We start from the raw sequence: 144,179 nt of genomic DNA, 5'->3' as shown, positions 1-144,179 counted from the left end.
GCAGATCTGGAATACATGCAGAGATTTTTGGATCCTTATTCCAATACTTCATTTCAGTCAGAGACTAAAAATAATTGTATTTACTAGGTTATACATTGTTAATTCAGATATCCATTAACCTGTGGATGATCAGGGAAAAAGTCAGAGCTGAAATCCGTCAGTGCCTCATGTTTTACATCTTTTTGTTTAATAGTGAAGCAGGATATTTCCCTGACTACTTCATGGACTCGTGACAAGGATGCCTTGTTTACTCAGCCTGCTGCTCTCAACTCCACATAGAAGAGAGAGCGCAAGTGAATGAGGCGGGAAGTGGAGTGCATGAGGGCTTGAACCAGCCAGCCATTTTGGTGCTGGCAGGATCAAACCCCACTCATTTGGACCAGCTTCATTCCACCACTCCAGAGAGGGAGTGGGCATGGGAGCAGGTGCAGGAGCTGCAGCAAGTGCTTCTGGGCATAGGCAGGAGTGAACTCCATGCGGTCCCTGTGGCAGTGTCAAGGTGGGGTGCCGGTAACTTCTGAAGCCCCAAAGGGCGTGTTACAGTGTTGTTTTAGCTCTGCCTTCTACAGAAGGCTTAAGTGTTAATAGCTTAGTGGGTCCGTGGCTGCCATCTGCCAGTGAGGGCAAAGGGCCAGTGTGACAGCCTTTTTTTTTTTTTTTTGAGATGGAGTATTGCTCTGTCTCCCAGACTGGAGTGCAATGGCATGATCTCGGTTCACTGCAACCTCTGTCACCTGGGTTCAAGTGATTCTCTTACCTCAGCCTCCTGAGTAGCTAGGATCACAGTCATGTGCCACCACGTCCAGCTAATTGTTTTGTATTGTTAGTAGAGACGGTTTCACCATGTTGGCCAGGCCAGTCTTGAACTCCTGACCTCAGGTGATCTGCCCGCCTTGGCCTCCCAAAATGCTGGGATTACAGGTGTGAACCACTGCACCCAGCTGTGACAGCGTTTTGTATCCTCACTCGTGGCTCCTGATCTCCTGTCCAACGTCCAGGAAAAATGAATTTGCATGAACAAATTGAAGGATGGTAAGTGTGAGGGATTTTATTGCTGATTAAAGTGGCTCTCAGAGGGAAAGAGAGCTGAAAAGGGGATATGGGGGTAGATAATCTTCCCCTGAAGTTTGGCTGTTTCTGGCTGGATTCTTCTCTGAAGTTATGCCATTAAACTGTCCCTCTGAAGTCAAGCTGCTTCTCTCCATCGTCCAGCTGTAGTCATCCTGTTGTCCAGCTGCTTCTTCTCTCTGCTGGCTGAGTCTGGGGTCTTTATAGGCACAGGATGGGTGGAGTGGGCATAGGTGGTTTAGAAAAAGGCAACATTCAAGCAGGAAAACTGGAATAGAAGTTCTCACTTTGGGCCACGGTTTCAGGCTTTTAGGTTTGGGGGTGGGGTTTCACTGGGGATCTACCCTTTTCTGCCTAGAATTTCTCAGCCTCATGCCTCTATCATTGTGTCAATAGCATCTACCAATTATAATGGTGAAACAATGATAGTCATTTGCCTTTCTCAGTTGTCCTAATTCAAAATGACATACAGCTGTGCTCCAATTCATTCTTGTGTAGCTACTCAAGTGAACGCTAAGCTTGGGGCAAATTTCTCCTGGCTTCACCATTTTGAGTAGCTGTTGAGCTCTGATAAGATTCTTAAATATCATATTGAAATACATGTATGTTCTAAAACCACTTTATGACCTGCTTAATTGGACTTCTCAAGAGGGATATAGATCTTAACATTTTAGACTTTTGTTTCAAACACAGGTTTTTGCATGGAGCTTACAATGTGATTTTTTTTTAATCATAAACATCTCAAAGTTTGTGGCATGTAGTTTCCTAGCATTTTCTAGCTAGTATGGTAATTTTTCTTGTTTGTTTTTTAAGCTCTAATCATAATTACAATAGACATCCTGTAACTGCATGTGCTCATGTCAGAGGTAATGAGAAGCAAATGGGAATTTCATGTTATCAAGAACATAAGTTTATGAAATTGTCTAGTTCAGCTTAAGTGCTCTAAAGACACAATCCCAGTCTGGAAAATTACGTCAAACCTTGTCTACATAGGATGGCACCCAGGTTTTATGAAATCAATTCTGTAACAGATCTTCAAAATTGTTTTCAATTGACTTTCCAAAACATGTTATTTTTCTTCTTTTTCCAATCTGGTAACACCCAACCACATCCTCCATTTTATAAAATACTTTTAGCCTTCTATGACAACCTGGTGGTAAAACATACTTGCTTTTATCTTATTTGCAGACAAGCAATCTTTCTATTTATATATGTTTTCTTAAGTTTGTAAAATATGATTTTCTAAATTCTGACTATCTCTAATATTTCCTTCTAAGCCTGATAGAGATACAAACATAACATTGTTTTGGTCAGAAATAACATTAACTGTTGAATCAAAATAGCTGAGCATAAAAATCCACAGGCTACCTATGTGATTTTATGCCAGGCACTTAACCTCTCTAAACTTTTGTCTTCTTATGTGTAAAATCTGCAGATTCAACTAATATCAAAGTTTCATTCAAACACTAACAAATCTTATAGCTTCCCTGTTGCTCATCAATTATTTTTGTATTGGATGGAATTAAGCTAAAAGTGAAAATTTTTTTTCTATGACTAAAGGAGTATGAAAGATTTTTTAAAAAAAAATAATCTTGACAACACAGGCAGATGAGAAACAAAAGAAAGAGGGATTTTTAGATGAGCACGGATTTTTAAAAGAGACTTACAAAAGAAAATATTCATAAACATGGACAAATGAAAAGACATAGAGATATTTACACGAACTTCAAAGAATAATAAGAAGGACAAAGCAAAGAATGAATTGGAATTTGCAAAAAATACTAACAAAAATAGCTATGTATGTGTTAAGAAGTTGGTGTTCCTAGATTTTGTTTTGCTAACAGATGACTGAGAAAGTAGACCTAGGAAAAATAATCTTCAAGCTTCAGGTTTAAATCTTAATAACAAAACATAAAGGACCTTAAGGCCGGGCGCAGTGGCTCCCACCTATAATCCCAGCACTTTGGGAGGCCGAGGTGGGTGGATTACCTGAGGTCAGGAGTTTGAGACCAGCCTGGCCAAACCACATCTCTAATAAAAATACAAAAATTAGCTGGTCTTGGTGGTGGGCACCTGTAATCTCAGCTACTTGAAGGGGTGAGCAGGAGAATTGTTTGAACTCAGGTGGTGGCAGTTGCAGTGAGCCGAGATCGCACCATTGCACTCCAGCCTAGGAGACAGAGCGAGGTTATGCCTCAAATTAAAAAAAAAAAAAAAAAGAAAACCTTAAATAACACAACTACATACATGCACACATGTGTGTGTGCATGTGTACATGCATGGAAATCCAATGATAAAACAGTTGTAAAAACAAATGGGTAACAAAATAACCTGGCTGGCTCCATACCCCAACAAACTTTCAATCTTGAAGCTGAGATAAAAACAAAACAAAACACAATGAAACAAAAACTCCCACTTGCTAACTTGATGTCTGGGCTAGGCCCTGTAACCAAACCATTTTCCAGGATTTCATTTGCCCTAGGACATCATTTTGGTGGCTCAATAGAAAGGCATCCTTGTGATTAATTCCATTCTCATCTTTAATCCTTATTCATAAAATCATGTGTTGTGAATACACTGCTGTTATAATTATCTGTCAAGTCAGAAAGCACCTATTTGATGTGAATAAAAGCCATAAAACTAAAAACTATATATACTTGCCTTAAGAGAAAAATTTAATTATATTATTTCTAGAAACTTCTGCTCTTTCCTCACTTTGAATTTATATGAAATGAGGAAATAAAGAAGAACATCACAATATTTAGGGTTCCATAAGTTTCATTCTTGAAGTATCTTTTCTGAGTGAGGAATTATTGTTGTATAGTGACACTGCAACTTTAAACATTGCCCAGGTTAAAATCTGAATTCACAGTAATAGTCACATGTTCTGTCTTTAACGCTTATTTATTATATTATGTCTTTTGTGACATATTTAAATGAACATTGGAATTTCCCAGTTAGATTTGTATTTCATTCACACAAAATATTCTAAATCATTAATAGTAAAGTAGAAACTCATGTCTTTTCCATCATACTTAGTTAATATTATTGGTACCCATACACCTGTGGAGACTTAGAAAAAATACAGGTTTTTCTCTGATTTTTTGGATGATGCAGAGGAAATTTGTCACTCCAATTAGTGGCATTTATTGGGTGAAGCCTAGGGTAGCTAAACATTTTATGAAATGTGCAGAAAGTCATTCATTAAAGAACTGTTTCCCCAATTTCTTTAAAAGTTTTGAAATTTTGAAATTTAATGAATAGGTAAGGGAACATAGAACATAGGCATGACTCGTATTTTGAAATAGAAATCGTGAAGAGCAACCATGTTCTTTTAAACCCACCTGTTCAGAGATCTAATACTGTGTTACATAGCTCTTGAATCTGACTGGGTTGGGCAAATCTTTTGTTCTTAAGCACTTATTCTTTAATGAGCTTACAAGCAGGAAAAAGGTTCAGTTATGCCTTATAAATTGAGGAGGATGGACCTGCAAGATCTAATATCTCTGTCAATTCTGTGATCCTATGGTGTTAATTTTACATAGCAGTGGTCAGGAGTGAAATTTTATTTTTAATGGAAGCAAGGATAATATTAATAAATGCCTCCTAAAGAGGAAAAGGAAGGACTAGAGAAATTTAAAGGTCATAAAGTAAATATTTAATCTTCTTTTTGCTATGAAGTCACTAATGGGTTTGTTTGTCTTCCTCCATAACCACTATATTATAATTAAATTGTAAGTTCGTTGAGAGTAATGTCTATAAATGTTGATTTTTCTCTTCTTCACTACAATCGGTTAGGGTGTTTAGTAAATGTTTGTTAAAATAACTGAACTCTAATTATAAAATAGTTAATTCAGTATGTTTTTACTTTGAGAGAAAGATCTTTCAAAATATTTCATACAACACCCTTAACAACTTGGAATTACTCCTTCACAAAGAGTATTTTAATAACCTTAGCAAGTTTTGTTTTTTTAGTTGGAATGGTATAGCTTTTTCAGAAATAACTTTTTAAAAGCTGAAGCCATAGCAGAGACATTACGTGTATTCCTTGCCAATAGTTACTTTTACTCTCACGTACTCTGTAGTATTATAGTTGTTTTGGACATAAACTCCAATGCGCATTCAAAAAAAAAATTATATTAGCAATGTATGAGTTAAAGAAAAAAAAACCGATTACCTGGTGCAGTAGGCAGAATGGTCTCTCAAAAATGCCCATGCTTTAATCCGCGAATTAAAACTATGAATATATTACATTACATGGCAAAAGGGACTTTGCAGAGGTAATTTTGGTTATACACCTTAAAATAGGGAGATTTTCCTGAATTACCTTGGTGGCTCCAATCTAATTATGTAAGCCTTTAAAATTAGAGCACTTTTTTTGACAGGAGACAGAAGAGATGGAGCAGAGAAAGTACAGATTCTAAGAATGAAAACAATTTAATCTTCCATTATTGGCTCTCAGATGTGGGGTCCTATTTTCAAGGATGAGAGACAAGCCTGTAGGGGTTAAGGGTGGTTCCAAACGACAGCCAGCAAGAAGATGGTGACCCCTAGATCTCTATCCTACATACACTAGATTCGACCAACAACTTGAGTTAGCTGGTAAAGCCATTCATCCCCATACCTCCAGAAAGGAACAGGCCAGCTGACACCTTGAGTTTTGCCTTGTGAGACTCTAAGCATGGGACTCAGCTGAGGCACACTGTACCTGGACATCTGACCTAAATAAATTATAAGATAATGCATTCATATTGTTTTTAAGCTGTTTAATTTATGATAGTTTGTTATAACAGAACAGGAAACAGATATTCTTGGTGAAGCAATCCCAGACACTTTTTTCTTTTTCCTGGATCAAGGTATAATCTATTGAAAATGTAGTTTAATATCACTTATATGTCCAATATTGTGTTACTTTGAAATTAAAAGAAAAGCAATAATTTACCTACATTTTTCATTAGGAGCTCACTGTGTGACTACAGAATATAACTACTACACTTTAGTAGGCTTTTTTCCTTAAGTATTAAATATTGTGGTGTGGATTATAAAGTTTTTTTTTTCCTTTTAAGACAGTTGTAAATTTTAAATGAGTTAAGAAATGTAAAATACTTAGTACAATATCTGATCCATGATAAGTACTTTGGAAGTTTTAGTTATTGTAATTATGAAGCAAATATTTGATGATAAAATAATTATCATTGTAAACTTTATTATTTGTGATAAAGTCTAGCTTAACTCAAGTAGGACTTGAAATGAACACTTAGAAAAATACTTAGAGTTCTGCTAAGCAAGTGGGAAGAAAAAAGGGTGCTACGGGTTTTAAAAATGCATGTGATAATGTGTGGAGAAATAAGTACCACCATGATGAGTAATCGAAAGCATGCCCAACTGAATAAGGTGACTCCTATGGAACTGGAAATTGACAGTCTCTTACATGGTGGAAACATGATGGCTTTCACTTCGGTACACCTACTGTGCAAATCTCAACAGAGGAAAAGTGTGTATTCACTGTTCTTATCCTACGTCTTATGAGGTTTAACATTTAGCTGCTCTGAGATCTAGTATGTAGTAGCTCAGACAAGCTGCAGATCTTCGTTGCCTTTGTCTTCTTTGTATTAATCACAAGCAGTATTATTGTCAGCTAGGTCTAGATCATTCTGTGGGTCACAAATGACCTAACTTTCTGTACCTGTCCCACTTCCATTCAACTTTTTGCCAAGATATCTTCTTTTGCAAAGGACAGAAATCCAATTAAATATAACTAACATAACATCAATTACAAAGTTATTGGCTTTTCTTAATTAAAAAGTTCAGGGATTCAGGCACAGGTACATCTAGGTTTTGAAACAATGAACTGATCAATTTGTCTTTCCTCCTTGTTCATCAGTTCTGCTGTCCTCTACATTGGAACACTTCTGTGCGATTTTTATATTAAGGTTGGAAAGATAGCCTCTAGCATCAGAAATTTTATATAATGTTCAAGCTTATAATCTCAGAAAGGAAGATAATTTTGATTCATTCCATATTAATCCATGTAAAAAGATTTTGATTGGTTTTCCTAGGGTCACGTGTCTGACATGTGGTCCCACTTTTTGCTCCCTTCCTCACCATTAGCCCATTATGTCTCATGCTTGGGTCAGTCTAAGTTGTTTATTGAACAAAAATTTGGATTTATTTTCCTTGAAATTATTTTCTCTTCCTCCTCTATTATTGTAATACTATTGTATGATTCTCATAATTAGAAGTTTTTAAAAGGGCGCTTCTATTAAGAAGGCAGAATTTTAGAAAGATGTGTATGATACAGTTTAGGAGGTAATGATCAGTTTGGAATGTGAATCATAATGCAAGTGAAGAGGAAATATAAAAGAGCAAAATATTGCAAGAAAATATACAATGGGAATTAACAAATGGATTCAATGCTTTCTCTGTGTTCTTGGTGCAAAATTTATAATAATGAATGCCTCTGCCTTCAAATTCTGTAGGAAGATAAAATCATTGTGCAAGTAAGCCAGTCCGTATATAAAAAAGATATATAAAGCCAGAAGGGTGGGGTAGTAAGTGTCCTCAGTTACAAATGTATATTTGCATCAAATTTTTCTTAATCATAAAGGCAAATAATTGGAATTATGTTTTATACATTTATTTACCTAGGCTGAAATTATGATTGCAAAAATTCAGTTACCTTAACCTGTAATAATTCTTATTCTCAATTATTTGCCTTTTTTTGTTCTTTTAATTTTAAAGTGAAAAGGTGAATATTGAAAGAGAAAACTTTCTCTCGCCATAATAAAAGGAGTAGGAGGGGCTACATTCAGACCATACTCATTTCCATTTTCTTCAGTTACACTCATAGGTATTTTACTGATTTCCTCCAAAATGCCTGTATATAGTGGGTGTTGAACTACATTTGCAGAATAGAACCAAATGATTATATCTTCCATTGGTCTAATTTTAATAATAATTTCTGGCATTTGATATATCCCAAAAATGTTATATTTGCATCCTGCTTCCATGTAAATATCCCAATTGCAATTAATGCCACTTATTGGCATACTGCTGCTGTATTGTGTGAATGTAGTTCCAGAAACTCATTGCTTAGTTTGCCCTTTAATGTCAGGTAAATCACAGTATAACAGAGAAAATAGCTTAGATCAAAGAAATCCAAAACATTCAAGTCAATTAATTCATGAACTTCAATAGCCAGTGGATGGCGAGTGTCTTAATTATTTTAAAATGTGACTGTTGAAGCAAAGGAAGCTAGTTTGGAAAGTAGTACGTGTGAAGCATTAGCTGAAAGAAGCACAGGTTTTGATTGAAGCACCAATTTTGGAATACTTTTTAAAACTCCATTCAGCAGTATTAGAAAGATAAATGAACAAAGAAATATAAATGAAGGGGAAGTATAAATTAAGAAAAAATTTGATAAAATAGCAGAATTAAACTTCACTGTTGTGATATTTTTAGATTCTGTTTTATGTGTATTAGAGTAGACAAGAAGTTGTATTAATCATCAAAAAGTGAAAGGGACTGAATTAAAATTAATAAGCTATAATGTTTCTTATTGGGTTCATGCTTTAGAAGTTTAATGCAATAGCAATTGAATGAACACATTCTATAAATAAAGGAAAAGAGTTATTATTGAAACCCAATATGTTAAGTGCTATTTCAATGCTATAAATTCTCTACTCTGTATTATATAAGGACTTTTAAGACAAAGCTCACATTGCCTTACTGATTCCTCGTGTAATCTTAAGTGTCTACTCTCACATGAGATAAAATTGCAATTATTGCATGGTTACATTTAGAAGTTGCATCTTTAAAATAAAGATAAATATTATCATTTGATTGTTTTCAAATGATTACTAATTGTATGTAATATCAAAATACCTTCAGTATTTATACTGATAGATATCCTTTGTGTTACATTGTAGGTAAATTTTCAAAACTAGAAACATTGAATCCACAGGGTGAGATGGGAGAAGAAAAGGGTTGATGTGACTTAGGATACTGACCCATGTTAGTGGAACTGGAGACTTTCAGGACATGATGTTTGTATGTGACTGATAATGAGAGAAAGGGAAGCCAGGTAACATGGTCAAACATTACCATCGGGCCAGTATAAAGTGATCTCGGTGATGTTCCAGATTGAGAATATTGTGATCAAACAATGGTCAAACTTGCTACATAAAAGTGTTAAAACTGGTTAACATAGATAGGCAGAAGAACATAATTGTTAGGCTCATGGGCTCTTGAACAAGACTACATAATTTCATATTCTATTATTAAGTTCACAACTTACTAGCATAGTGACTATAAGCAAAATAATCAACTCCCTTGATTCTTAGTTTCCTTTTCTACAATGATAATGACAGCATTATCTTCCACGAAGCTTCTGAAAAGATCTAGTGACATAATATACATAAAGTCCTGGCTCATATTAAGCACTCAAAAAACATTGGCTTTATTCTTGCTATTATCATTATTGTCACTATTATCATCCTCAAAGTTTCTTGCCAAGAAATTTGGATTTGACAAGATTTTTCTCCAGAATAAAAAAGTTTATTCTGGTATCATCTCAAATATGGTAGAAATCTGCAACATAAAAGCACATCACCACATCAACATTTAACATAACAAACAGGATGCAGAGTTTCATACTCAACCTAACTATTCACATTTTCCATCCTTCTCCCCCTTTTCTATAAATTTTTGCAAAGATATTTTGGCCATGAGTGCCTACACATCGGAAGAAAGAAAAAAATAACATGAGGATATTTAACAGGATATTTATGAAGATGATACACGTTGGCATTAGTTTTATTTTTCCTTTTCTCTATCCAATCATGCCTCCATATTTCCTCAAAGGTAGAATAGAATGCTTTTCATGTCATTACAGTTTATGGCTGAATCGAGTTGAATATCTGCTGCTAGAGAAAACAAAGCCATCTGACTAGTTAATAATCTAAATCTGGTATTCTTTCAGGTTCAAGTGTTAAAATTAAAAATTTCCAATGTTTTTGTCTCTTTGGTTTCAAAAACCTGACAGGTACCCACAATGGGTCCTGACTAAAGGCCATGGTGGTATTTCAGGAAAGCTTAACATTTCACATGCTTTTTAAATTTTTGAGAGCTTGTAAAAAATTGTTTAAACAGTCTGCATACAATTTACTGAGACAGGCATTAAGTTGCAGTTTGAACATCCTTAATTTAAAACTTGAATACCAACACCTAGTTCCATATTCTTTTAATTTTGCTTAAAAAAAAAACTGACTGTAAGAACAAACTGAAACAGAGATTAATCCCACATGTGTTTATGTTTTACGAGTAAATCTCCTCTTTGATGGACCTTTTAATAGGAAAAACTCCTTTATAAACCTAATTATTTGAACACAAAATGTAAGATCATTTACCTCTTTTCAGGTAGTTTATATTAATATAACTTAGAGTTATTTAATAATAGCCTCAAGGTTCTTAGCATTTTCTTTCTTCTATTTTTATTGGCAATGTCAATGTAGTGACTTTTAAAAAAACATTATTTACTTTTTTTTTCTGCCACACAAAGAAGTTTTAAATTAACTATACCAGGGATTCTTCACTTTTTAAGAAATTTCTTCATTAAGGTTATTTTAGTGCTCCCCCCACTGGTTTTGTCTAACTTTTGTCTTCTTTGTAATTTCAATACCTGTGAAGATATTGGAATGGATCTTTCTTCCTGAAAAATGTAATAAAATGGACCACACTAACACATAATTTTTTAAAAAAATAGTAAATGTCAAAATCAAAATAAAATTAAGAATTACTCTGAAGTCTATAGTTACAAAAAACAAAGAAGCCCAACTTTATATTATAAATGGAAGAGTTTAAATCTTTAATCCATTTTAAGTTAATTGTTGTATATGGTGAAAGGTAGGCGTTCACCTTCAATGTTCTGCGTAAGAGTAGCCAGTTATCTCAGCATCATTTATTAAATATGGAGTCCTTTCCCAATTGCTTGTTTTTGTCAGCCTTCAGGAAGATCTGGTGGTTGTAGGTGTGCAGCTTTGTTTCTGAGTTTTCTATGCTATTCCATTGGTCTATGTGGCTGTTTTTGTACCAACACCAAGTTGTTTTGGTTACTGTGACTTTATAGTATAGTTTGAAGTCAGGTAGTGTGATGCCTCAGGCTTTGTTCTTTTTGCTTAGGATCATTTTGGCTATTCGGGCTCATTTTTGGTGCCATATAAATTTTAGAAAAGTTCTTTTTTTTTTCTAATTCTGTGAAGAATGATGTTGGGAGTTTGATAGAAATATCTTTGAATCTGTAAATTGCTTTGGGCAGTATGGCCATTTTAATGATATTGATTCTTTCAATCCATGAGCATGGAATATTTTTCTATTAATTTGTGTCATCTCTGAGTTCCTTCAGCAGTGTTTTGTAATTCTCCTTACAGAGATCTTTCACCTCCTTGGTTAGCTGTATTCCTAGGTATATCATTTTCTTTGTGGCTACTGTAAGTGGAATTGTGTTCTTGATTTCACTCCCAGACTGGATGTTGTTGGTGTATAGAAATGCTACTAATTTTTGTACATTGATTTGGTATCCTGAAACTTTACTAAAGTTGTTTATCAATTCTAGGAGCATTTTGGCAGAGCCTTTGGTATAGAATTAAGTTATCAGTGAAGAGAGATAGTTTGACTTATTTTCCTACTCAGATGCCTTTTATTTATTTATCTTGCCTGATTGCTTTGGCCAGGACTTCCAGTACTATGTTCAACAGGAATCGTGAGAGTGAGCATCCTTGTCTTGTTCCTTTTCTCAAGGAGAATGGTTCAAACTTTTGCCCATACAGTATGATATTGGCTGTCAGTTTGTCATAGATGGCTTATTGTTTTGAAGTGTGTTCCTTCAATGCTTAGTCTGTTGAGGGTTTTATCATGAAGGGATGTTGAATTTTATTGAAAACTGTCTCTACATTTATTGAGATGGTCATATAGTTTTTGCTTTTGATTTTGTTTATGTGGTATATCACATCTATTGATTTCCATATGTTGAACCCACCTTGCCTCCCAGGACTAAAGTCTACTCGATGAAGCTCTATTAACTTTTTAATGTGCTGCTGGGCTGTATTTGCTAGTATTTTGTCTTGACATCAACCTTGACAAAGAATTTTTGACTAAGTCCCCAAAAGCAATTGCAACACAAACAAAAATAAACAAATGAGATGTGATTATACTAAAGTTCTTTTACAAAACAAAACAAACTATCAACAGACCAAATAGAAAACCTATAGAATGAGAGAAGATGATTGTAAATTATGCATCCAACAATGGTCTAATATCCAGAATACATACGGAACTTAAATCAACAAGCAAAAGCAGACAAGCCCATTAAAAATAAGCAAAGAATATGAACAGATACTTCTCAAAAACAGACATACAAGCAGCCAACAAATACATGAAAAAATGCTCAGCATCACTAATCATCAGAGCAATGCAAATTAAAAGTACAATGAGGTATCATCCCATACTAGTCAGAATGGCTACTATTAAGATGTCAAAAAACAGATTTTGGTCAGGCTGTGGAGAAAAGGGAATGCTTTGGTGGGAATGTAGATTAATCCAACTGTTGTTGAAAGCAGTCTGGAGATTTCTCAAAGAACTTAAAACAGAGCTCCCATTGGACCCAGCAGTCCCTATACTGGGTATATAGCCAAAAGAAAATAAAGTTTTCTATTAAAAAGATACATGCATTCTTATATTTATCACAACACTATTCACAATAGCAAAGACATGGAATCAACCCAGGTGCCCATCAACAGTGGATTGGATGAAAAAGTGTGGAACATATAAACTATGAGATACTACACAGCAATAAAAAACAAAGGAATCATATCCTCTGCAGAAACATGCATGGAGCTGGAGGTCATAATCCTAAGCAAATTAACAGAGAAACAGAAAATCAAATTCTGCCTGTTCTCACTTATAAGTGGGAGCTAAACATTGGGCAAATATGAGCATAAGTGTAGGAACAATAGACACTGTGGACTACTAAAGGGTAGAGCAAGGGGTTGCATTAAAAAACTACCTACTGGGGCCGGGCACAGTGGCTTACGCCGGTAATCCCAGCACTTTGGGAGGCCGAGGAGGGTGGATCACGAAGTCAGGAGATCGAGACCATCCTGGCTAACACGGTGAAACCCCGTCTCTACTAAAAATATAAAAAATTAGCCGGGTGTGGTGGCGGGTGCCTGTAGTCCCAGCTACTTGGGAGCTGAGACAGAAGAATGGCATGAGTCCAAGAGGCAGAGTTTTCAGTGAGCCGAGATCATGCCACTGCACTCCAGCCTGGGAGACAGAGTGAGACTCTGTCTCAAAGAAAAAAATAAATAAATAAATAACAACAACAACAACAAAAACTACCTACTGGGTGCTACGCTCACTACCAGGATGATGGGATCTATACTCCAAACCCCAGTATCATGCAATGTTCTCATGTTGCAAATTTGCACATGTACCCCCTGTATCTAAAATTTAAAATTAAAAATAAATTAACAAATAAACTGAAAGGTTATAACAATGAAGGACACAGGGATACCTCCTACACATGCATATGCTCACACATCTATAGGCTTGCATGACACAGATGAATACCACAAATCTTGAGTGTCTTTCTACGTAATAGCAAGACAAATGTTGGTAACTGCAGCATGCATCTGCATAATTCCCATTTCATAAGGAAGACAGAACTTTCTTCCCTATCACTCCTGGTGAGTTCTAAGGATAGTTTAATTATATTGATTTGTTTCACTTACAGCCCCAACCTAGTCTTAAGATCACTCTTGCATTCAAGTGATAAAGAAATTCCACTCATATTACATGGACCAGAAGTGTACATTGAGAGGTTTTCAGGGACACTTCATATATTACAGAACTTTGTGACCTGAACACCCAGAGGACTTCCTATTCACCTTAACTCAGATGTGTATGACACACCCTAAAATTGAGCAGTGCTCTAGCTTTTGTGATTTCCCAAGAGCGCTCTGTTCAGAACAAAAATTCTTGTCCAGTCATGGACTTTTCACCACAGTGTCTCATAATAACAATATTAGTGATTTTATTTAGCAACATCTGATGGCATTGACAATTTCTTTATCATGAAAAGGAGATAGAAAAAAATTGTGTGTAATTAAACACAACATAATGGTGAGAAACATTTCTTGGAACATTTCACCATCAGCTTAGCTGCTGAAGAATACTTCATAGAAGGGAGTAGTGACTGATATCTCAGAGCTCATCTGTTACATCTTCCACAATTTTTAGATGGAGAAACAGAATCCTGAAAGGATAAATCTGGGCTGAACTTCCAGTTAATTTGATTTACATTACAAATATTGGTTAAAAGAGAAGAATAGGGAAGAAGAAGGATATTAAGGGTTCACATCTTGGGGAAAGGGAAAGATCTTAGGCAAACAACTTCCTCAAGTATATTAATAATGTTATAATATGCATAGGTAAAATGGGTGTTGTACTAATTACTTCTGTTCTTAAATTGTTAGAATCAGACACAGAGAACCAATAGCAGTATCTCCACTAGCTACTAAAGCTCCACAAAATGGCAGTTCTTTTATGCAGATATTAAATAGAAAATTGAGCTAACAATAATTGTTTTGCACTGTGTTTAGGGAAAATAATTTAACAAATGAAAAGTGTCCATCAGAATATATAATACAGTGTGATACTTGGTAATTGTTAATTCTGTTCTGTGGTAGAGGATATTTGTTTTTTATCTCATTTTGATGTGATATCCTAGAGATAGAAAAGCTATATGAATTCCATATTTCAGAAAAGAAATATGTATTTATTATACCCAATTTAATACCCAATAAAATATTTAGTTAAAATAATTTCCTTTGCTATGTCCTTTCAGTGAAGGCTTTTTTGCATGGTACATTAAATAGATTTTTTATATTTATTATTCAAACATACCTATATGATTGTGTGTGGTTTACAAATTGAGCAGTTCTAGTGTGGTAGGTAATTGCAGTGGAGTAAAACTAAGATTCAGATATGTCTAGTTTGTTTGGTGAGTTATTCCAACTAGCAGCCCTAGATATCTATTCACATCTAGTGCTTCAAAACAAGTGGTCACTCAGAGGATGGTATATTCTGGCACCAGAGAAAATTCAGGAAACTAGAGTGACATTGTGATATTTCTTCCCAAATCATATTATTACCTAACTGTGTCCCTTTACATAGTCTTCAGACTGAAGCTGAAGGTCCTAGTTCCACTGTTTTCCCATGGAGGGGACAGAAATCTGTAGCTATCTAGAGGCCCTGCTTTCAGATGATTTCACGGATAACAGACAGCAGTAAGGTGGACAGAAGTGAAAGAACGTATAGGGACTGTTTATGCATAGTAGCAGCTTGAGACCCTCAGAAATGAAAAAACTTAAGAGAAAAAAATCCAAAATATTTTTCATGTAGGTGTGCACAAAGTTCTAGGGATATTTGGGTTATTTCTTTCTAATGTGATTTTATTTTTACGCAGAGGTTGGTGAGACTTGGAAATTGTAAAATTATGCACCCTTTAAAACAACAATTAATATATGCTAATGACTCTTTAGACATTTATTTGGAGAAGTTTAACAATACTTTGTACTAAAAAAATCTCCACATTGTTCTATGATGTTGCTTTAATATGAGTTCACTGGGTGACTCCTGATTACTGAGTCTCTGATACCTGTGTTTTGTTTTGTTTTGTTTCTGTCTCAGTTTGCACTGTTTGTGATCTTTGATAGCCCAAGGTAAATAGTACTGTTCAATTACCCACAGTTAATGAATTTGTAAAATAGGAAATTGGTGAAACACTTATTATTTACCAGACACTATGCTAGAAAGTGGGAATTTAATAATAAGGAAGGGATGACATTTTTCCTCTCCTTTACAGTTTGGCTGGGAAGAAAAACACTGAAGTAGTAACTTCAAATATGATGAATTTGACAAAAAGGATGTACTTGATGCTATAGAGGAACATAAAAGTGGGAGGTAATCTAGATTAGAGTTTCGAAAAAGTAATTTCTCTCTAAGTGAAAACAAAGAAGACCTGTAAATTGGAAGAGTGAGCTGGATTAAAAGTGGTATTTCAGGCATAGGGAACAGCATATGTCAGGACCTGATGCAAGAACAAGGCATATTATTCAAGATGGAGTTAGAAATCAGTATAATTAGACCACACAATGCAAATGGAAGATATAGGAAAATGAAGCTTATGAAAAAAGGCATAGAATAAATTATGGACTGTCTACAACAAAAAAAAATTGCTTAGATTCTATTATAACCTTAATAGAAGCAATGTAAGTAAAAGAATTAATTTATAGATTTTCTTTTACAATGATTTAACAGATGCAAATTAAACAATCTTCATTTAGTGATTTAATATTGTTTAAAAATTGCCACAATGTTTAAACCAGATTAACTAATATTAACTTTAACATTTGAAACCTTATTGATTGTGTAGCTGGTAAAAGGGAACATAAACGGGCCAAATAATGGGACCTTAGTATTTGCAAAAAAAAATTATATATGTATGTGTATACATATATACATACATACACACATATACATGCATATACATATATACACACATTACATACACTTATTCACATATTTTCATATTTTAAGATACTAATTTTGGCAGATATTTGGTAAATTTTAATTATTTTAAATATTTAAATATTATCTCTTCCCTCTGTCGTGGTAAGCACTCCAAGAGCCAGGTTCTTACTAGCTTTGGTAAGTCACCAGCAGGGCAGAAGTGGGAGCTTGGTGACCCAGTTACTTTCTTGCTTCTCATTCCCATTTGTTCTTTGTATGGATGTCCTGTCTGCTGCAGAAACAGGGAACAGGAGAGGAACAAGAGAAAAATGTCAAAGATAGATAAGAAAAACATATTGGTTGCAAGTTTTCAGATCTCTCCTTTGTTGATTTGTTTCATCTACCTCTGCCTTGCCATTGGCTTTCAGAGTGCTGTTGGCATCCAAAATGCTGTCTTTCTTTCTGGATATGTTTGATGGTTTTCAGGCTGTCCCACAACACTGCTCCCTGTACTGTTCCCTGATTTGAGTGAGCTTAGCAAAGTGAAATGCTCTTTGTACCACATTTTTACAACTTTTCTTCTATCCCATACCCTCTTGTTGCAGATACTTTGTGCAAGCTCACCTCTTCTGCTCCTCTGAGAAACACATCCACCCTTGCTACACCACGAGGTGGAAATCACAATTGCTGCACACTCGGTGTCACGGTCTCTTCTTTATTTTACATGCCCATATTGCAACATCCATCAGTGGTATGAAGACTTATGAGAATTCAACGGGGCTTTCTGAGTTTAGGAGTAAAGTGGCGAGGAAGTGGGAACACTTGACTTCACCTACCCACTACTGAAAGGGAGGAGGAAAAGTATTCATGCTGCATAAAATGCTCTTTTCAATGTAACAGTTCTTGCTATTTTGTCATCCTGCTCTCTCTTACTGAAAAGGCCAATGAACTAATACATTTTAGTAGGAAAGTTGATATGGAACATCTGGCTCTAACACCAGCAATAAGACCATATGAAGCATGGTGTTTTACTTTGAAATGTTGAATTATTTTCACAATATAGCTACACATTCTAGATGTTCTTCTGATAGGAATAGGAGAAAGGGTGTCTTAGTCACATTCTAGCACATATTCCTCTAATTACAGTGAGAAGGTGGAAATAGAAAATGCAGTGAGACCTGTAGGGAGGCTATGGAAATAATTCAGGGGGAAAAAGGTAGCTTCAAATAGAATCATAGCATTAAAAACAGAAAGAAGTGGATATATTCAGTAAAAGAGAGAAAATTAACAGTGCTGGTGATTTATTTGATGTAAAGAGTGAGAGAGAGGAAGAATTAAACTCTCAGATGTTATTTGATAAACAAGGTGAGTGAATGAGTAGATGCTGATATGATCGCAAAATATTTAAAAATGTGAAGTCATCAGGACTCGGAGTCTGATTATAAACGGAAATTAAGGGAAAGAAATAGGCAAGTGGTGATTATGAACTACCCTTTAATAAACGTACATGAGGAAGGAATATGAAAATGAGTTGAAAGTTTATGGTGAATAAAGGCTTGTTTTAGGTTTGGAGAGAACTGAGAGGAGAGTGGAGCCAGTAGCAAGGAACTAGTCGATGGTACAAAAGAGCTAGACAGTAATGGATGGGCAAAGATCAGTTCATGGTGATAGGTGATGCGATTGTCCTTGAACAGGTTTTGGTCTTAGAAAAACAGTTGACGATTAGGTATGTTTTCAGATAAATCAGTGGACATGGAAATAGGAAAGAGGAAAGCAAGAATATGAAAGGCACTAACCTTGACTTCATTGTCTCCATGCAATAGGAAACAAGATCTGACTGAGCAGCAGTTAGTTACTTGTCTCTTAGTCCAGTAGTGAACACATATTTGTTCAATTATTCACTAATTTATTGGGCAGTATCTATGGCAATACAGTAGGTTAGGAACTATTTTAGGAAGAATGGATAAAATTTTCAACAGGATACAACAGACCTCTGATCTCAAGCAATCAACTTTTTTTTTTTTTTTTGCAGTATTTGCAAAGTCATGCTCCATAAGCAGATACAGTCTAGTGTTCAGGAACACAGGATTTGGAATGGAATATCTGGTTGTATTAGGCCGTTTTCACGTGGCTGACAAAGACCTACCCAAGACTGGGCAATTTACAAAGAAGGAGGTTTAATTGGACTTACAGTTCCAAGGGGCTGGGAAAGCCTCACAATCGTGGCAGAAGGCAATGAGGAACAAGTCCCGTCTTACATGCATGGCAGCAGGCAAAGAGAAAATGAAGAAGGCGCAAAAGTGGAAACCCCTGATAAAAACCATCAGATATTGTGAGACTTATTCACTACCACCAGAACAGTATGGGGGAAACTGCCCCGGTGATTCAATCATTTCCCACTGGGTCTCTCCCATGACACTCAGGAATTATGAGAGTACAGTTCAAGATGAGATTTGGTTGGGGACACAGAGTCAAACCATATCACTGGTTTTGAACTTTAGCTCTAGTGCTTATGAAATGTGTGACCTTGGGAATTTACAAACTTTCTCTGTTTCAGAGTGTTTTTTTAAATCTAAGAAATGGTGTCTTTTTAAACGTATAAAACTGAGTTTTGGTAACTGAGATTACTTATATTAAGAGCCCTCTTTATTATTAATTATTACTATTATAGCATAAACTTCATGAGGACAGGATGCATATTTCTTAAAGATCTCTCTGTTTCTTCTCCCTGGAATATAGTTTGACACACAGTAATTGTTAAAAATATTTGTTAAATAAATATTAACAATAAATTAACAAAGCAATTTATCTTTCGATAAGGTTATACACCTTGAACTAAACAAGATTGGTGTCATGCCTACCACACTTCACAGAGTATCTAAAATCCCTATGTATATTACGCAACCTGTGTCATATAATGTAGCTCTTGACACTAATGTTCTGATAAGGGATAACTTTAGAAATCACTGGTAAAGTGTGTGATAAATAGCATGTTTACTGATAAAATAGTTACCATTTATTTTGTCTGGGACTATACAAGAAATCTAAAAAGAAAACATTCAAAAATATTTAAAATAATTATACTTAAAATCTATGTAAGTACTTATGGAAGCTTTCCTTATACAATTTAGTGAAGAATATGTTTGCTATTAAGTATATATAATAGTTAACTATAGGGGTATACTTTTATCAAAGACAACCTATTTAATAAAGTAAAATTAGAGATATTTGTCAAAAACAGCAGAGTAGAGGTTGATATGGTTTGGGTCTGTGTCCCTGCCCAAATCTCATGTTGAATTGTAATTCCCAGTGTTGGAGGAGGGGCCTAGTGGGAGGTGACTGGATCATGGAGGTGGACTTACTCCTTGCTGTTCTCTTGCCCCTTGCTGTTCCCTTGTGACAGTGAGTGAGTTCTTATGAAATCTGGTTGTTTAAAAGTTTACTCTCCATTCTCTCTCTCTTCCTCCTGCTCCAGCCATGTCGGACATGCTGGGTTCCCCTTTGCATTCTTCCATGATTGTAAGTTTGCTGAGGTCTCCTCAGCCATGCTTCCTGTACAGCCTGTGGAACTGTGAGCCAATTAAACCTCTTTTCTTTACAAATTGCTCAGTTTCAGGTAGTTCTTTATAGCAATGTGAGAATAAACTAATACAGAAGTCAAGATAGAAGTCAAAATGCTGTAAAACATATATGTTAATATAATGAAAAGCAGCAATTTTAATATTCTACTTTAATCAAAGAATCTAAGTAAGTTATTCAGTGATTTATTTTAAAATGCAAAGCAAATGTGAGTTTAATGAGTTTAATACTTTGAAGAGCTAAATTCTTGAGCTCTAGGATACTGAAAAGAATAAAAGTCTGAGAAATGTCCTAAGAGCTAAATACATTTTAAACTAAGAATGGAGAAGAAGGTTAGGTTAGGGTAAGAGACAGACAGAGAAAGAAAGAGATGATTTTAATGTTGACAGGCTTTATATACCCTAAGTATAGAAACTATATTAGGTTTTCAGAGCTATTAGAAAAATTGGACGGGGCACAGGCTTTGGAAAATTATATCTTAGCATGTGTAAGTGCAGCAGTTTTTTCCTTATAATTCTAAAAGAAGAAAAATAGTTGGGAGGTAGCAGGGATTACAGTTTAATTTAGAAAGCATTTGTGGGAGGAACTTTTGGGAGACTTAAAACAGTTATCTTATTTTCTGAGACAGAAACTCAAATATTAGACATTAAGTATTCTGGATTGGTGAGGAAAGCTTTAGAGGTTCAGCAATTAGCTTTCTATTCTGAAACAGTATTGTATTCGTTAACTTGGTAATTTTCTTAATAATGAATGACTACTAAAGGTTGTCAGACTCATTCTTTTGGGATGACACAAAAATATTTTCCTATGTACAAATAAATAAGTTTCTGAGTGTGAAACATTTCATGCATCACTGAATGGCATTTTATCATCCATCCAATTAGTACATTGAATGGAGAACAAACTCATTTAAACCACATACTTATTAAATATCCAGTAAAGGACCAAAACAAGGACGTTCTCATTCTTCTGTTTTCCCTACAAGCACTGGTACCATCTGGACAGGTTTATTGCAGGAGCCATAGTATCTTTCCTCTTCCCATCAATTTTCTCTCTTCTGTTGAAGGAAGAAGATTCCACAAAAGAAACAAAGGAAATATCTTTTCCTTTCATCTATTTAAAAGAGATGGGAAATAACATATCATAGGAGAATCGGAAATGGTTGGATTTGCACAATTTTTGCCAATTGAAACAAATTAACTGAGTGTAGCTAGAAATCATATGTTAACCTGTTTCGATTAATAAATTGATAAACCCCATAACTGCGTAGATAAAATAACTGCTACTACTAATAATAGTAGTAATAAAGCAATAGCTAAGAATTTCCTAGGCACTAACCGGATTATTTGCTTCCCTTAAATTACTTCATTTAATTCTCACAATAATCATGAAAGGGATGTTTTATTAGTGTTCACTGGACAAATGAGAAAACTGAGATGCAGAAAGGTGAAATAATATATTAAAAGTCATACATGTGGTAAGAGGCACACCTGAGGAGAAATCAGACTAATCCTGAAGTTTGTGTTCTTAAACTTTGTACTGTAAAAAGCATTCTAATTCCACTTTTGTAAACAAAAAAAAAATGCAGTACAGCTCATATATTTAAGAAGTTGTTTGATTTTTTTGTTGTTTTATTATTTGATCCTGAGAAATCAAAACTATTATCTAGCTATATAGATAGCTAGGAATGTATATATACATTTCTAAATAGAACTGATGTTTTAACTCTAAGGCTGTTTGCTTGCTCAAGATCTAGCATTTACTTGTTAGTTTTAAATCCTGAGGTCTGTCCTTTAGCATTTTCAGCGTTTTTCCCGCTGAGATGTTTCCTACACTGTATTAGCTCAAGTGTCTGTAATATCTCTGAGAAGTTTTGTGTATAGTGACCAGCTGTCTTCTGTCCTCTAAAATGCCCCCCACCAATTCAGCCAAGAGAAGGTGAGTTCATACAGTCGAAGTATAAAAGTTAAGGGGAAAAGGCCCTCTTAAATATACATGTCCTCTTTTCCTCAGTCTTTGAACAAGCTCTCCTTTCCCAAATCCTACCCATGTTTCACAGAATAGAGGAAATTTCAATTCGCTTAGTTTTAAAAAATGTACAGACAGTTCCTGACTTACAAGGCTTCAACTTATAATTTTGCAATTTTACAATGGTGTGAAAGCTATAGGCACCAATAAAGCCGTGCTTTGTTCTGTTTTTCACTTTCAGTACAGTATTCAATAAATTACATGAGATACTCAACATTTTATTATAAGATAGGCTCTGTGTTAGATGATTTTGCCCAATTGTAGGGTAATGCAAGTGTTTTTGGGCACATTTAAGGTAGGCTAGGCTAAGCTATGATGTTCTGTAGGTATATTAAGTACATTTTCGACTTTGTATATATATATTTATTATTATTATTATTTTATTTATTTTTTTTTGGAGACAGAGTCTCGCTCTGTCGCCCAGGCTGGAGTGCCCTGGCACGATCTCAGCTCACTGCAAGCTCTGCCTCCCTGGTTCACGCCATTCTCCTGCCTCAGGTTCCCGAGTAGCTGGGACTACAGGCGCCCGCCACCACACCTGGCTAATTTTTTTGTATTTTTAGTAGAGACGGGGTTTCACCATGTTAGCCAGGATGGTCTGGATCTCCTGATCTTGTGATCTGCCCACCTCAGCCTCCCAAAGTGCTGAGATTACAGGCATGAGCCACTGCGCCCGGCTGCTGTTTTCAACTCATGAAGAATTTGTCGAAGGTAACCCCACCATAAGTCAAGTTGCATCATACTTTCATAAAGATAGACTTTTCACTTGAACACCCACCCCACTTCTCCACAGGAAAATCACACTTTCTATAATTGTTTTATTATTGTTTTGTTACATATGATTGAAAATGTCTCCAAAATAATCTTTCTTAAATAAAAGTATACACATTTCTTCTTCAAATTTAGTCCAGCTGGAATATATATTTTTCAGTTTTAGAATAATGGTTTTGTCCCTGCTTTATCTGTATACAGGTTTTACAAATTCAGAATTATTTTGCTCTACTAAAACATCAACACTTTTTAATGATTAGAAATGTATACATCTCATTAGATTTGTTCTAAAATGTTTAATTTTTATTAGGTTGAAATGTAAAGCAAATACCAAGTTCAACATTAGAATCTTGGCAACCCTAAACAAATACAGTTCCAAAGCAAAATCTCTACATATTCCTACCAAAAAGCAAGGAAAAAACAAACAAAACCAAACCTGCATGTCTGCACATGGAGGAGAGTTTTTCTGTTTCTCTGATCTTCATCATGAAATGTCTCACCCTCTGTCCCATAAGAACAATGTCAGCACAAGATGCCAGTTACCTTCTTACACTGAAGACAGCACACTATTTTTCTTTCCAGTCTACTCATTTCTGTGATAGAAATGCTGTTAACATTTTAAACCTTTGATATTTTTCACACATGAAGAGTCTGTGACCAGGCAGGTTGAAGACACTATCTTATATGAAATTAATAATATGGAAGACAACTGAGAAAACTGTGGCATAGTTTAGTTTAGTAAAATAATCTATGCCATGATAAACAATGTTTCCTTTCATTTCTCAATAAATAATATTATGATGCCTATTCTGAGCTATAAATTGATTGGGGCAGAAAGTCAAAAATATATCCTTTTATTCAGAAATATCTGTGTTAAACCAACATTTGTTATTCCATATCCATGATCTATATTTACTTAACATTGTGTATCTCTCAAATTCAATGCTCAGAGAGCTTAGGTAAATTTCTCACTTAACCAAAAAAAAAAAAAAAAAACAAAAACAAAAAACAGTAGAGTAAAAGCTATAGTCAAGACAGGGTTAAACTACTCCAACATCCACATTTGTACCATCCCCTCAGCTACCTTGATAATAGGCATTGCTTTTTGATTACTTAATATCAACTAGGAAGAGAGTCTGAGTACTTTACACACACCTCTTTATATTAATGATGCAAAGCCAGTATTATTTTTTATTAATGAGGAGATTAAGGCACAACATGCTTATTTTTTTATTTTTCAGTAGTATATCATATTCTATTCTTTTTTTTCTAATTTCTATTTTTATTTTAGGTTCATGGTTGCGTGTTTGTTAACTGGGTATATTGTGGGATGCTGAGATTTGGGATACAGTTGATCCTGTTACCCAGGTAGTGAGCATAGTCCCCAACAGTTGGTTTCTCAATCCTTCCCCTTTCTTTCTCCATCCTCTAGTATTTCCCATCTTTATGTCCATGTGTTCCCAATGTTTAGCTCCCACATATAAGTGAGAACATGCAGTATGGTGTTCAGTTCCTGTGTTAATTCACTTAGGATAATGGCTTCTAGCTGCATCCATGTTGCTGCAAAGGACAGGATTTTATTGTTTATTATGGCTGCATAGTATTCCATAACATATATATACCACATTTTCTTTATCCAGTGAACAACTGATGACCACATAGGTTGATTACACGTCTTTGCTATTGTGAATAGCACCGTGATGAACATACGAGTGCATTTGTCTTTTTAGTAGAACACTTTATTTTCTTTCTGATATATATCCAGTAATGGGATTGCTGGGTTGAATTGTAGCTCTGTTTTAAGTACAGTGAGAAATCTCCAAACTGCTTTCCACAGGGTCTGAACTAATTTCCATTCCCACCAATAGTGTGTAAGTGTTCCGCTTTCTCCACAGCCTTGCCAGCATCTGTTGTTTTTTGACTTTTTAATAATAGTATTGTAATTGGTGTGAGATGGCATCTTATTGTGGTTTTGCTTTGCATTTCTCTGATGATGACTGACATGGAGGATTTTTTTGTTTCTTAGACACTTGTATATCTTCTTTTGAGAAGTGTCTGTTCATGTATTTTTTCCACTTCTTAATGAGGTTATTTGTGTTTTTCTTGTTCAGTTTTTGAAGTTCCTTATAGATTCTGGATATTTGAGCTTTGTTGTATGCACAGCTTGTGAATCTCTTCTCCCGTTCTGTAGGTTGTCTGTTTACTATGTTGATAGTTTCCTTTGCTGTGCAGAAGCTCCTTTATTAGGTATTACTTGTCAGTTTTTGTTTTGGTTGCAATTGCTTTTGAGAACTTAGTCATACCTTCCCAAGATTGATGTCCAGAAGAGTGTTTCCTAGATTTTTTTCTAGTATTCTTAGAGAGTGAGGTCTTACATTAATCCATCTTCAGTTAATGCTTGTATATGGTGAAAATTAAGCGTCTAGTTTTATCTTCTGCATATGGCTAGCCAGCTATCCCTGCACCATTTATTGAATAGACAGTCCTTTCCCCATTGCTTATTTTTCTCAATTTTATGGAAGATTAAATGGATATGTATGCAGCTTTATTTCTGTTTCCTATTATTTTCCATTGATCTATCAACTTACTTAAATAATATATACCCCAATCTATCAACTCATTTAAATAATATATAACCTAGTAGAAAGTAAGCCCCACAAAGAGTTTGTCTGTATACTTGTTCTGTCAATGTGGTATCCCCAGAGTCTAGAACCATGTATGGCACATGAAAGATATTCAGTAAATAATTGTTGAATGAATGAAGAAATAAACTTGTCTATCCATTTGAAAATTTATCTTTGAATCTAAATGTTTTGTTTTTTATCATTTACCATAAAAATAGTTTCTTTCTTTTGCTATGTGTATATTTTAAATTATTTTTATTTATATGAGATTGCTGAGTGTCTTGGAGAAAAGCGTGAGTAGGTCTGAAAGCTTCAGAAGCCACTGTCCCCACTAAAGGGAAATACCAATAGACAGTTCTTTATGTCTGGGTCCTCAGGTTATGTAGCCTATGGCCTCATTTTCCTGGCCAAATCAGAAGACTTCTGAAACAAAGGTAACAATTTATAGGTTGGCCCCAGGTTTGATCTGAGATTCTTGGTCAGTACAATTCTGTCAATCAGAGCACATTTTCATGGTTGCTAGTCATGAGGCAGGAACAATGGAGAAGGACAGAAATCCCCGCTTTGGGAATTGCTCTCAGCATTAGATGTTTTACCTTAAGTCATGCCCCTTCCTGGGATAGCCAGCATCACTAGTCATTGTGAGCCTACAAAGGCCAGCATCTTACCTCAGTTTGGGGTAGTTCTGAAAGGACATACTAGCTACAGAACATTCTATTAGCATCTCCCTTTGCTCATCATGCTTCCCTCCCTCCTTTATAGCTCTTGTTCCCAAGAGCATTCCCACATTTCCTTGTTGCATATAAGCTCCCTCACAATGTCTGTTTTCAATAGAATCCAACCTGCTAAATAATAATATTTTGAGACAGGGACCTGACAATATTTTTTTAAATAAATTTCCAATAGAGATTATAATGTAACTGATTGGAAGTAGCCATTTCTCTAAGCAATCTTACATTTGATATGAAGATTACAAGATAGAATAGAATAGATATGAAGATTACAAGCAACCATGAAAATGTGCTCTGATGGACAGAATTGTAATGACCAAGAATCTCAGATCAAACCTGGGGCCAACCTATAAATTGTTACCTTTGTTTCAGAAGTCTTCTGATTTGGCCAGGAAAATGAGGCCATAGGCTACATACCCTGAGGACCCAGGCATAAGGAACTAACTGTCTGTAGATATTTCCCTTTACTGGAGACAGTGGCTTCTGAAGCTTTCAGACCTACTTACATATTAATCTTACATTTGATATGAAGATTACAAGATAGAATAGAGGGATATATGGAAAGGAACATGGATGAAATTTTAAGATGAACATGCTAAAAATAAAACTGTGCTACAAGGTATAGAAGAAAATCAGAAATTGTCATAAACTTTATTTTCCAATCTTACATGAAGCCAGCTTTAAACAAGAAGCTATATTTGTAAGTGATGACTGCCATCAGGTAGAAAAAGATCGAAGACAGATTTTAAATCATGTCCCAATTTTGATCAGTTGGTAGAAGTCAGGTGAAAAACGATTATGGGGATAATTCTGCAGGTATTGAGAAAATGTCCATCGCTGATTAGTGATTTCTCTCATGGATGGAAAAAAGGAGCTTGTATTGGATAACAGAGGCAGAATTCCTTATCTATAAATAATAAAACTGTTAATGAATACCTATCCTCCTCTTACTTTTTATTAATAAATTCATACTTTATGGTATATTAGAAATATTTTACTTCAGAGGAATATATTCATTGTGTAGATTACTGGTCATTTGTCATTGCAGAACAGGCAATCCTCTACCCATTGTTCTACCTTTTATTTGTAACAAATGGTAGTATCTTTGCGTCATCTACACATCCATGTTTAGACCAAAATATCAGTGAGGCTATCATTGAAAAGGAGGATAGATAAGTTTCACATCATATAGCACTAAGACAAACTGAAGAACACTAAATTCATTTAATATCAACAGACTCAGTGACATCATTGTACAGAAATCTCCTTGTTTAGTAAGGATAACTTATAAAAGTAGTTGTCTAGGCCCAGAAGCTTTATATTTAAAAAGAGGTCCAAAAGTTCAAGCAACATACCAAACTAACATTGCAAACTTAATAGCGATATGCATCTCATTTGTTTTCCACTGTTGAAATTCAATGTTAGTATGTATTTGAAACCTGGTATAAATCGTGAGGTAAGAGAAGTTTAAATCACAAAGCAGAAAATATGTTTCTTTTATTGAGGTTTTATTTTTGAATGCATAATATGTAGCTACACCTGCTGGCATTTGTTCCCTTAGTTGGCATTTTGGAAGCCAGATGTATTAAAGAAGATTCAGATAATACGCAGAGAAGATAACTGCTTAAGGTTTCTGATCTCAGTAGTTGTGTTTGGTTTATGTATTTTTCCTTTTTGACCTTACATTATATGCTTTAATAGATGAGAAATGTTATAGTTGCGATCTCTAGCAACTTTTGTAAACTGCTCAGCATTTGTAGAATTAGGATTCACTAATTTTATAAATTAGCAATCTTTATCACATGCTTAAGTGTGAGTATGATCTTCATCTTGTAAAAGTTCAGATAAGCAGAGAAAAAAATGGTGACAGAAACATTTTAAAAAGGGATCAAAAGGTAATATATTTTATAAATGTCCTCTCTTCTTTGTTAACATGAAAGCCTTCCCAGAACTTCCACATGGCTGCAGGATGGCAGATGACATGTTCTGAAGATCAGTGGTTACATAAATATAGCCCAACGTTGGATGGAAATGTATTTTAGCTTATATCTTTTTCTGGAAAATGACCTATAACTCCACACCAACCAACACTATAACCTATATTCCCATGGAACACATTCTTTAGATCAGTGACCTTTATTTTCTAGTTTAGTTCAGTAGTTTCATTCACACATTTAAAATGAGATGCTAACAAGGCTACTTAATTTCGTTGAAGGATTTTACAAGGGTCAGATTGCCATTAAGTACATAGTTAATTTTTTATATGGAACCCTATCTTTTTTGTCTATTTAACTCAAACGTCCTTAAAATGCTAGGCTTAATGTAAATAATTGTTTTTTCCTGTTTTTCACGTAGGAATTTTCTCTTATATCTCTTAAGAAAGTTGATTAATGCTAAATGTTTGTTTTGTCCTTTGTAGCCTTCCATGCTGTGTTTTATGGTTTACATATTATTAGAATTCCATGTTTAGTCTTAGGCTTCTAAACTGAGGAAGGGAAAAATCATTTTAGAACTTACGGCCAAGAATAACATAAAAGGCAAACGAGATGGAAAAGATGTGAACGCTTGCTTTGGAGAAGATATTATTGCTAAGGAACTCAATAACCATCTTCAACTAACTGAAGAGCAGATTAGTAGAGGGGAGTAAGTTGGGCATAGTGTCCCACTCAAGTCTCCCTTCAAGAAAAGTCTTAGCTCTCCAGCTTTTAGGAATACTGTCAGTAGATGGCCATCAACTCTCAGCTCCTCCACAGATTACCTCAGCTGCAAAGAGCACTCTCATCTAAAAGTCGCACTGTATCTGGGAGAGCCTGAACTCAATTCATTCAGGTAGAAGTCTGAAATCTTGCCCTTTTTTGACCAACATAACATAGCTACTGCTGACCATTTAAGCCTTGGAGCTTCCTGTGGAGTCAGCTGAGTCAAGTATTGGACCTATATCACCACTCAACTTCTCCTGCCCAAATATTTGTCCTCCTCTATCCTTCTCTTTTCTTCCCTTTCCTTCCGCTGGTATTGATCTATGGCAGTACTTTATAGTGTACACCTTTTTTCATTAGTTCTATGAGTTGTCTCAGGAACAACAAATGTATGGTCACATGTCTTTTTGAGATACAGCATTCCTCTTTTTTTCTCTTGGAGATTCTTTATTTGGGTAGGTTTCCTTACACTTCTCTTTCTATACATTCCTTCTTCCCAATATCATGATAAAATTCTTTCTCAAGCGAAATACTTGTGTTTCCCGCTGCTTAATTTTGTCTGTCTTTTACAGGTCACATCTTTATTACGTATAATAACAATGGTAGGCTTAATAGCCTTTTGCCATGTGCAAGTAACTAAGTGAAACAAAAAGACACCCAGTAAGTGAGAGGGGAGAAAAAGGGAGAAAGAGAGAGAGAGATAGAGAGAGAGCAACAGAGAGAGTGCACATTTGTTAGGGGGATAGTTTGGTTTTGGGTGTTAAGTCCTGATATTATAGGGTTGAGGTTCATCACATGTATTAGATTCCCAAATCTCTTTTATCTCAATTACAGCTATTACAATTCCATATAATTTATTAACTTATTGTTTAGACAAGAAGTTTTGTGTGTGAGGGGTGCAGGAGGTAGATACATGAGCTAAACTCCAAACACTTAAGCATACAACACAGCGACAATGATCATCTGATTTCTATTTTTTAAGGCTGATATATTTTCAACTACCTTTGAGCCATCTGCTCCCTGCTTCACATATCTGTGACCGTACACAGTTTCTTCCTTATTAGCACTATCTTTGGCCCATTTGGGGCATTCCTATTCATGCTTTAACTTTCAGGATAGATGCCATTTCCTCAAGGAAGTCTACTTTTGTCCCGCAGGAAAACAGACAACGGCTCCACTGTTCTCCAATAGCACCTTTTATAAATATTTTATGTGTTTGCCTCAATGCTTATTACATTTAGTTATATGTTTTTATTTTGGTTGCATACTTTCCTTAACTCTAAGGTTCTTCAGATAGTTTTTTGTTTTATTATTATTACAGCCTAGAGGTGCCCACCATTTATAAAATAATAATAATAATATAATATTAACTGGTAGGTTGACAGGTCATAAATTCACTCATTTAAGAAGCTTGGACTTAATGCAACTAACAATAAGTGGTTCTCATTTTGTTAATATTACATGAAACAGGTTTGCCAAATAAAGTCAATGTACTCAAGTAATGTATTTTTGTGAATGAAGAAGAAAAGTACAACACAATTTTATACAACACAAACAACCACAAAATAAAGCAAAGAAAAAGAACACTACTGAATGCAATAATATATTTTTATCAATCTAATGTTCATTATTGAACTTTCAAACTGGATAAAGCTTATACTGCTCAGACATGTCTTGATACATGTAAAAGCCAAAACTGTAAGAGCAAAATGCCTAATGATTGCAAGATTATCAGAGAAAATACAAAAAAGAGATTAGACTTGATATTTGATAAGTATACATATGATGAGGTATGATTGCCCACTAAGTAAATAATTATTCTTTAGCCTTGAATATTTGCTATTATTAATTTTACAAATATTCCAATAATTAGAATAACTAATTTATAATAACTAATTATGTTATTTGTGATTATTACTGAATGAATGTTGATGTGTATTTCAGCAGATGATGCTTCTAATAAACATGGACCTCCCAAAATAGGATTTTATTAATATAATCTTATTTATTAAAATTACCTGAACTCAGATACAGGGGATTCGTTTCCACACACATGAAGGCCAAATCTGAGTTACAACCAAGTATTCAAAATAAGCCTTCATATTTGATTAAATATTTATATTTTTATATGCTCTTCCACATATATTACCTAATTTATAAATGTATTTTAGAAACATGCTAATATTAAATCATAGTTTACATAAAAATAAGATCTAGATTCCTACTAATTTTACCTTCAACATTATTCTTTGTTTTCCTTTGTGATTCATTAATTTGTAAATTTAAATTGTTTTAAAAGTTATATAAAATGATGATTGACATTTGGTTTCCTCTATCATTACTTGTGTTTTAATTTAGAGACATTTTTTACATCAATGCACAAAATTTAACTGTGATTATATCAAGATCATAGATTAATCTTTGTTTGGCTCATCACGGCCAAGCTTTGTTTTACTTCTCGTTAGTTTAAATCTAAAAAACAGGCACTTTGAAGTCAGTTTTGCTACAATTGCTGCAGGCATAGATGATTCAGCACTGTAACAAAATACAGAGACACAAAAAGCCATGTAATTTTTTTTTCTAATGCTGTTTTTTGAGTAAAGTAAGGACAAAAAATATATGTTGACTGAATATTCTGGATAGGTCCCCTGCTCAATAACGGGTCTGTCTCTTGTGTCAGTCTGACATGGCATATATTATTTGGATACTTTTGAACACAAAATTTTCTTTACAGAACAATTGATGAAACCCTGAGTATTTCACTGTCTGAATGAAGAGAAACAGAGAGAGAGAAATGAAAGAAGGTAAGAAAGATGACCTAATTATTAACATTTTCCTAGAAAATGTGGACTTAAAAGATCTATTATTACTTTGACATTCATCTGTGAAGTATCACAACATATTTCTTGTACCTTTTTAAACATAAAGTATCCAGTTTCATTTGGAAGCATGTGTCTTCAATTTATAATGTCTTACCCAATTCACTGAAATTTGTCTTTTCATCCAGAGACAAGCTGATAACTTGTGGATGACAAGCATCCACTATTATTTGCCCCTAGACAACTACTCCACACTTCTTTCTGATGTTATACACAATAAACATTTTAGAGAAAAAAAAAGCAGACATGCAACAATCAAATGCTTATCCATTCGGGAATGTCCCAACAGATGTCAGTTATAGATCAGTGAGGAAGTTTCAGGGTGAAAATGTATTGACAACATTGAAAAGATAGACGAAAATAGTGATAAAGCAAACATATTTAGTTCAACAGGAAATGGAATCTAAAAAGAGCTAAGGGAACCTGAGCCAAGCTGATATCAATTTGGTGCTGTTGCCCTCAGGGCCCTTGTCTGCCTTCCTAAACTGCTCTCTACTCTGTTTCTTTAAGAATTCAGTCAATGTTACGAAATCAGACAGCCTTAGATTTTTATGTTTCTTTTCTCTCTCAGCTTCTGCTATTAATCAGCCTTTAATTACAATTTAGAAATGTGTGGGAGATGATATAACATCTGCAATGTAACATACCAGGATTGGAAAATAAATTAACTCTGGGATTCTCTTTCTTTTGGTCATATGCTACACGATATTTCAATTTTTCTCTACTATCTACAAATGTGTTTGCCTCCATATAGCCGTATTTACCTAACTTTCTCCTGCCTCAATTAGATAAGTACACCTTATTTTTCTCAAGATTTTTTTTGGCCAGGCATGGTGGCTGACACCTGTAATCTCAGCTACTAGGAAAGCTGAGTTGGGAGGACTGCTTGAGGTTAGGAGGTTGAGGCCAGCCTGGGCAACATAGTGAGACCCCATCTCTAGGGTAAAATTGACTTTTCCTTCTAACTTCTGTGTTATCAGAAATTCTTGCTTTGTTATTTATTTTATATTTTTCAACTTTTGCTTTCTAATTGTTCCTTTTTTCACTTATATTCACTTATTTCATTGTTCATGACCCATTGTGAACTCTAATGACTGTCTTATCTATTCTCTTTTCTTCAGAAGCAAGCTTTTTCAACAAGGAATATACATTACTGTTTCTGCCTTATAAGATTACATCGTCTCTACATCCCATGCAACCTGGTTTCTGTCCTCATCACTCTGCTCTAACTGCTCTTACTAAGGTTTCCAAAGACTTGGAATATTGCCAATGCCTTTGGGCATGTTTTTTATTTTATTTTATATACCTCTCTGTGGCATTTGACACTTCATTATTCCACCTCTTAAATTTTCTCCCTCCTTGGCTTTCATAATATTTCAAAATTCTAGTCAACTTCCTCTGTCTCTGATTGTTCAGTCTTTGTTTCTTTCATAGTAGAATATTTCTCTGTCTACTATTTAAATGAATTTCTGTGAATTAGTACTTCTTTATACGTTTTATTCTTATTCATGAAAATTCCAAATGCATATGGCTTTAAATATGTCTTCATTTTGATAATAAATATCTATATTTAGAAAAAATATATTTTATAATTAATAGTAAAACTCTACATTTTTATATTTATGTGTGTTTATGCATTAATCATTTCCTCTCATACCTAAAAGTCTACCATTGTTCTTTATTCTGTTAGTAATACCAACATTTTCTAAGTCAGAAGCATAGGGATTATCCTTGCTTCCTATACCTTTTCTTCTTCCAAAATTCAGTTGGTCACTAATTCTGTAGTGTAAGTGTTTTTCATCTTCTCTGTATTCTGTTTTCTTTGTTTGTTTGTTTGTTTTGTTTGCTTTTTAAGATGTAGGTAGTCTCTTCTGTATTCTGAGTATTGAAGTGCCAGGTAAATGTTCTCTTCTTCATCCTTTCTGCATTTATTTGAGTTCAGACCTGCATAATCTAACACACCAAGTTATTATAACAGTCCTCTAAATTGTCTCACTGTCTCCAAATTTTATTATTTCCACTTGTTTCTCATCTTAAACTTGACAATAATTTTCTTTGCTCTCAAAGTCATAAGCCTATAACAAGTGTGAGTCATACTACCCTTACAGTAAATTGCCATCAACAGCTTCCCTTAGGAATCTTTTTGTCAATTTTGGACCTGTTTACTATGACTTCCCCCTGCCAAATTATACATAGACCAAACAAGTAATTATCTTTTGCCTTATATTTGATATTATTTCTGCCTTTACATTTCTGCACATTATTTTTTCCTTTGCCTACTGGGCATTTCCCTCCTTTGTTTGATTAGTATCAAGACATAGCTCATGTGTCTCCTTCATAAAGGATTCATAAGCGTCTTCAATCAAGAGAGATGACTTCATCTAGGTGACTCCTCTGTGGCTTGTACTTCCCTATTTTGAGAATTTTCCTACAATATTTTAGAAGACTACTAAGAAAAACAACAGATGATTGACAGCCTACAGATTGTGCAAATATGTGTTTTTTTCTCTTTGTATATTTTCCAAATTTTCTTTAGTGATTACGTATATCGTTATAATATATAAAATGGTACATAAGCCTTTAGAGTATTTATAAATATGTGTGTTTTTTAAATAGAAACACACAAATATTATTCACTACAGAGTAAATTCCTTGTAGACAGACTTTTTCATTTTTTCTTTCCTTTATAAAAATTATTTTAAAATTGATCTCTATTTCAACTGGGGGACTACTGATTAAACAAAAGAGTACAAATTAGTAACATAGCATGTCAAAATAAGGAAACAGTACCTAAAATTTGGCAAACGAGATTTTTAAAGTGAATGAAGCATAAGCATGGTAGTTTAATACGAAGAGCTATAGCACAAATAAAATTTTAAGATTTCTCTTTTCATTTTATAAATTATCTTGACCTTTGTTGTAGCAACTAATATTTTTGTGTGACTGAACATCCTTTATATTTAGTCCAATTTCTAAATTGAGCTTTAATACAAAGTTTGTTTGCTTGTTTATGTGTCTTAAAATTCATCTGTTTGATGATGTTTTGGACTGTTATTTTATATTTATATTTCTTTTTTTAACATGCCCCAGTCCTCTATGTTTTGTCATAGTTGGCTTTTCTAAGCTCCTTTTGTAGGTACATCTCACATACTTGCCATGATTCAGGTCCCTCATTGCCCTACACAAAGAATTAATTTTATTTTATTCTCCTCCTACATCTTGTAGTCATTCTGATATTAGAATTTTGTACTCCAGATTTTTCTTTTGGTACTTGAATGCTCAATGTTACATCGAAGATTTCATAATCTAGCACTACCTCTGTTCAATGTTAGGTTACAGCTATTAGAAAATGATCTTGAAATATTCCATACTATCTTGAGTATTTTAAGAGTAGTTTTGTGGATAATTTCAACATATTATTTTATCATAAAATTATCCCATATAACAGTATGTGAAGTAACATCTCATTCCAAATAAGAAGAATTTGCTGTAACTTCAATTAGTGTTGACTATACCACAAATGAATCTTTTGATTGTCCTTCAAATTATACTCAATAAACAATAAATCTTTCTTCTCCTGTACTCTGCTAAAACAAGGCAGAGGAGGAATGTACTAATGAAAGACAGGATAAAGGATAGGTATGATCATGATACACTCCTTGCCAAAGATTTACAATTACCATTTGTTTCAAGGAATGATGAGACTGTCAACTGCAAACAAGAATTATTGGGAACCTAAGTATCACAAAAGAGCAACAACAGATTCTAATAAGTTAATACAGTGCCTAATGGCTCATTGACAAGTGAAAAATGACCAGAACTGTTTGTAATACATTTGAATTTCAGCTGAGTTGTTATTTTATCATGATTGAGAAAAAAATGTATACATATTGTCCACTTTGATTTTCAAATATTTAATCTATAGTTTTGGGTTTTCTATTTTTGTTAGATTAAGATTAAGAGAAACTAAATAAAACTAATTTATTTTATACATTTTTTAAAAAAGGTGCACATATATTTTAAAGTGTCTCATTATGAAATATTTGTCTTTTACAGATTTGATTATATATGACAAGTAAATTAAATATAATCCATGAGCATTTAAGTTCCACGAAGTATTTTTATAAGTAAAAGAGCTATTTTGCATTTATAATTATTGAGAAAATAAAGAAATTTAAAAAATTGTTAGTAATAAAATTAAATTATTTTTTCTGCTAGGTTTCCAGGATAAATAAATTAAATTTTACAGAAATAGGTATTTTTAAAAAAATTTCAGCATAGCTTCCAGTTTTTGCCCATTCAGTATGATATTGGCTGTGGGTTTGTCATAGATCGCTCTTATTATTTTAAGATATGTCCCATCAATACCTAATTTATTGAGAGTTTTTAGCATGAAGCATTGTTGAATTTTGTCAAAGGCCTTTTCTGCATCTATTGAGATAATCATGTGGTTTTTGTCTTTGGTTCTGTTTATATGCTGGATTACATTTATTGATTTGCGTATATTGAACCAGCCTTGTATCCCAGGGATGAAGCTCACTTGATCATGGTGGATAAGCTTTTTGATGTACTGCTGGATTTGGTTTGCCAGTATTTTACTGAGGATTTTTGGAAGCATTCCCTTTGAAAACTGGCACAAGACAGGGATGCCCTCTCTCACCACTCCTATTCAACATAGTGTTGGAAGTTCTGGCCAGGGCAAGTAGGCAGGAGAAGGAAACAAAGGGTATTCAATTAGGAAAAGAGGAAGTCAAATTGTCCCTGTTTGCAGATGACATGATTGTATATCTGGAAAACCCCATTGTCTCAGCCCAAAATCTCCTTAAGCTGATAAGCAACTTCAGCAAAGTCTCAGGATACAAAATCAATGTACAAAAATCACAAGCATTCTTATACACCAATAACAGACAAACAGCCAAATCATGAGTGAACTCCCATTCACAATTGCTTCAAAGAGAATAAAATACTTAGGAATCCAACTTACAAGGGATGTGAAGGACCTCTTCAAGGAGAACTACAAACCACTGCTCAATGAAATAAAAGAGGATACAAACAAATGGAAGAACACTCCATGCTCATGGGTAGGAAGAATCGATATCATGAAAATGGCCATACTGCCCAAGGTAATTTATAGATTCAATGCCATCCCCATCAAGCTAACAATGACTTTCTTCACAGAATTGGAAAAAACTACTTTCAAGTTCATATGGAACCAAAAAAGAGCCCGCATCGCCAAGTCAATCCTAAGCCAAAAGAACAAAGCTGGAGGCATCATGCTACCTGACTTCAAACTATACTACAAGGCTACAGTAACCAAAACAGCATGGTACTGGTACCAAAACAGAGATATGGATCAATGGAACAGAACAGAGCCCTCAGAAATAACGCCACATATCTACAACTATCTGATCTTTGACAAACCTGAGAAAACAAGCAATGGGGAAAGGATTCCCTATTTAATAAATGGTTCTGGGAAAACTGGCTAGCCATATGGAGAAAGCTGAAACTGGATCCCTTCCTTACACCTTATACAAAAATTAATTCAAGATGGATTAAAGACTTAAATGTTAGACCTAAAACCATAAAAACCCTAGAAGAAATCCTAGGCATTACCATTCAGGACATAGGCATGGGCAAGGACTTCATGTCTAAAACACCAAAAGCAATGGCAACAAAAGCCAAAATTGACAAATGGGATCTAATTAAACTCAAGAGCTTCTGCACGGCAAAAGAAACTACCATCAGAGTGAACAGGCAACCTACAAAATAGGAGAAAATTTTTGCAACCTACTCATCTGACAAAGGGCTAAAATCCAGAATCTACAATGAACTCAAACAAATTTACAAGAAAAAAAAAACAACCCCATCAAAAAGTGGGCAAAGGATATGAACAGACACTCCTCAAAAGAAGACATTTATGCAGCCAAAAGACACAGGAAAAAATGCTCATCATCACTGGCCATCAGAGAAATGCAAATCAAAACCACAATGAGATACCATCTCACACCAGTTAGAATGGCGATCATTAAAAAGTCAGGAAACCTCAGGTGCTGGAGAGGATGTGGAGAAATAGGAACACTTTTACACTGTTGGTGGGACTGTAAACTAGTTCAACCCTTGTGGAAGTCAGTGTGGCGATTCCTCAGGGATCTAGAACTAGAAATACCATTTGACCCAGCCATCCCATTACTTGGTATATACCCAAAGGACTATAAATCATGCTGTTATAAAGACACATGCACACGTATGTTTATTGTGGCACTATTCACAATAGCAAAGACTGGGAACCAACCCAAATATCCAACAATGATAGACTGGATTAAGAAAATGTGGCATATATACACCATGGAATACTATGCAGCCATAAAAAATGATGAGTTCATGTCCTTTGTAGGGACATGGATGAAATTGGAAATCATCATTCTCAGTAAACTATGGCAAGGACAAAAAACCAAACACCGCATGTTCTCACTCATAGATGGGAATTGAACAATGAGAACACATGGACACATGAAGGGGAACATCACACTCTGGGCACTGTTGTGGGGTGTGGGGAGGGGGGAGGGATAGCATTAGGAGATATACCTAATGCTAAATGACGAGTTAATGGGTGCAGCACACCAGCATGGCACATGTATACATATGTAACTAACCTGCACATTGTGCACATGTACCCTAAAACTTAAAGTATAATAATAATAAAAAAAAATTTCAGCATAGCAATACATAAATATAGTAAAACTATGAAGGATAAAATTGGGAATACAAGATACACATTTGTAAAAATATTCTAAAGATTAAGTAAAGAGAAGAAATCCATTAGAAAAGTATGAAATAGATCTGATAATGTTTAAAAAGTAAATGTAAATAATAAATAACCAAAAAGGCATTTCACCTTTCTCATTATTAAATAACTATAATTTTCCACTTAAAAATTAACCAATATTAAAAATGTTGATAATGTTTATTCTATAAGGCAGCATACTTTTGATCATTTGGCAATATTCAAAATTAAAAATGCTATGTCCTTTGATGAACTTAAATTGTTCGGGATATCAACAACTTAGAAATAAAAAATTCCTTAATGTTTATTAACAATGCTTATATAGTTTGTTAATTACATCAGGCTCTATTCAATATGATTTGAAATATTAATTTGTTTAACCTTCATAATAACCTTGTGAGCTATTACTATTATTGTCCCCGTTTTGCACAATGATCATAGAGCTAGTAAGGGCAATGGTGATGTGAGTGCGGTGCTAAGATCCAAAACCCAGAACTTGAACTCTAGAGTCTGTGTCTTAAAACACAACACTATGCTGCTACTCTGAATATTTTGCATGAATTATGATTCCTCCATGTAGTTGTTATGAAATGAGGTAGATCTGGATATGTTGATAGGAAATAATTCCAAAATTTAATTCCATTTGAAAAAACAAGATGCAGGGGTATATAATATGTACAAGTTGTTTAAAATTAAGTTGGACAGAAAGAAAGGACAAATCTCTGGAGAGAGAGAGAAAGAAAGGAAAGAGAGCGCATGCTCAAATCCTACTCTAGAACTTTATTGTTGTCTGGCCTTGGGCAAGCCACTTTTCTCACCCGGGTCTGAGTTTTCTCGTATATAAATTGGAGGTCATAATAGAAGCAATTGAATGGGATTTTTGTAAGGATTAAATGACATAATGCAAGTAAAATACTGAGAACAATGCAGATAATGTAATTTTACCTCTGGAATTAATGTTTTTTGTTTGTTTTCAGTGTCACGGGGATTATGCAATTGTGAATTTTGTTTTCATGTTCTCTTGTATTAAAAGAAACCTACATTTTATGGTTTGTAATTAAATATCAAATATTGACTTTCTTGTTTATTCAGGAAAATTCAGAATATATCAGAATTTCATGTATGCTTGAATATTTATGTAGTATGATTTTATTTTAGCTGACATTCCTAAAAAATTTTCAAAGTTAAAATCTGCTATTTATATAATACATGCCTTTCCTGCTTTGACATTGGGGAGTTATTTGGCTTACCCTAAATTGGACTATTTTAAAGTGTGGGGTTAGTACCACTACTGTATTTAAAACTGTGTTGAGATGTCTAACACAGCGTCTTACTAAAAAAAGAAGTATTGATCAACTTTTTCCACAATGGATGTCCTGAACCTGCATTCTGTCTGTTCAATAATCGGCAAGCACTGTGTATGATGACCACCTTCAGATGGGGTGGAGCTTTATTTTTTTCCATGGTTTCCATTGTTCCATTTTATTGCTGTCATTGATCATAATAATCAGCTCTCATTTGTCACCATAAACCAAGCCTCTTCATTCATTGACTAATATCAGACATGTTGTAAAAAATTAAATAAGTGTCTAATAATTAGAGGATCTCTATACCCCTTTTTAGTATTTTTACGGTTCTAAATAAATGATAAGAATGTCAGATACTATACATTCCAAGAAGAAAGAAAAGAAATATTCCATATGATTTGAGGGAAAGAAAAGTACTAAAAGAGTTAAGTGAGTTATATTAGAAGAAAAGGTTAAAGGAGATCACACAAGACTTTAGTGAGATAATGGAATATGCTACCACTTTGGATTTTGGAGCGACTGTAATCATTTTGATCTAGCTGGGCAGATTGTTTTGTCTGATGCATAGACCTTCGATTGAGTTAGAATCTGTACCCTCAGATTTCATTTCTGAAATGTATCTCTGAAATATCTCCAAGTGTAATTCTTCCTGTTGCTTTTAAAACAGGCACTCAAACCATGTATAATTTGAAGTTCAGTAAAATCTAGAAGAAATAGTTATTCTGTCATTGTAATAATATTTGTATTTTATCATTTGTTAGTTGATTGTTAACAAATATGCAGATCGGTGTTGGTGGCATTTACTTGTTTCTCTTCCACTCCCCACAAACAACACATTATTAAAAATGCTTTGATAGGGGCCAGGCACGGTGGCTCACGCCTATAATCCCAGCACTTTGGGAGGCCTAGGAGGGCGGATCACCTGAGGTCGGGATTTCGAGACCAGCCTGACCAACATGGAGAAACCATGTCTCTACTAAAAACACACACACACACACACACACACACACACAAATTAGCCTGGCGTGGTGGCGCATGCCTGTAATACCAGCTACTGGGTAGACTGAGGCAGGAGAACCACTTGATCTGGGAGGCGTTGGTTGCGGTGAGCCAAAATTGTGTCTTTGTACTCCAGCCTGGGAGACAAGAGCAAAACTCCATCTCAAATAAAAAAAATGCTTCTATAACTATTTTGAGAATTTTGTTATTATTAAATGATGATGAAAACAAAGTCATAATTGTATTACACATTTGACCAAGGTAATTTTATGTATCAAGATAAATTTTCAACGAATGTACCTGAAAATATTCTACAGAAATTATCAGAAAATATACTCAAGAATACAGCTCTGAAAATCTGGGAAACTAATTCTGCTGATAAATTGGAATTTCTGAACTTAACTTCAAGAATAGTTGTGGCACAAACTGTTTAGCCTGTACCACAAAGTTCTGATAAATGTTGATGGAAATGATCGTCCTCTTTATTTCAAGTTAATCAGAGAGCAACACAATTCACTTAGTCAGCACTGAGAGCTGACATGCCAATGATGGAATATAGTGCTGTATGCAAATACTTATCTATTACTCAATCATAGTTTGTAGAAGGTGACAGTAAAGATCGATGTGCATCCAGTGTGCACCATTTTAGTTTAATAGCAGGCTTGGTTCTGAAGGACAGCTCCTGCTATTTATTTAAGTTCAATTTGGAGATTTCTTCTCTCTCTCTCTCCTAATTCTCTTTATTCTTCTCCACTCCCACCAATAAGGAAACTCATCAGTAGGATACAAAACACCCAGCAGAATATTTGTGCTAATTATTTTTGACTAAAAAAGCTATACATCCTTTCTTCATAGTACCTTTAGATATGTGAGGAAAAATTGGATGCATTTAATAATTACTGATCTCCTACTAGATACTCAGCACATTGCTAGCTTTTCATATCCATTTAATTCTTTTGCAAATATTATGAAGTTAGAGAGGAGATTGGAAGTCTGAATTTAGGAAACAAATATCCAAGTACAATCTCTTCTAGACCATGTATTTGCTCTGTGACTCTCAAGAAGGAATTCAAGATGCTCTGTGTCCCAGATTTTTCATCTGTTACAAATAGGTATATAATACCTGGATCTTCATGTTGTTTGAAAGTTTAATGAGAAAAGTTTCTGAAATGATTAGCATAACTTAAGAAACAGAAAGAGTACACTACATAGTAACTATTACTATTACTGTTCACATTCTACAGTTAAGGAAACTGAAAGCTAGATATGTTAGGCAACTTAAAGTGACAATGCAAATAATTTAGACTGGAATTCAACAAAGTCTCTATCTTTTCTCTCCAGTATACTCTTGATAATTTCATTGGAAGACTATGATAAAGGAAAACCAGTACATTTTTGGGTAAAATTATATACAACTCACGGAAAAAAAAAAACAGCCTATATTTCTTGTTTCTCCTTACTTTTTTCACAGAATGTCTGAGCATTTTATACACTATTTGTTGTAAATAAAGTACAATGCAATGCTTTAAATGGAGTAACGAATTGCCATAGGTATACTTTACCCCCAAGGACTTCCATCATCGAACATCCTTTTGGAGAGATTTATATATCTGTACTACATATTTGCTCCCAGCTAAAAATTGGTCTACAAGTTTTCAAGTCAACTATTATTTGATTTTTTTCTTTCTAACATTTTTCCTTGAATGAAAACATTTATTAGAGTGAATATGTAGGAAATTTTGTAGTGTAGTCTTTCTGGCACATTTTAATTACTAACTCCTTCAGGCACTTCTGGTTTTGCAGGATATTTTTCTGGAATTTATTCCTTTTAGAGATGCCTTCAAGGCTACATTACCATAAAATAATAATGTACCTGTATGATCATTTACTTGGAACCCTACCTTTCTAACAGTGAGATTTTATTTCCTCTTTTATTATCTATATTGTGCTTCCCTTGGGTTTATCATTTATATTGTAGTATGAGAAAGAGATGTTAAATGATAAATCTGTAGAAAAACAGTCCATAATGTAAGTGAGCTTGCTTGACAATAGTTAATATGGAAAAATCCTGGGGATATTTTCTCCATGGAAATCAGCAAACACTACAGATGAGGGCTTTTCTTTCAGAGAGCCAAGTGGTAAAACATTTACTAACACATCAACTTTACACATAAATAAAATTCTTGCGTGCCTTTGGTAACAGGGGAAAGGAGTGAGCAATTTCTTTTTGTTTTTTTTTTTTCAGACAGAGTCTTGCTCTGTTGCCCAGGTTGGAGTGCAGTGGCGGGATCTCGGCTCACTGCTGCAAGCTCTGCCTCCTGGGTTCATCCCTTTCTCCTGCCTCAGCCTCCCGAGTAGCTGGGTCTACAGGCACCCACCACGATGCCCAGTTAATTTTTTGTATTTTTAGTAGAGACGGCCGTGTTAGCCAGGATGGTCTCGATCTCCTGACCTTGTGATCCACCTGCCTCGGCCTCCCAAAGTGCTGAGATTACAGGCATGAGCCACAGCACCCGGCCAGGAGTGAGCAATTTCTTTAATGATTCTTTAGCAGTGATAACTATCCACTCTTTCTATATAATTTGGTCCAGACCCATCCCTGTTTCTCAACTTTTCCCCCTTCTTTTTAGCCTATCAGATGAGAATGAGCACTAATAAACTGAAAACAAACCAACATTAATTACTGTTTAAGAGTGTTATAGTAATTAACCTAGCCACAACACAAAGTTTTTCCAAAAGAATGCAAGCAATAACACCATTGGAAAGAATTCAAGAATTCCTGTGGCCAAGAATAGGAATAAATAATTTGGGGAGTGTGGGATTTTGGTATTCTTTATCATCTTCTACATAGGTTTACAAGTCATATTAAATTCCTCCCACTTAACTAGAACATGTTAAATTAATTATATAAATTTTGCTTAGTTAATAAAATTTAATATTTGAGATAAATGTGTTGGCTTAAACACTCAAATATTTTTCTGAATGTATTTTGAAATGTCAAGTATGACATTAAAATTTTTGAGTAGCACAATAAATCTGGAAAGTGGATATATGTATATTTATATCCTTTAAACATTTATCTTTTAACTTTGAATAAAAGGACGGTGATAATGTTTGGCTATGTCCCCACTCAACTCTCATCTTGAAATTTAGTTCCCATAATCCCCACGTGTCATGGGAGGGACCCAGTGATAGGTAATTGAATCATGGGGGCGGTTACCCCATGTTCTGTTCTCATAACAGTGACTGAGTTCTCATGAGAACTGATGGTTTTATAAGGGGCTTTTCCCTCTTTGGTCAGCACTTCTCCTTCCTGCCATCAGGTGAAGGACGTGTTTGCTTCCACTTACACCAAGACTGTAAGTTTCTTGAGGCCTCCCCAGCCCTGCTGAACTGTAAAGAAAATTGAACCTCTTTCCTTTATAAATTACCCAGTCTCTGGCAGTTCTTTATATTAATAGCAGTGTGAGAATGGACTAATACAGATGGCAAAATATAATTTGGGAAACAAACACATAATATTAAGTTTGTCTATAAATTTTGTATATTGTGAATAACATAACTGATACAATTTATCACTCTTTCTTAAGAAAGACTAGATACGGCCAGGCATGGTGGCTCACACCTGTAATCCCAGCACTTTGGGAGGCCAATGTGAATGGATCATGAGGTCAGCAGATCGAGACCAGCCTGGCCAACATGGTGAAACCCCGTCTCTACTAAAAATACAAAAATTAGCGGGGCATGGTAGTGCATGCCTGTAATCCCAGCTACTCAGGAAGCTGAGGCAGGAGAATGGTTTGAACCAGGGAGTCGGAGGTTGCAGTGTGCGGAGATTGTGCCACTGCACTCCAGTCTGGCAACAGAGCTGGAGTGAAAAAACAAAAACAAGAACAAAGCAGATACAACTTTCCAAAACATAGGACAAATATATTTTTTCTCATTAGCTCACGTTGGATAAAGATGTAACCATGCATTTTTTTGTAACTAAACAACATATAGTTTCATTCATTTAATAAATATTTATCAAGAACATGCTATATGTTACAGGTGATACTAGGCTCTAGAGTTACAGGCGTAAAAAACACCAACTCCCTATCTGTAAGCATTTATGTTCTAATGAATACCTATTTCAATTCTACCACTTTATAAGTGACGAATACTAAGTCTCAGAGAGTAAAGGGTTAGCTTTCCATCTCTACCATGTTTGGAGACTGTTTAAATTTCCCTTCAGTTATTTTTCTTTAAAAAACGTAATACTGAATAATTTTCACCTTGCTTGATTGTCATATTTCAAAGATGTTAATCATCTTTGAGATTCTCATTTAATTTTTCTAAACTTTGTCAGAACCTTAGAGCTAGTGATTATAATCACAAAGTCTGAGAATAGTAATTATTCATGTTAACTATTTATTATATCCTCTAGACTTTGTCGATGACACAAATTTTGTATCACTTTTCATAAGAACCTTCATTAGAAACGAATCAGGAAAAAACTGACTAAACAAATAAAAACAAAACACAAACAAAAACTTTCATGCCTGTTCATATTAAAGAGGATTCATTAATATCTAGAAAAGTGTAAAATATGTTTGCTACATGTGCAACCCAGATAATGCAGTTATGGTTTCTAAATGAACATCCCCCAATGTAGCTATCAGAATTCTCTGCATCTCCAGAACCACCTAAAATCTAATGAATCAGAGTATCTGTAACCAGAAAACATTATTTTTTGAAATATCAGCCAGTGGAGGAACCACTAATCTCAAATTTAACTGTTGATTCACAGATTAAAAAGGATGACATCACCCACAGACTTTCCAAATTCAGAATTAATCATTCCCACCGTTTCCCATTTCTCAACCAAGCTATTAAAATCAAATGCGGGTAGTTTGTTTTGGAGATCTCATTATCTGTGTATTAATTCTGATTTTCATAATCTACTATGAATAATACTAAATGTTTAAAACTGCCTTTATTTTTCTTTTGGTCTTCTTAATTTAAATATCTGTTCCTTAATGTGTTCTTTCTAGGCAAGAAACAGAGTTATTGGAAAAAATCAAAATAGATGCTAAGACTTTGCTCTTATGGGAAAATTTAAGAAAAAAATGTTAGTTTTAGGTTTTGGTCAATTAATAATAAGAACTGAAGGAATAATTCACTTTGAAAAAAACATAAAATGTTGATTTTTAGATTTCAGTTACATTGTTTGTTCATATTGTCTATTTTATTGTATCTGAGTAGAGATATAGTTTGAGAATGTATACTGTCATTCCATTTTTCGTATGCATTGCAGTGGATGCTTCAAATTGATGATCATCGATACAAACATTAGTAGTTACATGTGATTTGTTCAATTTTATTTGAAAGTACGACATATATCTGTACCCTTTCTTTGATTGCTGCTGTTCATTTATTTAAGAAATCATAACTATAATACTTAGTTGTCCTTCAGGTCTCTATTTCTTTTCTTATACTAAATTCCCTGGTTCCTTTCTCATCATGAGCTATTTTGGACTAAAATTCTAGATTATGTTATAGAAGACTGTATCCAAGGTTTGGTTAGGAAGTTGCTGTATGTTTTTAAGTACATGTTAATATAATTTGTTATAGATAGAATGCTTCTCATAGTAAATGGACTAAATGATTGTTATTTTAAAAAATATAGTCATGTTACTAAAATATATTTAGTAGCAGAATCTGAAAACAGTATTTTAAACCAAGGCAAAGATACCTTCCCAAAGGTTTTACTTTTTATGCTTGAAAAATAAAATGATACAGGGGCTACCATTTGTTTTTGAGCAAGCTAATAGAGAGGCCACATTGTTTGAGGCTGCCCATCAAGGAAACTACAAACTTAGTTTTCAATTTTAGATTCAACTATTGTCCATTCTCATCCATGACCAGCCCAGCAAGCATGGATGGTCATTAGTTATATTTCATAAGCAAAACGTGGTGAAAATCCAGAAATTGGTGAGTCTTGTTTTGCTACTTATAATTCAATAGAATTGCTCTTAACCTGTACTAATAAATGATACCCTAAAACAGACATTAGTTTATATTTCACAGACTGATACGGCACTGGACAGGATGACACTGGATATTAGGGAGATCTTGGGCTTTAAAGCAACAGTGACACAATCATCTTATTATATGTTTGCCAAAAAATAGCTTATGAATCTTGTGTATTAGATTTATGTCTCATTACCTGAAGTGCATATCACTAAACAACACACAAACAAAAATAACTAAGCTAAATTTTCAGGCCTGAAGTTCTGATAAATATTGAAATCCATGTCAAGATTTCCAAATGCAGTATGTCATATAATGTCAGTTTTTGCTTGTTTTCCTAATATTTATTTTTCTTTTTTAAGCACAGAATTACATCTATGTGCATTAATCATAAGCCTGTTAGTAAATGGTTTCAATGGTATGGCAGCTACCATGTACTGGATGAAAGCGCATATTTAGTTTGATCTCTATATGTACACATACTGATTTTAAGTACGGTTAATGAAGTAGGGACTTTCATGTATAAGTACTTCATGTTGTTATTTTCATACTGTATCGACACAAATGCACAGAGATAGTCAATTTATTTGTCAGTGTTTCAAATGTATTAGCTGGTTTTAAGAAGCTATAGGTGAATAAACTAAGTTATGCATACATTAAGTAACTTATTTAAAGTAACACAGGTGTGAGGGGAAGAGTTGGGATAAGAAGTCGAAAAGCATATTCTTTCCTGTGATGCAAAAGATCCTATTTAATACATGCTCAGCACTATCTCAAACTTATATATAGATAACAAATTAATTATTCATATCTTTCTACCCTTGACTTATTTTTTATTTAATTATTACTATATATATATTTTTGAGACAGAGTTTTGTTCTTGTCCAGGCTGGAGTGCAATGGCACGATCTCTAGTCACTGCAACCTCTGCCTTCCGGGTTCAAGTGATTCTCCTGCCTCAGCCTCCCAAGTAGCTGGGATTACAAGTGCCCACCACCACGCCCAGCTAATTTTTTGCATTTTTAGTAGAGGCGGGGTTTCACTATGATGGACAGGCTGGTCTTGAATGCCTGACCTCAGGCGATCCATCCCCTCAGCCTCCCAAAGTGCTGGGATTACAGGCATGAGCGACCGTGCCTGGCCGACTTATTTTTTTTAATGTAGCTGTCTCCTGATTAAAGCATAATGTATGAAAGTATACATTTCAAACACTAAGCTAATAGAAGATGTAATTTGACATATGAGCCTTGAACAGATGTTCTGTTTGTACTTACATCTGATATGAAGATTTTGTATGCATTGGATTTTCTTTTTAATTTAAGATAGTTGTTTTATAAATGTGACCTTTAGTTCTAATTTTTAAAAATCAATGTTTTAATGTTAAATGACTAACACTGAAAACCCTTAAGGAAAAAAATATCTTTTGAAGTAACCTTCAAACAGTTGGTTTGATGAAGGGGTTTTTCTGAGTGAGCAATTACTCAGTTATAAAGATTTTGGCCATATTTTTATATGTGACCTTTGATGGTTCAGATTTATGGTACTTATGTACAGTAAAAACAAACCATTCTTTATTAGAAACAGTCAAAGAAAATTGGGCTTCTTTCAATAATATGAAAAGCAGAGTGAAATTAGAAGGATGTTGCAAAGATTCATGTGTTCTAATAAGTATTTTTGCTATTGTTCCTCATATAAATGAGCAAAAATTGCTCACATCAAATAAACTACAGCAAAGATAACTTGTCATAACCACTTCCAAACGAATATTTAAAAAGAAACTTCCTGAAAACAGCTGGCAGCTGAGTCACACACAAAGTCAGGTACACATTAAAGCGTCAGCCGGAGGGCTGGAAACAGACTCTTCATTGAAATGATGTCCTAAACACTTTAATAGGAAGAGTGCAAAGGCTTCAAAGAGTTTGAGAGCAGATGTAAAACACTATGGAGCTTTAAAGATCACGCTTGGGTATGTGTATGTCTGTCTGCATGTAAACTGTGTGTATGTTTCTGATAAATGTTGGATGATTAGTAGAATTACTGAGTAAGTAGATGACAGGATATAGACTGCTTGACACAATCATGCTTGGGTATGTGTATGTGTGTCTGCATGTAAACTGATGTGTATATTTCTGAAAAATATTGGATGATTAGAATTACTGAATAAGTAGATGACAGGATATAGATTACTTGACACAAAGATTATATTTAGCAGTTGCCGTGTTGAGCCAAAGACAACATAGCTGAAAGGTTCTCTGAAAGATTTTCTCGCTGTTATTCACATTCTGTTTCTTGTTGACTTTGGGCAAATTATCAAAGCATAGCACAAATTGTTGCATAATTCGGTTTTCAACTGGAAGTGTTAACTAAAGGAACTTCCTTTATTTTTTTCCTTTACTAAACTTTATTTACTTGGTAAGCCATCCAGAAATACCAAATTTAGCATATTCTCTATTCTGAATGAAAGCCAGAATCTGATATATATTTTTAAATATTTTAGGAAACTCTAACACCAGTGTTCTTACATAAATTTTTTTTCTTTCCATTGTATTTAGATCACACATGAAGACAGATATCTACATCACCTTAGTTCAACGCACTTCTGCAAGAATTAAGAATTGAACTATACTAGGCCGGGCGCAGTGGCTCAAGCCTGTAATCCCAGCACTTTGGGAGACCGAGGAAGGTGGATCATGAGGTCAGGAGATCAAGACCATCCTGGCCAACATTGTGAAACCCCGGCTCTACTAAAAATACAAAAATTAGCTGGACATGGTGGTGTATGCCTGTAATCCTAGCTACTAGGGAGGCTGAGGCAGGAGAATCACTTGAACCAGGGAGTCAGAGGTTGCAGTGAGCCAAGATCATGCCACTGCACTCCAGAGAGAGACTCCGTCTCAAAAAAAAAAAAAAAAAAAGAATTGAACTGTACTAAAACATTGTGTATGAATAACACAAACCAAAATAACCTAACATGACTAGCAAAATCATCACCATGGATAAGTGAATATAATTTAATTTATATTACTTAAGCAAATCTCAGCTATAAGAATGAAGTGCAAATCAAAAACCACAATGAGATACCATCTCATGCCAGTTAGAATGGTGGTGATTAAAAAGTCAGGGAACAACAGATGCTGGAGAGGATGTGGAGAAATAGGAATGCTTTTACACTGTTGATGGGAGTGTAAATTAGTTCAGCCATTGTGGAAGACAGTGTGGTGATTCCTCAAGGATCTGGAACTAGAAATACCATTTGACCCAGTGATCGCATTCCTGGGTATATACCCAAAGGATTATAAATCATGCTACTATAAAGACACATGCACATGTATGCTTACTGTGGCACTATTCACAATAGCAAAGACTTGGAACCAACTCAAATGGCCATCAATGATAGACTGGATTAAGAAAATGCGGCACATATATACCACGGAATACTATGCAGCCATAAAAAAGGATGAGTTCATGTCCTTTGCAGGGACATGGACGCAGCTGGAAACCATCATTTTAAGCAAACCATCACAAGAACAGAAAACCAAACACCACATGTTCTCACTCATAGCTGGGAGTTGAACAATGAGAACACATGGTTGCAGGGTGGGGAACATCACATACTGGGGCCTGTCAGGGGGTAGGGGGCTAAGGGAGTGATAGCATTAGGAGAAATACCTAATGTAAAAGACGAGTTGATGGATGCAGCAAACCAACATGGTACATGTATACCTATGTAACAAAACTGCACGTTGTGCACATGTACCCTAGAACTTAAAGTATAACAAAATTTTTTTTAAAAAAGAATGATACGAGTGCTCTTTTAAAAAGTAGGTTAAAAAGTCATATTAAATTAAAATACTATAGCTGAAAATAGACCTATATTATGGTAGAAAAGAAAATTTTTAATATTGTTCATCCCAATAATATAGTACAAATCCAGCTAATACACAGTTAGGGAAAGCTTAGCACAGACAAATTAAAAAGTATTAAACAAGAGCAAATACCTCTCCATGTTTTCAGAAATTATTTATTTTGAATCTGGTAATGTATTAGTTAATTCACACACTTCTATAAAGATACTACCTGAGAATGGGTAATTTATAAACAAAAAAGGTTTAATTGACTCACAGTTCTGCATGGCTTGAGAGGCCTTAGGAAACTTCCAATCATGGTGGAATGCAAAGGGGAAGCAAGGCACATCTTACATGGCATCGGGAGATAGAGAAGGGGGAAGCACCAGACACTTATCAAACAACCAGATCTCGTGAGAACTCACTCACTAACAACATGGGGGATACCGCTTTCATGATCCAATCACATGCATCAGGCCCCTGTCTGGACTTGAGGGGATTACAATTCAGATTACAATTTCAGATGAGATGTGGGTGAGGAACAGTCAAACCATACCAAGTAAGTACCAATTATTACTGTGCATATGCTGGGAAATAAAATTAACTATTACAAAACGATACTCTGTGTCAAGAGCCGAGGTGAGCCAGAGAGAGTTGAGCTGCCAAGTGTTAGAGTAGCTGATTAAAGCACCAAGCCAGCATGGAAGGGACAGTGAAGACTTTAATCACTGCCATACTATGAGCAAGAGGCTACACAGAAAAATCTCCTCCATCACCATTCCATTTCTCTACATGGACTGCAGGTGAGGATCAGAAGGATCTGCACAGACCTAGAGAATGTCTCACTAATAAAGGAGTCCAGAAAAACATTCTCCTTCTGCCATTTGATAGGCCTTGAGGGGGCAGGGGAAGGGGAGGTGAGCTACAAGGAGAAACATACTGAGACTGAGTGGAGAAAAATGTCCCCACCTCCCTACTCCTCCAGTAAGGGGGTCTCAGGGAAGGAACCTGAGCAAGACCTTGGTCTAAGCCTTCTGTAAAGAAGCCTCTGAATGCAGGCAGCTGGAGAGACAGCTGGGCTAGGAATACAGATATACATAAAAGTATGGCATAGGAGTACAGGAGTGCCTGTGTCCTTGACTGCAACTTTCTTCAGAGACTGCACTAAATGGCTGTGTACCAAGTCTGGTGGGCAGGTAGCAGCTTTCCCTAGAGAAGGCCTGCCAGGTAAAGCTTTTGCAACTGCCTGTAGAGGGGCTTGAAAACACATGCACACACACATACACACATACACACACACATGCACACACACATACACACACACACACAGTTTTTGGTCTGGAGCTAGACTACTTACTATCCACAAACAACTAAATAATAATTTTTAAAAGAAAAAATTAATTATTTATACTTATTTCTCTTAACTTTTAAACAATATTTGATAAATAATACTTTATCAAAATAAATTGGCACAGAGAAATCTATGGTTGAGATGAAATTAAAGCAAAATAACTGTAGGCTTCTATAACCTTTAAATATTTGGTAAATATTTATAATTTCAGCTTAATAGAATGAATGGACAAAATTACATATGAATATCAATGTAATGATGAAGTCAAAACACTGACTGCCTTTTAAAATTATTCAACCAAAAAAAAACTCTCTGAATGAAATTTCAGAGCCAAAAATAAAAAAAGGTGGCAATATACACTAAATTCTACTTGACATACAATAGTTTCAGATCATTGCTACTTGAGTCATTTAATAAATAAAAATAAAAATAAAAGTGACTGCTGCTTTGATAATTAAGAGATTATCATAAAAACTAGTATGGCTCAATCGGGAAGATGTTGGGAAATAGCATGTGATGCTTGTAGAAAAATGAAGAGACCATATTGGACAGTAGAAAAATTTACATTTGGGGATTACATTGGTTTTAAGGGGAGGGGCATTAAATGACAGAATGAAAAATTTGAATTTTATCTAAAAGACAAGTAGAAAACCTGATATTTTGTTTAAAGAAACAAAATAATAAAGTGGATATATGTATATATAGAAAAAAGATTCAATATACAATATATGTTTATATATTACTTAATAACATATTTTTCAATATATGTTATTGAAATAAAATTCACATACCATAAAATTCACTTTTAAAATGTACAATTTAGTGATTTTTAATGTAATCATAGAGTTGTGTGACCATCACAACTGCCTAATTTCAGAAAATTGTTATCACTGTGAAGGAGATATTTTAGAAAAGTTAATCTGGTAGAAGAATACTTGAGTGGAAGAAATTATAGCAGGTGTATTAAAAATAATAGAAATGCAATTGAATGGCCCTTGACATAATCGCTTATGAACTGCAAGGAAAGGTTGCACATTCATTGAAAAGGCAGGAATATACCTGGTTTCAGCAACAACTGGTCTTTATGGCTCATACTGTACCAAGACTTTCAGTTCCACATCTACTTCTCTGTTTGCTTAGTCAAGTCTCTCCCTTCTCACTGCTTCTGTGTCTTCCTTCATTTGTCAAGAATAGGGCTGAAGAGAGGGCACACATTGTATACCTTAAATTCCAGTAGAAAGAGAGGCCTGTCATTTTCTTTACTCAGTGAGAAGATGCACTTTGGGTGATGTCCTAATGATGAATGAACCTGTCCACTATAGGCGAGGGTAGAGAATGGATAGAGTGGAGTATGAAAGTCGCAGAATTCACAAAACTCACAGATTGTAGTGAGAAAAGGCACACTCTCTGTAAGAAGGATGTTGCTAATTAAAGAAAGGTGCATGTTTCTGGGGGTGGGAGGGTGAGGAACAGCTTTGACATAAAACAATAGGTAGACAAAAGCTCAAATGAATTAATAAACTGTATTTGCATCATGAAATCATGACATTATGAAATGTGTATGCAAATACACAAAATATTAATACAAGGTTTATTATTACCTGTTACAAATTTTCGTTTGATTGGTAGTTTTTGTATTTTCATGTGAAGAAAACTGGTTGGCAAGTGAATTTCTAGAGTATTAAAAGAAGGTTTGGCCACTGAGTTTGGTACTTTGACTAATTCCTAGGATTTTGGAGCACCTGAAGTGGCAAAGTTCAAAAAGAATGGTGCTGAATTAGGACCAAGTGAGCACTAAATCTAATAATAGTACAGAAAACAGAAACAAAATTACAGTCATAAAGTTGCATGCTAATAAGTATATTCCATTCAGCAGCGTTATGTAGTTGTACCAAATAATATCAAAATGAACAAGTAAAATAATGAGTTGTTGAACTGGGGCACTTGGTTAGACATCTAGAAATGATTATGATCAATTAGTAACATTAGTTAATCATTGAAAAGGTAAGAAACTGTTTGAAATCCTCCCATGTGTAATCTGGAAAAAATAATATCTTGGGATATTCAATACAATTTTTAAAACCTAGTTTTACTTTTAATAGATATAATGTGATCATGGCAAAATTTTATATTCATTTGGAAAAAATCTAGTTTATTTTATAATCTAAGGAAGCTGCAGGGAGAATAAGATCTGTTGCAATTTGCACGCAAAAGTGGACTGCCAAGTATGCTTAACATTAATTGCAATTGCTACCTAATTTTGTAACAGAAGCAAGTAAATGAGACCTATTTTAGTAGTTAATTTTCTGAACATTATGACTTGCACAAAGTCACAACTCAGAAAATATTTATAAATGGAGCTTAATACAGTGAATTGATGTGAAACTACATATCAATGTCAATACATTGATGGAGTCAAAAAATGTGACCGCCTTTTCAAAATGAAAAACATATTTTCTCTCTGAATGAAATTTCTTAGCCAGGAATAACATGTGACAATTAACATACACTAAATTCCAGTTAGTGTTCAATAGTTTCATATCATTGCTCTTTGATTAATTAAATAAATAAAAATGAAAATAGAAATATGTTCTGCTTTGATCATTCTCTGCATAATATTTAGCTCATTTTCTTAAGTCCTCAATTTACTTTGAGCACTAAAAAATAATTTATGTGTTCCCTTGCTTTGGAAAGTATGCTATTACAATTTAGTCTTGTTAAATATGTGTTTACAAGTGTTGCTATTCATGTCAAATTTACTTGTTTCCTTAGCACTTCTCCATTTAAGTAAAAAACAAACAGCTTCTTTTATCCATTTATTTAAATTTTTATCTATGTATTGCCAAAACATGAAAACTTAACACTTTTGAATTGATGCAGGCTGCTTCTAAGTGAAAAATATGCACATAAAGGGCAATGCAATTTATTCTTACTTTAGAGAGTCTAAGTGGAGGAGAGGTAGAATATACTGCTGTTTTGCTTAGATCTGAATAAGCAATCTGACCATATAACAACAAGCATCCATCACTGTTATACACAGTGATCTAGGTGAGCTCTTGTTTAGGATGTACACTTTGGCCATCTTTAAAATAGGGATTTCTTGTTAAAGAGGTGTTAAAAAAAAAGTTTCCATTTAAAAATCTGTCCTTACTTTAGGGAGAATCCTGGACTGGGAAAAACATAAATTTCAGAATATTTCTGGGAAAGGTTTAATTTGTTAGTTCTTCACTGGTTTATAATTGCTATATGTGAAGATAATTAGAGAATAAAAGCTAACTCCATGCTAAAAAAAAAAATCTATCCTTACTTTAGGAACACATCAGAATTATGCATATTTGACTTTTTTCTATTGCTGATTTGATTTCCAGCTAAAGCATTGCTAAAGGGAGTAGGACAGATATACCAGGAAGCAAACCTCTTGTCCTACAACATTAGGGCATTTTTTTTTTTTTTACATGTTAAGGGGCTTGACCTGTAAGTTTCTGTGAAGTGAAGAATTTGGGATATGGAATAAAAAAATACCTTCCCTAATAGGTAAAATATGGTATAAAGCATACTTAAATTATGCATATAAAATGACATTATTTTCTCTAATGTATAATAAAAAGATAATTAAATGTCATGAGTTAGGAATGAGGAGAACAGTCATGATAACATAATGTGATTAGACTAGATAATCTCCAGGTTTTTATTTACTTATTTTTAAAATTTGTTACCTCTTTGATGTGATTGCTTTCAACCATTACAAGGCAATCCTATAGTCAATACAGGATTATTCAGTTACTGTATACATACTCTTAAAGTTAATTTAGAGTTAATAATAAACCAGAATTACATGTTTTATATGCACTAAAATCTCTCCAGAATTCCCAACTTAAAAATACTTTAATCAGCTTAGTTGACTTCAATGTCTTTTTAAAAGGCAAAAGGCCAAGAGAGTTTTATGAAACTGTTATGTATCCATCTACAAATATTTCAGAAGTGCACTGCTCTTACATATAAAAAAGTCATTTTGATTGCACTTTGGAATCCAGGCGTTAAAATGTACAGCTTGTATGACTTCAGTTAAATAGGCTGTCAACTGTCCAGGCAACTGCAGTACAAAGCTAGGCATGCCTTTAATCTTCAAAGAAAAAAAAAGTAAAGAGAATAAATTCAGCTATTAGCTTGAAGGTAAAAACAAATGAAAGGATAAGGTGAAAGCAAGTAGTATTAGAGTTCATAGATTTCTTATTAGAAATTTGAAATTATATTATCAGTGTATGGTAATTATATATATACATATGCATATATATGTGTGTATATATATACACATATACACATGCACTCACATACAAGTACACTCCTGGGTAACTTAATCACAGAGATAATTTCAGAGGAATGAATCCTTGGATGACTTCCTTGCTTATATAAACATCGTGGAGTGCACTTATACAAACCTAGATGATATAGCCTACTACACAACTAGGCTGTGTGGTATGGCCTGTTGCTCCCAGCTACAAACCTGTATGGCATGGTATTTGTGAATCTAAATATATCTAAGCATAGAAGAGGTACAGTAAAAATACAATATAAAAGATAAAAAATGGTACACATGTATAGGACACTTATAATGGATGGGAACTGTAGTACTAGAAGTTGTCTGCGGGAGTCAGCGAGTGAGTGGTGAGTGCATGTGAAGACCTAGGACATTACTTTACACTACTGTAGAATTTATAAACACTGTCCAGAGGCTACACTAAATTTATTCAAAAAACATTTTCTTTGTTTAATAATAAATTAAACTTAGCTTCTGTAACTTCTTTATAAAGTATTTAATTTTTTTCTTTTGCCTTTTTTACAATAACGCTTAGCTTAAAACACAAATATGTTGTACAGCTATACAATTATTTTTCCTGTATTTCCTTACTTTATAAACATTTTCCTATTTTTTGATTTTTTTTGTTTACTTCTTAAACTTTCCTGTTAAAAATTAACACACATACACATTAGTCTAGGCTCACATAGGGCCAGGGTTATCGATGTCACTGTCTTCCCTCTCCTCATCTTGTCTCAGTGGAAGTTCTTCAGGGGCAACAACATACATGGAGCTATCATTTTCTATGATAACAATGCCTTCTTCTGAAAGACCTCTTGAAAAACTTGTCTGAGGCTATTCTATAGTTAATTTTTTAAAATAAATAGGAGTATACTCTAAAATAACAATAAAAATCATAGTATAGTAAGTCCATAAGCCAGTAACATAGTCATTTATTTTCATTATCAAGTATTATGTACTGTGCCTTATTTTATGTGTTATACTTTTATATGACTGGCAAGGCAGTAGGTTTGTTTACACCAGTATCACCACAAGCACATGAGTTTCTGCTACAGCAATCTGACAATTATATCGTCACTAGGCAAGAGGAATTTTTCAGCTCCATTATAATCTTATAGGACCATTGTCACCTATGCAGTCAATCACTGGCCAAAACATCACATGGACAGCATGACTCACCATTTTCCAATGATAAATTACATAATTAAGTAAATTATTAGCAACAGAACTAATTGTATAGTTCTGAACAAATAATTAAAATATTTGCTTTGAGAATATTTAGGTTAGTTCAGGTTTGATTATTTTATTTGTACCTATGAAAATATTTGTTTTACTTTTATAACTTGCATAGCTTTTGCATAGTTTTGATATCGCCATAAAATTAATAATTATGTCAAACTTATATCCTTGTAATATTCATAATGTCTTATTTTTTAGAGTCATTTGGTCTTTACCACACTGTCAATTCAGACAATCTTATTTTTTTAAATGTATTTATTTTTATCTAATTTATTCTTTAGATTCTAAATGCACTTTTGGGATTACCTTAGTAGTTTATGCATTTCAAAAATGATTCTTTTGGTGGGTATATGTGCCAAGACAAGCTAGTTTTTTACTAAATATTTCCTATTTTTCAATCTTTTAAATATACTTTATCACCATACCTAATATTTTTGTATTTTTATTACAAACTACAAATATGCATTGCTTGTATTTTAATTTAAAATTTAAATTTGTTAAACAAATGTATATACATACATTTTAGTCCAAAAATTTCACATGGCTACTCCATTCGCCATGCAAATTTGTATGTCCAGACAATTTCTTCTAACATAAATAATATATTTAATAACTTTTTTGAGTTCACTTCAGTTTGACAGATAGAAAATCAACTATTTGGGGGCTAAGGTAAAATTTAGTTATCTTACTATTGCACCCAATGGACTCACATACACACACACATAATATTTTTTCCTATTCATCTAATATAGATTTTTTTTACCTTAACCTCCATCTTGGTTATATAAGTCCTTAGATTTTTTAAACTTTTATTGTACTCTATTCTTTAAAAATGTACAACATGCTACAGGTTTGTTATACTTCAATAACAGGAAAATGAATTAATTAAATTAATTGGGTGAATAAATTAAATGACTTACTTTTAGTGAATCTATTTCTTTTCTTCACAATTGGTTGCAAAAGTCCAGTCGTTTAATAACAGTTGCTACCCACACCCTTAACCCATCACAGCCTGAGAATCATGGGACACACTGTGTGGGAGAGAGCCGTGGAAAGCCAGGATGAAGGGGGACAGCATGTGAGGGCCTGGTCAGGCCTTCTGGGAGCACAGAACCAGGCTGGGCACAGAGGCCTCTTCTCTACCCAGACCCAGCAAGGGAGCTCCATCCAAAGGAAGCCAGAGCTCCCCACCAGGCTAGCCAAGGAGCATGAGGGGCCAGGACTGGCTGGAGGAAGGAAGAGGAGAAAAGAAGTGACTCTGATCTGTCACCACACTTCGGTGCTCTGGCCTGCCTCTGCCACATCCAGCTGCTGGGGAGCTGGCCTTGGCCCTCTGAGGGGCCACTGGCACTCAAATTGGCCTTGACTTTTCGGCCTTCTTCTCAGATCTCACTGCCTCATCATGGGCTTTCTGCTACTCTGGTAGCTTTTTGGCCTCTTGGCTTTTTCGCCTTTTGTCAAACAAGATCTTCTGGTACAGGTACTTCTCTGGGTTCTTCATCATCATAATGGCCAGGCGCTTGGCCTCGCTCTCCTCCTCCTGGGCCAGCTGCTGCTGCTTCTCCAGCGTCTCGTGTCCTGCTATCACCCTGGGCTTCTTCCCCTCCGTTCTCTGCTCCTCCGGTGCTGCCAGCCAGGCCTTTTCCTCCGTTTCCGAACCACTCTCCTCTTCATTTTCTCCCCCTTCATCACCATCACCTTGGTTGTCTTCCTCCTCCTCCTCCTCTTCTGACTCATTCAAGTTTCCTGAGTCCTCTCCCCGCTGCAGAGCCAGAAGCTTCAGCTTCTCAGATGGGATGTAATCTCCTTCCTCCTCAGTCACAAAGGGTGAAGAATGTAGGGGTAGCTGCATTGCAGGGAAGTACTCTGCTCCAGGGAAGTGCAGTCTAGCGTTCATGGAGTCAAACACCCACTAGGGCTCCACGTAGTGTCTGCCAGTAACTGAGGTCTGCTGCCCAGGCCAGTCGACAATCTGGTGGGTGCTGCATAGGTGGGACCCATGCACTAAGGCTTTTCCCAGGATATGTCCCCCCCCAAACTCCTGATGACGAAGGCTAGGGCTTCAGGGGACACCTGTCAGTTAACGAAGAACTTCAAGCCCTCAAAAAGCTTCTTGTGCTTCTCCTGCGCCTCCAGCTCCTTCCTGTGATCCTCCTCCTGCACCGCCAACTCCCCATTGGCGGGAAACTCATCCACCTCGGCCTCTTCCTCTGTGGCAGGCACCACCGCGCGGGCCAGGCTGGCACTGAGGGCCTCCAGTTTCTCCACTGGGCTCTCTGAGTCCAGCGCGTAGATGCCCTCACTGGCTTTCACTTCTGCTTGGGCCTGACCCTCAGCTTGAGGGAATAGTGAACGTTGAGCGACTGGTAGAGGCTGAAGTTCATCGATGAAGCCCAGTAGGGTGCTGTAGGACTAGGTGAAGGCGGCCATGACCCTGTAGTCCACGTCTGTCCGGTGGTCGTGGGAGAAAGCACAGGGGTTGATCAACACGATGGGCTGCGCCAGCACCTCAGCCTGGTAGTAAATGCCTTTGATGGACAGGAAGACCTTGCTCGGGGAACAGGCAGCGATGATGTAATGCATGAACTCCGCTGTGAGCCCGCAGCACAGCGGAACGGTCTGCACATGGCACTTGTCAGTCCGGGGGAAGGTGGAAAAGAGGAAGCACATGGAGAAGGCGGTGCCGCCCAGGTCCCCACGGGCGTCGATGAATGTGGGGTACCGTTCCTTGATGATGTGGTCATGTTTGCAGTCGGCCTTATTGTCCTTTAGATGTTCCACGGTGTTCCGCTGGCTCTTCTCACAGGCCTTCCGGGGCTTCCGGACAGACACCTTGCATTCCCGGACCTTGTTGACGATGAATTCTTGGAGGAGAAACCTGATACCTTCTATGAGGTAACAAGTTTGCGCTGCAGTAGCACCTTTATTAACCTTCTTCTTGTGTTTGGGTTCATGGGGATAAATGCCCATCAGGGTGCACGGCCACCTCGAGTCAGCCATGATCGGGGGAGCTTCTTTCGGGCTTTGTTTCCGGTGATGTGGTTGGCGGGCGAGCCTCGTTCCTGCTGCTGCTTCTCAAGGCCTCCCGTAGCTCCATGTTGAAGAGCCCACGAGTGCCGCGGACTGACAGTGCCACTTCCTCCCCGAGTCTGTATTTGTCCTGTGGTAAAAATCTTTTACTCTCTAAATATAGACCAAACTTTATATTAATTAATTTCGTAACATTTAGTCTTCAGTTTTAACATTTAATTATATATTTCAACTTCGGGGATAAAAATGTATTACAAAAAAATGTTTACATTGCATTTTAATGACCTATAGGCTACTGTATTATGGTTCAAGTAACTATTACTTTATTGAAAAAAAATTCTTTAATGGTCTCATTCCTATAAAGTTCAAACAACATGGTATTCAATATCATGGTCGTTCTGAAACTGCAAGCAGTTTTTGTTTTTGTTTTTGTTTTTGTTTTCTATCCCACTGGGCACATAAATAGATAACTAGACAGCCATAGGACAGTACAGAACAAATGTGGGCAAAAGTCAAATCTACAAATGATGAACTCTTCCCTTTATATCCAACCCAATAGGTGAGCACCTTTAACTTATTTTTAGAACAATTATTTTGCAAATACAAAAGCAAAAACAATGCATATACTGAAACACAAACAAGAAAATAATATATAGCATGCAATAATTAGAAAGTTCCCTTTAGACATCTCATTTGCCATGTAAATCTTCTCCTCAGATTTAACCATTGTTAGCACTTTGGTGCATGTAATGTTTACCTTTTAGACCATTTAAATTGCATTCACACGATTTCTGCACACATATGCTCATATATTTTATTTTGCAACTTTCTCTTTTTTGTTGAGCAAAATGCCATTGATATATTTCCAGGTCAGTACTACCCATCTACCTTGCTGTGTATAATGGTTCCAGAGTATTTCTTACTATGACCAGAGCATACTTTATTGAATCATTTCTGTACTTATAAATATTTATTTTCTATACCAAACATTCAGGATTTTTTTATACAGTATTAACTAGAAAAATTTATATGGCCAAATTCTTAAACATTTCTCAAATCCTATGTAGGATTCCCTTATTCTCATTTATGCTTTCAATGTTTCTTCTGAATTTCTCCATTAAAACATCTCTCACTTCAATTCAATAATTTATTTATAAGTTTATATGCTACTCTAGTGAATGAGTTGTTTTTTGGCAACTGAGTTTCCAAAACACTATCTACTCTCAGGAAATGTATTTTGAGTTCAAGGGTAAATGAATAAATGAATTTCTCATCACCAAGTTACTTTTGTTCAGTTGTCAAACTATTTTATTCATTTTCTCTTAGTTAAGGCTGTCAAAATTAACCATCGCTATCTTATTTTTACTTTTTCCTTTATGCATAGCCTGGTAATTTTCTCCTCTGTGTTTTTGTAATTCGTTTATTCATTCGGAACCAATTGGACTAGAAGCTGGAGAAAGCAGGCTAGTCAGAACTGCAAGCTCTCTGTCCTCATAATCTTAAGTATAAGAGATGAGAGACAAATAAAAACATAGGTATGTATGTGTAAATGTCCATATATGTTATTAAGAAAAACTGGAGCATTATAGTAACCTATAACAAGGAGACATAATTTGTCAGTTACCATATTGTGCAAAACCTTGTATGTAAAAATTTGGGGGGGGTTATGCTAATAGCATTGAGATCAGCTTAATGTTTTTATACACTGAGGGGACATGTTCGGTTTGTAATTTTGAAAATATAACTCCAGCTGTAATATATAAAAGAAGCTGAAAAGGGTAAAAATAAATGTAGGAATGTAGAAGGATGTTGCATCAATACAGAAAAAAAATGGGATGATAGTTTGGATACAAGGAGTAAGAATGGAGATGGAGAGAAGTTCTTAAATACATTGGTAATATTGGCAGGACTTGATATGAGACTAAATATGGGGCTATCAAGGAAAGAGAATTTGGCAAGGATTGCCTGCACCTTTTTAGATTTTGGCTTTAATATCTGAACAGATGACAGAACAAAGATTGGTTTGGTTAAAAAGATAATGAGCCCAGATATGTAGTTGGGTTTTGGGTTCCTTTAAGGAATCCAAGTTGTAGATACTTAATAAGTAGTTGTATACACTGATCTCAAATTAAATAGGTTTTCATATGCATGAGAGGAGTTTGAAAACTCTAGCTTCAAGAAATAGCAAAAATTGAAATATACAACAATAATTAATGGAGAAATATTAGCAGTACGAACACAATTATTCATACAATTGTGAAACTATGATTCCTTCTAAAACTTTCCACAGATAAGTAATTATCAAAAAGTCTATATAAAAATAATTAGAGAATATTAAAGTACTATTTTAGCATGTCTGAATTTTTGACAAAGAAAATTAAAACATAAAATTTTGGTGTTTATTTTCATTTTCTGTGTTTTTAAAATAAGCTTTAGCCCACCTTATGGAGTTCCTTCTTTGGTATTTTGCATTTCATAAATATGACTTTATGACAACAAAAATAACCTTCAATTCATGGTACATTGGTGAAAAGGAAGAAAGGTGAGGGGATAATATTACATAAGTTGATTTAGAAATGCATGGATGATTTCATTTTTATTTTAACTTTTATTTGAAAACTGAACCCAGATAAGGCCATATTTACTCTACTCCATATAGAGTAGTTCAAAGATAGGATTTCTCAAAGCAGAGCTTTGATGCTTACTCTGAATCAGTGGAAAGACATTTTATTCAAAAGTCGAAAGTGTGCTTTCACTTCTGTTATTTATGACTGCTGTCTTACAGTGTCATCATCCTGCATGAAGCATTATATCCCTCTGACTTGTTGCAGGATAATAATGCAAAAATATATGTAATAAAAACTGCCACATAGTTCCCCAAAATGTACAAAAAAATACTAGCTTTTTACATTGTATAATTTTCCACACATACAGTTTCCATTCAAATTGCTGGTCAAGTTTCAATAATTTGTTCAAATTTAAGCTTAATGCTCCCTGGGACGTCTACTAATCTTTAATAAAAGAACAAGGTAATTGGTTCATTTACAGTTTTGTTCATTTAGATTTCATCAAGAATATTTTAGTAAGAACTGTATTTTATTTGAAGAAAAAGTATTTTTCTCCTTAATAGGTGATTTCACTTTAAATTTTAAATAGGAAATACAATTGACCCTTCTTCAAAGGAATGGAATTTGTATTTAAAAATCTGAGTCTCCTTTTGAAAAGAAAGCATTATATTTTTTCCTAAAGTGTTAAGCACACACACACGATTTTGTATATTTATATATATACATACATGTTTTATATATTTACATATACACACATTTTATATATTTATGTATATATGCACACCTATTTTGTATATGTATGAGTTTTTTTACATTTATATATATTTGTATGTGTGTGTGTGTGTGCATATGTGTGCGTGTATTATATGAGGTTAGAGAGAGAACAGACTTGAGCTAACATCCTTAACGCTCTGATATACAAGTTAAAGATTTGATCAAAGTATCAGTTATTTGAATTTTTAAAATACACACTGGAGATTCATAACTGAAATTCTAATGCTGAATATGTTAAGGATAATGGGCAGTAAAATAAAAGGAACAATGCATTCTTGGAATAAAGAAAGGATAAAGAGTCAATCATTTTTGTTTTAAGCCTCTGGTTGTCTAAAATTGACACAGAGAATTCACTCTTCTTGAAGAGGACTCTGAATGTGAATGATTAGCATTACAGGAAAACCTAAAAGCAAGAGCGGGTCCCGACCACAGCATTACTGATTTGCATTCTACCTAAAATTATACTCTGATAGCTGTTCAGACTCCCATCCTGTGCTGCAAAGTTTCCTCAAGTATTTGTCCTGCTCCTCTTAATGCCTATAAAATACATCTCAATAGGTATTTTAAGCTGACCTCTGTTATGTTTATGACAAAATATACAGAACAGCAAATAATTTGAAGAACTCAAGGAGAAAAGAACCCCTAACACTTCAGCAGTACAGAAAATAACCAGAATCTGTCTCATCATATATTCATCCAGTCACTAATTTAACACCTGTTACATGTCAGGCTATATCCTTGGGATATATTGGTGAGTTAAATACATTGGTGAGCTAACCAACAGTTCGTACATATGTGGAACTTAAATTCTAGCATGACATAGAAAACATTTCATGTTCTGATATTTTCTGGTTGTACTAAAATATATACATAATAGCGAATATTATAATAACCACCATAGTGACCAAGATACTTTGTCTTCAATTGGCCACATTTAAGAGCATCTTTCTGTATTTGGGCATCATTCAGAGTTCATCAATATCAAGTGACTGCTGTCACAACTAAAGAAAAAGTATGCACATTTGAAGACATATGTAGTGAATATCTGTATATTGCTTTAAAATCCATGCACCAGACTCCCATATTATCCAATAATGGCAATTTGGGACTCTTTTTGCAATGACTTTATAAACCCTTGCTTTAGGTATATTTGGTTTTTGGCGGGTGGGGGTTGTTTGTTTTGTTTTAGGCTGTCATCTCTGTTCACAGTCTAACACAGTGTTTTGTAGGATAACATTGAAGACATATTGTATGTTCCAGGGTGTGGAAGGAATAAATATTTGACTGTATATATTCTTACGTTATTCCTGAAACTTGTGGAAAGCAACAGGAAAGAGGAAATCATGAAGCCAGAAATCTTTAAAAATCACTATTTACAATGTCAATAAAATACAGCATGATTCCCTGTGCTTTTGTTATGTTGTAGGAAAAGATAGTTTAAGAAGACATAAATTTATGTGAACTGCTGAGATTTTCTGACAATTTTTATCTCTTTTACCTTCCAAGTGTAAAAAAGATAAAAGAAATATTATGCTTGCATTACTGTAGCATTGGCAGGGATAGGTTTTACGAATGCTATTGTAACTAAAGTGTTTGGTCATTGCAAGCAAATTGATCAAGTTCAACATTTCAAATTTTGCAAACCAAAGAAGCAAGAGTTACTTTCTCATCCTGCCATCTTTCTACTTAATTATAGAGGCAATAAAGTAACTTCATTTATCTGATGATGATAAGCTAATTTATATGGTAAACACCCAATGCCTATTATGTGGCAAAAATGATGATTACCTGCAAATGTTTCTTATAAACAATTTCATAGAGTTTAGATGGCTTCTATTCTTAAATTATTTTTTTCTCATATGAACCGTATTTCTCATATGAACCGTGTTCATTGGAACAAAAAAACTCAACTCTTTTGGAAGAACTCTGACATTTGGTGTGATTCTTTAACATACTGTTTGCGAGGACCCAGTGGAATTAATGAGATTGATGGAATTTCAGTCCCCAGATTTGACTGAGTGAACGATAATAGAATTTAGGAATGGAGCACAATGGGGACAATGTTGAAAATAGGTTATCTGAAAACAGATGTACACATTTTGGAGTCAATACTCTTGCATTATCTCTTTTATTATTATACTTTAAGTTCTGGGGTACATGTGCAGAATGTGCAGTTTTGTTACATAGGTATACACGTACCATGGTGGTTTGCTGCACCCATCAACCCATCACCTATATTAGGTATTTCTCCTAATGTTATACCTCCTAATGTTGTATCTCCCCCAACTCCCCGACAGGCCCCAGTGTGTGATAGTCCTCTCCCTATGTCCATGTGTTCTCATTGTTCAACTCCCTCTTATGAGTGACAACATGCGGTGTTTGGTTTTCTGTTCTTGTGGTAGTTTGCTGAGAATGATGATTTCCAGCTTCATCCATGTCCCTGCAAAGGACATGAACTCATCCTTTTTTATGGCTGCATAGTATTCCACAATGTATATGTGCCACATTTTCTTAATCCAGTCTATTATTGATGAACATTTGGGTTGGTTCCAAGTCTTTGCTATTGGGAATAGTGCTGCAATAAACATACGTGTACATGCGTCTTTATAGTAGAATGATTTATAATCTTTTGGGTATAAACCTTCTCAGAGGAATAATGTAACTCACTCATTTAGTCTCTAAGAATATTTTTTCCTAATTTTTCACTTTAACTTGTTTTTCTCTCCAGTTTTAAGGGATTCTCAATATTTTAGTTATACTTGATAGAGCCTGATAAAGGAGTGGAGCATCTTCTATTGGACAACTCTCTCTATAGGAGTAACTGCCAAAAAAATTTAGTGGCTAAAAAATTGACTTTATGATTCTGTAGGTAGATAATTTGGGCTGGGTTTACTAGGCAGTTCTGATTTGAACCAGACATAGGTTATCTCATTCTCACGCATCTGCAGTTAAATGGTGGGCCAGCTGTGACTGGTTGGTTCTGATGGGTGGGACTTCTGGGACCAACTTGCTCTTCTCTCTATGTGTTCTTTTATCCTACATTAGCCTTGCCTAAACTCATTCCCACAGTAGCCCTAGAGTTCCAAAGCCTCATTGTGCCAGCACTTTAAATATCCCCTTGCATCAGGTTTTCTACTGTTCCACTGGCCTAAGCAAGTCCTAAGCCTTGCCAACTTTCAAGAGATTTTAACATAAACTTGACCTCTTGATAAGTAGAGCTGCAGAGCATTTAACTTTTTTTTCCCCAATCTACCATATTCCTTTTGAATAAAGCCACTAGGAATTTAATATTTAAGTCTCAGCAATTCCTGTATCGAAGTGGTCACTTGAGGGTAGGAGGGGCACTGAATTCTTCAATGTATATGTCAACCTATTGACGTAAGACACAGGTTTCAGCATGGGCAGAGTGCTAAGGAATAAGGCAATATAACATTTTTAGGGAAATTCAAATATTTTTATACTGTACTAGTAAAGGAAGTAAGATTAGGCTTTGTTCATAGAAAATGCTGCTGGGTCAATGAATAAGTAATGAGTATCTAGAAAGGCCAGCCCATGGGTGACTCAACAGATATCCTAAGAGGACTCTCAAAGGTTTCTAATCAAATAGCTGAGATCATTCTGGATGCATCATTTGGTAGTAATCAAGACTGAAATCCAGTAGACATTTAGTTGACTGTTATTTCAGTAAGATTCTGTAGTAGTTGCTGTTTGTTCTCCACTGGATCTCCTGTTAGCAGGCTGATGTGCCTATCCCCTAGCTATTGTAAGTGCTGCCTGCTAATGGCTCACAGCTACCCCAGTTCCTAGATAATCGCTTCAGCTAGCAGAAGCCAACTTTGTTGGAATGTTATGTACACACCTACTCATACTGAGGCAGTGTCCATTCATGAACGATTGATACAGGGGCAACTTTCCCTCAAAGGGGCAAAACACTACAGTAAGATTTCTATTTCAGAGGCCTTATCCTCCAATGTGGATTCAGCCCAGGATATACTTTACCAGAATGAATAGTCTTGCTTGACCCTTCCCTTTTCCTTTCACTCACTTCAGACTATATTTTTTTTTATTAAAAGCTATCCTTCAATATATAACTACTACCCAAATCTCTGTCTCAGCCTCTGCTTTTAGATATCCTAATCTAAGATACATGTTATTACTTCCTGAAGTAAGCAACGTGCATATTTTTTATCATCAAACAGAATACACAGCATAGGAGCACAGAGCCCTTTCTCAGACCTTCTCTTGTGTTCTCTCTTGGTTTGATGCTGTGAAGAGTCCTCATAAAGCACTACTTATCTGACTCACTGAGCACATGTTCTGCGATGGGGTCATCAATTTTTTTTCTGTAAAGGTCAAGTAGTATATGTTTTTGGCTTTATAGCCATAAATCTTAGTCACAGCTACACAACTCTGCTGTTTTTGTGTGAAGAGAGCCTTAGATAATACAAATAGAAAATGACAAATGAATGGTGTAAGTAAATAGTGGCTATAGAATTATTCCTTACACTATTGTTTCTTTTTCTTACTTGAATTTCTTTTATTATTATTATTATTATTATACTTTAAGTTTTAGGGTACATGTGCACAATGTGCAGGTTAGTTACATATGTATACATGTGCCATGCTGGTGTGCTGCACCCATTAACTCATCATTTAGCATTAGGTATATCTCCTAACACTATCCCTCCCCCCCTCCCCCCACCCGGCAACAGTCCCCAGAGTGTGATGTTCCCCTTCCTGTGTCCATGTGTTCTCATTGTTCAATTCCCCTCTATGAGTGAGAACATGTGGTGTTTAGTTTTTTGTCCTTGCCATAGTTTACTGAGAATGATGATTTCCAATTTGATCCATGTCCCTACAAAGGACATGAACTCATCATTTTTTATGGCTGCATAGTATTCCATGGTGTATATGTGCCACATTTTCTTAATCCAGTCTATCACTGTTGGACATTTGGTTTGGTTCCAAGTCTTTGCTATTGTGAATAGTGCCGCAATAAACATACGTGTGCATGTGTCTTTATAGCAGCATGATTTATAGTCCTTTGGGTATATACCAAGTAATGGGATGGCTGGGTCAAATGGTATTTCTAGTTCTAGATCCCTGAGGAATCGCCACACTGACTTCCACAATGGTTGAACTAGTTTACAGTCCCACCAACAGTGTAAAAGTGTTCCTATTTCTCCACATCCTCTCCAGCACCTGTTGTTTCCTGACTTTTTAATGATCGCCATTCTAACTGGTGTGAGATGGTATCTCATTGTGGTTTTGATTTGCATTTCCCTGATGGCCAGTGATGATGAGCATCTTTTCATGTGTCTTTTGTCTGCATAAATGTCTTCTTTTGAGAAGTGTCTGTTCATATCCTTTGCCCACTTTTTGATGGGGTTGTTTTTTTTTCTTGTAAATTTGTTTGAGTTCATTATAGATTCTGGATATTAGCCCTTTGTCAGATAAGTAGGTTGCGAAAATTTTCTCCCATTTTGTAGGTTGCCTGTTCACTCTGATGGTAGTTTCTTTTGCTGTGCAGAAGCTCTTTAGTTTAATTAGATCCCATTCGTCAGTTTTGGCTTTTGTTTCCATTGCTTTTGGTGTTTCAGACATGAAGTCCTTGCCCATGCCTATGTCCTGAATGGTATTGCCTAGGTTTTCTTCTAGGGTTTTTATGGTTTTTGGTCTAACGTTTAAGTCTTTAATCCATCTTGAATTAATTTTTGTATAAGGTATAAGGAAGGGATCCAGTTTCAGCTTTCTACATATGGCTAGCCAGTTTTCCCAGCACCATTTATTAAATAGGGAATCCTTTCCCCATTGCTTGTTTTCTCAGGTTTGTCAAAGATCAGATAGTTGTAGATATGCGGCATTACTTCTGAGGGCTCTGTTCTGTTCCATTGATCTATATCTCTGTTTTGGTACCACTACCATGCTGTTTTGGTTATTGTAGCCTTGTAGTATAGTTTGAAGTCAGGTAGCATGGTGCCTCCAGCTTTGTTCTTTTGGCTTAGGATTTACTTGGCGATGCAGGCTCATTCTTGGTTCCATATGAACTTTAAAGTAGTTTTTCCAATTCTGTGAAGAAAGTCCTTGGTAGCTTGATGGAGATGGCATTTAATCTATAAATTACCTTGGGCAGTATGGCCATTTTCACGATATTGATTCTTCCTACCCATGAGCATGGAATGTCCTTCCATTTGTTTGTATCCTCTTTTATTTCATTGAGCAGTGGTTTATAGTTCTCCTTGAAGAGGTCCTTCACGTCCCTTGTAAGTTGGATTCCTGAGTATTTTATTCTCTTTGAAGCAATTGTGAATGGGAGTTCACTCATGATTTGGCTCTCTGTTTGTCTGTTATTGGTGTATAAGAATGCTTGTGATTTTTGCACATTGATTTTGTATCCTGAGCCTTTGCTGAAGTTGCTTATCAGCTTAAGGAGATTTTGGGCTGAGACAATGGGGTTTTCTAGATATACAATCATGTCGTCTGCAAACAGGGACAATTGGATTTCCTCTTTTCCTAACTGAATACCCTTTATTTCCTTCTCCTGCCTAATTGCCCTGGCCAGAACTTCCAACACTATGTTGAATAGGAGTAGTGAGAGAGGGCATCCCTGTCTTGTGCCAGTTTTCAAAGGGAATGCTTCCAGTTTTTGCCCATTCAGTATGAGATTGGCTGTGGGTTTGTCATAGATAGCTCTTATTATTTTGAGATACGTCCCATCAATACCTAATTTATTGAGAGTTTTTAGCATGAAGGGTTGGTGAATTTTGTCAAAGGCCTTTTCTGCATCTATTGAGATAATCATATGGTTTTTGACTTTGCTTCTGTTTGTATGCTGGATTACATGTATTGATTTGCGTATATTGAACCAGCCTTGCATCCCAGGGATGAAGCCCACTTGATCATGATGGATAAGCTTTTTGATGTGCTGCTGGATTCGGTTTGCCAGTATTTTATTGAGGATTTTTGCATCAATGTTCATCAAAGATATTGGTCTAAAATTCTCTTTTTTGGTTGTGTCTCTGCCCAGCTTTGGTATCAGGATGATGCTGGCCTCATAAAATGAGTTAGGGAGGATTCCCTCTTTCTCTATTGATTGGAATAGTTTCAGAAGGAATGGTACCAGTTCCTCCTTCTGTACAACACCATCATCAAAGACCAAAAGTAGTTAAAACCACAAAGATGGGGAAAAAACAGAGCAGAAAAACTGGAAACTCTTAAAGGCAGAGCGCCTCTCCTCCTCCAGAGGAACACAGTTCCTCACCAGCAACGGAACAAAGCTGGACGGAGAATGACTTTGACGAGTTGAGAGAAGAAGGCTTCAGACCATCAAACTACTCTGAGCTACAGGAGGAAATTCAAACCAAAGGCAAAGAAGTTGAAAACTTTGAAAAAACTTTAGGCGAATGTATAACTAGAATAACCAATACAGAGAAGTGCTTAAAGGAGCTGATGGAGCTGAAAGCCAAGGCTCGAGAACTACGTGAAGAATGCAGAAGCCTCAGGAGCCGATGCGACCAACTGGAAGAAAGGGTATCAGTGATGGAAGATGAAATGAATGAAATGAAGTGAGAAGGGAAGTTTAGAGAAAAAAGAATAAAAAGAAACAAACAAAGCCTCCAAGAAATATGGGACTATGTGAAAAGACCAAATCTGCGTCTGATTGGTGTACCTGAAAGTGACGGGGAGAATGGAACCAAGTTGGAAAACACTCTGCAATATATTATGCAGGAGAACTTCCCCAATCTAGCAAGGCAGGCCAACATTCAGATTCAGGAAATGCAGAGAACACCACAAAAATACTCCATGAGAAGAGCAACTCCAAGACACATAATTGTCAGATTCACCAAAGTTGAAATGAAGGAAAAAATGTTAAGGGCAGCCAGAGAGAAAGGTCGGGTTACCCACAAAGGGAAGCCCATCAGACTAACAGCGGATCTCTCAGCAGAAACTCTACAAGCCCGAAGAGAGTGGGGGCCAATATTCAACATTTTTGAAGAAAAGAATTTTCAACCCAGAATTTCATATCCAGCCAAACTAAGCTTCATAAGTGAAGGAGAAATAAAATCCTTTACAGACAAGCAAATGCTGAGAGATTTTGTCACCACCAGGCCTGCCCTAAAAGAACTCCTGAAGGAAGCACTAAACATGGAAAGGCACAACCGGTACCAGCTGCTGCAAAATCATGCCAAAATATAAAGACCATCAAGACAAGGAAGAAACTGCATCAACTAACGAGCAAAATAACCAGCTAACATCATAATGACAGGATCAAATTCGCACATAACAATATTAACTTTAAATGTAAATGGACTAAATGCTCCAAGTAAAAGACACAGACTGGCAAATTGGATAAAGAGTCAAGACCCATCAGTGTGCTGTATTCAGGAAACCCATCTCACGTGCAGAGACACACATAGGCTCAAAATAAAAGGATGGAGGAAGATCTACCAAGCAAATGGAAAACAAAAAAAGGCAGGCGTTGCAATCCTAGTCTCTGATAAAATAGACTTTAAACCAACAAAGATCAAAAGAGACAAAGAAGGCCATTACATAATGGTAAAGGGATCAATTCAACAGGAAGAGCTAACTATCCTAAATATATATGCACCCAATACAGGAGCACCCAGATTCATAAAGCAAGTCCTGAGTGACCTACAAAGAGACTTAGACTCCCACACATTAATAATGGGAGACTTTTACACCCCACCGTCAACATTAGACAGATCAACAAGACGGAAAGTTAACAAGGATACCCAGGAATTGAACTCAGCTCTGCACCAAGCGGACCTAATAGACATCTACAGAACTCTCCACCCCAAATCAACAGAATATACATTTTTTTCAGCACCACACCACACCTATTCCAAAATTGACCACATAGTTGGAAGTAAAGCTCTCCTCAGCAAATGTAAAAGAACAGAAATTATAACAAACTGTCTCTCAGAACACAGTGCAATCAAACTAGAACTCAGGATTAAGAAACTCACTCAAAACCGCTCAACTACATGGAAACTGAACAACCTGCTCCTGAATGACTACTGGGTACATAACGAAATGAGGGCAGAAATAAAGATGTTCTTTGAAACCAACGAGAACAAAGACACATGTGTACCAGAATCTCTGGGATACATTCAAAGCAGTGTGTAGAGGGAAATTTATAGCACTAAATGCCCACAAGAGAAAGCAGGAAAGATCCAAAATTGACACCCTAACATCACAATTAAAAGAACTAGAAAAGCAAGAGCAAACACATTCAAAAGCTAGCAGAAGGCAAGAAATAACTAAAATCAGAGCAGAACTGAAGGAAATAGAGACAAAAGAAACCCTTCAAATAATTAATGAATCCAGGAGCTGGTTTTTTGAAAGGATCAACAAAATTGATAGACCGTTAGCAAGACTAATAAAGAAAAAAAGAGAGAAGAATCAAATAGATGCAATAAAAAATGATAAAGGGGATATCTTACTTGAATTTCTATGATACCACCCTCATAAACAGGTAGCATCTATCCCATTCATATTGCTGATACTACATTAAAATTTATGAATAGTTTAATTTATATGTGATGTTACAACTGCACAAAGAATGCTTATTTTTCTCTGCTCCACTTGATTGTAGGGAATGCAGACATACCTCATTTTATTGCCCTGTGAAGATATTGTATTTTTCACAAATTGAAGATTTGTGACAAACTTGTGTCAAGCAAGTCTATTGGCATCATTTTTTTCAACTGTATATATTCATTGTGTATCTCTGTATAACATTTTAGTAATTCTTGGAATGTTTCGAAAGTTTTTATTATATCTGCTACGATGATCTTCGATCAGTGATCTTTGATGTTACTATTGTAATTGTTTTGGAAAGCCACAAACTATGCCCATATAAGACAGGAAAAATAATCGATAAACGTTACATGTGTTCTGACTGCTCCACTGATCAGATGTTCTCCCCATCTCTCTCACTCTTCTCAGACGTCCCTATTCCCGGAGTCACAACAGCATTGAAATTAAACCAGTTAATAACCCTACAATGGCCTCTAAGCGTTAAAGTGAAAGGCAGAGTCTCATGTCTCTCACTTTAATTCAAAAGCTAGAAATGATTAAGCTTAGTGAGGAAGGCATGTTGAAAGCCAAGACAGAGCAAAAGTTAGGCCTCCTGCACCAAACAGTTATCCATGTTCTAAATGAAAAGGGAAAGCTCATGAGGGAAATTAAAAGTGCTACTCCAATGAACACACAAATGATAACAAAATGAAATAACCTTATTGCTGATATGAAGAAAGTTTTAGTGTTAAATTCTTAAGCCAAGTCGTAAACCAGAGCAAAACCTTAACTCTCTTCAAATCTATGAAAATTAAGAGAGGTGTGGAAGCTGCAGAAGAAAAGTTAGAAGCTAGGAGAGGTTGGTTCATGAGTTTAAGTAAATCATCTCTATAACAAAAAAGTGCAGGTGAAGCAGCAAATGCTGATGTAGAAGCTGTATCAAGTTATTCAGAAAACATACCTAAGATAATTAATGTGGATACACTTATCCACAAATTTTCAATGTGAATGTAACAGCCTTATACTGGAAGAAGATGTCATGAGGACTTTCATAGCTAGAGAGGAAAAGTCAGTGTATGTCTTCAAAGTTTCCAGGGACAGGTTGACTCTTTTCTTACAGGTTACTACAGCTGTTGACTTTAAGTTGAAACCAATACTCATTTACCATTCTTAAAATCTTAGGGCCCTTAAGAATCATGTTAAATCTACCCTGTGCTCTAGAAATGGAATAACAACACCTGAAAGACAGCACATGTATTAAATCCAATGTCAAGACCTACTGATCAGAAAAAAGATTCCTTCCAAAATATTACTGCTAACCAACACTGCATCTGGTCATCCAAGAGCTCTGGCAGGGATGTATAAGAAGAAAAATATATGATTTCATGCTTTCTAACACAACACTAATCCTTCAGTCCGTGTATTAAGCCATAATTTTGACTTTTAACTCCTATTATTCAAGAAATGCCCTTTATTCAGGTTATCCCTGCCATAGACAGTGATTCTTCTGATGGATCTGGGAAGAGTAAATTGAAAACCTACAGAAAAAGATTCACCATTATAGAAGCCATTAGGAGCATTCATGATTCATGGGAGAAGGACAAAATATTAACATTAACAGGAATTTGGAAGAAGTTGATTCCAACCCTCAGAGTTGACTTTGGTGTTCAAAACTTCAGTAGAGGATATATTAATAACTATAGATGTGGTGGGAAGAGCAAAAGAACTAGAAGATGTGACTGAATTCCTAAAATCTTGTGATAAAACTTTAATGGATAAAGAGTTGCTTTTTATGGATGACCAAATAAAATGATCTCATGAGTGGAATTTACTACTGGTTAAGACACTATTAACCTTGTTAAAATCACAGCAAATGATTTAGAATAGTGCATAAACTTTGTTAATAAAACAGTGGCAGAGTTTGAGAGAATTTACTCCAACTTTGAGGTAAGTTTTGTGGGTAAATTCTATCAAACAGCATGATATGCTACAGAAAAATCTTTCATGAAAGAAAAAGTCAACTGATGTGGCAACCTCACTGTCTTATTTTAAGAAATTGTCACAGCCACTCCAACCTTCAGCAACCAACACGGTGATTAGTCAGCAGCCATCAACATTGAGGCAAGATCTTCCACCAGCAGAAATATTATGCTTGGCCTAAGGGTCAGAGGATTATCAGTGTTTTCAATAATAAAATACACTTTAATTAAGGTATGTACTTTTTTTAAAGACATACTGCTATTGCACAGTTATTATAAAGTATAATGTAAACATAACTTTTTTTTTTTTTTGAGACGGGGTCTCGCTCTGTCACCCAGGCTGGAGTGCAGTGGCACGACCTCGGCTCACTGCTAGCTCCACCTCCCGGGTTCACGCTGTTCTCCTGCCTCAGCCTCCCAAGTAGCTGGGACTACAGGCACTCACCACCACGCCTAGCTAATTTTTTGTATTTTTAGTAGAGACGGGATTTCACCATGTTAACCAGGACAGTCTCGATCACCTGACCTCGTGATCTGCCCGCCTCAGCCCCCCAAAGTGCTGGGATTACAGACCTGAGCCACTGTGCCTGGCCAACATAACTTTTATATGTAATGGGAAATCAAAAAAATTCTGTGACTCAATTGTGATATCTGTTTTATTGTGGTGGTCTGAATCTGAAATCACAATATCTCAGTCTTTTTCATAATATCAGACTTTATAAAAAAGTTAGTCTTTCCTCTCTTCCTCCTTGTCTTCCTTCTCCTTCCCTTTGTGAGATTAAAGTTTTGAGTGATTTCCAAGATGATAAATAAAACTGAGGGAAGTATTCAGTGACAAATTCAAAATATCCTAATATAACTTAAAATATATGTTTGCAGGCCTCACTTAAAAACATTTAGCACTGTTGTACCATTTAATATCTTTTTCTGACAAACCTTATTAAGCTTCTTGATTGATTTTCACTTGAATTATTAAATACAAATTTTACATTTTATGTTTTCCTAATAGCTTAATAATCCCCTCCTACATTAAGGCTAAGCTAAATACATTATAGTAGTAATATTTTTCTCTCAACTTACTTTTTTAATGAATATGGAATGTTGCTAAGCTGACATTAGGACAAAAGAAGTCTAAAATAATATGTTATGGAACGTTGTGAGATGCAGTTTGATAACTGTGTGGTTTTATGATATGATATTTCATATTGTGAGCTATTTTCATTTTGTTCATTCATTAATGTATTTCTACAACCAAGTATGTATTGACAACTATTTAGATGTTACTTGTTATAGATGCTAAAATGTGAAAAAAAGATAAGAAATACAAAGATAGATAAAACATAATTTGTTTCCCGGAGGAACTTAAAATCAAAGGCAGGGAAAAGAATAAAAAAGAACAACTCCAAACTAAGGCAAAGATAAGTGACCGGACTTATTTGAAATAAAAGGCTCATGGATTAAGATATTAAGAACACACCAAGTTGAGAAATCAAGAACCTTCCTTAAAGAAAACCATGCTTAAACTTCATCTAGAAAATAAATAATATTTTATCAAGTAATGATATTAAAGAAAGAGCACAAGGTAAAAGGATGACCCTAAATTAGAGCATAGAATAAATTCAGCTTGAAACATGTTAAGAAATAACACTCGTTACATTTTAGTATACAGTATTGATAGAGAAAGACAGTATTTTTGGAATGGTGGTAGCAGGAGCTCTGTGGACTCTCCCTAGAGTAACAGCCATAATTGGTAGAAATTATGAAAACAAAACAAAAAGGAACTTTTAGTTTTTAAAAATTATTCTATTTACATTATTAAATAGATACTTGATTATTTATATCTAAATGAGAGTTACAAATGTCACAGCACCATGTCCCTATGGGCTTTAAAAACATGGCTGTTTTCCAGATTTTTTTCCATAATACAAAATATTATGTGTGGTCACACCTTATAAATTTATAAAAATCATATTAAAAATTCCTGGATTCTAGCTGCCAAGAATGAAATTTAAATGTGCTATCTAGCCAGATGCAGGTGTTCCCTGGCCCATGTTCCATATATGAAGGTTTGTCTGATTTGAATCAATAACTTCTGCTGAAGATAAAATCAGATTAGATGGTCACACAAGGCTGAGGACCCTAAAAGGAAACTGCTTGGCAAAATGAGTTGTTTCACCTGCATAGTCTGGGAGGCCTTAAAGCCTCTTCAAGCAGCTGTGAAGTGTCATTTGAGCAATCGATCTACTTTTTACCCTGTGTCTCCATGACACCTATTAGCATAGTTTTTATGTGCTTCTGTGATACCTAATAACACAGTGTGGAGAGCAGAGGCAAGAAGCTTTCAGAATGGTAGAGAAGTCAGTCTCCCTTTTTCTATCTATTGGCAGTATTGTAGATGAAAAAAAATGTGTTTATCAAAGTTTGATATATGCTGTTTGATTTGATTGCTCTTGAAAAAAGTAAAAACATGTTTTAGTAGGCCCAATAATTTTCTGGTAAAGTTAAGTTGGATATTCTAAGAGTTTTATATGCTTGACTAAACACTTCCATAGTGACACATACCGTGTCTTATAATAACTTTAAGGTCAGAGGATTGCAGTGTTCTATATTTAGAGCACATGGCCATCTTGAATGAGAATAAAGTTGATAGGTTTTTCAAATAACTTGCAGCAATCAATTTCTGTTTATCCAGTACATCTTGCTTATTTATTGTATGAGTGTTTTAAAAATTCTATTCTCTTCAGATATTTAGTATTGTTTCAAGTGTACTTTTTTTTTTTTTTTTTTTTTTGAGACAGAGTCTCACTCTGGCACCCAGGCTGGAGTGCAGTGGTGCGATCTCGACTCACTGCAAGCTCCGCCTCCCAGGTTCACGTCATTCTCCTGCCTCAGCCTCCCAAGTAGCTGGGACTACAGGCGCCCGCCACCACGCCTGGCTAATTTTTTTGTATTTTTTTGTGGAGACGGGGTTTCACCATGTTAGCCAGGATGGTCTTGATTTCCTGACCTTGTGATCTGCCCGCCTTGGCCTCCCAAAGTGCTGGGATTACAGGCGTGAGCCACTGTACCCGGCCTCAAGTGTAATCTTAATGTTCACTATTACTTAGAACATCAGACAAAGAAAAAAAGTATTATTCTGACTCTGATGCTAAGCATTTTGTTTACATTAAACAAGTCTGTATTTTCTGGATCATAGTTTATTCTGTATAATAGAAGAGAGTTTGGATTGAATAATTCCTACCATCTTCCCATTCTAAAAATTTATTTTTCTATAAGCTTTTCTAAACATTAAGTAAAAGTTAAAATATCTTAGGTAAATTTTGGTCTAAGATGAAGGGATAAGTACTTTTCTTGGCTAGACAATTCTCTCCCCTAAGCTTGTGGGTTATTTTTAAAACTGTGAGTGGACAGTGAGTAATGTCTTAAGAGGAAGGCATCAATTAGAATGGCTCTGTAGCAAAACACCATTATAATCGTGACCTGCTATACAAGATACAGTTGCTATTGTATTTTCTTTGCTCTGTTCATAAATTCACTCTTCTTTAATGGAATCAAAGATATTTGATACGTTTCCCAACTTCAATAAACAAAAAGGGGATCTGATCCCAGACAAGCTCTCTGGACCAATACTTTTTTCCTCAATTTTCTCTTTCCTAGGATATCATGCTCCTTCAAACATGAAACACTGAACAGTAATGCCACCCAGTTTTAACTTTTTAATTGTTTTTCTTATTTGGGCCACTGAGTGTCAGGGTTTATGTATATATATATATATATATATATATATAAAAAATATATATATTATATATATATTTCTTGAAAAAAGTATTACAAAGTAAACAAAAAGTAAAAATTCTGTTAACATTTTTATGTCATTATATAAAAAAATCACATAATTGATCTCCTTCTTTGTTATAAATTACCTCTTGCGAATCAATAGCCTAAACCATGGTAGTTTTACCAATCCAGATGTTCACCGATGAGGGAAACATTGTCATATGGCAAATGGACAAGGAAGCACCTTCAGCCTAACTGAGCAGGATTGTGCAAAGGCTTTCTGGCATAGGCATGTAGCAGGAAGAAAAGAAAAAATAAAAAGCATAGCTATTACTCTCAAGGAATTTACCACACAATCTGGGGAGATAACACTAACATACACTAAAAAATATTGAACAGAATAATGTAAGATGAGGTGGTGAATTGTACGGTACAAATTTTAAGTATTTGTCATCTTAGAAAATAACTCCAAGGCCAGGCATGGTGACTTATGCCTGTAGTCCTAGTACCTTAGGAGGCTGAAGCAGGAGGATTGCCTGAGCCCAGGAGTTCAAGACCAGCCTAGGCAACATAGTGAGAGCCCAATTCTACAAAACAAATACTACTAATAAAAAAAGCCATGTCCTGTAATGTGCATCTGTCGTCCCAGCTACTTGGGAGGCTGAGAAAGGAGGATCACTTCAGCCTGGGAGATCAAGACTGCAGTGAGCTATGATCATGCCACTGCACTCCAGCCTGGGCAACAGAGTGAGATCCTGTCAGCTCCAAGTTAAATTTAATTTTTATTTATAAACTTAGTGTTATATCTATATAGACTATGTTCATGTTGTCCAATATGTATCAGCCACATGAAGCTATTTAAAGTTAGTTTCAAATTAAATAAAATTAGATTTAAAAACAAATTTTTGGTTGTACTAGTCATATTTTATGTTCCACATATAACTAGTAGCTACCAAATCAGAAGATAAAAAAAAAACCAAACTTCTATTACTGAAGAAAGTTCTATTGAACTTGCTTAAATATTTTTTAAAATTTGAGAAACTAATAAAGATAATAATGATTAAATTATTGAGTAGTAAACTAGATGATGCATTTAAAGTACTTAGTGCAGTGTTGGTTAGGAAGCAAAAGCTGTATATATGTGTATATATATATATGTATATATATAAAATATATATGGTTATTGCCAATTATGTGTCAAATAATATTTTGAATGAGTGATATATATTTCCCCATCGACCATCATTTCATTTTTATATAACAGAAAACTTGAAATACATTTTGCAGATATGGAAATTAGACATGAAAAGATCATTGTATTAGTCAACGTTCTCTAGAGGGACAGAACTAATGGAATATATATATGTATACATATACGTGTGTGTGTGTATATATATACACACACATATATATACACACACACATATGAGAGTTTATTAAGTATTAACTTGCATGATCACGAAGTCCCACAATAGGCCATCTGGATGCTGAGGAGCAAGGAGAGCCAGTGTGAGTTCCAAAACTAAAGAACATGGAGTCTGATATTCAAGGGCAGGAAGCACAATAGAAAGATGTAGGCTGGGAGGCTATGCCAGTCTCCCTTCCACATTTTTCTGCCTGTTTATATTCTAGCTTACCTAGCAGTTGATTAGATTGTGCCCACCCAGATTAACCCAGATAAAGGGTGGATCTGCCTTTCCCAGCCCACTCACTCAAATGTTAATCTCCCTTGGCAACACCCTCACAGACACACCCAGGATCAATACTGTGTATCCTTCAATCCAATCAAGTTGACACTCAGTTTTAACCATCTAAATCATTCACATTAAATCCTAAGCACTGAGATTTCGATTTGTATTTCCCAAACATAGAGACTCTTGTTCTTTTCCTCTGGATTTTATTCTCTTCCTAGATTAAAAAGAATGAGCAAAGCCTTGCATCAATTTTGAACAATTGCTGAGGAAAGAAGCCACTACTTATTGAGCATCTCCTATCTGCCAGAACTTTCTTATGAATTTAATCACAGAAGCATGTGAGACAATTTTATATTCTTGAATCTAAAGATTATTTAGACTCAAGAGTTTAAATCACTTTTTAAGCTAACACAATTGACAAATTTAACAACTGCCTTGAACCCCACAGTTTGTTCTCTTTCTCAATTTTATTATTTTTTCCAGGCTAATTTTAAAATTTTTGTATAAGGTCAAATCTTTTCTCATTTCATCCTAAATCTTCCAAATATTTCACATTACTATTATAGTATTGCTATATCAAATCATATTATACCAAATAGTATATATTAAATGCAAATTGTGAAAACATAACACAAATACATTAAAATGTATATATGTGTGTTTTTATATATATATATGCACAAATATATATGTATATACAGTCATGTGCTGCATAATAACTTTTCAGTAACAGTGGAACATATATGTGCTTGTGGTCCCATAGCATTATAATACTGCATTCTTACTTTTTTTTATGTTTAGATACACAAATACTTAATATTGTGTTGCAATTGTCTACAGTATTCAGTACAGTAACATGCTGTACAGGTTTGTGGCCTAGGAGCAGTAGGCTCTACCAGGTAGCCTAGGTGTGTAGTAATATAATTTTGGGGTTTGTGTAAACACACCTTATCATGTTCACACAAAAACATCACCTAACAATGTATTTCTTGGAACATATCTCTGTTGTGAAATGACACATGACTCAATATGCATATACACACATATAAATTGTACATGTTCAAATAGGATATCAACTGCAGACATATGCACAGCAATCCTTTATTAAATGGAATGGAGCACCCAATAGTTTACTCTAACATTGTTTAGAATTCCATAAATAAAAAACAGGCTATTTGAATTGATGAATATGAAATGTGCTAAGAGGAACAAACACAAAACATAATTATTAAATGGAAATGACAGGAAATAGTTTTTAAAACCCTCCAGAATTTATTTGGACACAAGTTAAAAAGAAGACAGACATATTCAGCTAAACAAAATGCAGATGAATATCGGTTACATTTTTAATTTTAGTAAGTTTATGCCAACATATTTTAACACTAGATGTCAATATTTTAAATTCACAGACCAATGTTTGCTAAAAGATATTTTCATGATATTTTATAGCACTCACATTCACTGCTAGACAATGTAATAAAATATGTAATGTTAGTAAAAGACAGTTATAATCATGTAACTTGTTTTATTTTTTATTAAGTAATTATATGCTTAGATGCTTCCAAAGATGGGCATTTGTCCACTGAGACTGATTGTAATGACCAACGCTAGAAAAGCTGTGTTTGAGAGGGAGTAGTATTACCTATATTATTGTGTAGCCCTGTATTTTTCTCCTGTATCAACCACAGGGGTGAGTCTCAGAAAATAGTCTCCTTATAGGCAAGTCTCTCTCATTTCCCACTTTGCTTTTAGTGAGTAGTTTTGAAAAAGAAGCCTGTGCTTTTAGCTGCTTCATTTATCTCAACCTTTGTACCAACTGTGTGGGAAGGGCCTACCTAGCCTTCCCTCCTGTTCTGCTTTTAGCCTGCTTAACAATTCCTGCCTTACTAATAAAATCTGTGGACACACATTTTCCTGCTTTCCATTTTTGTCCTGCATCTGCTATAGTTTCTAACCATGGGATTTAGACATAGGAATATTTGAATGAAAATTTTAAGTTTATTTACTGTGTTCGTGGTTCTGTGTCTAGCAGATAAATGTCACATTAATTTTATAGTAAAAAAAGATATCTCTGGAGACACCTTTCAAATAGACCTTTCTCAAAGCCTTCAACATAATGAACAGAAATACAAAGCTAATGAAATTAATTGACAAACTAACAACTTAAATCCTGGTGAGTATAAATAAAGCTACCATTGAAGGAGAGTAATGACTTATCTATTTTTCATTGTGATTCCTAGTTGAAAATAAAATTTCTATTTTATCTAAGCAATTTTGACACATAAAAGATCCTTTAAATGTGCTCATATAATATCTGTTATTATCATGGTTTTCCAGAGTAAAAACATTGTATGAGCTTACGGGTAGTGCGTTCATTGACAAAAGTTTTATTCAGGGCTAGAGATGGTGTCATGACCAGATCTCTATTTCTCTTTCTCGTATAGTTTGACAAGGAATAAGAAAGCCATCCCTAGGTCCTAGCAAGTCCTCTACTGCCTTTTAAAAGAGAGAAATAAAAGCATTGGTGTTTATTGAGCATTTTCAAGAAATGGCTTTATGCAGAGTCAGCTTACTCCTTTGAAATAGTCCATTTGGATTGTTTCAACAAGTTCACAGCTATTACCAAAGTGGGGATAGGAAATAAGAGACAGATGGAAATGTTTGAGGGGGAGGAAACCTCCACATCTTTCAAATACACTAATTCAGGCTGTGGATTTTGATAAATAATTTTCCCTTAAAGATTTCATCCTGGAATTTTGCCCTCAGGAAAATTTCACTCTATGCAATATTTGCCTTTCTTGGATTTCCCAAAATTTTTAGATTTGTGAAAATTTATCAGTATAAGAATAAATACTTACAAACAAATGCCACATGCAGATAGACATATTTAATGAACCAATACGAATTATTTCATTTAAAGAAGATACAAATAGGCCGTGCATGGTGGCTTATGCCTGTAATCCCAGCACTTTGGGAGGCCTAGACAGGCAGATCAGGAGGTCAGGAGTTGCAGACCAGCCTCACCAACATGGTGAGACCCCATCTTTACTAAAAATACAAAAATTAGCTGGGCGTGGTGGTGCCACGCCACTGAATAGCTGTAATTCCAGCTACTCAGGAGGCTGAGGCAGGAGAATCTCTTGAACCTGGAAGGCGGAGGTTGCAGTGAGCCGAGATCACATCACACCACTGCACTCCAATCCAGCCTGGGTGATGGAGCGAGACTCCGTCTCAACAACAACAAAAAAAGATAAAAAAAAGAAGGTACAAATAAAATAAATAGAATCAAATGTCTTGTTTATCACCACATAGGGCAATAAACTCTTATGAAACAAACTTCTGGGCACCTTTTATCTCATTGTTTCATTTTATTATGAATTTTTTTCCATAAAATATTCTAGCTACATTGTTACATCTTTTTAAGTGTCCCTATTCTCAAATTCAACTTTCCTCAGCCATGTGAATATATTGGAAAAAGATGCTTCTTCCCCTTTCAGTACTTTTAAAACTTTGAGTTACGTTTGGCAATCTTTTATTGAGCTCTTTCTTTGCCAGACATACTCTAAATACCAATGACTCAAGGATGATTAATAACTGATCATGTTCTGGTTTCTTATTATTTTGCAAGGAAGCGGTCTCAAATCATTATATATCATTATATTATATAAATTATATTATTTAAATCATATAATAATGTGATAAGTAAAATGATAAGGGATTAAAAGGTACAAAATCGGAACTCTTGGCTTAGCTTCAGTTGACTATGGGTATGCTAGGGGTGCTTCTGGAAAAGGACTTGGCTTAGTCTAGCTGATGTCTACTGATCAGAAGGAGGCCATCATCAAATGGCCTTCCAATAAGTATATGCCACTCATTCCAGCCAGAGACTTAATGGCATTCCAATAAGTATATGCCACTCATTCCATCCAGAGAGGGAGTTGATTTCCCATCCCTTGGATCCAGTATAGTTCTGAGTCTTGCTTTGACCAATAGAAAGTGGCAGAGGTCATACTGTATGACTTTTAAGCTTAGAAGTTAAGAGGCCTAACAGCTATTCTTTTCTCTTGGAAGGCAGTCATCATAAAGAAGTCTGAATATCTTGGTTGAGAGCTAGACTTTGGAAACAGAGAGGCCCTGTATAATAACAGACTAAGAAGTAAGGAAGACAAGCCCAGCCAGTCCCACAACTATTTCATTAATACCAGGTAAAGCAACAGACCTGCCAATGAAGCATCTTGGATCCTTTAGCTTTAGGTGAGTTGTCTCAGATTTCACCATGTGAAGCAGACATGCATGAGCTATGCTTATCTGCCTAAGCTGCAAAATCATGAGCAAATATATTTTTGCCATTTGAAGGAATTGATTGTGATGATTTGTTATGTAACAATAAACCAGTGAAAATGTGAGTATTCCATGTAGGAATAGGGGGAGTAGACAGTTAAGATACAATGATAAAGGGCATTCCAGGGGGAAGAGTGGAAATAAAGGCATAGAAGCATGAAACTACTCTGTATGCCTGAATACATTCCAGTAGCCTGTTAGTCAAAGTGGCTAGTGATAAGATGATTAACTTGAAAAGGTTTTTTTTTTTTTAAAAAAGTAAATTTTCTAGGAGTAAAGAGATGACATCTCATCTCTGAAAATTTAATTGCTGAGATTGTTGCTGATACCACAACAATTGATAGAAATACCGTATCTTGCCAGTGACACGTTTTTGCATGTGTGTGCAAATAATGTAAAACATCCAATTCAGCAGGGATTATAAAGTGTAAAGTGTGGCCTAAAGACTAAACTTCTGGTCTAGTTTGTTGTGTGATTATAAGCAAGTTACTTAAATTTGCTGGTCTGCAGTATGTTTTAATCCATAAAATAAGGGAACTAAAATGAATTGTCCATAAAACCTTAAAGGATCTTTGAGCTCTAAGATTTGAAATCCATATGGGTAACACATAACTCTATACCTAATATAACCAGTTATTTTTTTTCTAAACTATGATCTTTGACTTAATTGGGTAACTTGAACTTGTTTGTCCAGCATTGGAAGACAGGCAAAACTATCTGGCTGTTTTTCTCTGTACATCCTTTTTTGCTTCACATTATAAATGAATTCACTCTAAGACACATCTGTCCTGAGAAATTCCAGGTGTTCAGGTAAGGTGGGCTGGAGAAAAATGAAGTAACATGGATTTGCATTCTAAAATGTTATCTTGAAAACTAATAAATCTAACCTTTCTAGGCGGATGTATGGAGTTAAAAGTACTAATTGATCATGTTGGCCTTCTGCAAAGGCCACATTAATTCAAATTGATGTGATTCAAATTAACCTTAATCAGCTTCTACACAGACGGTGATTCCATTACAGGATATATTGCAATTAGACTTCTCCTGTCTTTATCTGCCCCATAGCCTTATGAAAGGGTTTAAAATTTTTATTTTGCCTCTTTTGGTATTAAAAAAATGTTATAATAACCATTCATTTACACATATCCTGTTATCATTGTTGGCTTAAAGATTGACTTTTTGCCTGTTTACTTTTTGGTTCTGTTTGCTCCAAAAATATCAAAATACTTGGGTTAGTGTGACCTACATTAATCTTAGACATGTTTTCTTTGCCTGAATGACAGGTTGCTATATGAGAAGACAAGTAAGCAGTAAATTGTAACAGCTCTCATTTTATATTAATAAACTAAATGCACTATGTTTAGGGAGTCCACATAATTAAGAAATGTATAAACTTGAACATAAATAGTAATACGGGATAAATGCACCTTTGAAAACATGAGTTTGAGTGGGTTAAGATGTATGTGGCCTTAAAGAAGCATAGTTATTTCAATTTAATTATATAAAGTAGACAATATTTTATGTTATTCTTTCTATTTTGTTCTTACAGTAATGTTCTTGTAGTAATTTTGGAAGTCAATACTTTCCTTAGGAATACTAAAGTTTTCTTTTGGAAAAAGAGAAAAACTGAGGAGAGAAAACAAACTGCTCTTATATCTTCTTCCATGATCTTTGCATGAAGGTTAAGTTATGGGCCCCAAATGTGGGCTAGCCTCATTTGGATAATACTCCATCCTAAGCAGTATGGTTTTGAATAAGTTGCTGAGACTTTCTGTGCCTCCATTTGTAAATGGTATAATAATACCTAGTTCATGGAATTGTTGTGAGAATGACATAAGTGAAAGTATGTATATTTCCATTTTCTATATAAACTGGTTTTCTACAAATTACAAAGCAACAACTAACCAAGTTAATTGAAATCAATTACTTTATTCAAATAATGAATATCTGGTATTTACAAATCAAAATTGAAAATCATAGTACATAACAAAAATTCATATATACAGATTAACAAATATAGTAATTTAAAACACATTTTCCTTTGGTCTATGTGTCTGTTCCTGTAACAGTACCATGCTGTTTTTGTTACTGTAGCCCTGTAGTATAGTTTGAAGTTGGGTAATGTGATGCCTCCAACTTTGTTCTTTTTGCATAGAATAGCCTTAGATATTTGGGCTCTTTTATGGTTCCATATGCATTGTAAAATAGTTTTTTTTTCCTAGTTCTGTGAAGAATGTAATTGATAGTTTGATAGGAATAACATTAAATGTATAAATTGCTTTGGGTAGTATAGCCATTTTAATGATATTGATTTTACTTATCCATAAGCACGGGATGTTTTTCCATTTGTGTTATCTCTGTTTTCTTTGAGCAGTGTTTTGTAATTCACATTGTAGAGATCTTTTGCATTATTTCTGGGTATTTAATTCTTTTTGTGGCTACCATGAACGGCAGTGCATTCCTGATTTGTCTCTTGGCTATTGTTGGTGTATAGGAATACTAGTGATTTTTGCACATTGATTTTGTATCCTGAAACTTGCTGGGGTTGTTTATCAGCTTAAGAAGCTGTTGGGCCAAGACTAGGGGATTTCCCAGATATAGAAACTTGTTATCTACAAAGAGGGATAGATTGACTTCTTTTCTTCCTATTTGGATACACTTTATTTCTTTCTCTTGCCTGGCTATTCTGGCAAGAACTTTCATAGTTATGTTGAATAGCAGTGGTGAGAATAGAGTGCCCAGAAATAAAGCTGCACACCTACAACCTCTGGGTCTTCAACGAAGCTGACCAAAACAAACAATAGGGAAATGATTCCCTATTCAATAAATGGTGCTGAGATAACTGGCTAACCATATGCAAAATACTGAAGCTGAACCCCTTCCTTATACCATATATAAAAATAAATTCAAGATGGATTAAAGACTTAAATATAAAACCCAAAAGGGTAAAAACTCTGAAAGACAACCTAGGAAATACTATATTGGATATAGGAACAGGCAAATATTTCATGACAAAGATGCCAAAAGCAATCATAACAAAAACAAAAATTGACAAATGGGATCTAATTAAACTTAGGAGTTTCTGCACAGTAAAATAAACTATTAACAAAATAAACAGACCTACAGAATGGGAGCAAATTTTTTGCAAACTATGCATTTGTCAAAGGTGTAGTATCTAGAATCTGTAAGGAACTTAAACAAATGTACAAGAAAAAATGAACAACCCTATTAAAAAGTGGGCAAAAGACATGAACAGAGACTTTTCTAAAAAAGACATACATGTGGCTAACAAGCATATGAAAAAAAGCTCAATATCACTCAACATTAGGGAAATGTAAATCAAAACCACAGTGAGATACCATCTCACACCAGTCAGAATGGCTGTTATTAACAAGCAAAAAAATAACAGATGCTGGCAAGGTTGTGGAGAAAAGGGAACACTTATACACTGTCAGTGGGAGTGTAAATTAGTTCAACCATCGTGGAAAGCACTATGGTGATTCCTCAAAGAGCTAAAAACAGAACCACCATTCAGCTCAGCAATCCCACTACTAGGTATATACCCAGAGGAATATAAATTATTCTATTATAAAGACATATGCAAGCAAAAGTTCACTGCAGCACTATTCACAATAGCAAAGACATGGAACCAGTCTAAATCTCCGTCAATGACAGATTCAATAAAGAAAATGTGGTACATATACACCATGGAATACTATCCAGCCATATAAAAGAACAAGATCATGTCTTTAGCAGGAACATGGATGGAGCTAGAGGCCATTATCCTTAGCAAACTAACAAGAGAACAAAAGCCCAAATACTGCATGTTTTCACTTATAAGTGGGAGCTGAATGATGAGAACTCATGAACACAAAGAACGGAACAACAGACACTGGGGCCTTTTGGACGATGGAGATTGGGAGGAGGGAGAGGAGCAGAAAAAAACAACTACTGCATATTAGGCTTGGTACCTGGTTAACAAAATAATCTGTACACCAAACCTGTGTGACATGAGTTTACTTATATAACAAAGTTTCACATGTAGCCCCAAACCTAAAATAAAAGTTAAAAAAGAGACACATTTAGGTGCTGTGTAACACATCCCTTTCATTGTATAGAATACATTTTCATAAGCGAAGGCCGCTGAAAGTTATTGAACTTCTGTAAGTAGTGTGGGGAAACAATCAAATATATGAGATTTAGCGAGACCAACCTCCTGCTATGTAGAGAAAGAATGGGAGTCAGCTGGGGTACGAAATAGGGAGCAGGGAGGTATTTGTGGCTCTTATAGTCATCCATCTGCCAAGGGTGGTAGCAAAAAACATGCACAGCAGAAAGGGGTAAATTTTGCGACTGGCACGTAAGTAAGTAACCTAATTCCGCACTGCCTTGGAAGAACAAGGCTCACCAACTATTGCAAGATTCTATTTTAAAGAGTGGTGTAAAGGACACTGGAGACTCAAAAGCATGGAGGATTGGGGGGGTGGTGAGGGATGAAAAACCACCTATTAGGTACAATGTACATGCTTCAGGTGACGGGTACACTAAAATCCCATATTTTATCCACGTAACCAAAAATCACTTGTATCCTTAAAGCCACTGAGATAAAAAAGTCTGGCTGGGTGTAGTGGCTCATGACTGTAATCTCAGCACTTTGGGAGACCAAGGCAGGAGGATTGCTTGAGGCCAGGAGTTTGAGACCAGCCTGGCCAACATGGCAAAACCCCGTCTCTACTAAAAATACAAAAATTAGCTGGGTGTGATGGCATGTGCCAGTAATGCCAACTACTTGGGAGGCTGAAAGCAGGAGAATCACTTGAACATGAATCGTGCCACTGCACTCGAGCCTGGGCAACAGAGTGAGTGAAACTCCATCTCAAAAAATAAATAAATAAATAAGTTTCAGAAATTAATAGCCTCATGTAAATTTTATAATATCTGGAGTTTTAGTTTTGCTCATTCTTAATATGCTTATCTCGCCTTGATGTGAAATACTAGAAAGGTGAATAGTCAATGTTTCATAAATTTCTTGTTTGTAAAGTACTACATTTAATTTAGCATAGTATAGTTTAGTATTTTATAGTGCAATTTACTTTTGTAAGATATAAGTATGTCCTTTAATGTTTTTAAGACCCTGGAATAAAGCCTAACCTTGATATTTCACTCTTAATTTGTTGAGTGAATACCTACTGAGAAAGATATAGGGGGAATACAAACATAATTTGTAACTTTAAGACAGAGTAATTTTGGTGATGAAAGTCCATGGGAGTTTGTAGCTGAAGTAGATGAGGTCTTTGGAGTTGCAGAGTTCAATGAATAAGAAATAAATCATTAGATATCTTGCGCATGTGGGCAGCATAGTTAGCAAGAATGAGATGAGACTTATATTGAAAGGGAACATTGCCAGTTACGTGCCATTTCACTAGTGAAATGAAGAGTGCCTAAGGTGGGAGAGAGGCTTTAGTCAGATGGCCCAAACACCCTCCACTTTAAGGGATACAGGAAAAGCACTCTTTTCCGGGAGAATCAGATTTAAGTTAAAGTCTGAAGGTAAAAGTCCCACAAAGTAAGAGTAATAAGGATGCAGGGCCGAGGTAACCATGGAACAGGGGCTTGGTGGTAAGACTAGTAAGAATCTAATAAGATAATATATATGTATATTGTCTGGCAGTGTGCTATGGGCTAAATTGTGTGCCCTGAAATGTATGTGTTAAAATCTTAACGTTCAGTACCTCAGAATGTGACTCTTATTTGAAGATAATGTATTTAGAGAAGTAATTAAGGTTAAATTAGGTCACTGGTGTGAGCCCTAATCCAATAGGACTAGTGTCCTTATAAGAAGAAGAGATTAGGATACACAGACACAGAGGAAAGATCATGTGAAGATACATGGAAAATATAACTGTTTACAAGGAGACAGGTCTTCAGAAGAAACTAACCCTACTGACATCTTGATCTTGGACTTCTAGCCTGTAGAACTGTGAGAAAAAAGCTCCTCAGTGGTGCATTACTTTTTATGGCAGCCCTAGAAAATGAGTACACAACCTAACAAATGCCTTTTGTTCATTAGATGTTTATACACATACCGTTTTACAACAGTGACCTCTCTGCAACTCTCAATCAGCTGCATTCAAGCCTGTACATGAGAACAAGACTGTGTAGCAGGAATCAACAATTGGAGAACGGTCACTGAGCATACATTTAAACATTTGCCTCTTTTTTTCCTTTGATTAAGCAAAACATATCTACTTGAAAATGGTCTGGAAAGAGTTCTCTTCTAATAACTTTGCGCTTCTCTGGATTTCTTCTGACACCACGATTTTCTAGTTTTGCATTCATCTGACATGGTACCTCGTGCATAGTAGGTACTAAATAAGTGATTAATGAATGGGTACTTGAATGAATATATGCCATGGCAATTTTCATAAACTAGAGCACAAGATAAAAGATATTAACATTTGCTCGCTTATTTCCAAACTGTGCATATGTTTCATTGAAGCTTGTTACATTTCACTCTTTTCTAGATTATTTGCCTTTCCCATTGTGCCAGTCTTCATCATAGCAATGAGTTGGAGTTTTAATTAAATGAAAAAGAGCATACCAAGTCAAATCTTCTGCAATTAATTGCATGTGGCACACTGTTCAAAAGTGTACATAATACATTCTGCAAATAAACATGAAAATTAATTATAAAAACAACTGCAGTCAAATTCAATTATAGCCTACTTAAGTGATGGAATCAAAACTGTAATACATATTTACAAATTAACAAGAATAAATTTATATAATAATAGCATAGAAATATTTTAGACAACATAAAGATAAGGACAATGACTACATTTGACATAAATTAAGAGAGAGAACTATCCACCAAATATTTTTCAGTTTATTTTTCTAAAAGTAAATAATTTGCTGTTTACAGTAACAATTTTCAATGGTAGTTTGGGTTAAAAAGAAGTGTTCAAACACAAACAAGGAAACAAACATACAAAAGCAACATACTGGCAAATTAGATAAATTCTTTAATAATTTTTTTTAATATAATTTGCCTTCAAGAGAGCTTTAGCTTTTTTTTGGTAGAGCTCCTAGTAATTTCTTGTGACCTACTCAATTTGGTCAATAAATAGAAGAATCTGCTATAAAACTTATATTTATGTAGTGTGCATGTATATGTATGGATTATATTTAAATTTAGACAGCATATATATAAGCTTGTATGTGTGTGTATATATATATTGTGTGTGTATGTGTGTGTACATATATATTAAGTTCAGTTCAATAGGACTTTCTGTGATGAGGACTATTGAGCACTTAAAATGTGCCTAGTGTAGCTGAGTAACTGAAATTTTAATTTAATGTAAATCAATCAAAATTTGAATTTAAATAACAGATGAAGTTAGTGAATATCATATTGGAGAGCAAAACTTATCTATAAATTGGTATTATATATGTAATTATGTATAAAATGTACATATATAATCTAAATTTATGTTGGTATTTTATATATAATGTATGGGTATATGCTTATATGTATATGTGCACATATATATATATTTAATGATACTAAACAATATAATCACAGGTTCATGTTACAACAGAATAAGGCAAGTCCAGGTTCAGCTGCTCACCACTCAAAAGCCAAACACAAGAGAAGAGAATTAGTGAGAAAGTAAAAGCAGTTTTATTCAGAAAGCCAGCAAATCAAGAAGATAGTGGACCAGTATCCTAAAATACCATCTTAAGTCAGAACAAATTTTAGGCTTTTTTAATGTTAAGGGCAAGGGGAAGAACAGGGGGTTGGGATCAAGAGGTGATTGACAACCACAGACATCTGGGCACCAGGGAGGGTCTGAGGAGGCTGGGAACATTTTTGCCCTTGGTCAGGTCACAATGCTCCTATAAGCCTTTCCCAAAACATAGTTGTTTACATACTTCTCCTTTAATCTCAGAGTTAGTTTTAAAAATTACATAATGGCTGTTTTTACATATTATCTTAGTGCTCTAAAATTATACTAGCCTACCTGCAGGAATGAGTAAAGGCCCCTTAGACAAAAATGGAGTTAGTTATTTTGCTGTTTCACTGTTACCAAATCTTACAAAACTTACAATTGAAAAATGGAAATATTTACATCTTCTATTATCAAATTTGATAATCTTAATCTCCCTAGGATTAAGTTAGTTTGTTAAACAAGTAAATAATTAGACAAAAAGCAGGTGAGTCCAAACAAATTCTAGGTCTGCTGCTTTCTGTAGATTCTAATAAAATGAAACATCTAACAAGCCTCAATTTTGAAATCCTATATTTCTGTTTAAGATAAACATGGACACATATAAATAAGAATTTCTACAACAAAATTAATCTTCACTTTTTAATTTCATTACTAAATATTTAGATAAAAAATATTCAACAAAATTTGTAGAATTACCAAATTTGTGTACTTCTAGAAATAACAAGTAAAAGAAATTTTTGAAGTATTTGCCTAGATGCAACCTTAAACGTGAAAGAATCTCTACCATCTGGATAACATTAAATAATTAATTTACAACTCTTGCCTCAATGTACAAGATAAGAGGCAAACAGACAAATTTAACTTTAAAGACGATAATCAAGGTAATCAAACAGATGAATACGTCTGCTCTGTAAAAGAAATGTGTAATACCTATGCAGTGCCTTTGCTAGTATGATGATATAGCTTGATTAAACTTAGCCAACAATATTTCAAATGTAAAATAAACAATGCCTCTAATACAGCATTAAAGTATTGTTTGCCTCGCATTTTTGTACAGTTTCCAAAGCCATATACCCAAACACAAATTTAAGAATAAAACGCATAAATATAAAGCATTTTTTTCTGCAAAAACATGATATTTAAGAAGCACAACACAACAGGATGTGAATGATGATGTAATAATTCACATCCTTTGCATGGGTAGACATAAGATCATACTGAGCTCCATTTAAAGCTCAAGGTGTGAATTATTACCCCGTAATTCACACACAGAATAGTTTATTGTGCTTATAAACAAGTCCCTATACAAATTTTTATTAAGAAGAGCTAAATGTTCAATTGTAGTATGTTTTTAAAAGGACATGTGAAGAAACAATGAGAATATGATTTAGAATAACATTAGACGTCTTGAATTTTAAACACAGTACTTTAACCAAAAAAATCAAAATGCATTTTTTTTTTTTGCCTTTCTTGACTGATGTTCAGACACAGCAGGTATTTTAGCAGCCAAGTCAGTTTATGCAATAGTTACCAGAAATCCCCTTAGAATCATCTCTTCTTTTCACCATTCACCTCCCCTGCTAGGTTTTTTACCATTACTTCAGAGCTATATAACCCTCTGAAGTTTCACTTATACTTTTTAAAGCCTGCTAGTTTAGTTCTTGTGCACAGGAAAATCATAAAAGCCTCCTAGCTCTCTTCTATCAAGTTCTAGATAGCATGAAGCTGAAGTAGGTGTTTACCTTTGAACTTGGGATTCCTGGAAGTTCTCTTGATTGTGAGCAGTTAACTCCACTGAAAAACAAGCTTTCTGCAACTGATTCTCACAGCTAGCTCTTAAGAAATTTGGTTTATAGTGGGATTTAATGGGCTCCTTTAGATATGGGTCTGTATTAAAAAGTGGAACTGCATTTGGATAGTAAGCACAGGTTAAACAGACATCTTATTGAGCAATGGCTTGGAGTAATTGCTCAGATAATTCTAGAAAACTTCCCTGAAATTTTCTTTCTTTAACTTTTATTTAAGTTCAGGGGTACACGTGCAGGATTGTTATATAGGTAAAACTTGTGTCATGGGGTATTGTTATACAGATTATTTTGTCACCCAAGTATTAAGCCAAGGACCCCTTGTTTTTCTGGATCCTCTCCCTCCTTTCACCCTCCACCCTCTGATAGGCCCCAGTGCATGTTGTTCCCTGTATGTGTCCATATATTATCATCTCATCATTTAGCTCCCACTAATAAGTGACAGCATGTGGTATTTGGTTTTCTGTTCCTTCATTAGTTTGCTAAGGATAATGGCGCCCAGCACCATCAGTGTCCCTGCAAAAGACAGGATCTTGTTATATTTTTATGGCTGCATAGTATTCCATGGTATATATGTACCACATTTCCTTCATTCAGTCTATTATTGATGGGCATTTAGGTTGATTCTGTCTTTGCTATTGTGAATAGTGCTGCAATGAACATACAGGTGCATGTGTTTTTGTAATTGAATGATTTATATTCTTTGGGGTATATACCCAATAATGGGATTGCTGGATCGATGGCATTTCTGTCTTTAAGTCTCTGAAGAATTACCGCACTGTCTTTCACAATGGTTGAACTAATTTACACTCTTATGAAAAGTGTATAAGCATTCCTATTTCTTCACAACCTTGCCAGCAGCTGTTATTTTTTGACTTTTTATTAATAGCCATTCTGACTGGTAGGAGATGATATCTAATTGTGTTTTCATTTGCATTTCTCTAATTATCAAATGATTTTGAGCTTTTTTCCCTGTTTGTTGTCTGTGTGTATGTCTTCTTTGGAGAAGTTTCTGTTCATGTTCTTTGTCCACTCTTTAATGGGGTTGTTTTCTTCTTGTATATTTGTTTAAGTTCCTTGTAGGTGTTGGCTATTAGACCTTTGTTGGAAGCATAGTTTGCAAAAATTTGCTCCCATTATGTAGGTTTGTCTATTCACTCTGTTGATAGTTTCTTTTGCTGTGCAGAAGTTCTTTAGTTTAATTAGACCCCATTTGTCAATTTTTGCTTTTGATGCAATTGCTTTCAGTATCTTCATCATGAAATCTTTGCCTGTGCCTATGTCCTGAATGATATTACCTAGGTTGTCTTCCAGGGCTTTTATAGTTTTGGGTTTTACATTTAAGCCTTTCATCCATCTTGAGTTTATTTTTGTATACGGTGTAAGGAAGGAGTTCAGTTTGAATCTTCTGCATAAGGCTAGCCAGTTATCTCAGCACCATTTGTTGAATAAAGAATCCTTTCCCCATTGCTTGTTTTTGTCAGGTCTGTTGAGGATCAGATAGGCATTAGGTTGCAGGTGTGTGAACTTATTTCTGGGCTCTCTATTCTGTTCCGTTGGTTTATGTGCCTGTTTTTGTATCAGTGCCATACTGTTTTTGTTACTGTAGCCCTGAAGTATGGTTTGAAATCAGGTAGCATGATGCCTCCAGCTTTGTTCTTTTTATTTAAGATTGTCTTGATTATTCAGGCTCTTTTTTGGTTTCATATGAATTCTCATATAGTTTTTCTAGTTCCATGAAGAATGTCAATGGTAGTTTAATAGGAATAGTATTGAATCTATAAATTGCTTTGGGAAGTATGGCCATTTTTTTTGATATTTATTCTTCTTATACAAGAATGTGGGATGCGTTTCCATTGTTTATGTTATCTCTGATTTCTTTCAACAATGTTTTGTAGTACTCCTTGTAGAGATCTTTCACCCTCCCTAGTTACCTATATTCCCAGATAGTTTATTCTTTTTGTGGCAATTGTGGATGAGATTGTGCTCCTGACTTGTCTCTCAGCTTCACTGTGGTTGCTGTAATAATGCTAGACATTTTTACACAATGATTTTATATGCTGATACTTTGCTGAAGTTGTTTATCAGCTTATGAAGCTTTTAGGTTGAGGCAATAGGATTTTCTAGATATAGGATCATGTCATCTGCAAACAGAGATAGTTTAACTTCCTCCATTCCTACTTGGATACCCTTTATTATTATTTTTAATTTCTTGCCTGATGGCCCTGGACCAGCCTTCCAATACTATGGCTGAATAGGAGTGGTGAGAGAGGGCATGCTTGTCTTTTGCCAAGAATGTTTCCAGTTTTTGCCCATGCAGTATGATTTTGGCTGGGGGTTTGTCATAGATGGCTCTTATTATTTCGAGGTATATTCCTTCAATAGCTAGTTTATTGAGAGTTTTTAACATGAAGATGTATTGAATTTTATCAAAAGCCTTTGTTGCATCTATTGAGAGAATTATGTGGTTTTTGTCTTTAGCTCTACTTATATGATGAATCACATTGATTGATTTGTGTATGTTGAACCAACATGGCATCTTAGGGATAAAGCATATTTGATTGTGGTGAATAAGCTTTTTGATGTGCTGCTGGATTTGGTTTGCCTGTATTTTGTTGAGGATTTTTGTATTGATGTTCATCAGGGATATTGGCCTGAAGTTCTCTTGTTTTGTTGGATCTTTGTCAGATTTTGGTATTAGGATGATGCTTGCCTTGTAGAATGAGTTAGGGAGGAATTTCTCCTACTGAATTTTTTGGAATATTTTCAGCAGGAGTCATATCAGCTCTACTTTGTACATCAGGTAGAATCCCTCTGGTCCTGGGATTTTTTTGGTTGGTTGGATATTTATTACTTACTCAACTTCAGAGCTTGTTTTGGTCTATTCAGTAATTTAATTTCTTCCTGGCTCACTCTTGGGAGGGTGTCTGTGTCCAGGAATGTATGTATTTATTCTCGATTTTCTAGTTTATGTGCAGAGAGGTGTTAATAATATTCTCTGATGGCTGTTCATATTTTATTGGGTCAATGGTAATATCCCTTGTCATTTTTGGTTGTGTTTATTTGAATCTTCTCTCTTTTCTTCTTTATTAGTCTAGCTAGTTGTCTGTTTTATTAATTTTTTTTTCTAAAAACCACCTTCTGAATTTGTTGATCTTTTGAAGGGTTTTCGTGTCTCTATCTTCTTCAGTTCAGTTCTGATTTTGGTTATTTGTTATCTTCTGCTAGCTTAGGGATTTGTTTGCTCCTGGTTCTCAAGTTCCTTTAGTTGTGATTTTAGGTTGTTAAGTTGAGATCTTTCTAACTTTTTAATGTGGCCATTTAGTGCTATAAACTTCCCTCCTAAAACTGTTGGCTGTGTTCCAGAGATTCTGGTATGTTGTATCTTTTTTTCTGATTAATTTCAAAGAGCATCTTGATTTCTGCCTTAATTTCATTATTTACCCAAAAGTCATTCAAGAGCAGCTTATTCAATTTTCATGCTTTATTAGCATGGAATATTTTGGAACAACTCCAAAAATGCTCCTTTTGTGTGGGGTGTTTTATTTTTTGCATTTTTATTATGACAAAATATACGTGACATAAAATATAGCATTTAAAAATTACTAAATATATATTTAAATGGCATTAAGTACATTCACAATGTTGTGCAACCATCACCTTTATATACTTCCAGAACTTTTACATCATCCCAAACAGAAACTCTGTACCATTTAAGCAATAACTGCCCATTCCTCCTTCCCCAAGTCCTTGGTAACCACTATTTCACTTTCTGTCCCTATTAATCCTTTTGTTTTTTTAATGGTTTGTGAGGCTATACAATTCAGTGTGGGCGTTGGAGAAAAAAATATTCATTAGTCTTCCTGACTATTGATAGCTAAGGGCTAAAATACTCTTTAAAGAATATTGATTGAAATTGTTAATATAGATATGTATTTGTAATATATAAACTTAATGAGATATTAACAGCTCCAAGTAATTGCTACTTTGTTAGTTTTACTAGGAATATTTTTCTACTATTGGTGGGCAATAATATAACAAAAATTGGATGAAGTATACTCTATAGATTTCAACTATTTGAGGGATTGTTATGCAAATTTTTCATACTAGGGAACGAGACTAATATTAAGGGGACTATGGCTTCAGACGATCAAACTACTCCAAGCTACAGGAGGAAATTCAAACCAAAGGCAAAGAAGTTGAAAACTTTGAAAAAACTTTAGACAAATGTATAACTAGAATAACCAATACAGAGAAGTGCTTAAAGGAGCTGATGGAACTGAAAGCCAAGGCTCGAGAACTATGTGAAGAATGCAGAAGCCTCAGGAGCTGATGTGACCAACTGGAAGAAAGGGTATCAGTGATGGAAGATGAAATGAATGAAATGAAGTGAGAAGGGAAGTTTAGAGAAAAAAGAATAAAAAGAAACGAACAAAGCCTCCAAGAAATATGGGACTATGTGAAAAGACCAAATCTGCATCTCATTGGTGTACCTGAAAGTGACGGGGAGAATGGAACCAAGTTGGAAAACACTCTGCAATATATTATCCGGAGAACTTCCCCAATCTAGCAAGGCAGGCCAACATTCAGATTCAGGAAATATAGAGAACATCAAAAAGATACTCCTCGAGAAGAGCAACTCCAAGACACATAATTGTCAGATTCACCAAAGTTGAAATGAAGGAAAAAATGTTAAGGGCAGCCAGAGAGAAAGGTCGGGTTACCCACAAAGGGAAGCCCATCAGACTAACAGCGGATCTCTCAGCAGAAACTCTACAAGCCCGAAGAGAGTGGGGGCCAATATTCAACATTCTTAAAGAAAAGAATTTTCAACCCAGAATTTCATATCCAGCCAAACTAAGCTTCATAAGTGAAGGAGAAATAAAATCCTTTACAGACAAGCAAATGCTGAGAGATTTTGTCACCACCAGGCCTGCCCTAAAAGAACTCCTGAAGGAAGCACTAAACATGGAAAGGCACAACCGGTACCAGCTGCTGCAAAATCATGCCAAAATATAAAGACCATCAAGACAAGGAAGAAACTGCATCAACTAACGAGCAAAATAACCAGCTAACATCATAATGACAGGATCAAATTCGCACATAACAATATTAACTTTAAATGTAAATGGACTAAATGCTCCAAGTAAAAGACACAGACTGGCAAATTGGATAAAGAGTCAAGACCCATCAGTGTGCTGTATTCAGGAAACCCATCTCACGTGCAGAGACACACATAGGCTCAAAATAAAAGGATGGAGGAAGATCTACCAAGCAAATGGAAAACAAAAAAAGGCAGGCGTTGCAATCCTAGTCTCTGATAAAACAGACTTTAAACCAACAAAGATCAAAAGAGACAAAGAAGGCCATTACATAATGGTAAAGGGATCAATTCAACAGGAAGAGCTAACTATCCTAAATATATATGCACCCAATACAGGAGCACCCAGATTCATAAAGCAAGTCCTGAGTGACCTACAAAGAGACTTAGACTCCCACACATTAATAATGGGAGACTTTAACACCCCACCGTTAACATTAGACAGATCAACAAGACGGAATGTTAACAAGGATACCCAGGAATTGAACTCAGCTCTGCACCAAGCGGACCTAATAGACATCTACAGAACTCTCCACCCCAAATCAACAGAATATACATTTTTTTCAGCACCACACCACACCTATTCCAAAATTGACCACATAGTTGGAAGTAAAGCTCTCCTCAGCAAATGTAAAAGAACAGAAATTATAACAAACTGTCTCTCAGACCACAGTGCAATCAAACTAGAACTCAGGATTAAGAAACTCACTCAAAACCGCTCAACTACATGGAAACTGAACAACCTGCTCCTGAATGACTACTGGGTACATAACGAAATGAAGGCAGAAATAAAGATGTTCTTTGAAACCAACGAGAACAAAGACACATGTGTACCAGAATCTCTGGGACACATTCAAAGCAGTGTGTAGAGGGAAATTTATAGCACTAAATGCCCACAAGAGAAAGCAGGAAAGATCCAAAATGACACCCTAACATCACAATTAAAAGAACTAGAAAAGCAAGAGCAAACACATTCAAAAGCTAGCAGAAGGCAAGAAATAACTAAAATCAGAGCAGAACTGAAGGAAATAGAGACGATAAAAACCCTTCAAATAATCAATGAATCCAGGAGCTGGTTTTTTGAAAGGATCAACAAAATTGATAGACCGCTAGCAAGACTAATAAAGAAAAAAAGAGAGAAGAATCAAATAGATGCAATAAAAAATGATAAAGGGGATATCACCTCTGATCCCACAGAAATACAAACTACCATCAGAGAATACTACAAACACCTCTACACAAATAAACTAGAAAATCTAGAAGAAATAGATAAATTCCTCGACACATACACTCTCCCAAGACTAAACCATGAAGAAGTTGAATCTCTGAATAGACCAATAACAGGCTCTGAAATTGTGGCAATAATCAATAGCTTACCAACCAAAAAGAGTCCAGGACCAGATGGATTCACAGCCGAATTCTACCAGAGGTACAAGGAGGAACTGGTACCATTCCTTCTGAAACTATTCCAATCAATAGAGAAAGAGGGAATCCTCCCTAACTCATTTTATGAGGCCAGCATCATCCTGATACCAAAGCTGGGCAGAGACACAACCAAAAAAGAGAATTTTAGACCAATATCTTTAATGAACATTGATGCAAAAATCCTCAATAAAATACCGGCAAACCGAATCCAGCAGCACATCAAAAACCTTATCCACCATGATCAAGTGGGCTTCATCCCTGGGATGCAAGGCTGGTTCAATATACGCAAATCAATACATGTAATCCAGCATATAAACAGAACCAAAGACAAAAACCACATGATTATCTCAATAGATGCAGAAAAGGCCTTTGACAAAATTTACCAACCCTTCATGCTAAAAACTCTCAATAAATTAGGTATTGATGGGACGTATCTCAAAATAATAAGATCTATCTATGACAAACCCACGGCCAATGTCATACTGAATGGGCAAAAACTGGAAGCATTCCCTTTGAAAACTGGCACAAGACAGGGATGCCCTATCTCACTACTCCTATTCAACATAGTGTTGGAAGTTCTGGCCAGGGCAATTAGGCAGGAGAAGGAAATAAAGGGTATTCAGTTAGGAAAAGAGGAAATCCAATTGTCCCTGTTTGCAGACGACATGATTGTATATGTAGAAAACCCCATTGTCTCAGCCCAAAATCTCCTTAAGCTGATAAGCAACTTCAGCAAAGTCTCAGGATACAAAATCAATGTACAAAAATCACAAGCATTCTTATACACCAATAACAGACAAACAGAGAGCTAAATCATGAGTGAACTCCCATTCACAATTGCTTCAAAGAGAATAAAATACTTAGGAATCCAATTTACAAGGGACGTGAAGGACCTCTTCAAGGAGAACTATAAGCCACTGTTCAATGAAATAAAAGAAGATACAAACAAATGGAAGAACATTCCATGCTCATGGGTAGGAAGAATCAATATCATGAAAATGGCCATACTGCCCAAGGTAATTTATAGATTCAATGCCATCCCCATCAAGTTACCAATGACTTTCTTCACAGAATTGGAAAAAACTACTTGAAAGTTCATATGGAACCAAAAAAGAGCCCACATCACCAAGTCAATCCTAAGCCAAAAGAACAAAGCTGGAGTCATCACGCTACCTGACTTCAAACTATACTACAAGGCTACAATAACCAAAACAGCATGGTACTGGTAGCAAAACAGAGATAGAGATCAATGGAACAGAACAGAGCCCTCAGAAATAACGCCACATATCTACAACTATCTGATCTTTGACAAAACTGAGAAAAACAAGCAATGGGGAAAGGATTCCCTATTTAATAAATGATTTGAATAGGAATACTTAACACAAAGTTTAACTCTCCTTTGCTACCTGAAATCAGTGTGATTCTTTTGAGGGTTATTTTGCCACTGTCTTACAGATTTTTTAAAAGGACAGACCCATTTGGGTATATTCATTTTCTTTTTAAGAGAGAGAGAGAGACTTGCTCTGTTACCCAGGCTAGAGTGCAGTGGCATGATCATAGCTCACTGTAACCAGCTCCTGAATTTGTTGATCTTTTGAAGGGTTTTCGTGTCTCTATCTTCTTCAGTTCAGCTCTGATTTTGGTTATTTGTTGTCTTCTGCTAGCTTAGGGATTTGTTTGCTCTTGGTTCTCAAGTTATTTTAGTTGTGATTTAGGCTCAAGCAACCCTCCCACTTTGCTTCCCAAAGCACTGAGATTACAAGTGTGAGCCAACGTGCTCAGCTTCCATTTGGACATATTTTCTAATAGCCATATCATTTATATAAGTTTATATATCAGATGGACTCTTCCTATTTTCATATTGGTACCACTCAGCTAACATTTTAAAATGATGTTTGTAGTCATTAAGTGTTATCCAGAATGATCTCAAAATGTGAGAAAATGAGTTTCCAATTTTTATTAGGTTTTTATATGTTACTATTATTTCAGTCAATGAAAGTCTACTTTGTATTGTTTCTGAGTTTTCTAATATTCTATGGTATTGAAAACAATCATGGTATTAAAAATTTAAAGAATTTCTTCTGCATGAATACGTCTGCCAGTAAAGCTATCTATAAAATTATCACTTCTGTTATTGCATTCTTTAGCTTCAGGATTTCTATTGGGTTCTTTTTATGGTTTCCATTTTTTTATCAAACTTATTTTGCCCATGCATTGTTTTCCTAATTTTATTTAGTTGTTTATCTGTTTTGAGCATCTTATTCAGCTTCAAGATGATCATTTTGTTTTTTGACAATTTATAGATCTGTAGTTCTATAGAGATCTAGTAGAAGTGGGCTGCTAGGATTTTATTGCTTTCCTTTGGTTGTGTGACAGTTGCCTGATTTTTTATGATCTGCATAGGCTTGCATTTGTGTCTGTGCATCTGAAGGAGCAAACACCTCTTCCAGTCTTTACAGACTGGTTTTGGTAGGTAAAGATGTTTTGGGTCCATAGGCTGATGGGATTACCTCCAGAAAGGGGGTCTTATGGGATTGGAGCCAGGTCACATGGCTACTGCTGAGTCTCCAGTGAGGTCCATAGGCCTGTTACCAGGGGTTTGAGGTGGGGTGGATCCTGCCTGGTGCCTGGGTGTACTAGATTAGGCTTCTTGGTACATCACTTCAAATATAGATTAGGTTTCATAAATACTAGCCAAAAGCACAAAATTATTGTGTTATGTGATCAGATAAGAAAACTCATATTTTTTAAAGTCCTTTTAAGATAACATTTCTATATCTTGATAAAATGTATTAATAGGGTTGAAATTCTGACTCCAATTAAAACATTTTTCAGCCTCAATGTCTGCTTAGTAAAACAGGAATTCATAAGCATACTCTGAGGATATATGAACTAATTTATGTAAAGTCCTTGGAACATTATATAGATGTTCCTAGCACATAGGAGGTATATATATTTTCTAACAGCCATATAACTTTTCTAACTTGATTTTTAAGGTGTATAACTTTGATTATTTTTATCTTTATATTAATATCATCCTACTAAAATGTTTTAAAATTAAATATGTAGTCACTATTAAATATCAAGAATTATCTCAAAATATGAAAAAATAGTTTCAAGTTTTTATTAGGATTTCATGGATATTTTTATTTTAGTCAATTAAAACATTTATGTTTGTTTTGTTCTCTATATAAATATTATCTATCACCATCATCATCATTGTAGACTCTTCTAATTTGGTTATCTATTATATATTATTACAATTAAGTTATTGAATTTTCCCTTTAGTTTTCTTTTCAAGTTTAAGACAGTAGCCTTTTAAACCAAAATATATTTGAACATTTGCCTTGGGGAAACTGTACTTTACCCTGATATTTGGCTGTTTATAGGTTTGGATGAGGCTGGTGTTAGGTTACACACAATTAGATTTAATACAAAAATATTCATTTACTGAGTAATAATTATTGATATAAAAAAAGTCACTAACTTCCATGTTGCCTTTTTAAAAATGTGCTGGCATTAATCTGTGTAGCTGTTGTCTTCTGTACCTAGATCTTTCTGAACATTAAATCTTAGATGTTCCACAAGCAACTTAACCTCAAAAATTTCAAAATTACGTACTGTATATCATCCCTTCTCCTCCAGACCTAAAAACTTGCCATTCTGTTTTATTCTTAACTAAACTAGACGTAGATCTAAGGCTGTTACATATCCCAGATTCTATGGAAGTCATCACTATGTCCTTCCCATTTAGTCATGATATTCCCGTTTCCACCTCTGAAATACCCCTAGTCATTCTCCGTAATGCCATCCTGGACATGCTTTGGTTTTATTTTCAATAATTCCTATTAGACAACATGTTCTTAATTATTTTCCCATTTCCCAGAGTGTATATTCCTACTTTTTCAGAAAACTGGGTTTATTATGCCTTATTCATCTTTACCCATACTTTATAAAACAAAGTCAGCTAGGAACTGTGCTAAGTGCCAACTAAATGATTATTAACATTGAGTATGATATTCTCATGATATTTACGTTTTGAAATAGGAATGAATAATTGCCAATGAATATATATTTTAATTAAAACATAGTCAAATTTAAATTGGAATCTTTTGAAAGCAAGGCAAGTCTAATTCAACATGCAGTCTATTTTCTCCCAGTAATATCCACCCTTAAAAATAAGTGAGTCATGGTTATTGCTTCTATCTGTTAAGTATATATTTAGTAAAACATTATAGTATCTAGTAAAGTTTTATAGCAGCCTTTCATGTGCAAAATTTTTACTCACAAATCTCTAGGCCTTAAAAATTAAGACAAAATCTCTGAAATGACTAATTATTAGTTCTCAAGCAACTGGACAAAAGTAAATAATTCATGAAGTTAGAAACCCGAAAAGATGTTCATTTGAGCCTAGTTATTTTAGAAGTGTTTGTGTAAGTTCCATTACTTATTTTTAACTATATGTTTCAGTAGAAATAGATGTTTTTTCTTTTAATTATTTGAAAGCTGTGGTCAAACTGAAATTTTTGCAAGGTCTTTATCTTTGATCTATGTTAAAATAATGTGGAGGATAGGGATACATACTTCTTTGAAAGCTCCCAGAGAACCTATTTTATGGTGAAAATTATTAAAAACAAAACATTATTGGTCAAAATCACGATATTATGCTTCATGTAGAAACATCAAAATACACCCTAGTGAGTTCCCAGCTATAAATTAAATGCAAAACACATGGTAGGTTATTTTGTAAGAATATCTAACATGTCATAGAATTATATTATTTTACACTAATTATAAGTACTTCGAAAATTGATATCAAAAATCCACTTAAAACCAGAATATTTCTGTCTCTCAAATTGTTTAATAAAGCATTGAAAATGAGTTCTTCTAATTTTTTTAAAAAGATTAATTAAAATATAATAAGGAAATTAAATGGAACTTATTTTCCCAATTAAAACAGTGCAATTTATAGTCTTATGCAATATAGGCAAGAATAAAGTTTTGTAGTAGAAGTTATTAGAAAATTTGTCCTGGTTAAATGGAGATATCTTCCTATAATATATTAAAACCATTTTAAAACACTATATTGCCAGACTGATTCTAAATTACATATAGCAAAATCAATATATTGAATAATTCATGAAAGACTTAACTAATATTTTATTTTACACAATTATGGTATATTAACATTGGAATATTAGCACTAACCAAGCTAAAATTTTACTACTAATCAATGCTTTATTTTATATTGCATTTTTCTAAATTAACATATATTTCTCATTCAGTGTTTTGTCTGTTGCATAAGAAGTTCATATGAGCCATTCAGCTTAAAAAATCATAGTGTGAATGTGCTAGCTTGAAGTTTCCTTTTCCTTGTTTTCTCTGAACATGTATACTACATTTTAGATAGGAAAATTCTTAAATTTTATTATTGGATAAGTCTCTTTTAACACATTTAAAGTAATCTGTCAGTAAGTTACTATAAAAATAAATGTAGGGATCTAATTAAACTAAAGAGCTTCTGCACAGCCAAAGAAACTACCATCAGAGTGAACAGGCAACCTACAGAATGGGAGAAAATTTTTGCAACATACTCATCTGACAAAGGGCTAATATTCAGAATCTACAATGAACTCAAACAAATTTACAAGAAAAAAACAAACAACCCCATCAAAAAGTGGGCAAAGGATATGAATAGACACTTCTCAAAAGAAGACATTTATGCAGCTAAAAAACACATGAAAAAATGCTCATCATCACTGGCCATCAGAGAAATGCAAATCAAAACCACAATGAGATACCATCTCACACCAGTTAGAATGGCGAGCATTAAAAAGTCAGGAAACAACAGGTGCTGGAGAGGATGTGGAGAAACAGGAACACTTTTACACTGTTGGTGGGACTGTAAACTAGTTCAACCATTGTGGAAGTCAGTGTGGCGATTCCTCAGGGATCTAGAACTAGAAATACCATTTGAGCCAGCCATCCCATTACTGGGCATATACCCAAAGGATTATAAATCATGCTGCTATAAAGACACATGTACACGTATGTTTATTGCAGCATTATTCACAATAGCAAAGACTTGGAACCAACCCAAATGTCCAACAATGATAGACTGGATTAAGAAAATGTGGCACATATACACCATGGAATACTATGCAGCCATAAAAAATGATGAGTTCATGTCCTTTGTAGGGACATGGATGAAGCTGGAAATCATCATTCTCAGTGAACTATCACAAGGACAAAAAACCAAACACCACATGTTGTCACTCATAGGTGGGGACTGAACAATGAGAACACATGGACACAGGAAGGGGAACATCACACACTGGGGCCTATTGTGGGGTGGGGGAGGGGGGAGGGATAGCATTAGGAGATATACCTAATGCTAAATGACGAGTTAATGGGTGCAGCACACCAACATGGCACATGTATACATGTGTAACAAACCTGCACATTGTGCACATATACCCTAAAACTTCAAGTATAATAATAATAAAATTAAAAAATAAATAAATAAATAAATGTAAAGAAGAATAAATAGTCTCTAGCAAAGTGTTTATGCTCTTATCTATTTTTAATTCACATCCACTAATACTACATTTTGAAGTCTGAAATAAATCATTTTCCCTGTAGCACAACCCTTTGGTTGAGAGCAGGAAAAGGAATTACTGAGAAAGTCTGACGAGGATTATTGAGGAAACACAAATACTAATTGCTTATGTTTTCATGATTTTGTTTGTTCATCTTCAGCTAGCAATAGCTCAAAAGAAATTTTACTTTTTTTAAAAGAAGGACTTTGAAGTTCTACTGAAACTGCTATTTCTAACCGAAATATTTTGAAATTTTTAATGCAAGGTAGTCTGGAGCAACGTGTTTGTATAATGTTGTCTCATTCCCTTCTTTCAAATGTAATATGCATTGCTCTAACACGGGCTGAACCTGTAGTCATAAGTTATCTAAGATTTAGATTAACATTTATTTGCTATGATTTTAGTTATGTTTCCTGAAATCCAATAATAGACACTCACAATATTTTATATTAGCAACATATAGAAATTTTTCTGAGAGTAGTGCAAAGAATAGTCAATGGATTTGTCACTTAATTAATTTTCCCTAATTTTTCTCCAATTAGAGCGCTTGGTTATTCTTTATATGAAGAGAGACCATTTCTACCTTCAGGTCTTTGCTCTTGTAGTCTCTCCAAAGATGAAGTGCCTTCCTTTCTTTTATCAGCTAGTATTTCCTTTAACATCTAGCTGTGTGGAATCTTTGTGGATTTAGCCCTTATTACTCCAACTGGCAATTGTTTCTGAAATCATCCATTAAAGTTACAATCTCTAAAGCACAGCAATTAGCAGCACACACTTTTAATTCACATACCCCTAATGTTATTTTGTTTTGTTTTTTATGTCAGAATTTGAGGGAGGGGGTACATATTAACTTTTAAATTTTTAAATTGACAAATAGTAATGGTACCTACTTATGGAATACAATTTGAGATTTTGATACATATATGTATAATGATAAAATCAGGGTGGTTACCATACCCATCACCTCAAGCATTTATTATTTCTTTATAATGAGAACATTCAAAGGCCTCTCTTCTAGCTATTTTGTAATATACAATACCTTACCGTTAACCATAGTAATAAAAAGTGATAAATTATTCATCTTATCTAATTGTAATGTCATACTCATTGACCAACCTCTACCCATTCTTCCTTGTCCCCTTACCCTAGTCTCTGGTAACTAATCTACCTCTAGGATATGAACTTTTTTTTAAAGATTCCAAATATAAATAAGATCATGTGGTATTTGTCTATGTATCTGGCTTATTTCACTTAGAATGATGTCTTCCAGGTAATTGTGTATGACAAGATTTCATTATTTTTTATGGCTGAATAGTATTCCTTTGTGTACATATACCACATTTTCTTTATTCATTCATCTGTTGTTGGACACTTAGGTTGATTCCTGTCTTGGCTGTTGTAAATAGTACCACAACAAACATGAGAGTGTAGATACCTCATTGGCATACTGATTTCATTTCCTTTGGATATATACCCAGTAGTGGGAATTTTGGATCACATGAAAGTTCCATTTTTAATGTTTTAAGGAACCTCCATAGTGTTTTCCATAATGGCTGTACTGATTTACAGTTCCTCCAAAACTGTGTACATGTTTATTTTTCTCCACATCCTTGCCAATTGTTTTCTTTGGTCTTTTTTATAATGGCCATTCTAATAAAGCGAGATGGTATCTCTTATTGCAGCTTTAATTTGCATTTCCCTGATGGTTAGTGATGCTGAGCATTTTTTCATATACCTGTGGGTTATGTGTATGCTCTCTTTTGAGAAATTCAGAGTATTTTTGTGCATTTTTTTAATTACATAATTTGAAGTTTTTTGTTTTGTTTTGTTTGTTGCCTTTGAGTTGTTTAAGTCCCTTATAAGTTTTGGATATTAACCCCTTGTCTAATGTGTAGTGTGAAAATATTTTCTCTGTAGATCACCTTCTCACTCTGTTAGTTTTTCTTTCTTTGTCCCTAACATTGAGATATGGCAATGTTGCTTTTAGGAGGATATTATAATATTTTCATCAAGACAAAGGATGGTTTTAAGCAAAGTAGTGGCAAAGAAGACAGAGAGAAGTAGGAGCTGATTTGCCAATGAATTATGGTGACTGAAGGAGAGAGTGAGAGGTAATAACGATGACTGACACTTATGGCTCTTAAGCAGATGGTCAGATGGTATGATGTATACAGAGAGAGGAAAGGCTGAAAGTACCTAACTTAGGTGATAAATGAAAACTTTAATAATAAATATGTTAAGATTAAGATGACCGTAATATTTTAAGTGGAATAAATAGAATAGATTATTATGTATATGTTTTAGAACTCAAAGAAGAGGTCAGAGCTGGAGAGATAACTTCGAAAGAAATAAATCTGAGATTCATCAATGTATAGCTAAAGGTCTGTAAAATATTGACAGTATTTCCCTCATTTTAGAGATAAGGAAAGTGAGACACACAGTTAAATCATATAGGTAGTCATTCCAGGTTTTCATTTCTTAACCACTATAGCATATTATAATAAAAATTTTCTAATAATCATAAGAATATCATATTTGATATAGTCAAAGAGTTAAGCCTACTGATATTTGCTTCACACCTGTTACAGGGGATATTACCTCCAGAACCTGTAATGTGTTTATTTTAACTTGTAGTAAATTATCTCACATTAACCACTGATTTTTTTCTTTCCCTCAATTTGGGGTGAGTAATATAGATCTGCACCATAGTTTACGTAATACACCTGTATATAACAAAAGCAAAAATAGCCTTGAACTACACAGCCTCAAACTTCATTCTTAAAAAACTTGTTTTACAATCTTTCAAAAAAGAAAGAGTAGCAAAGTCAATTAGAGAAGTACTTTGCCCTCTGTGATCAGAAACTTCTAAACTTCTTGGACATGGTGGAAAAATTATGTTATTTATCTGACTTTTCCCACCCAGAAAATCATAAGATCATTATTTTTTACCTTGATTATATATCTCCTTTTTGCACTTTGTTGTCGTTGGCTTATCACGTCGGTAGTTCACTCAGGAACATCTCAGTTGAACGTATGTGCCATAAATATTTTTTTTCCCCTGTGACCTATGTCCTGTCATCTTCTGTTTGTACTATATATATTGTTTTACTACATCTTTGGCACCTACACTTTTTAGAATTTCATTAGTTATTTCAGGGTCATAATGTAAAACTTTGAAAATGCATGAAAAATTCAGTGCGATATAGTGAATGAGGGTAGAGTCTCAGAGTCATGCTGATTGAATACAAATTCTGACCCCAAAACTTACTATCTTGATGTTTTAGGCAAATTATTTAACCTCCCTTAAGAGTCACTTTCCTCATTCATAAAATGGGGACATTCAATAGTGTATAGATTAGGATCACATAAGGTGATTTGTTTGGAACACTTAACAGAATACCTGGCACAGAGTGCGCACTTAATATGTGCTCTAATGTTGTATACTTCATTTAAATTACTTCATTTAAATTACTTCATTTAAGATAATTCTTTGTATTGTATATTGGTTATTGATTAATGGTTGTCTAAATTTAATGCATTATGGCTGTTGATTTCAGTTGAAATTGAAAGTTAGATTTTTTTCTTCACACAATTGAATACTTAAGTAATCAATGACATTCTTTTAAGTTAAAATATTATGGCAAAAGTGTGATTCTTGTTTATTTCCTTACTTACTTAGGGTTTATAGTTTTAAATATGCATTTTTTCATTTGGGACACTTACAAGCACTATATACTGCACACTTAGTTTTAGGACAAAGTTTTATCAGTTGTCAATATTGCTTTTACTGATTACAATGGTTTGGATATTTGACCCTTCCAAATTTCAAGGTGAAATTTGATCATTTAGGAGGTGGAACCTAATTGGAGATGTTTTGTTCATGGGGGCAGATCCCTCATGAATAGCTTGGTGCTGTCCTTCAGTAATGAGTGAGTTCTCACTCTATTAGTTCTCAAAAAACTTAGCTGTTGAAAAAAGCCTGGCACCTCCCTCTCCTGTCTCTCTCACTTTCTTGCCATGTGATCTCTGCACACTCTTGCTCCCGTTTGCTTTCTGCTATGAGTGGAAGTAGTCTGAGCCTCCCACCAGAAGCAACTGGTGCCATGCTTCTCATAAAACCTGCAGATCCATGAGACAAATAAAGTTTTTTCTTTACATATTATACACCCTCAGGTATTGTATTCCTTTTTAAGCAACACAAAAATGGGTGAAGACACCAGTTCTTGCATATTCATGCTAATTTTTGATAACTTTTTGGATTTGTAATGCAATCATTGTCAAAGAGATGATTCACCACTTCTTGCAAACCTAACATCAATTCCTGCCTTCTATGGAGTTTGTAAATACATATTCAAGATGACATCAAACAGCCATGGTCACAATATATTAGTCTGCTTTGTTCCTCTGTTGAGAATTATTTCCATAAGATGAAGTATCATAAAATCCAGACTAAAATTATAGCATATGACTAATAAATGTCCTATACTGTTAAATTAATTCTGATTTCCTTAAGAATATTTACTATAGCAGAATTTTCAAGTGCATCAGACTCTCTCTTGCCTTCAAAGAATGTGAAATTGATTGAGTATAATGTTCTCAGAACTTAGGTGTTATCCAAATTTTTTTTAAAATGATGTGCCATGGAGTTGAGTAATCTAAGTAAAATCTGATTTGTAGGGAAAAAGAAAGACAAAATAATTTTATTTTCCAATGCTTACTACATGCCAAATTCTGTGTAGATGCTTTTTATATATAGCCTATTATGAGCACAATACGGTGACCTCACATATGAACAAGTGCTATTGTTCCTAGTTCATAGAGGATACTATAATATAGAAAAGATAATTAACTTGCCTAATGTAAATCAGCTAGAAAACAATGGAATTTAAATTCAAATACAGGTGTGTTGATTGCAATCTTCATTCTTTCCACTGGTGTATACTGCTAAAGTTTTAAATATTTGGAAAAATATTTGATGAATATATAATATATTCCTGAAATTATTAGTCCTCTGGATCCACTTTCTACCCTTCTCCATTGCTTTAGGTCTAAAGAGATTGTCTTGTATAGACTGTATCACTTCAGTCTTGCAAAAGGATTTAGCCAACAGTGTCATTAGAAGAATGTAAAAGAATAGATGAACAGTGAGGTCAAGATACATATTTCCTCTGTTCAATTTCTGTCAGGTCACTATTAGTTGACTGGATCTAGGTTCACAGTGCATCTGGAACATCCCTTTCCATATAGCTCCCATTTTTCATTTCTAGTAATCACTTTCCCACTTCCCCTTCAAACTTAGGGTTAGTTACAGCTCTCCTCACTCTCCTTATTAGCCCATGAGTACTAAAACATCACCATTGGTGGTTTTTCTAAATGCTACCCATATATTAGATTCATCACTTTATCAATTGCCCTTAATTCTATGTTGTTTGTTTAATTATTACCTTGTGGGACATTTAATAACATAATTAATTATATTCTACTATCTTTGATATTTTAACACATGAGATGCATTTATCATTGTTGTTTACATTGTCATAGGATGTCCTTTGTACATGGATGGTATTGTGCTACAAATTTCACATAGAACATTTTCTTTCCTTCCAGGTAAATTGTAAAAGAGGGTTGAAATTCATTGCCAAATAAAGCCAATACAGTGTTTATAGTTAAATCATCTCAGAAATCTGTACAGGTGTATACATACTATGGTTTTGGAATAACTTATACAACAAATAGCATTTCTATTTGATAAATTAAAAAAAAATCGAATCCCAAGAAGTTAGGCAACCCTAAGATCAGAGAGTTAAAGTGGATGTAAATCTACATACCACTGTCTTCTCATTTATGCTTTTTATATTTTCTTTGAATTCCTTTATGGGTTTTGATATTTCAGAATCTCCTGAAATATTGTGCAATAATCCTCCTAATTTAGTTTAAAAAAGTTCTTGCAAGTCTGTTTCTATGATTTCTGAAAACATCTTCTATCAGAAGCATGAATAGAGTGAATGCTTCATTTTGCATTGCTGACTTGACATAGCAAAGTGCTCAACATTTTATCTTTGTTTCTTTTTTAAAAATATACTTCAGACTTAATGCGATCAAGTCTATATACACAATTCTTCCTTGAATTGACAGTTTCATTTTTTCTGAGTTCCTTTTCTTCTATATTTTGTGGTAAAATAATGCTTATAGTGAATTTCAATATTCAATAGTCTGATCTCATGAAAATGGTGACTTGTTACATCTGGTGATCTGTGACTTGTTACTAAGATGTAACTGATATTGATTTTTAAGAAATGTTTATAGTATAAAATCAGTCAACTCAGGAAGTATTGCTTGAGCTTAGGAACTGTTTTTCAAGATTAAAATTTTAAAGTAGGGTACAAAAATTAAAATGTTATATAAATATTTATTTATCTTAAATAATTAAATTTAGTATATCAGAAATTACAATTATTCCATCTCACATAATAGAGAAAGAAATTCACTTGTAAATTTCCTTTCAAATAAATCTATGGCCTATGTATCTGCTTTATGAGAGAAAGATATAGATAGATAGATAGATAGATAGATAGATAATAAGAAATATATATATATATAATGAGATGAATGGGTAAAATTTTTAAAATGGAAATGTATTTTAACATTATAGGCATTCATAATAAAAAGTACTGACATATTCTTGTTAATAATAGTACAGAAATTTCAAATTGGGCATTCAAAGTCACAATAATAATAGCTAAATGCCATTGATTTATTTTCATTTTTAAATAATTTTGCTTTTTGGCTACTATTTTATTTAACAAGACTTAATAGTCAGTCTGAAAGATCTGTGATCTGCCTCAAAGAGCATTTTATCTATGTTCAATTCTTAACTTCTTATAGCTTGTACATCTGATACCTTCCTGATGATTTTAATTTGCTGAATTGATTCAGAATAGATGTCATGAATTAAGCTAAATAAATAAATTTCAGATGCCTTTTGTTTCTTCTTTCAACAAAGAACACTTTTGAGACAAGATTGTTCTATTCTTAATATAAAACATTTTATGGGAATATTTTATATATTTTGAGATAGCATTAATTGATTATGATTTCTTTCTTCTGTTTCTAAAGTGAGATTAAAATAAAATTTAAAAACCTAAAAAATATTTTGTCATTTTGCTGTTTTAGTGTTTACCCACATTCAATGATAATTCAACGTCCATTAAAAAGTAAGGCTATTTATTATAGTGTGTTTAGATACTCTTATTTGTAAATATTACTATCAACGTCTGTGTTGAGTATGTGTGATGCCACTATAAGGTACAAATACATAATTTATTAACTTATCAGCTGAAAAGAAGTCCATAATATACCCAAATTTTAATGGATGAATGCTTAATGTTTATAGTAACCAAAAAAACTCCACTGTTCTTTGATTTCTCATTTGACTCTGTTTTATCTGCACTTAAACCCTAACTCTGAAGTTGAAGCAAAACAGTACATAGTGAAAAACTCAAATTCTCATTTCTTTTTACACAGGAAAAATATTTCTTGTCATTAAAGATTTTTTGCTAAGGTTTTATTGCCAGCTGGACTCAGGTAGAAATTACAGTCAAGACTAAAAATAAAATTCATTGGATCTTTACTACGTTATTATTTCTTTCTTAACGTTTCTGTTTCAAGTCTCTACTCTCCAAAGCCTTTTTTTTTTCCTTACAGAAGGGTTTATTTGAGCATCATTTTTATTTCATGTACTGTGCTAGATGCTATGGAAATAAAGAAGAAAACATACTCCCTGCTTTCATGTTGCTTTGGTCCAGTAGCAAAAAAAAAAAAGTATATGCTATCAATTAGAATACTTTGTGGCACGCTTAATAATAAAAATATGTCAAGAAGAAGTAGTACATAGTGTTAATTATTAATTACACTGAGGTCATAGAGATACAGGTCAAAGAGATTATGAGTGGTATGATGGAGGTGCAGCATTTTGCAGGATAAAGACAGATAAGAAAAAAAAAGTTTCTAAAGACAGATGACTGGTGATAAGAAATTGGGTGTTACTTTTCAGGAAACTCAAAGTGGCTCACCACTGTTGGAAAGGAAACTTTAAGAGGAAGTGATGGGAGCAGGAGCAGGAAAGAAACATAGAGTCCAGGAAAACCAAGAAATCCCATGGTTTTTGTGAAAAGCTAAGGGGTGTGGTTTTATCACTCTTTGAAGGATTTGAAACACAGAAATGATATCATCAGATTACTACTTTGAAAAAAATATTCATATGACAGCATAATGAGTAAAATTGCTAGAAAGTCATAGTAGATATAAATACCCTAAAAGGTATAGCAAACATTGAAGCTGGTGATGATGAGAGACAAGAAGTGGACTTGAATCGAAAGCAGAAATAAATATTGGCTTTTGGGCTGTGAATAAAAAAAAATACTTAAGATGATGGTCTGATTTGTTTCCTGAGCAACTGGATGCTAATCAAAGAGAATGAGTAAGAGAAGAATCTTATCTGGGATCCTGGAAAATGAATCTTGTTTTGGGCACATTGAGGTGCTGGTAAGCAATTGAATGTCAAGTGAATATCATGAGCAAGGTTCCTCAAGAATAATAGACTTTTCAGGTTAAGGAAAAGAATTTGACCACTAATCCTAAATTTATAATGTCTGACATAAGGAGGTATATGAAATAGGCATTAAAAATCTGTAAATGTGTCTAGTCTATTTCCAGAGACCATGGGGGAGAATAAAGTTCAGTGAGAGGCTCTTATCACTTGACTTTAACCTCAACATTGTTGTAAGATACATTTTTGTTATGCAAACTCAGATTATGTTGTACTTTGGCTGTTTTATTTTTTTAATGACATATGAAATACAAACTCTGTGAATTTTGTTTAAATTTTGTTCTTATCATTCTAAATGCACAGATATAAATAATGCGGTGTCTTCATAAAATTTAAGTATTAAAACAACACACCAATTTAAGGCACATAATATATACATAGAATACCTTTTAGTAAGTAGTATAGTTAAAATAAAGTGTAATCTATTTATTGTGGAGAATAGATTACAAACTTGATGCAGTAGAAAATGCACCAATATCGTAATGAAACAGAGAAGAATCAGAGGCCGTGAGATAAGAAAAAGAGTGTAAGTTATTTGACTTTTTTGAACAAGAGCATCCTCATGGGTAAATACATTTGTATTTTGCAGGGCTACTATTAGGGCTAAAAAAAACCCTGTAATGTGACTAGAACATATTTGCACTCAACACATGATTGTTATTGTTACTAATGTTTGTTATTATCAATATTATCGGTTCCAGTACCATTGCACTAGCTATGTATATATGCATCTTCTATGTTCATGTATTAAAAAATAGGAAAAATGCTTATCCATGGAAAGATTATAAATACAAAATGACTAGCATATCAATATTTTATATCAAATGTATGTTGACAGTATAATCAGTAGCTTATTTTTTTAATATTTCAAGGAATTTTCATATTTATATTAATACATAACATCAAAAATTAATAAAATTATTACATATATACACTTGTTTTATTTTAAATCATATTACTCTATGTTAAGAAAGTGGACAGTTGTTAAAATGAAGTACACAATGCTTTATCACCACAAATCTAAAGGAAATTAAATGCCTGTTGGAGAGCACAAGTCTATGTAATGAAATCATCCTTATAAAATTTAAACATTATTCATGTAAGACAGTTTCTATTAGCTAGTTTGGTCTTTCGTTTAAAATTTACAAGTAGATAGCTTGAGTAAAATGGCATCCTTATTAGGAAGTCCAAAAGTGCTATCTGTGTCTCTATATATTATAAATTGTCTATCCGACTCAATGGAACTACTGCTGTTGTATCTCAAAAGACCAAACCCACAACAACTTCTAATTTATGAAGCCCTAAATCAAAGTTTTCAACTTAGAGATGCTATCAGTTTAAATCCAAACATTTTAATATGATTTTTAAAGAATGACTCATTTAGAGTGTTTTACTCTTATTCTGACCTTTAAGAATTATAGTAATGACCAAATCATTTTACTTAAAACACATTACAGAGTTTTACTTTACCTTGACTTTTTACTTTTTTTTCTTTCTAATTCAGACAGCAAAACTTGTTCATTGTTAACAATTAGATAATTTACAAAAGTGTACACTAAAAAAAACCTCTACCATTAGTTTTTTTTATTTACGATTGAGAAAGTCATGAGTGTCATTATTCTATCTGAAGAAATAAGATAGGTAAACTTTCTAAAATACTTGACTAAAATACTTCACTCGAACTACCCAGGTTTGAACTGTGTGGGTCCACTTACACAAAGATTTTTTTTCAATGAATATATCAACTTTTTGAAGATTTGCAATAACTTGAAAAAATTCACAGATGAATCCACATAGCCTAGAAAATTTTAAAAATTAAGAAAAGGTAAGATATGTCATGAATACATAAAATATTTGTAAATATTAGCATATTAGCATATTTTATCATTTACTACCATAAAATATACACAAATCTATTACAAAAAGTAAAAATCAAAACTTGTGCACATGCTTACAGATAGTAATGGTGCCATTGGCTGTTGAGAGAAATGTAAAAAAAAGTAAAAATACTGTATTAAATTATAACTGTATAAAATTAACTATAATAATATTATACTAATGTAATAATTTTGTGGCCACCTCCTGTTATTGCAGTGAGCTCTTGTTGTATACACTTAAAACACCATGTGATGCTAATCATCTCCCTGTGAGCAGCTTGTCTCGCCAGTAAATTGCATACTGCAGTAAAAAGTGATCTCTTATAGTTCTCATGTATTTTCCGTGGTGTTTAGTGAAATACAGTAAACCTTAAATAACACCATAAGATCCACATGCAGTGCCACTAGTGATGCTAGAAGTGCCTCCAAGAAGCAAAGTCATGACTTTATAAGAAAAAGTTAAATTGCTTCATATGTACCATAGAATAATGTCTGCAGTTCCAGCAGTTGCCCACCATTTCAAGATAAACAAATTCAGCATTAGGACCATTGTAAAAAAGAATAGAGAATTTGTAAAGCCATTGCTGCAGTTACTCCAGCAGGCACAAAACTTTGCACTTCTTGTGAAACATGTGCCTTTTTATCTTGTATTAAAAATGTAGCTTTTATGTGGATGCACATTGCTATAAGAAAGGCATACCTGTAGACTCACAAAATTTGAGAAAAAGTGAAGTCATTATATGACAAAGCAAAAGGAAAGTGAAGGATCTAAAGCTGGAAAATTTAATGCCAGCAAAGGATGGCTTGATAATTTTAGAAAGAGATTTAACTCTAAACAGTGTCCAGATAACAAGAGAAGCAGCTTCTGCTGACCAAGAGGCAGCAGAAAAGTTCCCAGACACTACTAAAGGAATCCTTGAAGGGAAAAGATATTTGCCTGAACAGATTTTTAATGCAGATTAAAGTAGCCTATCCTGGAAAAAAAAATGCCACAAAGGATGTTTATTAGTAAGGAAGAGAAGCGATCACCAGGATTTAAGGCAGAAAGGGATAGGCTAACTCTACTGTTTTATGCAAATGTTGTTGAGGTTTTGATCAACTCAGCCGTTATCTATAAAGCTACTAATTTCCAAGAATTAAGAGGAAAAGACAAACATCAGCTGCTAATCTTTTGTCTATCTGACAAGAGGTCTTGGACAATGAAAACGCTTTCACTGGATTGGTTCGATTAATTATTTGTCCCTGAAGTCAGAAAATACCTTACCAGTAAGGGACTGCATTTTAAAGTTAACAGTGGATATTGCTCCTGGCTACCCAGAACCCCATGAGTTCAACACTAAGGGCATAACAGTGGTCTACTTACTCCCAAACACAGAGTCTATGATTCAACCTCTAGTCCAAGAAGTCATAAGAACCTTTAAAGCTCATTACATATATTACTCTATGACAAGGCTTATCAAGGCTGTGGAAGAGAACCCCAATAGGGAGAACACTGTGAAAGCCTGGAAGGATTACACCATTGAAGATTCCATCATTGTTATAGAAAAAGCCATAAAAGTCTTCAAGCCCGAAACAATAAATTTCTGCTGGATAAAACTGTCCAGATGTTTTGCATGACTTCACATGATTTACAACAGAATGAATTAAGGAAATTATGAAAGAACTTATAGCTATGGCAAAAAAGTAGAAGTTGAAGTGTTTCAAGATAGACTCCTTAGAAAAATGCAAAAGCTAATAGACACCACACCAGAGGAATTAGAAGAAAACAACTTGATGAAAGTGAGTGCTTCCAAACCAGTGTCAGAAGATGAGGAAGAAGATGTAGAAGCAGTGTCATAAAACATACTAGCATTAGAGAATCTGACAGAGGGTTTGATTTTTCAGGATTAATTTTACTTATTTTATGGCATGGACCCTTCTATTAGATGGATACTAAAATTAAAGCAAATGGTAGAAGAAGGGTTGGTACTATACAGAAACGTTTGTAAATAAATGAAAAAACAAAAAAATCAGACTGAAATTACGATGTATTTCCATAAAGTGACAGTGGCTGTGCTTGCCTCTCCTGACTCCTCTTTTTCACCTCTCCCACCCCTGAGACAACAAAGACAAACGATCCTCTTCCCCCTCTGCCTTCCCAGCCCATTCAGTGTGAAGACAATGATGATGAGGACCTTTATGATGTCCTACTTTTACTTAATGAATAGCAGATATTTTCTCTTCTTTATGATTTTCTTAATAATATTTTATTTTCTCTAACTTATTTTGTTATAAGAATACAGTATGTAATACATATAACATTAAAAGTATATGTTAATTGGCTGTTTATGTTACTGGTAAAGCTTCTGGTTTACAATAGGCAGTTGGCAGTTACATTTTTGAGAAGTCTACAATTTTATGCAGAATTTTGACTGTAGGAGAGTGAACTAGGACTCCCTTCCCCTGTGCTACTCAAAGGTCAATTGTACTTAAACATTGTTGAGGTATTAAACATAGACAAAGGTTCAAGCAGTGTTTATGGATTAAACTACTTGGAAAACGACATGTGAAGCCCAAAATCCAGGTCAGCATATTCTTATTGTTTATCCTTCAAAATTAAATCGAGGTTAAATGTATATTACAAGCAATTATCACCATATATTATTATACAAATTCTAGCAAAAATTAAATTTTTAAAAGGGAAAATTACATTTTAAAAATTAATGGTGTCTTCCATGTCGTTAGATTTTCTTTGGAATTTGTTTTAGTAGAATAATGAGGTTTTGTTTATTTTTTAGAACTTAAATTTAATGAAGTTTTGGATTTAGTTATAATAAAAATTACACAATTGTTATATATGCAACTACTGTAATACCTATGTAACACCTTAGAACATACAAATGTGTATTATTATAGTTTTATAGGTGTTTATAATTATTTTCAGATTCATAAGTTTGTGATCTGTCGCTTTGTGTGAACATCACAAAAGTTTTGTCAAATAAGCAAGGGAAAATTTGTTTCTGTGTTCTAAATGAAGAAACTGGAACATACCAAGTTAAATAAAGAGAAGGCAAATTTGAGAGAAGAACTAACATATATGCCAAAGTAAGAAGTCAGAACCGAACCATTAGAAAACTTTAGGATGCCCCCAAATTTTCAGAACTAATTTCTCCTAGTGACTCAAGATAGTATTTGGGCTATATCTTTCCTATACTTTTTTTCTGTCATAGTGTATTATATATAGTTTTGAAAACTGCCAAAAAAGAATGAAGATATAGATTAGAAACCAGGTATCTCAATAAATTCAAATCTTGGATTGTATTAATACACTTATGAAAATTTCTAGATTTAAATGTATTTCTTTGTAAAGGCATTTTAAAACATTGAAATTATATGTGAGAAATGACAGGTATTCTTTGGATTTGAATGTTATTGACATAAACAGTGTACTAATGTTAAATAAATGATTTAACAGACAATATTGTCAGAGCTGCTACTGTATAATTTTAGTATAACCAAGTATCGCATTGATCTTCTTACTCTTCCATTCTTCGGCACTTCTGAAAAGACATCCACCCAGGTGCTATCTTCAACTTCTTTCCACAGGTATGAATTTGGCATATTTTAACAGTGTTGGAAGGTACAGATGTATGTGTTCCTTCTTAAGACTCATGACTCTTACCCATGCTAATTTCTTATTTTTAAAAAACTGATAAAAGTCATAAGTGTGTCACTTAGCGTATGTATTATTTCTATTCCCAGTGTTTGTTCAAGTCATATGGTGGAGCTGGGCCTCTCAACTTTATCACATCATGCATACATGGAAAATGATGCCAGCACCATGTGCAGGGGGAAATGGAGAAGGCCTTTGGAGGCTGGAGCAAACGGGCCTGGGGCATAGGCGACAGCTCTAGGGACTGACTGAAGAGAAAAATATCTCAGCATACTTCTAATGTATCAAAGTCACCAGTTCTGAGTTGCGTTTTGTATTTAAGGGTGTGAGGTTTAAAATTTTTTGAGTAGATGCACACATCCAGGCACAGACACCTACTAACTCTATTATATTGGGTAAGTAACTTCATTTTTTGACACTCAGTTTTTACATCTGTAAAATGGAGCTGATGAGGATAACTACTTCAGACAGTGTCTATGATTAAATCGGAGTGTTGATTCCTTAGCAAATTCCTTGACAAGTACTCAACATTCAATAAGTTTCATTTTTTACCCACTCCTCATTCCCATTCTACCAAGTTCAAATCTACTTGGAACAGAGTTGGAGAGGGCCATTATAGGTGTATGGAGCACTCTTAGAAATGAATTAAGTAATGGAAATAGCATAAAAACATATGTGAGAAGCACACATGTGTCATCAAGGTCCAGATGAAATCTGTTCATTGAATGGAAAGAAGTTATTCATCTGCTTTTTGTCCAGGCTCCTCTGTCAGCTCTCACAGTACTTTGGCAACTGAAAATCAAATATCTTTCCTCTGGCAATAAAACTTCCCCATTCATCTATCTTTGATAGTTTGACAATGTTGCCCTTGTGCTTCTCATACATCTCAATAAAGGAAAGTGTCATTTTGTACCATATATTTAGTTTTGTCATCTCTGTACTCAGTTTATAACCAACGTTAGCCTTTTAATGTTGAAGAGGATTTGCTACGTGAACTCTATATTTGCAAAGAGAAAGGCAATGCACAGGAAACAGAGAAGACAATATTGGAAATAAATGGAATGATGCAAGTTATCTCATTCACTTCCAAACAAGATATTATGTTGCAGACAGAATAAATAATTTGGCAGGGAATGTATAAATATTGAGTGGCAGAACAAGGTCTGAAGCCAGAAATTTCATCTGATCTGTCAGCGTCTTTTCTAAACTATAATGGCCTTCCTATTAGTGAGTATGTTTTCTCCCAAGGGCAGTTGAGGAAAAAGTGTTGCCTTTACAAAGTCTGTCATGAAGGGGCCATGCCCCTGAATATAAAGAGCAGTCACTGGATTATAGGGAGTATCTTCTGCAACATATAGGCATACCTCAAAGATATCGCAAGTTCAGTTCCCAACCACCGCAATAAAGTGAATATCACAATAAAGCAAGTCACACAAATTTCTTGATTTCCAAGTGCATTTAAGAGTTATGTTTACACTATAATGTACTCTATTAAGTGTACAATAGCATTATGTATAAAAAATACATAATTTAAAAATAATGTATTACTAAAAAATGCTAACAATAATCTGAGCCTTCAGCAAGTTATAATCTTCTTGCTAGTGGAGGGTCTTGCCTCAATGTTGATGACTGCTGACTGCTCTGGGTGATGATTGTAGTAGGCTGGGGTTGGCTGTGGCAATTTTTTTAAAAAAGACAACAGTAAGGTTTTCCATATCAAGCATGCAAGTCTCTTTGATAGCATTCCATGCACAATAGAACTTATTTCAAAATTGGAGTTAATCCTTCAAACCCTGCCACTTCTGTTGCATCTAAGTTTATGCAAGATTATAAATCCTTTGTTGTCATTTCAGCAATGTGGACAGCATCTTCACCAGAAGTAGATTCCATCTCATGAAACCTCTTTCTTTGCTCTTCTCTAAGAAGCAACTCCTTATCCATTTAAATTTCATCATGAGATTGTAGCAATTCAGTTACATCTTCAGGTTCCACTTCAAGTTCTAATTCTCTTGCTATTTCCACTACATCTGTAGTTACTTCTTGGACTAAAATATGGAATCCCTCAAAGTCATCCATGAAGGTTGGAATCAGCTTCTTCCAAACTTTGTTGATATTTGATGACCTTCCATGAATAACAAATGTTCTTAATGGTATCTAGAATAGCTAATCCTTTCCAGAAGGTTTTCAATTTACTTTGTCCAAATCCATCAAAGGAATCACTATCTGTGGTAGCTATTGCCTTGCAAAAGGTATTTCTCAAATAATAAAACTTGAAAGTTGAAATTACTCCTTCATCTATGGGCTGCAGAATGGATGTGCTATCAGGTGTGAAAACAACATTCAACATTTGTACATCTTCATTAGAACTCTTGGCTGACCGGGGGTATTATCAATGAGCAGTAATATTTTAAAAGGAATCTATTTTTTGAGCAGTAGGTCTCACTAGTGAACTTAAAATATTTAGTAAACCATGCTGTAACCAGATGTGCTGTCATCTGGGCTTTGTTTTTCCATTTCTAGAACAAACAAATATTGACTTTAACCTGAAGTCACCTACTGCATTAGCTCCAAGCAAGAGATTAAGCCTGTCCTTTGAAGCTAAGTGTTGACTTCTCCTCTCTAGCTATGAAAGCCCTTGATTGAATTATCCTCCAATAAAAGGCTGTTTTATCTTCATTTAAAATCTGTTCTTTAGTGTAGTCACCTTCAGCATTTATCTTAGCTAGATTTTTCTGCATTACTTGCTCAAGCTTTTTCATCAGCACATTTTGCTTTACTTTGCACTTTACATTAGGGAGACAGGTTATTTCCTTAAACCTCATGAACCAACTTCTGCTAGCTTTTAACTTTTCTTCAGCTTTATTACCTCTCCAAGCTTCCCTAGAATTGAAAAGAGTTAGGGCCTTGCTCTAAATCAGGATTTGGCTTAAAGGAATTTTGTGACTGGTTTGATCTTCTATCCAGGCTATTCAAATTTAGTTCATATCAGAAATAAGGCTGTTGTCACTTTCTTATCATTTGTGTCTTCTCTTGAGTAACACTTCTAATTTCCTATGATAATTTTTCCTTTGCATTCACAACTAAGCTGTTTAAGTCATGAACCCTAGCTTTTAGCCCATTTCAATCTGGACATGCCTTACTCACTAAGCTTAATTATTTCTAGCTTTTGATTTAAAGTGGCTCTTCTTTTCATTTGATGACCTAAATGCCATTATAGGGTTATTAATGGGCCTAATTTAAATATTTTGTATATTTCAATATTGTTGTGTCTCAGAGAACAGGAAAGCCCAAGAAGAGGGAGAAAGACTGAGGAACGGCTGGTTAGTGGAGCAGTGAGAACATATGTCAATTAAGAACATTTATCAATTAAGTTTGTCACTTTATATGGTCACAGTTCATGGAGCCCCAAAACAATTACAATAGAAATATCAAAGATCACTGATTTCAGATGACCATAACAGATACGATAATAATAAAAACACTTTAATATTTTAAGAATTACCAAAATGTGACACAGAGATGGGAAGTGAACACCTGCTATTGAAAAAATGGTACCCGGCTGGGTGCGGTGGCTCACGCCTGTAATCCCAGCACTTTTGGGAGGCTGAGGCGGGTGGGTCACAAGGTCCAGAGTTCAAGACCAGCCTGGCCAATGTGGTGAAACCTCGTCTCTACTAAAAATACAAGAATTAGCCGGGTGTGGTGGCGCATGCCTGTAATCCTAGCTACTCAGCAGGCTGAGTCAGGAGAATCGCTTGAACCCAGGAGGTGGAGGTTGCAGTGAGCCAAGATCATGCCATTGCACTCCAGCCTGGGCAACAAGAGTGAAACTCTGTCTTAAAAAAAAAAAAAAAAAAGGTACCCATAGATTTGCTCGACACAGGGTTGCCACAAAGGTTCAATTAGTTAAAAATGCAACATTTGGCCAGGCGTGGCGGCTCACGCCTGTAATCCTAGCACTTTGGGAGGCCGAGGCAGGCCGATCCCCTGAGGTCAGGAGTTTGAGACCAGCCTGACCAATATGGTGAAACCACGTCTCTACTAAAGATACAAAAAAATTAGCCAAGCATGGTGGCGGGCACCTGTAGTCCCAGCTACTTAGGAGTCTGAGGCAGGTGGATCACCTGAGGTCAGGAGTTCGAGACCAGCCTGACCAATATGGTGAAACCCCGTCTCTACTAAAACTGCAAAAATTAGCCTGGCATGGTGTCATGTGCCTGTAGTCCCAGCTACTTAGGAGGCTGAGTCAGGAGAATCCCTTGAACCCGGGAGGGGGAGCTTACAGTGAGCCGAGATCGCACCACTGCACTCCAGCCTGAGCTACAGAGCAAGACTCCCTCTCAAAAAAAAAAAAAAAAAAAAGAAAGAAAGAAAAAAAGAAAAAAAGAAAGCAGCATTTGTGAAGTTCAATAAAACATGATATGCCTGTATTCTTTAAAAATCACAAAATAGAGCAGATGAAAATGGACATTCTTTACACATTTGAAGTATCATGTATAATTTAAATAAGTTGTACATTTTAATGTAACAGCAATATGAATAGAATATATGATATTTGTTTATTTGGGTAATATAGCAATTTGAGTAGAAAAAAATCAGTGATGTAAGAAATATCTCTATAGCTATCATTTACTTGTACCATTAATTAATCATTTACTATATGTTACTCACTATATTAAGCTGTTTATACAAATTTCATCCAATAATCACAAGAATCCAATGAAGAAATCTTATAATTAATATCATCTTAACAATGAGTAAACTGAGCCAAGTTAGAGAAGTTAAATGACATGCTCAATTCATACAAATATAAGAAGTAAATTCAAAATTTGTACACAAGCCTGCCTAACTACAAGTACATTCCTATCACAATGCATATCATATCACTAATATTAGACTATTTAAAAGAAACCTCAGCTAAGGGTCAACTTGTCTACCTTTGACTCTTTTCAAGAAATATATTTTGTGTCTTTCTACAATCTTGCGTATATATTTAGATATCTTTTCTTTTGTTCTTTAAATGGCTGCTACCACTCTTAATTCTCAATGAATTAACTTTTACAGATTTGTCAGAGGACTGTTATTGTCCAGCCAACTCAGTCTAGGCAGGGTCATCATGGCCATCTCTAGCCCCTTTATTGCTGTCTCAAATGGGTCATCTTTGTCCTCTCAATGCCTAAAATAATCTGTATAAGCATGCCACTTTTAAAGGTAAATGCAGAGTCAAAAATTTTATGTCAATAATCCAGACTGATAAGTTTTACGATGCAAATTTACCAGACATGTATGAGAATAACAATGCTTTTCAACACTAGGTGAAACAGTATTTGGAAGTAGTTTATATTATTATTTAAATTGTGATTGGCTTTCAATGAAAAAAGGCAGGTAAAAAAATCACCTGAATCTCATTATGCATCAAATACTGGAGAATATACGAGAATATGTTAACAATGTTTACTTCTTGTGAAAAAAATTACTATTGGCAGTACCTTCTTCTTTTTTTTTGTATTTTCTAATTTTCTGAAATAATATTATATTATTATGAATTATATATTATATTTATAACCAGTGAAAACAGTTTCATATAACTGTCAAATTTCATTAAAGTTATCCTCTTCTTCCTCTTCCTCCTCTTTCATTTCTTCTCCTTCTTCTTCTATATTTTTTCCTAAAGTAGCTTTATTTTTCTCCTGGCTAGTGGGTAGTTGGAAGGACACATAACAAAACACATGATAGAGTCATATAACCATAAAAATATGAAAAAAAATCATAGCCCTAAAATCAAAGTGATAATTTCTCCTTGCTACCATATTAGTACAATGTCAATTATGCTTTTTCTAATGTTTCTAGTAATGATAACATGGCACATATATTACCAAATGTAAACTATTTTTTATTTTTTCCTACAAGAATCACCTCAGGAGAACTATGGCATATTTTAGCCTTATTTAATATGTTTCTGAGCTCCTGTGCAGATTTTTTTTCTGGAAATGTATTCTAGAAGAAATACATGAAGTAGTTTCACCAGATTACATAATAATATTGTAAAATATCAAAGGCAAAGAGCTACTTGTGAGATGGCGTAAAACCAATAACATTCAATGCACACTAAGATTGTAAGTGACCAAGTGGCAACAGTTTTACAGTCCTAAGAATGGGTGACAAATTGATTTTCTCTGCCAGGACACTTCTATTCATAAGGAAAAAGAAAAAAAAAACAGACTTCACAAAGTCCAACCAAACAGTAGTAATGACTAAAATGTAATATACAGAGAACACTCTACTAAGGCAGAAGACAATAAAATTGAGAAGAAATCTATAAAACAAAGTCAACTGTGAGATTTCAGATATATACAGTGAATTAGTTTTGTATAGTCAGGTCATTTTGTATTAATATATTGAAAAGGTAGTACATATTTTGCCTGAATTACAAGATTTGACAAATTATATAGGGTAAATTTACCAGGTAATTGTGAGTAACAAATTTTAATGTCTCTATGAAATAAAATGATTTTTGAAGGAAGGTTTCAGGTACATTTTGTTATCTTTCTTTTCTTTTAATAATGCAGTCATCTTTGACTTTCAGAGTAAAATGAACAAAAAAAGAAAAAAAAACCACTTACTCTGTAGGATCACTGTATCTCTGCAGGTTAAGTCAAATCTGAAAAAAATAAAAATTTCTAAAGTTTTTTGTCTTTAGGTAACTCTAAACTCAAGGAGAGACTTTTTAAATTATAGGATTTTCATATCTCTAATGGGCACTTCTAATTTGAAATTTCCCAAACCAACATGTTCCCCCACAATCTCTTCCTCATTGGTAAATGATGCAAACATCCATTGAGCTGTTACAAACAAAAAGCTGTAAGTTAATCCTGCCACCTCTATCTCTCTTACCTCCTATACTTCCTATACTGGATTCATCACCAAGTTTCCTAAGTCCATATCACAAACCCCACCATCCTCATGCAAGGTAATAATAAAGTCATACCTGGAGAAATTTGATAATAGCCTCTTAAGGTGTCTCACTTCATATGTTCTTGCCTTACTCCTATTTTTCATATGATAAAATTTAAGCCCTAGTATAGTCCTACTTGAAAATTTGTCACAGTGTTTTCTTTGTACAGAGAATAAAATGAAAACACACTGCAGTGGCCTACATAATCTTGTCTCATCTGGCACCTTACCAGGTCTGCACATTGTGTTTAACCCAATTCCTTTCCTGTCTTCATGGCCAACCACATGTTGTCCTCCTTTAAGCCTTCAGCATCTTCAGAACTAGCCAATGTGGCCTCAGGGCCTCTGCATCATGATGTCACCTCAGTTTCAAATTTTCTCTTCCCTCCAATGCCCTTCGCCTCCTCATCACTATCTAACATACTCTTCAATTGACCTTCTCATTGTACACATTAGGTTTTGCTTAAAAACAGCAGTGGTGGATTATAGCATGTCAATTTCTCAAAAAAAAATTAAACATAGAATATGATCCAGTAATCCACTTCTGAGTACCCCAAAAAATTGGAAGCAGAAATATGAACAGATATTTGTACACTGATGTTGATAGCAGCTTTATTATAACCAGAAGGTAGAAGCAACCCAAATGCCTATCAACATATGAATGGATAAACAAAGAATAGCATACACATAAAATAGAATATTATTCAGCCTTAAAAAGGTATGATTTTCTGATATGTGCTACAACATGGATGAGTCTTGAAAACATTGATAATTAAATAAGCCAGACACGAAAGAACAAATACTACACATTTCCACTTATACACATATTTACCTTATATGAGGTAAATAGAGAAAGTAGAATAGCGGTGACCAGGAGCTGTGTGGAGGAAGAAATAGGGAGTTATTGTTTAAGGAGTAGATAATTTCAGTTTACAATGTTAAAAAAGTTTTGGAGAATGATAGGGATGATAGTTCCACAACAATGTGAATATACTTATGCTACTGAATTGTACACTTAAAAATTGTTGAGTTTATCTTGTGTGTATTTTAGCACAATTTTTTTAAATCTCTTAAAAATTACAGTGGCACTTCTTTTTTAATTTTCTCTCTCAACAACAAGCATTTCCCATATTAAAATTATCATTAAAATTTAATGGTAAAATAATTAGAATTTATCATTGTATATCTGTATTTTTTCATATGATTAGCAAATCTTCGCTATATGAGCCTGTAAGTTTCATGAGGGCAGTAACCTTGGTTTCTATATTTTCTTTTCCTTCTTAATTCTTTTTTTGTTTGTTACCCAGCCCAAACTCCTGGCCTCAAGCAATCCTCCCACCTTAGCCTCCCTAGTAGCTGGGGCTACAGGTGTGTACCACTCTGCCAAGTTAATTAAAAAAAAATAGAAATGAGGTCTCACTGTGTTCCCCAGGCTGGTCTCAAACTCCTGGCCTCAGGCAATCCTCTTGCCTGAACCTCTCAAAGTGCTGGAAATGCAAGCATGAGCCACTGCACCCAGCTTGGTTTCTGTATTTTCTGAGTTACGTAGTTTGGTTTTAATTATCTCACTGCCCACTTTGTGCCAAGTTGAGGGACCAGCACCAGTAGCATTGAATCAATCTCTGCTAAATGAATGGCTAAAGGCTACATCTCTAATACAACAACATATGATGTATGTTTAAATAAACATTTGATTTTGGCATATTTTTAGATTTACAACAGTTTTCCATATAGTCTTTACTATTTTCCCTGATGTTGACATCTTATATTACCGTGATACATTTTCAAACCAAGAAAAGCAATATTGATATATCGCAATTCAATAAGCTTGAGATATCATTTCAATTCCACTACCTTTTTTACTTATCCTCAAGATCTATTCCAGAACAATGATATTTTTGATGTAGCAATGCAGAGTGATAGTTTTCTGAATTACCCTAATAGTTTCCAGAATAAGACTATAATACTTATAGGGAAAATAAATATATATACTTCTTGTCTACACTATTTTATATACATATATAAACTTAAAATGTAAATATATCATTTCGCAGCACTCTATTATGACTTTTTTTTGGTTAATTACCCAGTATTATTTTTTTTATTTATTTCCTAACTTTGTGTTTCTTCATTTGTTTACAGAAAGAAAAGAAATTTACGTAAGTAGTTTTCTACTTTCCAAAAGAAAAAAAAAAAGTGTCTCCTCTGGAAATACAGTTTTGTATTCAATTATTGCTTTTTTTCTCTCTTTTTTCTTCATTTTCTTTAAATATATTTTTTTGTGCTCACACATTTTAAATATCCTTTAAACTCTAATCACAGAATGTAGAAAGCAACTATTACAGTGTATTTCAAAGCACTTTTATCCCTATTTTTAAATTATTTATCATTTAAGTATTTGTTTCTATGAATATATATCCATGCATTACATATACTGATGCTCTCAGATTGGCAGACACTTAAAAGAACAAACAGTTGTGGACAGAATCATGCAGAAACATCTGTGAGCAAATGTCACACAAAACAAAGAACATTTTCCAACAGCTGAGCGTCAGTTTGGAGACATCAAAGGAATCACATGAACTTCATATATTTTAGAGACAAATGTTAATCCCAAGTTTCTTTTAAGAAACACAAACAATTCTATCATAATCATCTTCCTTAAGCAAACAAACAAAAAAACCAAAACCAATTGAGTATTTTATATGTAGTTAATAAAGTATTTTAATATAAAAATAGATAAAAAAGATTTCAATGTTCTTGCCTAAGAACACTGGATAAAAATCAAGAACAACACTATATAACTTATGTTAGAATTCATGTTTACTTATATATTTATTGACACACAAAAATTTTAATTATGTGAAGGAATATCTTACGTGTATAGTGTTCAAAGCTGACTAATGTTAATTCTACACATACTTATGTTTTTATTTCATTAAGACATACTAACTTACATGTTTAAATATTTCTTAAATTTATACTTGCAACAAAATCAACATCCTTCTAGCTGTATAAAATATTATTTTCAAAATGATTTTTTAAAATGTTTCCTCCTAAATGTGTCATTACGATGCATTTATATTATGTCTTTGATAGTACTAATCCTTTGGCAATGGTCCCAAAATTTTAGCTTGTCATCATTTTGCAACTAAGTAAAAATAATCTGTATTTTACTGCTACCAGCAAACTAATTTATCATTGTAAATCTAATTTTTCATTAACTAGAGCTCACAATATGCATTGAGTTATTCAACAACACATACATTATTTATTCTAAGAATGTGGGAATAAAACAAGTTAATATGAAAAACATATTAAAGAGAGAAATGGGACTGCTTTATCCTGGAATCATTACAGATACTACTCGATATCCTTCGGTGTTTATAGATAAGCAATTAAAAGAAATGATACTTATATTAACAATGCAAGTCAGTGACACCTGAAATTATCCAATGAAAATAAAGTTTGAATCAGCATATTTTATTTCCTGAATGAAAAATATATTTTGCACACACTCTTAAAAATAGTTTAAATTTTAAAAAAGGTATTTGCTAATTCCAATTTAAAGAAAATATCCCTGCATTCAAGCATACTCATTAACTTCATTACTTATTAGCTATTAGCCTATTGCTTTGCTCTCAGAAGTAATGGAATATTTTATCATTTTATTCTGTCGATTACATCTTTTTATGTTAGTGATTCTAATTTTAGTGCAATGCATGCTTTCAAGATTTCATGTGTGTATTTATGAACAGAGTGTCATGTAATACCAGAAATAATCATAGATGTGAGACTCTTACTCTTTTGTGGAAAGTGTTATATTGGAGTAGAATATACTCCAGTGTACTCTACTGAAGTAATAACTTCCAGTAATGATTGCATTTTATTCTATTTGGAGCAAATGAGCAGAAAATGTATACTATTTGGTATTTAGAAAATAAAATATATACAGAATGGAGACTTCTATTTAATTTTGTGTTTTAAAGTTTTTATTGTCAACTAATTTAGCTCTTAGATTCTGGAAACGTCTTGCAATTTTTCTTTGAGCTTTTCTAGCTTTCCTATGATATAACAAATGCAATGTTAAAATATTAGAAATTAAATTAGTGTCATTTTCCACATTTTGTAACTCTCTCTACAAACTAAAGAACTATTAATCCCAATCCCATTACTCTTTTCTTTTGTTATTAAATGGTTAGTTATAGCTGTACTTTAAAAACATCTAGGTACTGGGTCTTGAAATTCTGGATTGAGACATTGCTTTGCTTAATATTTTGATCATGCCTAACTATACAAGGGCAATAGTAAAGTTACCTTAATAACAGCCAGAAGAAATGCCTCTAATCCAATTGGTCATAGGGCAGCTATCACCAAAACCAATTTCTTTATAATTAAATGGTGCTCCCAGGCACTATAAAAACTTGGAAGTTGCCCATGGATTTGGAGGAAGTAGGGGGATTTTTTTTTTTTCATAGACAGCAACTCACATTGAAGCAATTTCTGAAACACACTGATAAGCTTTGCTTTTGAATTTACATTAAAGAGCTCAATAGTTGCTACCTGTGAGAACAGCTCATGCTTCTAAACTGACTTATGTCCTTTAGAGATTAAGGACAGAGGCCTCTAGAAGATTAGCATGTCACTTGGTTTAAGTGACACCCAATCCATTTTATTGACATGGATTCCATCCTGCAAAACAAGCACTTTTTGACTAAAACATAATGAAAATTTGGAGTGCCTCTATAGACCAGCATACAATATGTTTTTACACATTAGTGCTAGCTAATGTAGCCAGTGTCTGTAAATGAAACCAACAGTCTTCATTATGTATGGTGTGTAGACACATGCCTCAGAATACTAATTTAGTAGAGCATACCAAAGAGCTTTACATTACTTTTTAATTTTACCCAAGTCTTGCTGTGGTCTAAAAGTATTAAGCCATATTCATTGAATTCGGCAGGCTATTACTTTGCATTGTTACAATTCCTATTGCATCTCAGCATTCAATTGTGAAGCCAAACAGGCTTTGATTTGATTTCTAATTGTTTGTTTTCAGCAACTTGAACCTGTGTTTGTTGCTTCTGTGTACAGCACAAAGAACATCAGTGGGCAGGTGAAGAGTTCTCTCATTTTACTTTCAAGACCATTCTAACACAGATTGTGTTCTGGATTCTACCCCTGTTAGGATAGAGCTGCATAACACAGATGTGAAATATGACTGAATTTAAACTGTGCAGCTACATTTGAAAGTTGATATTTTAAAATGTTTCTGCCAGCTACTTGGTCTCCATTATTATGGGAAAATAAACCTGTGCTAACACCTTGGAAAATAATGCTACCATGCTTTCTCTTGTTTTTGATCTGCAACATAAAAACACTGCATGATCATGGCATTATGTGAAGATTTCACTAAAGAAAGCACATTACACAGCACATGAACAATTATTTTCAAAATTTTCCACAATTTAAAGAGATTTGTAAATTCATTTGTAGACATAGAAAGGAAAAATAAAACATTTAGTACCAGACTTTGTTAATCACTTCAAATCACTTTAACATAAGTTAAAACTTAATTACAATAAAATATTATTAAAAATAAGTATTAATAATTGAAGTTTGATAGAAAAGCCCTTTCATAAAATACATACTATTCTTACAGTATAATAATTGTTTACTTTGTTATTTTTCATAATGAAACATATGTTTTGTTTCCTGTTTCACTTTAATTTTTCGTCAACATATAGAAATTTATTCTTAAAGCTACTGACGGCCTGAATACTAGCAAGCATCTACTTGTTGCTACTTTTGTTTTAGTTTTATCTCTGAGAACTAAAGTTGATTAGCAGAAAAACTAAATCTGGACAAGTGAGAACAAACTGGTTGAAACAAGTACTTCATATTTAATTGTCCTTTCAGTTTAATCCTTCAAATATAAACACCAAAGATGAGATGGCTATATCTCTCAGTCTTCTTGTGATCTTTCCAGATTTAGGTTTACCTTAAACCATTGTTTGATGCGATTCACCATTTCTATAGGATTTATCCCATGAGATACATGATTATTTGTAGATGTTCTAGTTCACCAGCATGGTTTTGCTCAGAGGAAATATAAGACCACAGAGGAATCTCAGTTTCACCATAAAATATGTCTGTTATTAGACAGATACCCCGCAACATCTCATACTCATTTTCCTGTCTATAAAAACAGAAGATTTCATTATACGACATTTTCGGATAACAAAACTCTGTCATCAACCCTTAAGTCTTGTCACAAACCAAATGGAGTATTGTTGAGTACATCAATGAGGGCCAATGTATTGGCCGCCTCAGGATAAGCACCATTTAAAGTTATCTATGCAGTTTATTCCAACAATCTCATCAACCATAAGGCAGATATTCAATTAGTATAAGGGATGATGCGGTTTGGCTCTGTCCCCACCCAAACTTCATCTTGAATCATAGCTCTCATAATCTCCACATGTCATGGGAGGGAGCCGGTGGGAGGTAATTGAATCATGGGGGCAGGTTTTTCCCATGCTGTTCTCGTGATAGTGAAGAAAACTCATGACATCTCATGGTTTTATAAAGGGAAGTACCCCTGCACAGGTTCTCTTGCCTGCCACCATGTAAGAAGTGCCTTTGTTGTTCTACCTTCTGCCATGATTGTGAGGCCTCCCCAGCCATGAGGAATAATGAGTCTATTAAACGTCTTTCTTTTGAATAAATTACCCAGTCTTGGGTATTTCTTCATAGCAGTATAGAAATGGACTAATACAGTAAATTGGTATTGGTAGAGTGAGGTACTGCTATGAAGATACCCAAAAATATGGAAGCAACTTTGAAACTGGGTAACAAGTAGGTGATGAAACAGTTTGGAGGGCTCAGAAGAAGACAGGAAGATGTAGGAAAATTTGGAGCTTCCTGGAGACTGGTTGAATTGTTTTGACCAAAAAGTCCAGGCTGAGGTGGTCTCAAATGGAGATAAGGAACTTACTAGGAACTGGAACAAAGGTGATTCTTGCTATATTTTAGCATAAACACTGGTGGCTATTTGCCCATGCCCTAGAGATCTGTGGAACTTTGAACTTGACAGAGATGATTTAGAGTACTAGTGGGAGAAAGTTCTAAGCAGCAAAGTGTTCAAGACATAACTTAAAAGCATTAAGTTTTATTCATTCACAAAGATATGCTTTGGAATTGGAACTTATGTTTAAAAGGGAAACAGAGCTTAAAAGTTCAGAATATTTGTAGCCTGATGATGCGGTAGAAAAGAAAAAAAAACATCTTCTGAGGAGAAATTCAAGCTGGCTGCAAAAATTTGCATAAGTAACCAGGAATCAAATGTTAATCACCAAGACAATGGGGAAAATGTCTCCAGGGCATGTCAGAGGTCTTCATGGCAGCACCTCCCATCACAAGCTGGGAGGCCTAGGAGGAAAACATGCTTTCATGGTCCAGACCCCAAAGATTTGCTACTTTATGCAGTCTCAGGACTTGGTGCCCTGTGTCCCAATCATGGCTAAAAGGAGCCAATGTACAGATCAGGCCATTGCCTTAGAGGTGCAAGCCCCAAACCTTTGTAGCTTACATGTGGTTTTGGGCTGACGGGTGCACAGAAGTCAAGAATTGAGGTTTAGGAACCTCTGCTTAGATTTCATAGGATGTATGGAAACACCTAGATGTCCAGACAGAGTTGTGCTGCAGATTCTCCCTCATGGAAAAACTCTGCTAGGGCAGTGCAGAAAGAAAATGAGGGGTTGCAGCACCGACCAAGTCCCCACTGCGGCACTACCTAGTGAAGCTGTGAGAAGAGGGCCACCATTCTTCAGACCACAGAACGGTAGATCCACCAACAGCTTGCACCGTACACCTAGAAAAGCTATACACACTCAACACCGGCCCATGAAAGCAATCGTGAGGAGGGATGTACCCTTCAAAGCCACAGAGTAGGAGGTGCCAAACGCCATGGGAGCCCACCTCTTGCATCAGCCTAACCTGGATGTGAGACATGGAGTCAAAGGAGATCATTTTGGAGCTTTAAGATTTGACTGCCCTGCTGGATTTTGGACTTGCATGGGACCTGTAGCCTCTTTGTTTTGGCTAATTTTGAATGTCTGTATTTACCAATGCCTGTACCCTTTTTGTATCTAGGAAGTAATTAACTTGCTTTTGATTTTACAGGCTCATAGGTGGAAGGAACTTGTCTCAAATGAGGTTTTGTACCATGGACTTTTGCGTTAATGGAGAAATGAGTTAAGACTTTGGGTAATTTTTGAACAGCATGATTGGTTTTGAAATATGAGGACCTGAGATTTGGAAGGGGTCCGGGCGGAATGATATGGTTTGGCTGTGTCCCTAACCAAATCTCATCTTGAATTGTAGCTCCCATAATCTCCGTATGTCATGGGAGGGACCCAGTAGGAGGTAATTGAATCATAAGGGCAGGTCTTTCCTGTGCTGTTCTCATGATAGTGATTAAGTCTCAGAAGATCTGATGGTTTTGTAAAGAGCAGTTCCCCTACACAGATTCTCTTGTGTGCCACCATGTAAGACATGCCTTTGCTCCTCCTTTGCCTTCAGCCGTGATTGTGAGACCTCCCCAGTCATGTGGAACTGTGAGTTCATTGAACCTCCTTTTCTTTATAAATTACCCAGTCTCAGGTTTTTCTTTGTAGCCATATGAAAATGGGCTAATACAAGGGAAGACCACACAGTGCAACAACTTCAGGCATTTTTAGGTATATCTTTTGGGAGATGTTTTTCTTTCTTTGACAAGAAAATGATATAAAGTAACAGAAATAGCACATGCAGAGACATTGAGAAAATTGCTTCAACTCTCTAAGCCTAGTTTCTCACCTGCACTAGATTTGATTTAAAAATAGCTGTATCATAGGATGTTGTAAGTATTGAATTATATCGGGCATTCAAGATTTTGTGCAGAGTCGAACTTGACTTGTTTATTCCCTCAGCTATTTCCATACTCTTTCCGTCCAAATATTTTATTTTGAATTAGTGGGAATTTGGCAGAAATAGTCTAGCAGCCAAAAGCTGGAATTCTGTCCTTGAGAAGTTGAGAACTGGATGTTCTGAGGGAACTTGAAACTTTTGGAGAAGTGATCCGGAATTGCAATATTTATCTTCCTGTGGTAAGCAATTAAATTAATGGATAATGCTTGTTGTGTTTGGAAAAAAGAATTTTGTTCTGGGGATATCCTCCTATGCCATAAGCTCTTGATAGACCTTTTTCTCCCTGACATACACACACACACACACACACACACACACACATACACATATGCACAGACACACAAGGAAATTCTTCAAGTATTCACATGATTTTGCCAAATAATGAGACAGTAAAATAGAGAGAGCATGACAGGGAGATAGGATAATGGTAAACATTTGTCATTGTTTCATTAAATGATTTAACACTCTGCCACTGTTAAACACTAAAATTTTAGATGCAGACACAAATGCATATCCAAGATACATACTTGAAGAAAAAACCTTGCAAAATGTTTTTATATGCACTGAAAATTTATGCAACAATACAATAAATTGTTAAGCACTGGATAATCATAATGTGGTGGAAAGAAAGTGGCTGAGGAGGAAAATATTCACTTCTGTTTCTATATCCCTTTAGATATATGTTAAAATTCAAATAATGCAAGTATCACTTTTACAATTACAACAAACAAGAGGATATTCTATCTACAAGAACCAGAATTTCTCTTACCTTTTTAATATTTGTTTAGGAAAAGGGTTGCTTTGTGATGGCAAAGGTAGACTGTGAACTTGAGCTCTAATAACTCCTCCACCAAGAACTGTTTGTTAGCAATGGGGGAGTTGCTGTATGGGGCAAGAGGAGTAAATTTTGCTTTTAACATGGAGCATAAATAGAAGGAAAAAGAAAGAGTAGCAGAATCTGTGAGGACCTAGTTAGATAGAAAATAGAGCTTGGGAATTTAGAGCAACGATGAAACCTGACAAACTAAAATATGTATACACACACACACACACGCACACTGACATATATATATAGAGAGAAGTATATTCGAGTTGCTATAATACAAGCCATTCATTATATCTGTAAGCTTTTATTTAAATCTGAGCTACTCTGGCCTGAAAATTGTATATCATTTATCTATTTATCTAGCTAGCTACTTATGTATTGATTGATACTAGCGAAAAAAATGAGTTTTTTTTTTTCTCTGCAATGATATGCCACAAAATAAAAATGACATATGTGATTGTGGAGACTTGAGGCCAGAGTGTATTTCAAGAACATGATTTTTTGTTAATCCAAAGAAATCCAGGGAAGTCATTAACTTCTTCAAAAGAGGCAATTTTAGGCAAATCTATCCATGTTTCACAGGATACAGAGTATGTATCTCTATATTAGTTACATTTTTAAAAATCCTTTTAAATTAAATTAAAATTAATTTAAAATTAAATTAAAATTCCTTTTAAAATAGAGGAAACTTTGCATGTGATTACTATGAAAATTTGAAAAATAAATTGAACAGTAATAAAATACATATATATATTATAAGCAGGATATTATCTACTCTGGGATCAGAAAGTGGACAAAGAAGTTATTTCTTCAGCCATTTCTCTTGAGTAAGGGGAAAAAAGTAAAAGGGAACATGGTAAAAAGAATGAAGTAAGAGTACAAACTACCATTTATGGATTTCTGGGAGCTTTTTAGTGCCAAGGTTTCGATGAATAACTTCATTTCCTTTTGAGGATCAAACTGTTTTGCTTGAGAGGCAGAATTTGTTTTGGGTTGTGAGAAGAAGTTATGAGCTATATAAGTTTGAATATAAAATCATGAAAAAGAGGAAAAGAATGTTTTATGTGTTCATAAATATATCCCTTTAGATATATGTTAGATATATATTACCTCACAAGGTACTTTCTTTAGGAATTAAATGAGTGAACCTAGCTTGATAAAATCTAAGATTTCTTCAGTGCTTATGGACCTATGAGAGGTTGTTTCTACCCAATTTAAATACACAAATCAATGATTATAACCTAATTATCAGGGAGCTCACTTTATCTTGGTAGAGAAGAAAAGGGATGCTTAAAACACCAAAGGGTTATCCTGTAATATTGATTTTTAAAAATAAAAATGAGTAATTTTGAGTACTCATTTTGAGTGATTTTGGATAAATGAAATAATTTTCAGCGCTTCATAGGCACCGGATTTTAACAAAATGTTTTTCTTCCTTATTCTAAACTTCCATACATATTCTATTTTAAAACTCCTTGAGAGCTCTGCTTTGAAGACATGCCTTCTTCATTCTACAAAATAAAAATATTATATGCTTGCATCCAAAATTTTACTATAAAATATTGTCCAGGGTCTAAAAGTGTGCCAAAAAAGGATTACTGTTATATACTTATAAGTATTGAAGGCATGAGAGATATGAAGAGAGTTATACACGAATGAATATCTTCAAGATGTATATCTGAAATGGGAATTATGATCCATAGAGTCTGTATGTCTTCTACTCCACAAATCAAATTTTAATATTTTTTCAAAGTGCCTTTAGCATCCTACCCTTTAAGTAACAGTGTATAAAATTTCTGATGCAGTTTCATCAGTGATATCAGCAAGATGGTGAAACAGAATATCTCCTGGCATTACTTCCCCAACAAAAATACAATTAGAAACTATTTAAAGACAAAACTATCACTCTGAATAAACCAGAACTCAGGGGAGAAGCCAAGAAAGCTTTTAAGTTCATAGAACTGACAGAAGCCATGAATAGTAAAATAAATGGTCATTTTAAAGTGTGCTACTCTCTCCCCAAAACTAGCATAACACCTCTCACAGAGAATTTCTCTAGACCAGTCTGGCGTGATGGCTCACACCTGTAATCCTCTCACTTTGGGAGGACAAGGTGGGTGGATCACTTGAGGTCAGGTGTTCCAGACCAGCCTGGCCAACATGGTGAAACCCCATCTCTACTAAAAATACAAAAAAAAAGATTAGCTGAGCATGGTGGCTGGTGCCTATAATTCAAGCTATTCAAAAGACTGAGGACCACTTGAACCCAGGAAGCAGAGGTTGCAGTGAGCCAAGATCATGTGACTGCACTCCAGCCTGGGTAACAGAGTGAGACTCCATCTGAAAAATAAAAATTAAAAATGTAATAATAATTTCTGTAGACCTGTGGTCTCTGAGGTGAGAGGAGGGAATTAAAAGTGGAAGTACAATCTTCAGATTGCTCTGCAAATCTTTACAGGAAATCTACTCCAGTCCTGTCCTGTGGAAACTAATGGGAGTGCCAGGAGGCCTAACCATCTGAGGTGAATTGAAAAGAAAAAGCAGCGTGCTGATTGCAGTGACTGGTGCATAGATCTTGATGGCTACTCTGTACTGTAGGCAGTGATGACACCCTGTTGAGGAGATTGGTAGGAGCCATAGCAACACAGGAGGCACAATTTTAGGGAAGGTTTACATTCCTAGCTGGAGTTTCCACAAAGCCCAGGTGCTTGCATAGAGCCTTACCCTTGCCTATAAACAACTACATGGTTTAGTGTCCCCGTAAAATTTCCCTAGAATGGGAAATAATGTCAGGGCAGCAATATAGTTTGGGGCGGTATTTAAGATCTAGTGCTCAGCTTAACATAAGTCATCCTGAGACTGAGAAAAAAATGACAGGCAATAATTTAGTTTCAGTACAGTATTTTCGTTCCGATATTCACCGTAAGTCCTTCCCAGGAATTGAAACAACATTCAAGTGTTTAAATTTAATACTAAGACATAACCCCTAACATCACCAAAGAACATCTGCAAAAACTGGAAGAGGTGGGTGTCTCCTCAAATGTGCAGGCATCAACATAAGCACATCAAAATGGTGAAAACTCAGGTAGATATGAACTCACCAAAAGGCATCAAGGAGGCTCCATCAATGGATCCAGAATAATTAAACGTCTGTGAGATGTCTGACAGAGCATTCAGAAAAATCTCTTCCTCTCTCTATATAAATAATGGCTGGGAATTCAGCCATTCCAAATCTGGAGAACCCCTAAAGAAGTTTAGAAAATCACAAAGAAATATGGATAGAAACTAAATAAAAATTAAAAAACAATCAATTAACAAAATGAGAAACTTGAAAAAATAGAAACAATATTAAAAGTCCAAGGAATAAAAATTAAAATAACTGAACCGAAAAACTCATTAGAGAGCTGTCACAACAGACTTGATCAAAAAGAGAAAAGAATTAGTGAACTTAAAGATGGAATATATAAAATTACCCAATCAGAGAAGCAAAAAGAAATAAGTATTTAAAAAGAGTGAAGAAGATCTATAAGAATTACGGGAAACCATCAAGTAAACTAATCTCCACATAATTGGAATTTTTGAGGAAGATGAGAGAGAAATAGGCCTATAAACACATTTAAGAAAATAATTGCTGAAAAGTTTTTAAATCAGGAGAAATATGACAATATCCAGGTTCAGGAATCTCAGAAGTCACTAATCAAATTCAATAAAAAGTAGGATTTCCCAAAGCACATTATAATCAATTTAGCAAAACTGAAATACATAGAAAAAAATACTCAAACTCGCAAGAGAAAATAAATATTTTACTTTCAACAGATACTCAATATGGTGTTGAGCACATTTCTCAGCAGAAATGCTGTAGGCCAGGAGAGACTGAAATGCTATATTCAAAGTGCTGAAGAGAGAAAACAAAACTACAAAACAAACAAATAAACAAACAAACAAACACCCTCTGCCAACCAACAAAACTGTATCTGGCAAAGCTATCTTTCAACCATGAAAGGGAAGTAAAGACTTTCCTAGATAAGCAAAAACTGAGGTAATTCATCAACACCAGATCTGCCTCAGAAAATGTGGTACATGTTCACTATGGAACACTACACAGCCATAAAAAATAATAAAATTGTGTCCTTTGCAGCAACATGGATGCAGCTTGAGGCTATAATCTTAAGCAAATTAATGTGGGAACAGCAAACTAAATACTACATGTTCTCATTTATAAGTGGAAGCTAAAGATTTAGTACACATGGACATAAATATGGGAACACTAGTTGCTGTAGACTTCTAGATGGTGGAAGGAGAGAGGAAGTCATGGGTTGAAAAACTACCTATTGGGTACTATGCTCACCACCTGGGTAATGAGATCTGTATCCCAAATATTAGCATCATGCAGTATTCTCATATAACAAACCTGTACAAGTACCCTTTGGTATATAAAATAAAAGGTAAAATTTTAAAAAATAAATAACGATTTTTAAAAAAGAAATGCTAAAAGGAGTTCTTCCATCTGAAAGAAGTGTACACTAACGTGTAACAATAAAACATCTGAACGTATAAAATTCACTGATAAAAGTAAAGAAACAAAGTTAGAATACTATGGATACTGTATTCATGATAAGTAAACCAGAGTCTTTCTACTTATATATTAAGTGGGAAGACTAAAAGGAAAAACTTTTAAATACAATAATAACTAAAACAATAGTTTAAGAGATAGGCAATATAACAACTTGTAAATTGAAACATTGCTAAATCCAAATGGAGAGGGGAATTGTGTTATAGAGTTTTATTTTCTTTGAGATCAAAGTTACGTCACTATAAGTTTAAAATAACTTGTTACAACTATAGGATGCTTTTATAAGCCTTATGGTAACCACAGAGCAAAAATCTATAATAATTACACTAAAAATAAATAGCACAGAAACCAAACATAATATTAGGGAAAATCACTTAACCATACAAGAAGACAGAAAAGGAAGAAAGGATCTTCAAAACAATTTTTAAAAAAAGTAACAAAACAGTAGCAGTAAACCCTTACCTATAGTTAATAACCTTAAATGGAAATGGATTAAATTATCCAATTAAAAAACAGAGGGACTGAATAGATCTGTAAGAACCAAACTCAACTA

The 144,179-nt window shown here is 34.6% G+C and overlaps 1 pseudogene; it reads right to left on the bottom strand.

Annotated features, from left to right (window-relative positions):
* Nucleotides 1-59,155: 59,155 nt before the first annotated feature.
* On the bottom strand, nucleotides 59,156-135,488 carry LOC100440672 (pescadillo homolog; annotated as a pseudogene).
* Nucleotides 135,489-144,179: the final 8,691 nt, after the last annotated feature.

Source organism: Pongo abelii, chromosome 3 (genome assembly GCF_028885655.2).
Source record: "Pongo abelii isolate AG06213 chromosome 3, NHGRI_mPonAbe1-v2.0_pri, whole genome shotgun sequence".
Taxonomy (NCBI): domain Eukaryota; kingdom Metazoa; phylum Chordata; class Mammalia; order Primates; family Hominidae; genus Pongo; species Pongo abelii.
The sequence above is the reverse complement of the archived record's forward strand: the minus strand, read 5'-3'. Positions and strand labels throughout refer to the sequence as shown.